This window comes from Sinohyriopsis cumingii, chromosome 3, assembly GCF_028554795.1.
Source record: "Sinohyriopsis cumingii isolate HCF-2022 chromosome 3, ASM2855479v2, whole genome shotgun sequence".
Lineage (NCBI taxonomy): Eukaryota > Metazoa > Mollusca > Bivalvia > Unionida > Unionidae > Sinohyriopsis > Sinohyriopsis cumingii.
This window is the reverse complement of record NC_142963.1, coordinates 10,022,114-10,166,292: the sequence shown is the minus strand read 5'-3', so window position 1 is coordinate 10,166,292 and position 144,179 is coordinate 10,022,114. Positions and strand designations below refer to the sequence as shown.

The following is a 144,179-nucleotide window of genomic DNA, read 5'->3' as shown; positions in this document are numbered from 1 at the left end:
TCAAGTCCAATACGATATCTTGTTCTAGGATCATGTAAATTTATTGTTATAAACCCGTGCTGGGCTGATTGTGCTTGTGAAAAGAAATTTCTGAATTTAATTATATCCATGTCACCGCTACACCAAGTTTGATGAATATTTCGCAACGTATGCGTATCAACTCCATTAAACATAACTAAAATATTACAGTTATCTCTGATTACTTTTGGTATTTGTGTATATCGCTGAGTAACATAAATCACATCAGTGTTTTTATGTCTGCCACGTGAAAACATTCTGGCAGGATTTGATTGTTTGTCTAGCATCACATCATCGTATACAACTAAATTATTAATAAATCCGTCTAAAACATCAACGCTCGGCGCTTCATCAATATCGGTTATAAACTCTATTACATCCTTATCTTCGTCCAGTAATCTTGCGTTTTCATTGAAATCTTTAAGTACATCATAACATCGTTGATCATCAACTGATGGTGCTACTAAATATAACTTATCCCATTTTAGCCATCTCATTATCAGATTAAGTAATAATTGCGTCTTACCCGATCCAGATGGACCTATTATTATCATTCTGATCGAATTTGGCAACGCAGGATGGTGTTTAATTGGCTCTTGCTTTCGTGTCGCTGAGAAATCAATTATATCCATATATAAATAATATGAATCTATATTGTTTACGTTGCAAAGTTAAAACTCCAACTAATGATCTATCTACGGTTACAACAAAAATTGCGAGAATAGCATATGTTAATGTCAAAGTTCCCAGGAACCCCATGGGCTAAATATCCTGGAGAAAAACATCTGCCAGGATATAATTATTGTGGTCCTGGTACTCGACTTGATATCAAGCTTGACAATCAGGATCAACCAAAACCAGGTGAGTATCCCATAAATGATATTGATAAAGCATATCACGTTCATGATGTGGCTTATAAAAATAAAGATCTACAACATAGGCATATTGCAGATGTGAAGTTGATTCATTCGCTAGATTCCATAAAAAATAAAAATATCAGAGAATCATTAGCTAATTGGTTAGTAAAATCTGCAATGAGAGGTAAACTCGTATTAGGGGCTGGTAATTAATTATAAATGGAATCAATTTATTATAGTCCAAGGGGATACTGGATGGGTAAAGCAGCAATTAATAAACTCGCTGATGGAGCAGTGGTTAAACATTCTACTGCTAAAGTGTGGTTATCCAAACAAGCAATATGGCAAATTTACCTAACATCACCGAAACGAATTCAAAACGCGTATTTCGATGTTAGTGTTCCTAATGAAGTTCATCAAGCAGATATTCTGTTTTTACCACATGATACTGTACGTAGACAAACATACAAATATGCGTTAACTGTAGTTGATCTTGCAAGTAGATACAAAGATGCGGAACCGTTAACGACTAAAACAGCATCTGAAGTAGCCGATGCGTTTGAACGAATTTATCAACGAGGACCTCTACGATGGCCAAATCTATTACAAGTTGATCCTGGCAAAGAATTTCTTGGTCCAGTATCATCGTTGATGAAACAACATAACGTCACCATCAGACGAGGACACACTGCAATTCACCGTGATCAGGCAATTGTTGAGCGATTTAATCGAACACTTGCTGAGCGGTTATTTGGATGTCAATATGCGAACGAATTTATTCAAGATAAAAGATCTCGCGAATGGGTTGCAAGATTACCAAGTGTGATAGCCGCATCAAATAATGAGATTACTCGAACGACTTACATGAAACCTACTAACGCAATTACCAAAAAAAATATACCCGTACAACGACGTGAGTTTTCAACACAGCCAGTATTAGGTAATGTGACCGTAAGATATTTATATGAACGGCGTGAACTTGAAGGTGGTAAAAAAGAGCGACTGATCCTATTTGGAGTATTACGACACACAAGATATCTAACATAACAAGATCCACTGGTAGACCAGCAATCTACAGACTGGATTCAACTGCTCCTCAACGTGGATTTGTACGTGAACAACTACAAATAATTCCCGAGGACACTCAATTACCACCGCAATCACTTAACTAGCACCCCTACGTCGATTACATTCAAGACAGGTCAGCATTGTCTTTTCTCGTGTATGACCAAGATGGTTATCGTTCCTATCTACGGTAAATTGTATTGGATCATTTTTCAGATACCGCCATAACATTATACAATTACAACTTGCACAGTGATTATTCTGCTGCTGTTTCAGCATATTAATAAATTCAACGTCAAGATCAAAATCACGTTTATTTTTTTATCACACTGTTTATAACCAGCTAATTTTTTTCTTATTATGTCACCGTCAACAACATCATCATTGATCACTGACTCGTTCATGATAATCCTTCGTAGATGAGATATTCTTCTGACCCTAGATACTACGAGATAAACCAAATTTGACCACTCGATACGATCATCGACGATCCAAACAACTGTATCAGAAATAGTTAATCCCTGAGATGAGTGAATCGTCATCGCGTATCCTAGCGTCCACGGGGATTTATTTGTTTTTAGCGCATCTTCAACAACATTGACATCAACTGTGACAATATCATTCAACACTAAATTATGTTTCTCGATCTGTCCTGGTATATCAACGTCAATATTTTGTCGTCGTGTATCTGCTGGTCGATAGCATAAAGGAACTGGGAACGTTGGAAACTTTTCTCGTTGTAACTGAAACGATTCCTGTTGAAGTGTGTCTCTGACTATCTTTCTACTTGCAACTATCAAATCGTTTGGTCTCCACGGGCGCAAAAAGTCGTTCATGGGTGTTTCTGAAATCACTTCACGCATTACTTCACATTGAGTTTTATTCGACTGTAGTCTGATTAATTTTTTAAAATCTCTTAATTCTGGATCAAGTGCTCTATGATCATCAGTCACTTCTTCAGCGTGGTCAACAAAATCTTTCAGCCAATTATGTGGAGATGGTCCAACAAAAGTTGGTGGTTGACCGTGATCGCCACACATTATCACAGCAGTATTTCTCGTTAATAGCCAATCAAGAAACGTTTTTAAAATTTCTAACGGTACTGTACATATTTCATCCCAAACGATATTCCGAGGAATATATTTCTCACCCATCCTCTAAGAAGTCCAAGCATCACCCTTCCATCGGAAGAAGCTGTGATAAGTACATGACTGTACTCCTCGTTGTTTCATCTCTCGCGCGAGTCTGTGTGTAGGAGTTAAAGCAATCATATTTGAATTCTGAAATAATTCGATTGCTCGGGTCGTCTTACCAGACCCTCCCGGTCCGTTCAGATAAACCGTTTTATTTCTGGTTATTGGATCGTACACCGATGGTGCAGAAGATAGCTTTAATGTTTGATATTTTTTACAATAAATATCTTTAATCGTAACATCAGCGGATTCGGAATAATCGAGTATAGCTTCTTTTTTTATTCTCCACGAACCACACTGTGCACAAGTATCAATATGTAGTTGTTCTAACAATCCTGAATATTTTTTATTGATATAAAACGAATCAGTAGCGACTCTGACAGCGAGTGTGGAAACTTTATTTATCATCGATAACAGATTTATTAAAACATATGCGCGCATCGATGATGTTAAATGAGTATACTGAGGTGACTCACCGTCCATGTAGCTCACGTTTGTACCTAGTTTAGTTCCATTTGACAAGAAAGCTATTTCTCGACTTATAAACGTGTTTTTCATCGTTGTATCAGCGATTATAAAATCTAACTCAGCATTGTCCTTGATCAGTCTTGCACAATGTCGTTTATGATCGTATGATCCTCCTTGACTGAACTTGCCAATTATTTTTCTTCCAAGATCTTTCGTAATTTTATTCTCGTAATCTGTTTTATCCGGATTTTCATCATCAGAATACTGTTTTTGTTGTGGTAGCCAAACTTCAGGCTGTTTCCGATATGATATAATTGCTTCGCTGATCATCAACGATATTAACATCGCACAATCAAGCATATACCGTAACAGTACTATTGGTGCCCACATTTTTTCTGAAAAATGTTTTCCAAACCAAACATAACAAATTGGATGAAGTCCCAAAGCAAACTCAAATGATTCAATACAAGCAAATCCGATCAGGTCAAAATCCGGTAATGGTCCATTTATCGACACTCGTGTCATTTCATGCGTCGGATGACCGAATCGCTCAAAGTACACAGAACAATCTCCGTACGCGAGAAAACTTCCGGGATAACACGCGACCATATCAACCGAAATAACATCTCTGCGATCGTATTTAGTATTCCATAATCCATCGTGTCCGTATTCGACACAACTGGATATTATGTCATTGAGAAAATCAAATCTAGTTGGCTTCCACGAATTGTTCTTTCTAGTAAAATGATCCGCAACTGACGGAACAGTAAAACAATTGCTCAATAGTTCGTCAGTATCATCAGTATATTGCAGTGCAAGATTTTTCATTTTTTCGTGGAGAAGATCTTTTCGATAAATAACGCCATTAGGTCGTACAAACTGATCAAATTTTTCTTCGTCGCAAGAACTCCGAAATAACCATACCGACACAGAATCGTTTTTACTTATTTCGTTAATAAAATCAAACATATCTCCGCGGTAAATTTTAACGGTTCAATTTCGTGGAAACACTGTTACTGCGCTAGTCCATGCGTGTGCGTTATGATCAATAATTTCGATCGAACCACCTTTTGATTTATATTTTGATTCAAACAATATTTCTCCTGTTATCGTCGCTACGGTTATTGGGAACTTTAGTTTTTTCCCTAGTTCAGCCACATCTTTGATTGACGCCCCGGTATCTTTAACCATTTCTCCCCACGTGTTTACTATTTTACGTCTTTTATCCGTTAAGCCGTTTCCACGAGTCGAAACTGTAAAATGTTCTATTACTCGTTCAGGCACATAGTTTATTTTTGAAAATTTCATCGGCGCCAGCTTATCAACGTTGGGTTTTTCATTTATCACATAGATTCCATATAACCGCGGTCACAGGATACGCTCGCTCATAATATGGTTTGTCAATGCCAGTCAATAGACCTGGTTTAGAACCTTTACTTAGTACGACAGTTTTTCCACCCTTGTGTACAGGATCATATTTGTCACGGATGATCCAATCGTTTGTTTCTGTTAACACGACAAATTTTATTCTGAATAGATATTTGCGATCATCAATATAGTTAATGATTGTTGCTGCTCGTTCGTCATTCATCGTAGCGTCGATAACACCGTTACGTATAATCTTGAACGTTAACCATACATGAGATGCATCATCTGTGTGAAATTCTTTCCTGGCGCCGTGCATTTTATTAATCAAGCTTTTATTTTTCGGATCAACCAGATCTCGCATCGGTAGGTCAGGAGATATTCTGTCGAGATTAAATTTATGTGCTGTCCAGGGTTTGATTCGGGACAATCTATCGAACTCGCTCATATTATATTTCGAATAAGTATTTAAATGAAAAATATTATGTATAATGTCTAGATGCAAATGGTTGATGATCGGCTCATTCACTCGCTGTAATAAATCCTGTAAAAACGAATTTTGCGGACAACATTCACAATGTGTTCGTAATGGTAGTTTAGGACCAATACCATGCCTGCGATGTGGTGCTGGAGTGCGAGGAAAAACACGATTATGTGCTCGTTGTGGTGGAAAAAGATACAGAGAACTTAAAAGATATTATGATAATACAAGTAATGACAGTGACAGATCTATAAAATCCTTAGAGGACTATCTATTTTTTCAGACAAATTATGATTTAAACAAATATTATTATTATATAAATGGAGCAAAATATGAACGAGTTTGTGAAGCATCCTATTATCAAGAATTACGAATCAAATCGTAATGGTGTGATCAGACACTGTCGGTTGAAAAAGACCAGTTGGTGTTATTAGTAATACTGGTTATTCCAGTTTGGAGCTGAGAATACAAAATATTATTGTCATCGTTTCGTATTCGAATGTTTCTTTGGGGTGATTAAAGATGGCTTTGTGATTGATCATATTGATGGGATCAAACTTAATAACAATTTATTCAATCTGAGGGTTGTCACACAAAGTCAGAATTGCAGATTTGGAAACACCGGTTGTAATAATAAAACTGCCAAAGCAGTTTTATCTATAAATTTAGAGACGGTTGAAGAGAGAATATTTCAGTCAATGAACGCGGCTGGAAAATATTTTGATATTGAAAGGTTTTCAATATATTCTGTCGCGGAAAATATAACCTGATCCGCTTTTTCTAAAAAATATGATCAAAGAATCATCTTCCAATATCAATGATGGAGATAAATCGTTAAATTACCTCGAATTATATTTATTAACTATTTATTTAATAGTTGGGTCTGTAGTGTACTCGTATACTACTTACCTGAAGAAGGGGATAACTCCACTGAGCATCTCATGTAATTGAGTTACTTCCCTTTGACCGTGTCACGGATCGGCATAAGTGTTTACCATCGTAAGCGGAAATATAAATTTGTAAAATAATATTTTTTCTGTGTGTTTCTGAAGTCAGTTGAGTTCGACAAAACCGTATTTAATTTTGATCTGTCAAGAGCTGGTTAACTGGAAGAATATCAGTTATTTTCCGTTGCCTTACAGGAATAGTATCAATTATCTCCCTTATATCAGTGACTGTATTTTGCACAAATAATATATTTTTTATCGGTTTTTACGATGTCTGCAGTGTGGCAGTTTGGTCCATTTATCGATACTCGTGTTATAGTGATGTATGTCTTCTGCGATAATAACAAGTTGCCGAATCGTTCGGTTTTCCTGGTTCGCTACGATGTCTGCAATGTGGCAGTACAGCCAGAACGTTTTTCCGGCACATATATTATCCCGAAAAATAACTAACTTTCTAAATCTGAGTTATTAAGCAGAAATACGTTTTATCTGTGTGCAGAAATGAAAAATTAGTTATACTTGTTTTATCGAATGATCTAATATTAAGTTTTAGAGAGATAGAGATTTCTACAGTGATGGTTAGCTATATAATAACTTTCTAAACGTATATAATCAGACTAAGAACTGTGGCGTAAACGATAGCACAGCTGACTCTCGTTCTGGGGTCTCCAGTTCGAATCTCCTGACGGACATATGTCGATGGTACCTATAGTTAGGATTTTTTCTATTCAAAATTGGGGGCGCCAGCAGCCCATGTACATCTCACACTACGAAACCGTAGTGAGACTGCGTTTTAGCAGCCCAGGGGTTTTCTCCTGGGGGGTGTACATGGCGCATATACAATCTTCCCAATATTTCTATCATTTCGTTTCGGCTAGAAAAATTCTCCGGAGATATGTATATGGACGCCCCCAAAATAAACAGTAGCGTGGATGTATAAGCTCTACGTCACATGGGTACAAACAATTATGGGATGCAGAGAAGACCATAAGAAAGGTCTCAAATAAAAAAAATCTCATACAAACAATCCCATGAATGATAACCGCTCATCATGCTACTGTTTATTTTTGTTAAAATTTATTTATTCTGAAATGTATTTTATTTAATATATTTATTCATTCTGAAATGTATTTTATTCAAATATATTTATTTTGAAATATATATGTTTATTTATTCTGAAATGTATTTTATCTGATCGATGAGTACCAACCATCCCATCAATTTCTGAATAAATAAATAATAATTTTTGTAATTTTAAGTACCAACCACCCCATCAGAATTAACAAACCGATCGATTTTGTAACAATCATCCCATCAATAATAAAATATTTCTGAATAAAATATTTCAGATTATAATAATTATTTCAGAATTAAAAAAAATTTCTGAAAAATCATTAAGATTTCACATACAGATTCACTATCAATTTCTCTCCCCGTAGGTCAATTAAGTGTCCTATGTGGTCAGTTAGTTTAAAATTTATTCGTGTTAACATATTATTATGACACCGCAGATATACAGGATTGGTTGGCACTTGCACGGTCAAATCTCCAGGGGGTACTTGTGGTGTGAACGTGTATAAAATGTATCCTTGTTGAGCCTGATTTGATTTTCCAAGACCTATTTGATAGCTGCCATCGATGACATCACAACCGAGACTGACTGCGATTGTCGATGTTATATTAACGATTCCTGGTGAAACATGTCTGCCGCCGCCGTATGGATCGTTATCATGTTTGAGAACAAGCGGAGGTGGTGCTATTTTTAGGAAAATATGTATCAGTAATTTTTTTTAGTTTGTCTTTTTTAAATTTTGGTACCACAAATGTAAAATCTTTTTCCTTGTATTCTTTTTCTGTTATTTCGTAAGCGATAAATGGCCTTCTACGGAGGGGGAAAGGAAGAACACGAACACGATCACGATGATCACGAGCACGAATAATCTCTATCCTTATATGATTAAGTACTTCCCTAATGAAAGTGCCATTAACATAATTATAATCTGATTCCAATTGATTTAGATGTTTTATTCATTCAATGATCTGTTGTTTTATTTCATCATTATAATGTTGCGATAACGACAAAATCAAATTTTGTATATTATCGATTGATTGTTTGACCTCAGAATTAATGGGGCCGGAATACATTTCATAAACCTCCAAATATCTCATTTCACCACTAAAATCATAAATTGCATATAAACTGATGTTTCTACTCCTCCACGGATAAAAATCTCGGTATTTAGGAGTTGTTATAAATTTCTTTTCATCTGTGATAAAATCATCCCGACGTGGTTCTGGTGGTCCATGATATTCTGGCGCAATATCAGGCCAACCTAGTACTGATCTTATCGATGATTGATAAATATCAACGGCGTAATCAGGAGAATGTATCTCAATCGTTGCTGATAGCGTCGGCTCATGAACGTTAATTGATATTTTTGCTTCTTTTCGTGTTATTGATTTCATTCTACGCGCAAATTCTTCATTAATCTCTTCAATCTCATAACTGCCAGTTGGTATCCCAACAACGTTCCAGTCAGGTGTTCCATCGGGTTTATTTTTATTAGCAAATACAAGCTAATTATTTGCTGGTGTATCATTAAATAATTTCGATCTGATATTTGGCCAACTGTGATATACTCGTAATTGTGCTAGTGCAATTTCTTTTATTGGAATCGCAGTTGGAAAACTGACGTTAAATTCAGGATTAATCGAACTTACTGAAATCATCGCTGTTTGGAGCGGAGTTGTGTTTGTCACGATCTGCTGGAGTAGCTCTAGTGATGTCGTTATTTAATATGTTTGTGCCTTTAATACCAGCATAGTTGTATACGCTAATCATTTCTGTAAAATCAAAATCAGATATAATTCCATCATTAAGACCGGCTGATAACAACGAAGATAACTTCGAGTATGCTACCGTCGCCGTGTGCAACTTTATCATTTAATCGGATAATTTTTTATTCGTGCAAGTACTTATCTTTTTTGCAATGATATTGAGCACACCTGCAATTGATGTTGTAGCTGAAATACAGATTGTTACGGCTATTGGTGCCATTATTGTTATCGTTGATAATAATGCGCCGGTGGACACAACAACAACAGCGGATACTGAATAAACGATTACGTCGACGATAACTAATCGTCGACGATATTTCTTTATTTTTACTGTATATTGTTCGACTCGATTTTTTAAGTTCGTTTGCCATTCACGTGCTTGATTGTACCTGTACACGCCTGAGATACTCATTATATTTTATACAGTAAACAATTTAGGTGTTTCAGCTTCAAATTCTAGACACTACCAGAAAGATGCTGCGGTTAATTTCTTATCAGCTGCTTCGAGAATAAATACTTCTTCATTTCCGCTATTTAATATGATAGACACAACTCCAGAAAACCTGTCGGTGGAATGACGCCATGGGTACGTTGTAAAAATCTTGAATTTTGCAGCACTAAACACAGACAGCCTGTACACGCCAGTGACCGTTGCGGTATGTTTGATAGTTTTATTTTGCTGTGACCATGTTGCGAATCCAGATGACACCGTGCATACGATATTGGTAATATGCCCGGGAGTTATTCCGGCTGGAATTTTAATCAGACTAATTTTGTTAACGATATCAGGAATTCCACTTACGACATCTTCTAATGTTTTTTAGTTGCATCTAGGTTAGTTTTGATATCAGAGACTTTTATGTCAACGGCGTGCGGAGTGCCGAAGAATTTATCGATGGCTTCATCGGTTTTTTGAAAATTTCTTCGAAATCTTCCAAAAGCGCCTACGTGCACATTATACTCGGTCCGTAACGTGGATAATTTACAATCTACGGTGCTGTGCTCGGCCCGCAACGTGGATATTTTACCGTCAACGGTATTGTAGTCTGGGTCAACTTCAGCTAGGTTCATAATATCAGCGAGTTCATTTTTAGTCGCGTACTTCGACAAATCAATGTCGGATTTTTTTCCTTACTGGTAGAAGAAGATCTTCCGTAAATATCAACCATTATAACTTAAGATCTATTTAAATCGAAGCGATTACTTGTATAATGATGTACGACTTTATGAGGTGCCGCGGAGGACTTTGATATAGCATCGAGTACATTAATTACGTCACTGCCACATATTGGCGGATGCGTCATTGTTTGTGTTGGTAGCGTTGAATACCAAACCGCTGCGTGAAGTGGCGCGACATACTTGATAAACTCACGAGCTGGAGCTAACCCGTATGAATCAAAATAAGCGATTCCACGTGGATCAATTGCGTATGCGGTCCAATGAGTACCAGGTCCGGAACGTTCATCGAGATTAATAATACCGGTTTCAGCGCTGTTTGGTCTGTCCGGCAATTGATCTCGCATAAAAACACCTCTGAAATTTTTTATTTTTAGCTGTTTAACAGCATTAAGTAAATCAAAATTTGATGCTGAAATAATTAACGAAGTGATCCTGGAAGCCTCAGACCTTTTCCCCAACGAGATCCCGGTAATTTTAATCCGGTCCCTCTTTTTTTTAATCCTCGTCCTGTTGCTTTCTTTAGAGCCATTCCAGCAGCGGTTCCAACAGCACCTAATGCGGCTGCTTTTGCTATGGCAGGTGCCGCTGCGGCAATTAATGCTGGAATAGCCGCGAGAAGTGGGAAAATACCGCCTGTTTTAATTGAGTCTTTAACCGCACCCGCAGAGAGATCAAGTTTGACGCCTTTTTTTTGATTGTTTAGCGCTGTTGAAATGCTTAAGTTGACGTTCTGATGATGATAATTTATTTTGTCCACCCGTAATCTGATCTCGCTTTAATGATAATTTCATTCCGCAATTTTTTGCTGAATTTGATTGAAGATTTTTAATCTGACGAGGAGTAGGACTGACACTAACGTGATGATATGGCATTTTATGATAATACTTGTGTTTTTAAATAACGTGATTAAAGATTTTCCACTGGTGCATCAACGACTCTCATTCGTCCACTACCACCTTCAAGGAACATCGCTTTGTCAATGAGTATGACCGCGATTGCTCTGTAGGTGTCACCACCTGGCAGGCCAGTAACATGAGCTCGAAAGTGTATATCAACGACAGATTGCTTGAATAAATCAAGATGCTCCAGTGAAAAGTAATAAATCGGATACAGATTTATAAAATCTAACTGCGATATTTGCAACCCAGTATCCACGTTTTGATCACGTCCCATAAAAGACATCAAACGATGATATGCACGCGCTACGTGATTTTGACAAAAATTTAACAATATATCTTCAGCTGGTTCTTGATGTCCATTTATCCGCAAGGAAACTTTATTAACTCCAAGAATGTCAAATATCATATGTGATTGTAATTGGCTATTCATCCGATTATTATTTTGCAACGCAATAAAAATATGTCGTGGTGCAGAAACACCCTGTTGTGATGTTATATTCCATGTAAATAAACCATTAGCATTACCTTGAGCAGTATCTGTGGTTACTGTTAATCATGATAACAATGATTTACCGCCTTGATCCGCAAAAGAGAGTAATTTTTGTTCTTCAGTAATAGGTGGAATCATTACTGGCATCCACAATGAAAGCTTCGTTATATTTACTTTACCAGCATAGCAACACCAGCGCACCTCGCCAGATTGTATCATTATCATCACCTTTTCTAAATAGCACAACTGTGTGTTTAGCTCCAAAGATGATATTTCTAACATTTCTGCAAAATCCAAAGATGTGAGACAATGGAATCGCACACGAAAAATTTATGTTATCTCCTGACAACACTGCTCGGCGTGTTGCAAATCCTAAGTTGTAAGATGCATTAACACTTCCTATAATATCAAAAACATCAGCTGGTCTAGCTGCATATTCAGGACCATCAGCAACTGGTTGCGGATCAGATACAGTATTTCGTGGTGTCCGTATTTTATTATATTGAACATGATCGGCGTGATTGGTAATATCCTTGGCAAACATCATTGTTGGACCGGCTGATTTTGTGTAATCATCAGAATATCCCGCTAGACCAATTATTGTTGTAGCAATATCAACATCATTCTGAATTGATTCAATATTTTTTCCATCAATCATGTATGTGGCGCTACTAAATAGTGCCATAATCCCGCTGTTGACAAAACCAACTCGCAAATTGGCATCATATGGCGTATTATCCGCCTTTACAAGTTCACCTTCTACTTCAATAAACGCCTCTGCGGGCAAGAAATATCTACTTGTATCCTGAACCTGTAATTCGATTCTCCCCCGTTGATTTGGTTGTCTTGCGTCATAGGAATAAAATTGATAATCACGTACTGATTCATCTTTGAGGACCGGTGCATCCATGTCAAATGCTGGGTCGGACATACGCTTGAACATTTTATTATAATTATCAATTTTCCAAATGGTGATCTGAATTATCGCCGAAGACCACTTCCCGCCATTAAATTTGCGATTATATTTCTTTCTGCTTCTTCAGATAATTCCGCTAGTTTTTGATTCGCGGCTTGATTTATTATTTTACTGACATTTGCGGGCATAACTTTAGTGCTTGCCAGTTTCATTGGTTGCTGCTGTTTTCTTCGTACTAATCGAGATAGTCTGTCCTTGACTGTCGAAAACGCTTTACTAGCAAGATTACCAATGGCGCCAGGAATTTTATCACGATCAGCCTCAATAGCCTTCATCCCTAATTGTTTTGCAATCGGTATTGCTTTTGGAGCCATCCTTCTAAATAGACCCTGAACAACATCACCAAGTCCATCTCCGTAAATTGTTTTGTAATTTGGAAGTCGTGAGTTTACTACCCTGACCATTTTTGGTCCACGTTGAGCAGTGTGTATAATCATTTTCATATGCTGATTAATTAATTGTTTAGTCGCTGTGATAATCATCAGCAATTTCATCAATAAGGGAACGATAAATACTGCGATCCATAATACCGCCTTGAAATAATCTTCGACAAATATCAGATATTTTATTAACAATTTCTGAAGAATTGTTTCCTGCACGTTTTCCTCCAATCAGTATTTCTAGTCGTTCCACGTCAGAAAGAACACTGTTAGGACAGGCAATAAGACCACCTCCCTGAGCAACCAAAGGAAAACCGCTTCCAGTGGCACCTGATTCGTCTGGAGGCTTTGATTATTCTGCTGCCGTTCTTTTTACATCCTGTAAAAAATCTTTATACTCTGGATCATTAGTATTAATACTTGATTTTTTAGATGCAAAATATAATGTAGGAACCCAAAGTTTAGGAGCTATTGATTTAACATATTGAGGTTTCATAAATTTTTCTCTGCTTTTATATTGAAGCGCAGCAATATTAACTAATTTATCACGGTCAGTAAAAGTATTAAGAGCTTCATCGGTAAATACATCTACAGGCTGAATATCTTTTTTTGGTTTTTCTGTCTGTTGCAGTGGTGGAAGAAGTTGATAAGAAGATTCTTGCGGTGGAGAAGATTGTTGTTGTTCTATTTGTTTTAGTGCCTCTCTGTGAAATTTATTTACTATTTCATCAAAACTTCTGTATTTTAGATCATCATCTCTGGCCTGTTTTTTGTTTTTATATACACGATATATCCACTTGATAAATTTATCATCAGATACTTTTTCAAAACCGGGTTTTAAAAAACTAGATTTATTGAATATACCAATTAATGTTTTTCTAGATAATTCTTCACTTTTAGTATTTCTAATATCCTCGACAACCCCTTCCCTAAATTTGTTAATCAATTTTACGTTTTCTTTTACTGGTTTATATGTAAGTTTTTTTCCACGTCGGCGATTTCTTAACCAGTACCTTCAAGTATTTCTTCATCAGGTAGAGGTTGAGCTGCAGCTATCTCAGTTGGAAGATCTCGTAAAATCTTTTTTGTTTTCTTGGTTCTTTCTGCTACTTTTTTATTCTGCGCAGCGGATTGTTTTAATACTTGAAGAATACCCTTCTTCTTTTTCTTCTCCTCGTCGTCGTCATCTTCATTATCCTCATCATCCTTAAAATCTCCCCATACAGCTTTTTTAGTAATTGTTGTAATGGGTTTAAATAACCGTTTTGTGCCTTCTGTAAATTCAACTTGGGCTTCTTGACGTTCTTGCAATTTTTGTCTAACAGAATCACGAATAGGAAAAAATGTTTTGATTGCTTTTAGTCTCTCTCGAGCTAATCTAGCAGTGTGAGATTCCTTAGCTGGTGGAATTATATTAATACGATAATTTTTAATTGATAGCAGCAGAGGGGGCGGGAACCTCCGGTATGTAAACACAACTCTCGGTCAGGTACGTAGTGACCTTATTTTTTTTTATTTCGGAAGAAGCTTATATTTTAAGCAAATTAGGTTTCAGACAAGTGGTCTGTTCGCCCCCTCTGCTGCTGTATCTATGGAATTGTGTACATCAATACATTGAGTTATGAGCATCATTAATATTATTATTGTATTATTTGTAGGTTTATTTTTTTACTTTTAAAGAGGCAATTGTTTTTGTTCTTACTGGCATTTTCACAGCAATCAGAATTCAGAATGAGTATGAGAGATTCATGCAGTTCAAGCTGGATTAAATTTGTCTAGGTAAAACACATGTATGGGCAGATAGCTGAAGGAAATTTCTAAGCAAAATAATCCATAAATAAAATATTTCTTTTTCATGCTTTAAAGGCATTAAACCAGCAACTCAGGATTTTAATGTACACATTATGCAATTTCATGTGATTATCACACCTTTGTTACCTGCCATCTCTTTTAGGCCTCTATTATTTACTGATAATGAATGACTTGTGATCATCATGTCTTTGTCACCGGGTGCCTTTTATTATTATGCCTTTGTTATTAAAGAACCACCATTCTTTTTCCAGGCTTCAGTCCTTAAGGTGATGAAAACGTTAATAGTGATCTAATTTTCTCAGTCAGACCACACAATTCAAATGCTCTTGTAGCTTTAACTTTCTTACCAGGCCATCCTTCCAGATGAGATTTTTACTATCTAAATAATTATTTGTATTTGCTGTAATATTCTTACAGATGAAATTCACTGGTAATTATATGTTTGCCGGTACATTTTTAACTGTATTTAATTAAATTTTTTTAGAGATATCTTGCGGAAACAAACAAAACTCCACTCCTTGATGTGCCAGTTATGAAAACATGGCTTAGGTTGTGCATATGCTCCAGACTGCATAAAGTCCACTGCGTTGCTCGGGACTTCAAAATTTAGATCAGACCTGAACAAAAGTAGGCAATTTCTCAGACTGTGACACATGAGTAGTGAAAGGGGATCCTATAGCGACAATGGGACTTACCATTAAAAACACCCCTGGGAACATATAGCGATTATGGAAATTTAACATGGAGAAAAACCCTGGGAACATATAGCGACAAGGGAAATTGAACATGGGAATATGGGACTGTTGAGCGTCAAGGGGAAATGGAACAGGGTTGGGACCCAATTTTAATAAGGTCCCGACCTGATGGGTCTCTATTTTTTTGTTTATGTAAAAAATAAAAAAAATGGGGTAGGCAATTGAAAGTCGATCTCTTTTCGAGAGATTGGAGTGGCCATGAAAAGGGCCTTTGGTTTTCTTCTTTTAATTTCTTCTATTTCTCCACCAGCTTCTTATTTTCTGTCCTACACTTTTTCTCTTCTTTTCTTTCTTTTCTTCCTTCTTTTTTTTTCTTTCTTCTTCTCCTCCTCTTCTTGCAATGTTTTCATTTTATCACGCTGGTTCGAAGCCATCTTCTTTTTTATTCTTTGCAGAATGGTGTGAATGACGAACGTTGTGGGTTCTTATAGTTAAAGTGCGGACGTGAAGGAAAACATCCCCCAAGACACAAAATTTATATTACCTAGATCATTACTTAAAACGCGCGTACGTGAAGGAAAACATCCCTTACTTTTCTCATTTCATATTATCTACTATCCACATATATTAATCAGCAATAAACAAACCTCTAATCTACTAGCCACACACGCAAAGCATTAAAATGAAACCCTAATCTACTATACACACACGCAAAGCATTAAAATTAAACCCAAATCTACTATTCACACAAACGTACGTGAGCGCTTACAAATAAACACACACACACAAGAAAAAAGAGTCAGTGTTTATATTCACACTACTCTACATACACATATTGGCAAATCGATTACTATTTCTTTTCTAGAGTATTGGGTAGCCCTGAAAAGGGCTGTTTGTTTTTTGAACTCCATGACACCTGGTTAATGATGGCACCTTCCAGGCCTGGCACCACACACACATCTTCTTCCCCAGTCTCCTTTCACTCTTTTTGGGGGGAGAGCAGAGGCGGGATAAGTGGCTTCAGAATCCCAATCTTCTGTCTCTGGGATTCTGAAATTTCCTCTCTCCTTTTCTTCCTCTTCTTTGTTTTTTCTCTCCTCCTCTTCTTTGTTTCTCCTCTCCTCCTCTTTCATTCTTCCCTCTTTTACTATGGCCTCTACAGCCAGTTCATTCACTATACGCCTGGCATATTCTAGGTGTATATGAAGTTCAAGCAGTTTTGCTAGTCTGGTGTTCATTCTCTTGATCAATCAACAAAGGTAGCTAGACTGCCGAGCGATCTTCAATTTATAGTGAAAGCGCGGACGTGAAGGAAAACATCCCCCTAAATAAATTATATTACCTAGATTATGACCAAGCAACGCGCGGACCTAAAAGAAACACTCACTCACTTTTTATACCACCCATCACTATTCTAAAATTTTCATTAATCACTTGAATATACTATTCACATACGCAAAGCAATCAAATTAAACCCCAAATCTACTCTCCACCCACGTCAAACAGCGAAAAATATGATCATTATCTACTATCCACACAAACACATGCAATCACACCAGAAAAGAGTTAGTGTTTATATTCACACTACTCTACATACACGCATTGGCAAATCGATTGTTATTTCTTTTCTAGAGTATTGGGTAGCCCTGAAAAGGGCTGTTTTTTGTGCTTGTGTCAAGTTGAAGCTAGGGCGATCTTTTAGTTTCTAAGAATGCGACGTCCTCTGATGATAGACTTTCTGACGATAGGTCTGTTTCTTCGGAAAGAGAAGAAGAACTCTTTGGTGTCGATACGACAATCGACAAAGACTCTGTCAGGTTCAGGTTCCTGCTGCTGCTGTTGTTGCTGTTGCTGCTCTCTCTGCTGTTTCTGAAGTCTGTACTTCTCTGTCCATTCTTCTTTCTCCCTGTTCACTTCTTCTCTGAAGAGCTCTTCTATCAGGTCTTCAGTGAATTTTAACATTCTCACATTCTCTATCTCTTCTGGCTTCGGTATCAGACTGTGTCTGACCCTATGCAAATTCACGTAGGCTTCGTTTAGCTTGGCTAGTTTGGAGCACATCTTCGTAGGAGGATGAGTCGACAATGGATGGTTAGACTGGAGGCTGCCCCGGCTTTAAAGTCAAAGCGCGGACGTGAAGGAAAACATCCCTCTACGGTTTTCGATCCGCAACGTTCAATGAGTGTCATGAGAGGGATAGTAAGAAGTCAAAGAGCATGAATCAAAATTCTTATAGCCAAACAAACCACAAAGGCATTTTTTCTTCAAAACACAACATTTTTTATTCAAAATCACTTAATGCTAACAAACAACTATAACATTTTTAATAATTCAACAATATAACATCAAATTTTTCAAATTACAAACATTTTTGTCAATTAACACTCTACTTTGAACAGGGTTGACAACGTTGTGAATGAAATTGTGATTTCCACTGTTGGAAGTCATTAGGCCATTGATGGACACTACGTTTCCTAGCTTGAGACAAAAGATAAGCATAATGGTCACAAAACCATTGATCTACTTTCACATCGTTTCTAGAAGAAGAACGAGGATCAAAATGAGTCACTAAATGTTCTAAGGAATAGCCCAGGCTGCGATGATGCAGAAAATACACACAATGTTGTCCACACACCAAGGAATCTGTGCCTTGTAATTTCACATTGTTGAATCGGGTGGTCTGAGCATTTCTTCTCATAAAGTCAATGATATCGTCTTCCAAAGGGGGCAATCCGTACGAATCGAAATATTCTACACATCCTTCTTGAAGTAGACGGCTACCCAGTGGGTTCCTGGGAGATGACTGTCGTCCGTGTTGATCACATAAGCTAGATGGTCTTGAGGTTTGCGATGAGGGAGTTCATCTTTAGCACAGACGACAGGTTTCCAAGAAGCCGTGTACTATCTGTGGTTCAAAAGGTAATAAAGTTCCCAGGTATCCATTGATTTGTGTGTTTTTCTTTTTCTTCACAAGTAATAATAAGTCATCAATTCGATCCTGACTTTTTGCTTGAAAATGTTTGACAAATAACCGTTTCTTCGTTTCGTCTCCCCACTCTGATTCAGGAGAGCTTCGATACGATGGATCTCTTGAGTGGTTAATGGTGGACAAGAATGTTCACGCAAGTCTTTATACCACTGATGCAACAGGACTTCGTCCGAGATGAGACTCCAAGCTTCGTCCAGATACTCGTCCAATTTTTCTTCTTGACTCAGCATCAGGCATTTATCGTGTTGAATTTGACTGGGATGATCGTTTTGACATCCATAGCAATCTTTTTTGATCAGATCCGTCATTTTTTTGACCAAGTGTTTGGCAAAACAGGAGAATACATGGGCATCTTGTTCTGGCCATCTCGACTTCATCATGATAACTTCTTCGTCTTTGTCTTGGGATTCTCATTCCACGGTCTCCTCACATTCCATCTCCAAAGTTTCTCCACTAGGAAAAGAGGGATAACAGTCTTCCATAGCTTCTAATAATCTAGAATGACTTCTCTCAAACTGTTGATTTCTGTCGTATTGTCAAATTATGCATACAGGATGACTTTCACCGTCTCTTCCAGCTCTTTTGCAAACCGAAGTTCCACACGAATCTGGCCAGATTTTATAGGGTGGAAATGTCCCTTGTCGCTGCCTTGGTCTGGAGTGAAATCGAAAACCCACAAAGCATAGCCTCCAGCATAATCGTCGTACGTAATACCGTGACTGGTGTTGGTTCCTAACTGGCCGATGGCTTCGTACAGGGACAAGTACGATCTCAAATAATTCATCTTCTCAAAGTCAGGTTCGAAAGGTCTGGTAAACAAGGTCTTGCCATCGCGACTGACTTCGATTTTCTTCACCTTGAAGTGTTGAAAGCGAAAGGATTTTTATCGAAGGCTCCGTTGAAGGCTTCATTCTCGACCATACCAAGGATTAAACGTTTGGGTAACTGTCCTTGAAACAGATGATCTTCGATCATGGAATGATGGTTACGGGGAATGGTGAACGTTTTCACTTCCACGCGTCGTATCCGATACTTGGCGGTCGTTCTGCTCAACGTCTGACTGATGTCGTTTCCCACTTTAGGTAACACTTCCACGCGTCGTACGTAGAGTTTAGCCTCCTCGATTTTGCTTTTGGGATTGCCACCAGTAGTAGCTTCAGTATCAGCCAACAAATGGAAAGCGGTACTGCTACGATTCAATCTCAAGCGAACATTTACACCATTCAGCAAATATTTCTCTTGCAACCACATGTCCAAATGCAAACGATCCATCAGTTCTAAACTCTTTCCATCTTTGATTTTGTCTCTTCGTTCTACAAATCCCTCATTGGTGTCTGCTTTTGTTTTGGGGTTATCACTAAGACCTGTTTTATCAAAATCGCCCGCTTCGTCAGGTTCCCATAGCACGCAAGCATTGAGATGGGTGTTCTTGGCGTCTATTCCGTACGTCAACAGATTTTCCAGGTAGGCACGGTAAGGATAAGTATCCATGCTGCTGCTGACTAGTTTGTTATTCAGGTACACGTCCACTGAGGTGAACAAGGAATGCATGAAATTGTTGATGGGAGCAACGTTTTCTTCGCCGCTTACAGAATCTCCTCCCTTATCTAGAACTTTGACTTTCAAGTACAAGTAACTGCTATTCAGATCGATGTAATCTTCGGGCTGTCCTTTGATTTCAAACTCGATGGGAGCGGAATCTGCAATGAGGAGACGGGGTGAAATTCCACCCATTGGGATTCTTGCATCATCATCATGGTGGGGGGCATGGCAAACAGATCTAGTTCCGACTTGGAACAGGCGCAAGACTCTCGGTGCATCATATTTTTCTGTTTCTCAATAACCAAAACGTCTAAGTCTCGAACGGTTCTTCTTTTCTTTGTCTTTCTAGCTTTAGACGCGTGAAATCTGGTGAAAGGGTGTTTTCTTCGTCGTCTCTTTCTGCCTTGTCCTTGCTGAATGCTTGACTCGGTAGCGTGCAGGGCATTTATTGGTATTTCTCGTCTGCCTAAAATGTCTTTACCCGTTTGCAACAAGACATTTTTACCTGCCCTCAAGAAGGCTTCTTTCGGGTTTTGTTTGTCGATGATGACATTTTGGAGAAATTCTTTGCCTTGCGTCAGTGCGGCATCTTTCAAGGCATGCAATCCGCGTGTCACCATCGGTTTCAACACCGGAGCCACCGAACGAAAGGTTGATTTCAACATATCTCCTAAACCGTGTCCTCGCTGTCGAGCAACCCCTCGGTACACTGGATACATGACTTACGAGTCGTGAGAGAACCGTTTTCGAAAATGGAGTTTCACCGTGACTTTTCCTTTCGTGAATGGAATATTTTGTCCCAAATCTCCTTTTATAGCAATGTTCACGGTGTCCAAATATGACTTAATGACAGGCAAATAATGAGGATGTACCAATTCCCGGTGAACGTGATACGTGTTTCCACCTTCCTCGTCAGTGTTCGTGGCAGAATTCACTTTCAAAGGAATGACACGCAGTAACGGCACGGAGGTGTGTCCCACCACGTTGTACTCCACCACATCGGAATACACGAAGATCAAATTCAGTCCCTGGTTCAGTTCTACCGGGAAACGAAAATACCTCGCAAAATGCCCGTTGTTGTCAATGTCTGCCATTTTAATTTTTTTGGCCTCCTTATCCGTGACCATATTGAGGTCTCCACCCAAAATGTCATACAATTCAGGGCAAAATTTAGTACGTATACTTCTTTCCTCACTTTCAAATTTGATGAGTAGACGATGAGACAGTTGATGGTACTCAATGTTGACAGGTTTTTTCAGTCCGGTCAGAACTTTGTCAAATACATCATAGAATTTGTCAGCGATTGCCTCCACCAGATGTTGACCACTAAAATAATGGCCAGAGTTAATTTTAAAGTAATAAACGTAAAAAGGAGGAGAAGTGTCACTGCTGCGGGGTATTAGGGTCTTCGGAAGTGATTTATGTTGATGAGTGGTCGTCATGGTTTGCTGCACCGTTTGGTCCAGAATTTCGACGTCAAAATTGTTCTGAGTTTCAGTGATGTTTTTGATTTGTGTTGGGTAAATAATTTCTACCAAAGCCACTTCCCAATGGGCTTCGTGATCTAATGGGATGGCCTGAGGTAATTTGGCCGTGTAACAGCACAACGTGTTGTTGGGAAACACCTCCATGGAACTGTCACTGGGTAAGGTTAAGTAAAATTGGTTTTGGTGACTCATAATTCCAGAGTTCTGTGGCTGTCCGAGGGGTTACTGGACGTCAGAGGCGTGTTTCCGCTCAAAATGGGGTTATTATTGTTGTTGGAGTGGTGACTGACACTAGCACTGGACACAAGGTTCCCGTTGTTCCCGTTCGAGGAGAATTTCAGGGAGGGATTGGGAAGCAGGTAACCGATGCAACTGCTTAATAAAATGGTCCACAGTGGTTTGTCTCCTTGTTGCAAACTCAAATTGTCGATTGCTGCCCCGATGACACAATACATCACGAAGATTGGGCAGAAAAAGACATTTGCGTTTTAGGCACACGTTCTCCACACCACACCCACAAGGGTTGTTTCTGTAAATCTTGCAGAGAAGAACTGGGTGAAGGAGTGGTCGACGTAGCTGCGTCTGTGTGAAAGGGCATGATGGTCACTTCTTTTTATAGTCGATGACTTGCGAAGCGTCGATCCAAGAATCAAAACTGGGTGGATATCCTTTCCAACGTACTTTGACTTCTTTGACACGTCGTTTGCCCACTTTACGGGTTCTGCGTTCGAGAATGCTTTCGATGTCGTACACGTCGTCTTCTTTTTTGGTGACACGTTGTAACACGGGCAAATAAAACGTTCCTTTGAGCACTTCTCCGTTCATGTCTTCCAATTTATAAACAGCAGGATGACGGCCATGCACTCGTCCAGTGACACGAAACAATTCGGTCATCCAGTTAGGTAAGTAACCTTTGTCGAAAATGCGTTTGGTGTTGCCAATGCGCACCCAATCTCCTACGGCCAACACTCCACTTTTCTTGGGGACAGCCCTCGTCGGGGACGTACCAAACAGGCGCTCAAACACCAACACTTCGTACTCGGGAGTCACTTCTTGCGGGGCACGTCCGATGCTTCGATGGTAAGATTGGTTGTACGCTTGCACCAGGTGCGCTAAGATGTCGATGTACTTCAGAGTGTGGTGATGCTTAAAATATTTCCACATGCGTTCTTTCAAAGTGCGTTGAAAACGTTCCACGATGCTGGCTTTGGTTTCGGGATTCTCGGTGGTAAAAAATGAATGTCACGTTTCTTTAATTCTTTTTGGAAAGCTTGGTTCAGAAATTCGGTACCTTTGTCCGTTTGCCATGGAAGAGGGTGACGACTGCTTTGTTTCAACACTCGTTGCAGGGCTCGCACCAACTCGCTGCTCGATTTGGAAGTCAAGGGTACGACCCAGGCAAATTTGGAAAAGACGTCGATGACACAAAACAAATATTTGTAGCCACGATTGTAGCTGGCCAAATGAGAGACATCGGCTAAATCGGCTTGCCATTGATGATCGATGCCTTCCACTCGGGTGCGACTTCTGGAAACCTTGCGCCGAATGGGTTTGTGTAAAGTGCAAGTAGCTTGTTCTTGTAACCATCGTTGCACTTGAGGTAAACGGAGACTTTTCAGTCGCGTTTTTGGCAGCACAATACAATTTATGAACTCCTTCGTAACTTGCAGGATGGGAGGGATCGTAATAAATGCTGGCTAACACCTTCTCCATTTTTTTTGTGTGTTAATAAGTTACCCACTCTTCGGTGATTCTACTTTGAGTTGGACGAAAGGATGGTTTGGAAACGGATTTACGTGTCCGATGGGCTACGGGAGTAGAAGTCGAAGGTAGTGGTGGTGGAGGTGGCAATGGAATGGCTTTGGTCTTCTTTTCTTTTTTCACTTCTGGTTTCCCTTCTTTCTTTTTCACTTCTGTCGAAGGAGGAGTGGACATCATCTTTTTAACCCAAGCTTTCATTTCTTCTCGTTGGGGTGTGCGGGACGGGGTCAACAAGGATGCTGTAATCTTACTTGAAATGGGAACTGCTGACGTTTTTTGAAACACTTCTCGCATCTCTTCTTCCTCCGGTCTTCGTGGGATAGCATCTCTGGTGACCCCTGGGGATGGTAGCAGTGGTGGTGGCAGTGATGATGGTGCTGCACTTTTCATCAAGGCCTTAAAATCTTTCAGAGTGGGTCGAGCTGTTTCGTCTAAAGCTTTCTGGTGAAAGAGTTGAAGTCGTTGCAAGAGTTGACCGTACTTTTGCGATTTTTCTGTTTCGGACAAATCTTGACGATCCATCAAGGTCTGCAATTCGTGTTGTAACTGGGACATCTCGCTCAATTTGGGATTGGGAGGTAAATGTGGGGTGCGTTGTTCTTGCCAACGATGGTATTCAATCCATCGTTTGTAAGGCACTAAAGCTAGTTTTCGTCCTTCCATTGGTTTGTCAGGGGTCGATTATGAGATCTTGGGACTACAGAGGGCCTTTTCATCTTGCTTCCACCAGTCCTCCCAACATGGTTCCCAAGACTCCTTTCAGCAATGGACCTAATAAGATGGGTAAAATGCCTCCACGTTGGACCAACATCTTCTTCTTTTGACGAATGGGAATTTTCTTTTGAACCATTTGGCGAAGAACGTGACGATGTTTACCTAAGCATTGTTTCTGGTGTTTGGACAAAGGGATCGTGCCTTTCAAGACGTTCAAACAACTCTTTGGAGGCTGATTGAATGAATTTTTTTTCGTAGGGGTGGCGAAGCTTTGGACAGGAGAGATAACATGTCCCCATGTTTGACTAAACCAGGAGGCAGTCCTTACCTTTTCTTTCCTTGGGGTTGTTTAGAAGAGCGATGATTTCTGGAGGGTGACATCTCTGAGTCTTCAGCACCAAAAACACTGATACCCCTACTTAGTCACAGGCCTTTTTATACTGGAACGAGTCGCCACTGGCTTTCTTTACGGCGTATCAACTTCAGGACAGGCATGACACGTCGTGCAGGGGTACGTAATCGAGCCAGTTCTTGCTTGGACAAATCCAGTAAACTTTGTAACATCCCCGATCTCTCTTGAACTTTGATTTTGGGAGAAGGTACTTTGTGAGCAGCGGCCACTGCCGCTAAATTGGAGGGACCTGCCACTGGGGAAGTTCTTGGGGTCATCACCGGAGATGTTCTTGGTGTGATCAACGTCTCCAAGTACTCTTCAGTTCTTGGTGACATCAATGGGGAAATGAATGAACCTGAGGCTACCGGAGACGCGGTCACCGCCTTTGTAGGTGGTGGTTTGTGAGTGTAAGGTTGCGTCCTGGCCGCAGTGCCTCTCTTGCAACTAGTTTTCTTCTGTCGGCTTTTCTTTTTCTGAGGACTTTTTCTCTGTTTCTATTTCTGGGGGCTTCTTTTCTTTTTCCGGGGTGGTGTCTGGTAAGAGGAGGGTCCCGCCACTGGAGAAGTTCTTGCAGACACGGGTCCCCTTGGGGAGTTGGTCTTGACACCGTGGCTCTTTTTCTTCTTCTTGGAGCTTCGTTTGACTTTTTTCTTGCGGAGAAGTTTGGGAGCATTGGGATCCCATCTTAAGAGAAAGCGAATGATGACCCCTCCTTGAGTACCGCTCCCTCCAGGTTTTAAAATCATTTGTTGTTTCGTTTGAGTGTCGATGCGAGGATCGGCCAGTTGGGTCAAAGCGACTTTGTTTCGATCAGAAAAGCGTTTGGTTTGATGAGGAATCTGAATGACCCCTTGTAGTAATTGCTGTCACCGTGAACCATAGTAAGACTTCTTTGAGACTAGCTTCTTAGACACGAGCCCGTATTTGTGGATTTTTTTCTCGACTGATGACATACAAGGCACGAATCAATTTGACGGAAAGATGCGACTGAAGAGACGTCATGTTCAAACTGTGTGAGACAGACGAAAAGTGTCTGAGGTTTTTATAGATTTTTTTGTTGAGTGAAATTAAGTCGTGGACGGAGACGTGTACAGTACAGGCCCTCCGTGTTGGCACCAGTGGTGAAACAAGTGGGTACGAAATCGCAAATCATCGGGGGTCGTAGGTTTCAAATCGACGAATAAATAGGCGAGTGGAGTTTGAGTGGCATCTTCGTACGCCTGAGTCAGCCAAGGCGTTCCTAACTGTTTGGCTAAGACTTGCACTTGCGATTTATCTCGAGGGCTTTTAAGCAAGACCACGTAATGTGCATTCAGACTGATGGTGCGATGGGCTTTACTTTGTTGAAACAAATTTTGGGTGATGTAAACGACACTGGCATTACGATGATGCCCTTTGCGCGTAAACCACAGTTTAATTTCTTCTACGTCTTCTCCTAACATGTCGTCGAAAATGACCAAATGGGTTTGACGGGAGTCAGAGACGATGCCGTCGTCTTCTTTAGGAATGCCTTCCACAAACACGATGGAATCGCCTTGACTTTCTCGCAAGAGGCTGTACGCCGATTGCCACTCTTTGTAACACCACACGATGCATTGAGGTGGTCGATCGATCAAATGATGTTTATGTTCGATCAAACATTTGATAAATTCGGTTTTGCCTGAAGCGCTAGGTCCAGCAATGAGCATGTTAAAGGGATGGCGAAGATACAAAGCCTCAAAGATGGCACGATCTAATTGTTCGTCGATGACTTTGACAGTGGAGGAAGAGGGAGCAGAGACAGCAGAGGTAGCCATAGTGTTAGGAATGTCACTTGTGACACGAAAACAAACAAGACGAGAGTTTATATACTTTTTTCAGGACACGTTTATTGAATGTTTCAAATATGAAGAACACGAAAGACAAAAATACATAAAAGCCAAATAGTTATGTACAGGAATAAAAAACACATCAAAACGATCAAAGTGGAATATAAACAAGTCTCTGTACAACATGTTTTGGGTAACCAAGATGTCCTAGGGACAGTGTGTAATGTTCTTACAGTTTCTACATGAGGTATTGTCACACAAGTGTCCTCCCGGAATGACCTTTCAGGAATGTCCATGACAGTCCTGTCCTGAAGCGAGTGGTTGTTCTCGTCGACGGGTTCTTCTGGCACTGTCACTAACACAGGTTGAAAAGTAACTTTTTTCCTTGAACAACTCTTGTGCATACTGGGCCACTTCTTGGGTCCAAGCCTCAAAACACCCCTTTTTCCAGTCACGAACATCTGTCCAATGGGGGTGTAAGTCACAAGCTACACACACATCGTCATACACGTCTTCGGTAGCTAAAAGTTGACGAATCTTTTTTTCCTGTTGAGGTCGAGAAGTATCCAGATGAAAACGCAAGGCTTTGAGCAAAAGGCGTCTTTCGTGACCATTTATGGCCATTGGGGTGGTAAGTACTGTTCGTAAAGAGTCCACAAGGAATCGGCTGGTAAACGAAATCCCAGAAAACAAGTCACTAAGACACACACTATGCGTCGTCCCAAATTGAATGGATACAGTTCTTGTAATAATTGATGGTAATGATCCACGGTTTGAATATAGTCATTGAGTTCCTTCCACGGAATCTTTTCAATCACTTGTGACATAAGCCGTGGCATGGATTCCTGATTTTATAGTCTCTTTATTTCGGAAGCAATACAGGTACTTTCTAACAAGACATCTTCGTTCTCCTGTAGGGAAAATACATCGTGCATACTGTAACCTACACTTCAGAGTTTGTCTAGATGTTTCGTCTTCCGCTAAGCAGATTCTACGTAAAATATGTTGGTAATCCTTTAACTCGTCTTCCTCAATACGTTGCTCTAGGTGAATCTCTAAGTAACAAAAATTACGAACATTTAGTTCATTCACTAACTGAAAGTGATGAACAAGGTCTGACCACTGAAACAATTTCTGACGAATCAGTCCTCTTATACCATTCAGGTACCAGTGGTTAAAGATCTGGTGACGTAACGGATGCAATTGTTCTTTACGTTTGACTTGCATTTTGACCAGCTCTCGGTAAATGCGTTCTCTCAACTCCACAGGAAAAGCACGAATGTTCTCTTGTAAAGTATCCATGAATAGGTCCTACTAAATCCTCTTTCTGACACAAGAAATGTACCGTTTGCACAGACATGGTTTTACTTCAGTGTCGAATTTAAATCGCTTAGTCACTAATTTACACATTACAATTCGTTCAGAAGTTTCCTCTATCACTAAGTTGACATTGTGTAAACAATGTTGGTAATTCGTTAACTCTTCCTCTGGAATTCGATGCAGTACGTTTACAATGTAGTAAACAGAATCATCAATAGCAAACCAATCCTTTTTAAAACTAGGGGGTCGTTGATCAATGTCTGTCCAATGGAACACTTTCAACTGAATCAGTCCTTGTATAGCATTCAGGTACCAGTGGTTCAAACACCGGTGACGTAACGTATGTAATTGTTCTTTACGTTTGACTTGTATTTAGACCAGCTCTCGGTAAATGCGTTCTCTCAACTCCACAGGCAAAGCACGAATGTTCTCTAGCAAAGCATGCATGAATAGGTCAGTCCGTACAATTCACAATCTTCTCCTAGAGCAAAAGTAATCCACATAGTGAGTAATTTCTGACCACTGCCATTCAGGGTAACGTCCAAGAATCTCACTGAACTCTTTTGATGTAAACGGTCTAGAGTGATATAATAGGATGAATGCACACTTGACCCAGAGAAATCTAACACACTGGTTGACTTTTTTCACTTTCCTCTTGTGAATTTCTCGGCACAAAAGTTCTACAGTTACCCATTGAGATTTCACTCTGGCAAACCCCTGAAAAACTTCCTTGTAAATCTTCTCTTGCAGTTCTTTAGGTAATGATTCAATATCGGTTTTTAAATGAAGTTTAAATACTGGTCTCGGTGATGTCCAACATTTGACTCCTAACCAATCTGGTTTCTTCTTCGTCATCGACATGGTAAGTTACTTCATTGTCTCGGTCCCACTAAAGGTAAGTAATGACAATTCGGTGACCATCGAGCATGTTCTACGTAGGCCGAATCTTGCGGTTCCCAGTGGTGAAGTGACACACCGCAACTGAAGCACTTGACTTTATCCCCTTCGCCCAAGTAGAACAATCTGGCTCTGGCTAATTCTTCGGGGGTCGGTCCACTCAGATACTTAGGCCATTTTCCTTTGAACGATTGAAGACGATTTTCAAAGTCGCAGTATTCCGACAAACGCACAGGGAACGAATATTCGTCTTTCACAGGTTCGTTTCGATGATGGTTGGGTGACATGGACAGGAGTTTGCTCAGGGCTGGATTACATCAGTAGGGAGGTAGACGTGAAGGTGGACATTCACCTTTAAAACGAAACCCAGTAAAGTGTCCAAGAGGACGAGCGGCATCGCTTTCGCATCCCTCAGGTTTGACACGCACAGCATCACTTTCCATGATAGGGGCAGTGAGAACATAGTTCCCATGATGCTTTACGGCATCGCTAAGGTCAAAGCGTACAGCATCGTTCCCATCGCAAGGCTCACAATCGCATTCCACTTCAGAAGCCCCAAACTTGAATTGTGCCTGTCTGAACTTGTTTTGTGTTTCTCTGAAAGTATTCATCTTGTTCGCTTGGTCTTGGTAGTCACAATGAACTATCGATCTTGACCATCGCCCCTTTTTATACTAGTCGCAATGCAGTCTCAAGCTTGTACATCGTTCCTTTTTATGTTTAGTTTTGGAAGGTACCGTCTCTAAGGTGCCGTCATAATTGTACCGTAGTGTAAGGGGTGGAAAGGCCATAGAAAGGTAAGGGCAGTGCAGAGACCATCGAGTATGTTCCAGAATAGCTGAATCTTTATAGATACATAGATCGATAAGTAACTTCTGTCCGCACACGAAACACTGTACTTCGTATCCCAATCCAGACTCAGGTCCCAAGTAGACAAATCCTATTCTAGCTAAAACATGCGAAGAATGTAATCCTTCCCTATCCGTAGGCCATGCTTGAAACGTGTCCAATCGACAGGCACAATTACAATAGTCAGGTAAGAAGACCGGAAAATGGTAGGATTTGAACTTGGAGTTCTCACTGGATTCTTGCTGTGGTGAAGTCATCCTTCTGGTGGCTATCCTCTTAGAGCCAATGTTTTATACCGACATGTCCATACGGTAAGGTAAAATGATTGGAAAGTCGCACTCGCTTCTGGTACACGATTTAAAAGATTTTTTCCAAGGGTCGACTGAGGATGTGGTGAGTGGGTAAACGTACAATCTTGTTCGGTTGATAGGTGATCACTTTAAAGTGTTCATCTTCTCTAGACTGCAAGGCTTCTTTCAATACTCCAAAGTTCACCACTCGACTGGTACGATAATTCAGAGTCAATCCTTTCACTTTACACTTCGTGTGTACTTCTCCTTGTTTGTCCCGGTATTCGTAGCCGTAATTTTTGGGACCGCCACTGACGAAACTTAGAATCTTGTCGTCGGGGTGCTCGTCTGTCCAGGCTCCTAAACGGTCTCCTTCGATGTCAGGGTGCTGTTGACTCGGGTGATCGATGTAAATGCAACTGTCCGTGTCAAAGTACAGGACGCGTTCCCCTAACAGTTCTAAAGCTTCGTACAATTTTAAGCGAGCATGAGCTGTCACATAAGCCGCAATGATGATATTTCCAAAAGGGTCGTCTTGTACAAAGTCCAGATCTTCTTCGTAATTCACTAAGATCAAATTTTCCCGAACGACGTCCACGTGTTTCATGAATTTGGTTTTGTAGTGAATCATCTGGAAGTAGCGGGAAGGTTCTGTCAAATATTCCGTCTTGGATAAACACGGGCGTTGTGCCATTTTACCCCACAAGCAATTTAACATCACTTTGGCAAACGATCGCCTGCCTTCGTTTTTCTCGATGTGATCTAAAGTGATGCGTTCTTGTACCCAGTATTTCTCTTTGAATGTCTTTTGGTCTTCGGGAGTGTGACACCAGGAAGGATAGCCGCTGGCTTCTTGCTTCAGTTTCAAAAAGGCATTCACGTAGTCTGCAAAAATGCCTTTCTGCGTGGGGTCACCCTTGTGGTATTGTTGTGTCTTGGGAAAGTGACAAATTTCGTACACTTCTAACGGTTGGTATCCCATGTCCAGAGCTTTGAACAATTCTACGCTGACCCACGTCCCCGTCAAGGCCCGTTCTTCCTGGGTGTTATGACAAGGTTGGTCTTAGTTGCACGTTTCCGCACAAGTACGGCACAAAGGAAACATCAGTTTGCCTTGGCAATGGTGAGGTAAGAAGGGATGGTATAGGTTCGTGGGAGGCAAAACTTTGCACTTGATTAAGCCTTCGTATTGTCGAATGTTTTTCAGGTCGATGTGTTCCGTCAGCAATTGCGGGTGCCCTGCAGGAAAGCGACAATATTTGCACACGTAAGGATATAGCGAACACACGTCCAAGTATTTGATTTCTTCTCCTTTCTCTTCGTCGGCTTGGTACAGCAAACAGGTGGCATGGTCCTTCCTCCGTACAAACTATCCCTCGGGTTCAGGGGGTCCATGAACTGGTAACTTTCCACGAGGCGTTTAAACTCGGGATCGGTTTTCAAACGGTGATTGTATTCGTGTTCCCACATTTCCACCACTTGGTATCCTTGCAGTTCTAACTTTAGGCTTCGCTGACAAGTGTCCTGGTACAAGTCTTCCATGGTTCGTTGTAAAAACTGATTTTTAGTGCCACGGTCAGGGTAACAGACGGGACATCCGTGAAATAATCAACCGTTAAACTCGTACACGATCTTGGGGTTTTCTAAGTCCCAGCTATCTACCGAATGTGTTCCGATGGTCTTTTCGCCTCCTCCGTTGCGAGCATGCTGAATCCACTTGTCTTGCTTGTCGCACAAGTAATGTAACCAGCATAGGGCTTTGACCGAGTATTGACGTTTGACATAGTTGGTCGTTTGAGGACTGATGACAGCCACGGTGTTTTCAGGCATGAATCGTTGGCGGTACACTAAGGAACACGCTTTGGCAATGGTACAAGCTTCTTTCAAAGGATCGACCCCTCCGTTTTCCATGAACAGTTCTTGAAATTTTTCGCAGCAACGCCGTAAAATGTCCACGTCGGTACGACAATACTTTAGCATTTCTTCCTGAAAGTCGAAAGGGTCCGAGGCGTGAGCCGGGTACCAAGCGTAGAAAGCTTCTCGTTGTTCGGTACGCCTGTTGTCGGGGTCGTACTAGTGACCCTCAGGTAAATGGGGTAGAACGGAGTGTTGATTGGCTTCCGTGTTGAAAAAGTGTGGAAAGTACCCTTTAGCCATTTCTGTCATTCCAAACGTTTTAGGCATTCGATTCAAAGGCATGGCCAAGTAACTCATCGAATCTTTAAACTGTACTTGTCCCACTTGCATGAAAATGATTTTGGCTCCGTTCAAAGTGACTTTAGGACGTTCGGTGCCATGTTCTGTATAGTATCTGAGAAGAAACTGTCCATCGTATCCGGATAAATTGTGAGCCATCACCGTGCCATGACGATGACAATCTCCGTAACGTTCGATGTCCTCTTGGCTCCACGTCTTGTCGATGGGGTCTAAGACCCATCGTGCGAAATTGGCTTGCGTGTTCGGTCCCAGAAAGATTTTATCACGTCCTCCAGGAATCTTGCTGCAGTGAGGGCAATGACTCACGATAGGTTTTTGAATGCACTTCTCGCACGCTCGATGAGCCACGCAGAAATTAGGAATGGGAATGCCAGTCTCTTGCATGCATTCGAAATCAAAAAAAGATGAAATTGCCTTTCTTCTTGTGACCATCTTCTTTCTCTGGTTGGGGTTGCATTTTTGCACGTAGCATTGGTGTTCCAAGTCCACGATTTGGTGACAAATGTGACATTTTCTCTTTCCTGAACATACGTGTGCCTTGGTATTGTTGGTACGTATGCCTTGTCCACACGCGGGACACAATCTCAGCAGTTGACAAGCGCATTTCTTCTGTGAACCTTGTGTTTTCAAATGCTGTTGATAACAGGCAGGGCTGACAAACGTGCGCAGACAAGCAGGACAATGCATTGGTTCTTGCCCTTCGCCCAGACAGGGTGGAGAGGCCAAACATCCTGAGCATTTCTATTCACAATGCTTGTGTTGCTCTCGATTGTTATAGCCATAGTCACATTTCTCATAGCAATAACCGTATCCCAGGAATCCAGTGATACTGGTAATGGTATCAAAATGGTCATCGTGATGATAGAGGTGAATGTATTTTCCATCCTTAAAGTCTTGGCCTCGAAACAACAGAGGTCCGCGTACTTCTTGAGGGTGCACTTTCAAGGTGTAACGTGGAGCTAGGACATCTTGCAATGTTTGCATCTCAGGAATGCCACAGGGTTTGTCTTTGGAGAGGCCAGCTTGTTGCAACAGGAGTTCTGCTTCGTTTCGTTGTTTGGCTCGGTCGGATCGTTGAATAGTTTTACAGGTTCTTTTCCGTTCTACCGTGTCGTTCTTGTCGACATAGGTTCGTCCCACCACGATAGCTATGGCTAAACACACCTGGTCTTGAGAATTGTTAATTTGGACGAGGCTACGCTTAATGCTGCGAAGGTCGTTCACCAATAACATCTTTTTGCGTCCAGTCCCTTGAGGAGGAGAGACGTGGGTCATGTCCAGTGTGGTTTTTCCGTCGGTGATGTCAAACTGGTCATTGGATTGTTGTACGTGTTGAATTTTGTCCATGACTTTGGAAGCAGTCAATTCTGCAGGGCTGCTAAACTCGATCCAAACAGGAGATTTCAAACCGTCGTGTTGTATGGAAAGTCTCAAACGATCGTCTTCTTTGGGTTGACATTGTCGCTTGAGTGTGGTAAGTAAAGAATCCCACACCCCGGTGATGAACCCTTCTGCTTTCTCCAACGGTACTTCGGACTTGAAATCTTTAAACTTCACCGTGTGTTTGTAAGCCGTGGTTCTAAATTTTCTAAAGGATCGCTTTTCTGTCTCTTGAATGGAATAGTATTTTTCAGGGTTAACTAAGGGTGGTGAACTTTGTTTAGAGGGTTTGGATTCTGGTTCACTCATGTCCTCTTCAAAATCACTGGCATGAATTTGTGCCAAGACTTCAGCTCTGGTACGAGGCGATAGATCACGTTTCTGCCTCTTACTTTCTTCGTCTTTCTTCTCAAATGAATTGGATCGTTTCATCTTGAGTGAAAAACGTCAAATGACTACAGTTTAAATACCATGGAGTACTTTATAGTCCTAGCAGACCAGCGTATATAAAAGGGTGTGTGTTTTGTCCTTTCACTATTCATTTCACTCTCAAACCGAGCACAAAGATGGAAGAGACTACCCAAATCGAACGTTTCATCAGAGCTTTGCGAGGGTCATCCGAAAATTCTCTTCAGACCAGCCGAGGGACTACTCTCCTTCCTTTCGAGATAAAAGTCAAGATACTTGCTATATCTGTCAGAAAAATGGGCATTGGTCTTCAGAGTGTCCAGACCGTCAAAAAAAAAAAGGGGCTAGAAAAGACAAAAGTCAAGATACTTGTTATTATTGTCAAGAAAAAGGACATTGGTCTTCAGATTGCCCAAAAAAGAAACAAGAGGAGTCAGAAGAAGAGAGGGATTCTTCAAAAGAAGAGAGGGATTCTTCAGAGGAAGAAAGCAGCCAGGTAAAGAAAAAGAAACAGAAGTAAAGAAGAAGGGAAGAAAGTGAGGAGGAAGAGGAGGAAAAGAATGTGACGGTGAAGAAATTTAAAAAACAGAGAGAGAGAGTGAACAATGAGACAGAAGATGTCAGTGAACTTTTTAAAGTGTTCTGCTGAGAATTGCGAATTGTGAATTGGATTGTAAATATTTATAAAAGAATAAATTAGGTATAAAAAGGTAAGTGTCTTTGGGTTTTGATTTTAAAATAAGAACGTAAACTCATATACACGTACTTACAGGGGTAAAATGTTTTTTTTTTAGTTATTGGCAATTGAAAGTCTATCTCTTTTCGAGAGACGTGGGTGGCCCTGAAAAGGGCCTTTTTTTTTGGTGTAGGGGTGAATTTAAGCAATCAACTTAAACTGTCTTAACCCTTTGCCACGGCCAAGGCCTACTTCTGGACTGCGTACTGTTGATGATGATGATGATTTCGTTGAAATCACTAAGGGTGGCACGATAAGCTTAGTCACAGGGTTGGAGTGTTTAGCTCGGGAAGGTCGTATTCTCTTCGGTCGTGATAAAGAAGTCTGATGCATTTGTTTCAGACTTCTTAACTCCGCTAAAATGTCTAACAGTACCGTGACCGTTTGATTTTCACACCCTTGTTTTTTTGCTCTGCTGCTTCTTCTTCTTCTTGTTTTTTTTTCCTTATCTCTTCTTCTTGCTGTTGTTGCTGTAGGAATAAAGCTTGTTCCGCTTCGTTTTGCTGTTGTATAAATTTGTCCAATTCTTCTTTCTGTCTCTGTCTAAAATTTTCCACTTGCGGTAATGAAGAAGGTGACGAAGGTTCCGGAACAAATTCTTGCGAGGTAAGAAAATCCACAAAATCCCAATTTACCTCTTCTGAAAGTAAGTCCATGTTCCCTTGGTTGGTCTCCACTGCTGGTGCACCCCAATTGATCGTTTTCTGAGTTTCCGTCATGTTGAATAACTGTCGCATGAATTGACTGCGCACAGGCGCTAGCGAATCTATATAGACTACGTGACGTCACATACTACTCTCTTCGGAATGGATGCTAGCTGACTGTATTTTGTAACGCGTGTTTGGATTGGTCAATGAACCCAATCCGTTTCAATCCTTCCTCTACCTATAAATAAGCGCAGTTCACTGCATTGACTCACCTGTTCTCGGCGCCTCAGCATGTGGACTGACGTTGAATCTTCCACCCTTGTGTCAACAATGATGTTTAGGACGGACATACCGATGTATGTCCGATCCGAATGGACAGTTGTCCATAGGACTGCCACAAGCCTATGGATACGTAGGATTTACGTGGAGAGGCAAGGATGCCTCAAAAGAGTGTTAGTGTATGGTCCTACCATTAGACGAAGCCTAAGGACAAGAAGAAGTCACAGATGCCCTTTATGTTAAGGGCATATATAAACCCAAAGGCCCTTTTCAGGGCCAATCCAGTCTCTCGAAAAGAGATCGACTTTCAATTGTCTACCCCATTTTTTTTTATTTTTTACAAAAACAAAAAAATAGAGACCCATCAGGTCGGGACCTTATTAAAATAGGGTCCCGACCCTGTTCCATTTCCCCTTGACGCTCAACAGTCCCATATTCCCATGTTCAATTTCCCTTGTCGCTATATGTTCCCAGGGTTTTTCTCCATGTTAAATTTCCATAGTCGCTATATGTTCCCAGGGGTGTTTTTAATGGTAAGTCCCATTGTCGCTATAGGATCCCCTTTCACTACTCACATGAGGAGTATATGATACACATTATCTTCTGGCTAATATGAGTTTACATCTTTTCCTAAGCTCCTATCTCAAGTACACATTGATCTATCAAGCATTTTATAACAGGAATGATATTATCCAGTTCGACTTTCGAACAAATATGTACCAAAAAAAACTACTTTTTTCTTCTTGCATGAGCTAGAAAAGCCTTAAAATATAATCAATTGTCAGGTTTTGTCTTTTATATTTTCAATATATTGCATTAAAAAACGAATCTGTGCGAACAATTATTTCTGAAGCCTTAAACAAAGCCATGATTAATAAAGTCTGCATGTACAGGACATGTGAAGTTAAAAAAGATTCACAACATATCCACACTGAAAACAAAGATACAGGTATAACATGAAAACATGATGCCTTTCCTCTCTTAATCTCTGATGCTGATTTTCACTGCTACATATGTTATAAAATTAAAAATTAAGAGCTACTTACAGTACTATGAACTGAATCCAAGATAATCCTGAAAGTTCTCTTAAAGTCCAAGGGAATGAAAATGTTACACGCACACGGGTATTTACTTGACCGGTTGTTAAACCCGGGCGCGATTCTCGCTAGAAGTCATAAGTTTACCCCGACTTTCCAAAGACTTCCATACAACCTCAGTTGTAAATCAGAAAGCCCGACGTGTCCATTCTATACCTAAATTTTCCTCTAATTAATGCAAGACCACAGATAAACCAAACTGCCAACTATCTATCAACCGTACATCTGCGTGTTTTGGCTTCATTATGTTTCCGTACCACCAACCGTTCACGCCTTAGAACATATATCAGTACTCCCTAACAATGGGAACTATTTTAACTCCGCCACCTTAGGACAGTCAATGTATGCTTTTCAGGCACATTTCGCCGATATAACTGCACCATATTCGCCCACATGGCGACATCAACGGTGTCTGTCAAGTCCTTTTTTATTTATTCCCTTGTGTAATTTACCGGTTTAATACCGTAAGTACTGTACTTGCAGTCACGCTACCAATGTATACCACTAGATTTTAATATGTACTATTTACTCCAGGGACATTCATTCGGTTTTGGTCGGAATTCACTACTAGTGAACCAGGACATCATGGAAACACACTAACACTTCACTCCGTGACGTTTGCTCCTATTAATTAGCTCATTAGTTCGGGCCAGGAATATTTCCAAATTCCAATAATCAAACAAGTAATCACACAAATCTAAGAATTGCTTAAAACGGGGCACTACAACCAAGTGCACATACTCTAAATTTACTACAAAAAGTTCCATATACATTTCACATCCATGAATACACTGCTCAGCACCAGCAGTCCTGACGTTTCAAAATGGCATCCTCCAGAACTTCTGTGAATAGTTTGCAGTTGTTCCGAAATAATATTTTAGCTCAATGAACACCCTCTATTTCCACTGAAGAATCCAAACAAATATGATTTGTCTCAAATAATATCTGAATGCAACATTAAATTTGTCTGCAGACTTAATGTTACAGCAAAAACATAAGAAATAAGAATGAGAACACTGCCCAGTTCAAGAAACTAATATACAAGACAAATGACTACAACATGCATATTATCACTACTCCAACATGACAAATCACAAATATCCAACATCTTAAAAGAACCGTGTGATTAAGCCCATCCAATGGGAATTAACTTAATTCTTTAAGATACCACCTGACAAACCTGTTCAGTGGAAAAAAGTCCGAAAGTGGCAAACATATTTACCATCAAATATATTATTAGTAACTGTCAATGTGTACATAAGCATCTATTTATAGATCATATCAAAGTATAGTTCTTTAATATCTTAAAATAGAACCTTGGCGTGTACAAAATTTCAGCTAAGGACAATCACTAGAATTGACATCCATTAAGTTACAAACATTATAGTCTTATGTCTATTTAATTTGCATTATTTGTCAGTTAGTTTGTATATTTTATTTTGTTATGTGTATTTGATTTTATTTATATTTTGATTTAATTTACTTGTTTGTTTGTTAGTTTAAATTATTTTTTATATTCCATTACATGCTATTGTAATGTAATTTTATTTACTGGATTTGACATTTTCCAAAAATTAATTTTCCAGAAATTCAATTCATTTTTTCATAAACACTAATAGTCAAAACTTTGATCTAATGCTGACATAGTTCCTGGCCTTAATTCATGAGTTAAAGTAAACAACTTTTCTTATATATATTCTTACTCAGAGTAGTTTCATGAACTGAAATTGAGGCATACTTGAAGTATATGACAAATAACAGGTAGCGATTATTTTGAAACTCTGGTTTTACCAAAACGTTTACCCTATTCCAGGCATCTTGTGTTGCACGGTAGCCAGATTTAATATTGATTTATTGAGAAACGATTTTAGCCCTGTTTAACCCTGGAGATATTCTGGTGTTTTTTGCTGTGACCAGTTTGAGTTTAGTTTTTAATTTTTCTTCAAATTATTTGGATTCTAAGAGATTATTTTTCCCTGGAAAAAATTAATTCTTGAACAAGGACAGTTATCAAAATTTACAGAATTCAAACACTCAAATATTATTTTCTGTGCTTCAACAAAGAACTATTGACACATCAGTACAACACTGACCATAGCATACATCATCGCCTTCCATTTTGGATTTCATTGGGATTCGAACTCAATTTCACTAGAACATTTTATTACTAGGACTTCTAATTTTTAACTCAACCGCTCTGGTGGCCTAGTGGTTAGAGCATCCGCCTCAGATGCTGGAGGTCGTGGGATCGATCCCCGGCCGAGTCATACCAAAGACTTACAAAAATGGTACTAACAGCTGCCTCGCTTGGCGCTCAGCATTAAGAGGTTAGTGTTAGGACTGGTCGGCCTGGTGTCAGGATAATGTGACTGGGTGGGACATCATGCTACATGTCTGCGGCATGATGCCCCAGTGCTAGACATCACTATAAAAACTGTCACACTGCAGACATCGTAGTAATATGACTGAAAAATTGTTAAATCTACGTAAAAAATCCAAATCACACACACACACACACACACACACACACACACACACATTTTTTAACTCTTAGATTATTCCTGGATTACGTTTGTATTTGATTTGTAAAGCCATAATTTTTTTATTTTATTTTTACCTTGTTTTCTAGCAAAATACATTATTTGTTAAATTTTACAAAGCTTGCTGTCTTCAGTTTTTTCTTGTTACTGTTTAAAAGAGCCTAAGTACATGAAAAGAAATTGGGTGCTCATCCTTGGAATCTATTAATTTTGGCTAAAATATATGAGAAAACTTGGTTTTTTGAAATTTGAATTCCTCACGTTTTTAAAATTGTTTAAAAATCCCAAGTATATTTTTTTACATTTTTGAAACCTTTAGTAAAATCAGCAAGCTTTTTTACATTGTCATTAAAAGTGGAAATCTTTCTTTCAGATCCTACCCAGGAACAAAGATGAATTGATTCAACTTACCAGAAAATATGATCTTTCTGAGGCAAAAGCTTCCTTAACGAAGTAAGAAAGAAAAAATATTTTGGTCCAGTATTTGGTACAAAAGAATGTTTTGGATAAAAGTACTTTGGTTTTGATCAATAAGTCTGTATCAGACTCTGACATAAAAGTAAAAGAATTAAAATTTATATACAAAATGAAATTAGATTTAAGGAAGCTGGAACATTAGAAAGATAAAGAAGAAAAACAAATGCAGTTGCAATTGGAGAAAGAGAAAGAACAAATGCAATTGGAGAAAGAGAAAGAACAAATGAGATTTTAGAAAGAGAAAGAGCAAATGCATTTACAATCGGAGAAAGAGGAGAGAGAAAGACAAATGCAGTTACAAAAAGAACAAATGAAGTTACAGGAGAGAGAGAAACAAATGTAGTTTCAGAAAGGTAAAGATGAAAACAAATGCAATTAGATAAAGAAGAAAGAGAAAGAGACAGACATATGCAAATGCAAAGGGAGAAGGGAGAGAGGGAATATCAATTTAAAATAAAAGAAATAGAGCTGACAAGTGAAATGCACATTTCCACTTCACATTCAAATTCAAGTTTGATGTCACAAAGAATATCAGGTTAGTACCCCCTTTTAGAGAAAAAGAAGTAGACAAATATTTCCCTCATTTTGAAAAAATAGCAGAAAATTTGAAATGGCAAAGGGAGCATTGGACTTTATTATTACAGTGTGTACTTACAGGTAAAGCTAGTGATATTTACCATTCACTGTCACTTTAGCAAAGTAGTGACTATGGTCTGGTTAAGGAATGCATCTTAAATGATTATGAGTTAGTTCCTGAGGCTTATTAGCAAAAATTCAGAAGCTATAAAAAGAAGCTGGACAAACTCATGTCAAATTTGCAAGAGAAAAAGAGCAGTTATTTGATAGATGGTGCTTAGCCAAGAATGTTGATCAAGATTATGAAAGTCTTAGACAAATTGTATTACTTAAAGAGTTCATGAACTGTGTCCATAGTCTTGATGAGCATAGGGTTGAAACCTTGGAAAATGCCACTTGTGCCGCTGATGAGTATTCTTTAGCTCAAAAAGTTCCTTTTGTAGGCAAATCTTCCACTCAGCAGTCTTCTGGGGAAAAGTATTTCAGTCTAATACAAACCCTTCTAAATCTCAGTTTGGCACAACTTCTAAAAATCAAGCTTCTGGTGTACCTATTTTAAGAAGAAAGGACATATTATTTCTGATTGCTAAAAAATTAAAAAATAAGCATCCGAATCAAGACAGAACTATTCCAAATGCTATTATTTTTAAGAGGTCAAGATCATGGTCATGTATTGAAAGCAATACATTTGTTGGGTCTAATAAACCCCAGTCTGATTTTATTAAGGAGAATTAAGAACCATTCATGACAAAGGGTTCTATATCACTCTTGGGTGATTTGGACAATCCCATCCCTATTCAAATTTTAAGGGACACAGAAGCTTCTCAGAGTCTTTTATTTTCAGGTACTTTTCCTTTTTCTGAGAAGTCTTATTCTAATGAAAGTGTTCTTATTCAGGGAGTAGAGTGCGGCTTTGTTAATATTCCGCTCATTGTGTAAATTTGTCATCAGTCTTAGTCTCAGGACTTGTGACAGTCGGAACAGTGTTTGCTTTACCCATTGATGGCATTTATTTATTACTAGGCAATGACTTAGCTGGAGATAAGGTTGTGGTTAATCCACTTGTAACTGACAAGCCTTGTTTGGATCTGGAAAGTCGATCCGACTGAAAAAGAATTCCCTAATTTATACTCAGTTTGTGCAGTTACTAGAGCTATGGCAAAGAAAGCTCTTGAGAATGATGTTGGTAAGGAAAGTATTCCTTTAGGTGACACAGTTATTGGTCAGGCTTTTGATGAGGTCACTTTCTTTCCTTGTCTGGATCAATCAATGGGTATCGATCACAGTGATCCTCTTTTAACTAATCATTCTATTTATTTTAATCAGGGTGACAAATGACAATCACTTGTTGTGGAACAGGAAAAAATCCTGAGATTTCCTGTTTGTTTCAAAGGGCCATTAGTGAAAATGAAGCCACTGAAGAACCTGTCTGTTATTTCATTAAAAATGGAATTCTTTTGAGAAAATCAAGACCTCCCAAGGTACATCCTGCTGGTGATGAGTGGTCAGTGAACTATCAAATCATAGTTCCAAATCTTACAGACACAAAATATTTAGTCTGGCCTATGAAACTTCTTTGTCTGATCATTTTGGGATTAATAAGACTTATCACAAGATCTTGACTCACTTCTATTGGCCAAAAGTCAAAAGTGGTGTTTGTAAATACTGTAGATCTTGTCATACTTGTCAAATGGTAGGAAAACACAATTAGAAGATACCTAAGGCTCATCTGCAACCTATTCCTGCATTTGACAAATCATTTAGTAGAATTATGGTAGATTGTGTTGGTCCCTTACCTAAGACCAAGTCAGGTAACCAATATTTGTTGACCATTATGTGTGCATCAACAAGGTTTCCAGAGGCAATTCCTTTGAGGAATATTAAATCTGAAATAATAGTAAAAGCTTTGATAAAGTTTGTTTTACTCAATTTGGCCTTTCCAAATCTGTCCAATTGGGTCAAGGGCCAAAGTTTAGGTCTGGAACTTTCCAGCTGATTATGCTTGAATTTAGCATCCAGCAATTCAAGTCAAAAGTGAAATTATGGTTTGACAAAACTTCAGTGTAGAGAATGTTTGAGTCTGGTAATAGAATTCTGTCTCTCTCTTGCTCATTCTTCAAAATATTCTTCAGATTAGATATTACAGTACTCTTACAAAGTTAAGAAGAAAACGAATGAGTTAAATTATAATGATAGTTACAAACTCCTGGGATGTAGATAAATTAAAGTAGTACCAGTATATTAAGAGAGATAGCCAGGTTAAACATGCAATTAATGTAGTTGTACCTGTCCCACTCTTTGAAGATTTAAGTGAAAGAATACCATCAGATACTAATGATATTGGAATTACTAATCTTCGGAATTCAGACATTATGAATGATCTGGGCCAGAAACTTTCATATTTGCAAGAGCAAGAAAGAAATTATAACTCACATTTTATTTTGTAAACATTAAGAATCTTCTAGAAGGTTATTTTCCATTAGGTATTAATCTTTTATTTTTTTTTCATGCTTTAAGATCTAGCAGAATCAATTGTATTGTGCTGTTGTCTATTATTTCATTTGGGCTGGAATTTATTTCTTCAAATAATTTATTACGAGCGATTTATCTCTGGAAATACAAGAGTGCTCATAAAAACTAAGATTCAAGATTTTTGGACAGAGACATTCTCTGTGATTTATGGTGAATTCAAACCTTGGACTTTGTGTTGCAAGAAAAGTCCCTTGGCATATTAATATATCATGTGCCATTGCAGACACAACAACTTTCAGCCTTGGATTTAATTTGGATTTCCACTAAAGTTACCTCAGAACTTTTATTTTTAGGACGTGTGCCTGTAATTCTAGGCTTATTCTGGATTTAAATTCGCAATAAGGCAAATCATTTTCTTGTTTTCCCTCTGCATTCTAGTGAAATAAATTATTTGTTGAATTTTACAAAGCTTGTTGCTTTTCACTTTATTCTGTTACTTATTTTAAGAGCATAGACTCATAACAATAGATATGCATAATGGTAAGTTATAAATACATTGTTTAATTTGGTTTGAGTTAAGACCCAGCCTTTATTTATGACCTTAGAGGATTCTAGAAACTAGCTTATTTACCATTTGGGGTAATGTTCCATTAAGATGATATAGCTTGACAGAAAACGTTCATTGTAGTGTAGGTCAAGTATGAATTAATATAATTTTTGGACATTCTATAAAACCACATTGTATGCCCATCTAAGCTACTGCTTTTACACCTTTGCAGTAGCAAATACAAGGTACAAAGAGGCAAATGAAAACATGAACACAGATATGGGATGAAGATGAGATGCAGAAAAGTTTGAGACTTAGAAATCTTGATTAATAACTGATCCAGAATTCAAAAATGATACACCATGGTTCATCTGAGTAATCTGGGACTGATTTGATTGCCATGCCAATCTAAATGATGATGATACAATAATCCCAGTGAAGAATAACAATGCTTCCTGTGCTACCCAATAGTACAAGCTCTCATATCAAGTTCAAAATCAAAGGACAGGCCAAAGACTTAATCAGTCAGAATAACAGCTACCTGTACAACAAGTGAAAGTGATCAGAAATGACAATAGGATTCAATAATCTATTGTCTATATGTTCACTCACCATTTAGGATTTGGGAAATTTTTTTATATAAAGGTTGTGATCAACAGAATTACCCATCCCTAATCTTAAAATATGTATAGAGAAATCAGTCTCTTTGTTTTGTGTTCAGAGGATTTATTAATGCAGATTATTAATTTGATTTACAAAGAGTTCATTGATCTTTCTTGGACTGAAGCATTATTATGGAATTATTGTGAATTCATTCAAGGATATTTTTGGTTATATCATTGTGATACCTCAAGACTCTTTGCACATAAACACTATTCCAGGCTATTGACACACCAGCTCATTCAAAATTGGAATTCATTCTAAGAACCACTGTAATTCATTTGGAATACTCTATACTTTTTGATTTGTGCTAGAACATTTAGAACTCCTTGGGATTTAATTCAGAATACTGTAGTTTCTTTTAAATTTTTCTTTTGTATTCTTGGTAAATAAATCGTTTGTTGACTTGTACAAAACTTGTTTTTGGCTCTTTTCTGTTACTTAATTTAAGACCAAAGAGTTGTAATAAGCTGTAAATCAAGATAGAATAACATAACCCTACCTTCTGCAATAGTCATCTTTTCAGATTTCATGTCAGTTTCAGTCTGTTCCATCAGATCCAGTTCCATTTTTTGCCTACTATTGTCACGTGACTTTAGTGAAGCATTCTTGCATTTGTCATGTGACTGTCACATGAACTTTGCGACAAAAATCTATATATAACAGGTAATAATATGCCAAATTATCCACAGTAGTTGATTTCTCATTTAGTTCATTTAATGTGTTAATAACACTGTTATTTGGCAAAAAATGGATAATTTTTTCTAGCCATTTTGGGTATTAGCAATAAATAGGCTACATTCATTTCTAATTGCAGACCTACCAGCCCTTATGATTTAGTCTCAAATCTTGTGGAAAGACCCTAATAATACAGACTTACAGAATAAAGGCACAGATTATGAAACTATGATTGTTGCTGTAAAATCCGGATACTGGCTCATCTGCGTTTTATTGGGTCCGGGTTTTATATTAGTAACCAGCATACTAAACAGGGAACCAGACTACCAGTGGAGTTGGTCAGGGAACCAGACTAGCTCTATAGATGCTTTAAACTGCACATATCTTTTCGTGCAAAACATCTAAGCGATCAAGTTGTTGTTCAGTATAATTTTTCAAATGGACACCAACAAGCAGTACATTGCTGTCGGGCATTTTTGCGCACGTAAGGTTTCCTTCGCCAATATTGAAGTAAAACGGACACCAAATTCAACCGATTAACGAAAATAAAATACTGCAATGCTTGCCATTTGAAGGAGGCAATTGACACCACAATATTTTATTCAGAATAATATTAATTTTGGACACACGGGATATCACCCTAGTCCTACAATGGAAGACATAGCACATGCTGTTTTTGTTTTAGTGCTTGACGCCCACAAGATAAATATCAGCGTCAAGGTTTTACATGTAGGACTAGATACCACCCGTGTTTTTATGACTTGCGATATGTCGGCTTATTCTGCACATAACTTTGAAAAGATGGAATGTTTATTCATCGGGCTATGGAAATCATATACTTACTTTGGATTCTTGCTGTAAGCATTTCAGTCGAGTAATTAGGTATGGTTTATAGCTTGTTTTACAAAATTCAACGTAACAACGCCAATAAATGGCATAAGATATTAAGCAAACTAAACCGATCTTGTAAAAAAAAAGTAAAGTTCAACAGTTATTATAAAACAAGCTATTATGTTGAAGAGAAACAACAATGATTAGCATGTAATGTGTTTACAGCATCTCGTTTTTGGGCAAAAAATTACTAAAGAATTTAACAACAGACTATACGCCAGGGAATTTCTTGAGAATCCCGTTCTAGCAGCAAGTTGACGTTTTAGATAGCAGACGATCTTTTATGTGTGGGACAACTTATTGGAAACTTGGATTCAAATGCAGCATTGTTTTAAGGTATACATTTCCATCTTTTAAATAATGTATTTATTTGCATGATTCTAGAAGATACATAGTAAATAGGATTTTTTGGGTTACAAGTTTAAGAAAGTCATGGAGTGGGTCGTCGTGTTGACATTTAGAAATCACATTTTCAGATGCACTTAGGGTAGAAATTTGGGATACTTTTGTACACTTTATGAATATCACTTTCCTTAATTAAAGGATGATCGTTCTTTCATGATACAAATTGGACTTCAACCTAAAACAACACCTGATCCAATGTTTACAGGAATGTCATATCGTTGTGCAGCATTACCCAATGCGCAGAATTGCCCGACTTGGTGGTACATGTTCAGCTTCGAGACAGAAGGGACAAGCAAGAATGGAACCGTTCTTATTAATTTTTTTGTTCTTTGTTAGCAATTTATGTGCAAAATAAATGTATCCACTATCAGAAATCACATGCCATGATATTGTGTACACATTCATAGTTTGTATAGATTATCATTATGCTGAGTAAGAAACATTAACATCTTGTTCGTTGATGTGAAGATGTATACAATGAATCGTGCTTGGTTCTCCTCTAGGGCTTCAGCATGTTATGAAACTTAAAATTGGTTCCCAAAAAATGACAAATAAAGAGAGAGAGAAAGAAATAATAAATGCTTCAAGGCGCCAACAATTCACACGTGACATGGTGAAGCCTGAAAGGTTGAAAATAAACGAGTGTTTTAAATACACGTTAACAATATAGCAATATTTTGCCAAAGTTCTAATAGCACAGAAAAAAAGAGTATTCATATTCTTGCAAAAAAATGCACAAAATGCAACATTTATAGTTCTTTCTATTAGATGTGTTGATTTGAGTATGTCTCGGGGTGGGAGATATGATTGCTGTTGCTATGTGAAATTAAAATAACAGAAGCCAAGGATTATGTAAAGTAGAAAGAATGCAGGCAGCCATTGAGCACCGTATGGCTTGGAGCTGCAGTTTGTTGTTGTTGTTATAGGGTTTAACACCATTTTTCAGCACAAGATAGGCTATACATGGCGGCCGGTATTAATGGTAAAGGAAGAACCCAGGAAAACCCCAGAAAGAACCACTGACCCACGAGAAGCAACCGGCAAGCTTTCTCACATATCCACATTGGCTGAGCCCTAGACTCGAACACACACAGACAGGTGAGATGGCAGTGATCCGTGATGGAGAGCGCTTTAGACCACTCTGCCACTTGGGGCCCCAGGGCTGCAGTTTGTGAAACTGTACAGGAGGTAATTAAAGGTCTACTATTGCACTCACACGACTTTCGTTTATATTATAAATTTAACCTTCATCAGGGATGGTCCTGGCTTTTAAAAAGCTGTCGTCAAAAAAATCGCCAACCTCAATATTTTGTTGCCAATTTTCAGAAAGTGTCGCCAGAACAAGTAGTGTACATTTTTTCAAGTGTTAATTTAGTGTATTACTGTAACGGGCAATGAAAATTACAAAAGATGGGTTAGTTAATACTCTAATTACAACAAGCATTAAAAAAATGTTACAAAGTGTTATATATCCGTCGCGATTTTAGGGCTGCCCACATGTTGAATGTAGTTTCAAAGTCTAAATTTTCACATCTGTACATGCTGATTCTCATTAAATTCTCGAGAGATGAGATGCAGAGTTTATTTCTGATGTTAGTTTTTATGAGGTTCATCTTACTGAATCCACGTTCACAGTCTACAGTGCTGACAGGTGACACCAGTAGTCTCTCAACAGCCCTTCCCCCCCCCCCCATGGCTAGCTTCACAAAACTTGTAGTGAATTGCTTCCTAAATCCCAAGAATGATCACTGAATGCTGTATAAATTTTCTTGACAAGCAAAATAGGATCTCCATTCCCACGAATGAAACTTACACGAGTCAACACCTGGCAATATTGGACCGTATATATAAGCATAAATTCACACCCAATTTAGGGATTCTTTCACTAATGTATTTTGAGAAATAAATAATTATTATTAATTATGCAAAACCGGTTTGTTTCTTTTTTTGATGTTTCTTGTTGCGGAGTTTAAGTCTCTGCAGCGGTAACACGGATTGATGGCAAAAGGAAAAGATCAATGAGTAAAATGCTGTACTGGCGACATATAATTGTGATTGAGATTTTTTCCATTTGCTTTGTATTTATACACAGTAGTCGGTACTTCAAAGGTTATCAGTTTTCTATGAAGGTTCAGTAAAACTATTGTATTGGTATATGTAAAAAAAAAAAAACAGAAGGATTAGTCATTCAATTAATTGTATCTGTTCTATTCGCGTCTTCAGAAGTCGGTCAGTTGTAGGTATAGTTCGGTAGCATGATTGACTGTATCACTGCATACGGTACTCAGCCCAGATGTCAGCATAAGCAGATTATGATGTAACAATGCACTGTAAAGATGGGGTTGTCAATACGAACAAAGGATCATTTGTGTAACAGATTGATTCCAATGCATTGCTTAGTCAAGTTTGTGGCTTCCTTTCGTTCTCCCTTTTAATTTATCCAGTCCAAATCCATGATTGTATGTACAAATTAAATAACCAAAAAGTATGTCGCCAAAATAATCGCCAGATGTGATATTTTTGTCGCCAATAAGGAAAAAAATCGTAATTTGCGACATTGGCGAAGCCCAGGACGATCCCTGCTTCATGAAGCAATTTGTATAGGTATTATGTCGTATACCTCATCATTAATGAAAATAATGACTACAGAACATTGATTTTTTATCATTGGAGACAAAACGATCCTGGCTGATTTTATGCTCAGTAAATTCCGTAAGGCAAAGCGGAAGTGACGCAGTGTAGGGAACACAGATTTCCAATTTTTATTGTAGTTACATTCAACAAGTGAAGCGTGTGTGAAAAAAATGGTGAAAAGGTATATTGTTGGAGGTTGTAGCAATACAACATGAGAATCAGTGAGTTTGCACGAATTTCCTACTAATCCTGTTTCAAGGAAAGAGTGGATTAAGCAAATACAAATGACAAGAAAAGACTGGACTGAGCCGAATATTGACAGGCAAGAAAGTCAAGTTGTTTGTAGTGACCACTTCGGAGAAGACGATTTTGATCCCGCCTCTAAAATTAAACAGTCATTTGGGATTAAGACTATTAGACAACTACCAAATGCAGTTCCAAGTGTGTTTTCTCACCAGATAACCCAGAGTACATGCACACCAGATCAACAAAAATCAAGGGTTACGACAGGTCTAACAACACGTAGCCCGAGAGGATCTTTTTAAAAGCAAGACTGAGCAAGGGTAAACAGTTTATTGATTTTAGCATGCTGTATTATTTGTTGTCAACCTTGCACTCTTGCCACAAATACACCCAGCTTATGAGCGATTAATGCGAGAGGTTGGTTTATTGGGAGGGTGTTTGCAAATCGCAGTAGGTCCACCCTTACCTCAAAAATATGAAACCTGCTTTATCATGATATGTGTGTGTGTGTATGCAGTGGTGCAAAGCCTAAATCAAAGGGATATATATATATATATATATATATATATATATATATATATATATATATATATATATATATATATATATATCTTGCCTCCCCCTCCGCATTGTTTGGACCTCACCCTATAAAAAAATTATTGTGGATGCCATAGCTTGTTTCCTGTCTGTTGCTGTTTTCAATAAAAATAATGATATATCACAAGTGTTCTTCTCATGCTTAGATGGTGTGAATAGTTGGTGTATTGATTATGTTTTATTGCAAAGACTAATTAGTTCTGAGGCTCTGGGTGTAAATTACCTTCCTTGTTTTGATATACACAATTGTGTCGGTGGTTCCTGGTCTAGGTCGGATTCACACTCAAAACCCATTGATTGCAAATGTGAATAGTAATGTTTGTTCCATGTTGAAAGTATATTATTATTATTATGATTATTAACATTGTGTACATAATGATATAAGGTAATATAAGAAGAATTTAGCCTTTAATATTATTTATGATGTAAACTTAAAATGCTGCTCGATGTATTTGTATCTTTTTGTTAGATGTTGGATGAGATTTTTCAGAGCCAGCATCCAGAAGATAATGTACAAGAGAGAACCCAAAAGACACCAATCACACAGTCAGCAGTAGATGGTGTTAATATCCTGGTGTGCATATTGATGTCACCAAGAACTTTCCATGCATTTCCAGTGTTCAGATGAGTTGGTATAGCTTCATATGATTTCATATGGCCTCATATATGATAGCATACTAGTAAATCAATACAGATTTGTCATTATTTATTGTGGAAAAGCTCAGCAATGTGTTGGTTATATGTCATACATTATGATCAGCCATAGTTTCTATGCATAATGAAAGAGGTTTTATGCATTTGTCATTTATTGTTCAGACATACATAAAACTTAAAAGTATGATCACCCTATCTATTGCAGAGGTATTCACTAGAATTTGCCAAACACATATTTCATGTATTGCTTTTGTTTCAGGGACTAGACACACCATCATGCAGTATTGCTGTTGAATGTCAGACCGACAGGATACTGAAGAGATCCAAGAGAATTCTAGCATTAGTGGGAGGAAAACAAATTTATTTTGGTACTAATAATACAGATAGATATAACTAGTTCCATGAATGAAAGCACACTCCACTGCTAGATATTTCAACTCATCAAGTTTAGTAACATCTTTCGTTTATGCTGTGCATGTGTACTGTTGTAATTCTATGATATAAAGTGACTCAGTGTTATAATCTCACCATTACAAATTAACAAGCAAATGACACAGGTAACATTTTATTAACTAAGTTCAGTATGTTCATGTAAGCAATTGTCTCAGTGTACCAAGCACTTGTCCACTTTTTGTTACTGAACAATAATACACTGTTATTGATAAGCATATTCATGGAAATTACTCATCTGTGTGAAAACCATGATAATCAGTATACACATGTATGATATTTCACAGGATGTCAGGTAAATGTCCAGCACGTACAGAGAAGGAGCAAAGGCATTTAGTGTTCTTTAGACATCCACACAGATAGTGAAATGGAGAACAAAATAGACAGTTTTGATGAACCGGACACAGACCCTGATAATGGTGTTCATGATATTGATGATTAGTGTTCCATAAGGGAGTCCAATGATCCAGATGAGAGTGACCCAATGGATTCCAGCTCAGATACCTCTGGAAAAGGGTAATGATTTAAGCATGTATGATCATCTTACCAGCTGCCTGTATGCAGTGTATCTATTATGACTGAAAATAGAATATGCAACATATTTTAAACTAATAAAGTTATATTAACAATATCCTTCATTCAGTTATGCTTTCTTAGTTGTTATATGGAGGACTGTTCATCATCATATATAATGTGCTGCTTAGACACCCAATATGGCCACCACATTGGTTGCCTTGGAAACCTTGTTATCACTTATCTTGAATGAATGGTCATACCAGAATGTGGTTTTCAGTGAAAAAGATTTTCTTTTGGTATCTTGTTGGTCATGAATGAAGATGTTGCAAATCTAATTTCCAATATGGATGCCATAAGGGCCAGCTTGAAAATCTTGTTATGGTAACTTTTCTTAGATAACTAGTCATATCAGTATTGTTTATCAGGAAACTTCTTCAACTGTATAGTTGGTCCCAATTGAGATGGTACCAGCCTGATATCTAATATACCTACCGTGGCAGCCATCTTAAAAATCTTCTCCAAAACGGAAAGTCAATTCATTGAGTTGCCACCAGATGATGTAGAATTGATCCGGTTATCGATTATAATTGATCATCAGTTGGTTGAGAAAATCAGTAAGACGATTTGGAAACTCCATAATCAATTGTGTGTAAAGAGAGACTACTGCTTTTTAGTTGATGCAAAACACCAGGGTTTGTAAGACTCCAGTGTAAATGATAAATAGGGCTTCCAATTCACTGAAGTTGATCAGAATTAATTATTCCCTTCACAACTTACAATAAAAAACCACACCATATTCCAAAGGTGTAAACTTTCATAATTAGGAACATATAGTCATGATTACATGATTATGCTGTTAACTTGCTGAGTTAATAAATTTAAACACATTTGATGATTTGTTTCAGTTTAAATTTAAAATCCTTTGCAGTTTTTGTAAATAATGACAAAAAAGAAAACCATGTCCTTCTGTACTTTAAATTATAGATATGTCACTTATGAATGAAAGGATTTTGGGGGATTGCAACAATATTTCAGTTACATACAACTGATCAGCCATAAAAGGATGCTTTCATTTAACATAGTTGTGGAACAAAAATCAGCACAATAGAAAAAAATGCAATATTTTTATCAGGTTAAAGTATACGTGTCATTTAAAGAGATTACTCCTGTGCATTTATTAATATCTGGAAGCAAAGATATAACCGTATAACAAACAGAAATTAAAATTTACTCTTAGTAATCAATTTTAATTGATTATCAGTGGTTAAGTGGAACTGATTATGGAATATTAAATTCTGACAGATTCCCATCACTGGTCTTATGATATCTTGTTGGTCCTAAATGAAAATGGTATCAATCTAACATCCAGCACTGCAGCCATCTTGAATATTTTGGTCTAGGGTCAAGACCCTTCTCACCTCTCTTCACCGAAAGAAACATACACATTCCAAAGTTTATTATTGTTATAGTTGGTGTCCTTTTTAGACGTCGAAAATGTAGTACTGTAACACTAGGTGCTGCAGATACAATTTTAGTACTTAATTTTGGTCCATCAGTAAATCAGCGCTTAAACACATTCAGTAGATGCTTAATCTTAGTTTAGTTTTAGGAAAGACAACATTTAATTGACAATGGTCCACCATATATTGGTTGCTAATTACCAGTAATTTTATAGTAAATTATTTTCAGACCCAATGGGGTGGTAAAGATATAAATTCTGGGATCTAAAAATGTGAGATTGGGTTATGGTAAGTTTCAGTAAGAAAGTAGGCTTAGATATAAATCTACATGAAATAAAACAACCCTGTGTCATGTGGTTATTTTGTATTTTATGGCTACATATTGATGTTACCAAGTATTGGTAAGTGACTGAAATGTATGTTGGTATGTTCTGGAGAGATTTGAATTCAGTAGAATTGCACATTTAATGAACATATGACATTGGATCCACATATGTCCATCATGATTATCAGTTTGAGGTCTGACTTATCAGACCAGAAGAATATTTGCCATGCTTTTAATGATTTTGGCAAGTTGCTTGCTGCCCTTTGTTTTCAGCAGTTGAGATGTTTTGTCATCTAAGTTTATTTCAAGGGAGTGCAGAATACACTAACATGTTATTTGTTATTCTTCAGATGTGGTTAACACAATGGGTTCCAGCCTGGAATGAAATGTCTCCTGAACCGAATAGTTGATTGATCTACCATCCATCCCCAACATCAAGGATACTGGACTCATCAGATAGTTCACTCAGCTTAAGTAGGATTTTCTTGCATATCTTCTATGATCACTTCCATAACTATATCAGCCATTAAGTTGTGTGATGACCACTCCGGTGGCCCAGTGATTAGTTTGTCCATCTGGGATGTGGGAGGTTGTGGGTTTGAACCCCAGCCTAGTCATAGCAAAGACTTATAAAAATGGTACTAACAGCTGCCTTGCTAGGTGCTCAGCATTAAGAGGTTAGTGTTAGGACTGGTCGGCCTGGTGTCAGGATAATGTGCCTGGGTGGGATATCATGCTGCTTGTCTGCGGCATGATGCCCAAGTGCTAGACATCACTATAAACTGCCACACTACAGACATTGTAGTGATATGTCTGCAAAATTGTTAAAGCTATTTTAGAAATCCAAATCACACACAAATACGAACAAGTTCTGTGATTTTCTATAATCCTGATATATTGGAACATGAACATTTGCTCTTGTAAACACATTTGCCCTTGTAAACGCCTTGTAAACACATTTGCCCTTGTAAACACATTTGCCAGTCCTGAGCTGGAAACTCCAGATTTAAATGGCCCATATAGCACTGGTTGCTTTATCTTTTCAGCTTTAGTCCCTTTCGCAGGTGGATCAATAGTTCAGATTCATTTTCTTGTTTCACTTGAGACAGGATTCACATTAGTCTCTTATTACTATCCCGCTCTGTAAGTCTGAATTTCCATCATAATCTTGATTCTTTGTGTCCTTTTCTTGCAGCACTGAAGAATTCATACAGTATTCAGAGATGCAGGAGCTTGTACATGGTCAACCCTGGTACCTGCAAGACAGCAGTCTTTGACATCAATTTCCATGAATTTTCAGCCAGGTCAAGAGATGGATGAATTGCAAGCATGTTGATGGTAGAGTTCAGCTAGTTCAATTTTGTTCTTGTTTTTCCACATATTCTTCAAAAATCATTTTGTTTTTTAATCCTTTAATAGGTGAATTATACAGTCACAAAGTTGGCATCATAGACTAGGATTATGTGATGCAGCTCTTGTTGTAAGGTTCATATCCTGGCTTGAATATGTTTTTTATCTCACTTTTGTATGTTTTTATTCTACCTGTTGTTGTTGTAGGTTTTAACACCATTTTCAGCACAGGATAGACTACACTTGACAGCCAGTGTAAATGGTGGAGGAAGAACTCAGGAAAACCCTGGAAAGAACCACCGACCCACTAGAAACTTACATATTGTTACATCTTTACAATCAAAATAATGTACTCACTGAACATTATTTGAAACTACATATGGTTATCATGTATGCAGATGCCACAGGCAGCACAATGATTAGTCAGTTCAAAAGCACTAGGGGTGTGTCTTCAGGATGTCTGCACAGGAGCTCATCAGGGATAATAAAATAATTTAATCCTACCGCATGCAAATTTCATTCAGTACCATTGGATGAGCCAGGTCATGTGGAAACTCATGAACTCCCCCTTCACCTCGTCAACTATTTAAGATAGAGGAGGGTGAGTGTTTGAGACGGGCGATAATCACTCAAAGAACGAAGACAAACAGCAGAAACTATACAAATAATATTATATTTTTTGAAATATAACACTAATAATGTACACACTCCTACATTCCCCCTAACACTACCTCTCATGATGATAATAAAAGTTGAATGAAATAAGATTAATAGAAACTGATTCAAGTCTGATTATTCAGCTTTCTATATTAGGAACTCATCAAAGTCAATTTTCCCACTTGTATTCTGATGCCAATATTACTTATTACTTCACAGTTTGGCTCCATGAATTTACAAAGTTTTCATCAATTAGTCATCATAATATATATATATATATATATATATATATATATATATATATATATATATACGTATTCTTCACAAAATAACATCTAAACATGGCCATAATTGCATAATTGAACACTATTCATTGTTCCAGAATTTGACTCTACATCTTTGCTATCCTGCTCATATTTTGAATCTCCCCATCTGATTGGCTAAGATTATCACAACTCTTCAGTCTGTATTGTTAGTATGATTTTGATTAGACTATAACCATGCTTACATCATCATTTTCTTGGAAATGTTCACTAGTGAGAAGGACATGAAGACATTAATCAGATTATGTTTTATCTGAATGCGTTAGCAATTTACAATTCTGTAAGCCATAGCTCTGATCAAGTTTTCATAAAATTGATATAGGCTTACATTCTGAAGATTTTGAATGAGTTCAGTAATGGTTGAAATCATAGCAGATTGTGTGATGTAGCCTCTGATTAGCTAAGATTACTTTGGACTATATTTCCAATCTGATTTTTATAAAACTTGGAATATAGTCATCCTATGTGAACAAGATCTCGCATACACCTATTACCACTCTTTGAAGTTTTACTATGAATCTGTTTTTGAGTAACTTAGTAAATGGCATTGAGCCATAGATGTAATGCAGTGATTTTGCATTTGACTGGCTGAGATGCCAACACTTTATTGACTATTTCTCATCAGATTTTTATCCACTGAAGCAAATAGAGAAATCCGTGATACTGACAACTTAGAATTGCCGGTTTGGGGTTACACAGAGTTCTTCCCCTTGCACAGTAATGATAATAAGATTGAAAAATTAGATTTTGATTACTAGGTGCATTATTGTTCATGTAACTTAAGCTAATTAGCAAAAAAGCTGTGTTCATGATTGAAATGTTTAATTGGAATTTATAACAGAAGATAACATTAAATTGAAATATTGCTTGGGAGTAAAGCTGGACTTGAGTTTTAGGGAGGAGTGATTTCTTTTGCACAGAACAGGAAGAAGTGAGTTCTGAATAGGGGAAGTGGGAACAAGCAAGAAGTGCAATATATATATATATATATATATATATATATATATATATATATATATATATATATGGTGGTTCTCTTGTTTGAAATATGTTTCTCAGTATGTAGATTTGCATTTAGCACTGGTTTTAAGCAATATTTTAGTTTCAAGCAGAAAATCTGCTTCATTGTATGTTTTGTACATGTATAAAAATTATCATCTTCACATGCAGTGTATTTGGCCATATGGCTTTAAAAGAACACAAGCTATACATTGTAATGGATTTTAACTGATAGGAGTAACTCAATTACAGTGTTTCAGTTGCAAGTATTTAAAAATGCTTAATCAACTACTCTTAAACAAGATGTTTTTAACCTTATAAAAGTTTAGTATAAAATGTCAGTTAAAAATTTCTAAATTTGTATGAAACACCACCTGTAACATGTACATGAAAGCAAGTGCACGTCTTCATACTATATTGTTTGTCCCAATTTCTTTGTTGCTCATAAAAGATCACCATAACTATTGATAGATAACACACTGAAGCATTAAAGCTGATATATGAATAAACTAAGCCTTATTTCCAACCAAATCTAAACAGCACAGTGCATCTCTTTATAGAAAGAGGGTTTTCTTAATATAACCACTCACATTCTATTTTCATTCCAACAGTCCATTGAAAGCATTGCAAATTTATATTTTTATTATTTGTCTAAATACTTGTATTAACCTTAGGCATTCGTTTAATAGTATTTGCTTCGCTGTTATTTTTTGTATTTTCACAAAAATGAGTGAAAACAACCTTGACCGTATAATGCTTCTCGAATTGCACAGTATAGCATTGTCCCATACGTTTATGACCTATATAATTGTATTTTTATACTAAATCTTCAGTAACATAATATTTATAGTTTACTTTCTCTTAGTTAATTTTTTTTAAAAATATATTTGCCCAATGGTTTATGAAAACACAGTCTCATAAAGTGGTACTTCCCAGACACAGCTATGTCCACCATTATTTTCCCATGACAATTTCACTTACAGTTCCAAACTGATTTTATGAAGAAAGTGATGCACACACAGCAGTAAAAAAGAAATTCAGATCACTAATTCTCTTCTTAAAACACAAATTGTTATTTACATACTATTGTTTAAGTTTCTAAACACAATTACTTATGTCTTGTCATCTAATGATAACTTGCAAAAATCAGGCATTGATAGTTGCTAACTTACTCTTAAAAGCGTAATGTTAATCAGCTATGAAAACACATGCTTGTGAATGTGCAAGAGTTATTTGCTGATGCAGTTGAAATCAACACCAGCTGTTTGATGGGTTGATGCATACCTATTTTTCACCTTGAGCTACAACAGAATACCACAAATATTAGGCCACTGCGAGGGAGCATCTCATAACTACAATTGCTCAATGTACATATTTAAAAAAATCACATGGTGAAGTCATTTTTGCTTTCCAAACAGAAGAAGGTCAAATTTACATTTTTTGGCAACTTTGCCTGGTATAGTGCCCTCTGCTATTATAGAAAAGTAATTAATAAACTTGACTGTGTTTCAGATTCTTTAATATTGTGTGGAGTTTAATATATTCTATAAAAATAGTTTTACAGTTGCTGGTAGTGCAACATTAAAATGACTTATGAATTTGTCTTTTATATGATTATAGCATTTTAAGGCATTTCCATTATTCAGTGTCAGTTCAATGCTCACAAATATTTAAGTGTATAATTTGTATTTATAGTTCATAATCAAAATATTTGCTTTCCTGAAACAGTTTCAGATTTAATTATTACAAGCAAAAATGTATGTCATTAAAAACTTCCAGAGAAAATAGGTACTTGATACAGGCAGATCAGATGGTTGGAATAAAACTACAGCCTCATCCTTTTGGTCTGGAATCTCACACCTTGACCACTGAGCCACCGTACCTTTCTTGGGAGCGGATCTATGGTTTCCTTGCTGTGATAAGAATGATCACATCTCAGACAGCATAAAATCACAATATACTTCAAATAGGGAATACACATTGTGCAATTGAACAGTGCTTATTCTGTTTGGAGTAGTTCCTTTTGTGAACAAATGTGTTTGTTTTGGATATTATTGGATTTTAAATGGAAAGTTTGTTAATTTGTTCTTTATCTTCCTGGAATTGCTAAAAGCATACTGCTCATGGTATGACATCACTCAGTCGCTAATCTTAATACGTAACTAATACTTTGAGCTGCAGACGAGGTATTCTATTAAAAAAATGACATTACTTAGAGAGTTTATTAATTTAATTGTTCCGCACCAGTGGCCTAAGTGGCTAGAATATTTGCCTAAGATGCCAGAGGTCACTGGTTCGAAACCCCAACCGAGTCATACCAAAGACTTAAAACATGGTACTAGCAGCTGCCTCACTAGGCTCTCAGCGTTAAGAGGGTTGGCCTGGTGTCAGGATAATGTGATTGGGTGGGACATAATGCCACATGTCTGTGGCATGATGGCCCAGCGCTAAACATCACTATAAACTGCCACACTTCAGACATTGTAGCAAGATGATTCAAAGCTGCGTTCAAAAAATTTTCAATCATGTTCGCTATACCTCTGTTCCATGCATAACACGGTCGGCAGTTGTGGACCCTGATTGGTACACTCACTTCGAATGATAGTACCATTTTATGCAGCCAGGATTTAATGCCATTAGTGATGCGATTTAATAACTCATATTTTGGGGAGCTGGGGGGATAGAGAAATGGTGGCATTTCTTTCCAGAATAAATTTTTTGTTGATCCTAAATAGCAAAAATAAGAACAAATCAGGATGGCCTGGTTGATGATTACTACTTCTGATCCAAACACTCCATTTTGCAAAGAGACCAGGAAAACCCTCTCCATGTATCTTGAGTTACAAAAGCTAGCTGGTAACGTGAAAAAAAATGCATCTTCAAAGGCATAATTGATTGAAGTCTTGATGTCATCTTGTGCCCGGAATTATCAATTGCCCAGAATTTTAACCTTCATGGAACAATATCTTAATGCAAAACCATGATAAAACTAGCCAGCCTGATAGCAAATCAAGTAGTGGATTGCAGTATTTGTGTAAAAATAGATAAATCTAGTAGGTATTTTAAAGGTAGAACTTAAAAAAAAACTGGTTTGATTTTCTAATGAAAATAACATCATGTTCAGAAAACACTGATGCCCCTGTCAGTATAATTCAATTGAAGGGCAAAGTTCCAAATAAAACAAAAGCTAAAACTCCAAATGTAAATTCTAATTCCACATAATACAAAAATAGCCATAGATCCTAGTTTAACATTGAATCTACCTCAGTATTAGATGATATTATTTGTAATACGGTACAGTTGCTAAGATACTACACCAAGATGGCTGTCACATCTGGAAAAAAACTTTAAAAAAACACACAATTGAATATCATTTATAATAATTGCAAAACAACATCTGCAGGATCAGTTGTAGGCTACACCCTTGAACTAATGATTCTTATTCTTCATCTTGGCACAGGAAATTTCCCTCCATGGTGCCCATAGGTCACATAAAAGGATTAAACAAATTAAGATACAATTGTTGCAGTTGATTTTAGACTGTACTTAGAACATCACAGGCTGATTTAATGTACATTCAAAGCTGACTGAATGGAGTTCGCTCACTGCAAAAAGGAAGCAGAAGATGATAAATTTCACTGACTAACATAAATGACTTGATGAATTTGAGTAGCTTCAACACCAATCAAGAACACATAGGCAGTTAGTGATAGAAAATCTAAACAAGATGAAATATTAGGAAGAACACTGCATTTATTTCTTTATTTCCAAGTTGGTGTACTTTGAGGAGAAAATATAGTCTCAAATGTTCAAAATAAATTCTTGAGTGGAATGGTTACTAGAGCTTGAAAAATTCAAATTCTTATATGGATGTTGTGCAGATGGAGAAGCAGAGAATGATCGCGGGTGAATAAATATTGACTTTTCCAGCATTATATACTTTGAGTCATTTGTTGCCGAGTCAGACTGTAACATGGTTTGCTACAATTTTTATCAATAAAATAATCATGACTTGAACAGCGTAGTTATTTTTGTGGACAAGGAAACTGTAGATAACTATATTTTAATATGACTCTACAATGACTGATTCAAAGCACAGAGTGCTGGAAAGTTTAATATTTAGTATTTACTATAGAAACTTGATAAATCCATGATGTGATTGCTTCTGATAATGTGATTGAATTTCTTGAATAAACAAGAAACTGGTAAGGCAGTTCTTACCTGCTTTTAATCTAAGTGACACTACTTTTTGACCTGACAAGGGCTGCTGGTCCCCACTTTTTCTGTTTCTGGAATGAACACTACATCTGTTACTGAGTACAGTTACTCAGGAAAACAAGAAAATTTAATGGATTTAATGTAAAGTTTAATGAGTCATAGTGATTCTGTCTGAATCCAAATAGCATTATCTCTTGGTAACCAAACTGACTTAAGCCTAATTTAAGGAAAACTAAAATTACTGATACCTCTACATGAAACTTCTAAGTACAACTTTATATGCCACTTTAAGATGTAGTGTTTCTGTCGAGATCCAGCACCATTTAGTTTTGGAGTTGTCTCCCTTGCAATGTGCATTGCAACTTGCAAGCCAAATTCAGATAGGTTAAATTTAAAATTTGATTAACTTCCAAATGTATAAATCAAGCCATACTTTATAAATCTTGTAATTGTTTGAGTTATTCCAAAATTTATCTTGTTTAATTTTGTATTGATTTATTTAATATTTTGGATAAAAATGCCAACATTTTCATTTGTTAAGACTTATGTTCACAAATTTAGTAACAGAAAAAAAATCAAAACCAATAATCTTGTCAAACTTAGCAAACAATTAATTATCAAAGTTATAAATGACAACTTGAGAGGAACTTGTAGTATTATGAAGTGAATCCAAACTAATCCTTAGAAAGGTCTATGAAAGTCTTAACGAATGAAAAGTTCCTTATGAAACTCAAAACCAGGAATGTACTGGTCCTCCAAGAACCATGACATTGTCAAGATGGTCTTGTATAGAATTCCTTCTAATAATTTATAACAGTTCCAGAATAATATTATAGTCCAAATAATGAGCACTTTCTGTTTCCACTGAATAGTCCAAACAAATGATTTTCCTATATCTAAGTACAACAGAAAATGTATCTGCATATTACAAACAGGAACACAAGAAATAAGAATGGATTCAAAATTGGAGTGAAATTGGTTGCTCATCCTCTCATTATGTACACACCATCTGTTGTGACTATATTTTGTAAAAGACCCCATGCAACAGATCACACTACTGATTTTGTGTCAGTCTTGCCTGTTCATGTGACCTAGCACAACCAATGGGAAGGTAATGAATTATTCTAGAAATGTTAGGCATCTATTAAAGATCATATGCAGTAGTATGCTTTTAACAGGTTCAGGTCACATAGACAAAATTAACTAAAGATATTCTGTACAGTTTAGAGCCATGAATAAAAATTAGATAAAATCATGTACCATGGGTTTAAAAAATATATATACATAAAATTTTCTTGTACTGCTGATCAAAAAGAAGAAAACTAGGTAGCTTTTTTTCAAAATACAAGGATGAAATATTTATAGTACAAGTCACACAGGTCATGTTTGCACATTTACTCATTTTAAATTAAATATAAATCGTTCTTTTAAAATCTAACACTACTTTTCTTTAACCAAAGTCTGTTCAGTCCTGATTTCAACATGCACCCTTTCGGCCAGTAATCTGATATGCTAACCACTGAGTTCCTACATATGCTTAAAAATTATGCAAGCATCTGCAAATAACAGGAATGAAGCAAGGATGTGAACTTTGCAACAATGGCAATGTCATAGAAGCTAAATCAAAATGACCAACATAGTGACCTTGCATTAAATTCGTCAATTAATAGATTATGTAGACAGAGATAAAGTAAATGGAACTTTTACAGTACTGCTGACAAGTTGTGGAACTATCCATCAAAGTTCTAGGACCTAATCTGTCATCTCTAGGCCCAACAGAGATGTTCATGGAAGCTGATATCAAAGATTGCAATCCTGCTAAAGGCACCAGAGCAGAACAATACAAGATCTTACATCAAAAGATGCCATGTAAATTCTTCAATACTGCAATAATGGAACATGACACAAATAATTAATACTGATGGAATCTGGTTCTCAGTCCTAATTCTAAGTTATAATTCAGACTTGTGTGGAAGTCAAAAATGTGATTCCTTTGATTATTTAAGTGAAGAAATTTATTTGAAACTTTAGATTCATCTGAGAAATGGAGAAAAGCTGCAAGCATGTCTGTCTGTCTGAAGCAGATTCATCAATATCTAAGTCCTACTGCTGGTGGAGATTTTTTTTAGTTATATATTAATGTATTTACATGGATATTTGACAAAACCAATAAATATATAGTTGCAATATGGAGAGAGAGTAGGTTGTGATTGGCCACTGACAGTTGTTATGATGGACACCAATTACAGCTAAAAGTGAATTTAATTATTCAAAATTAACCATAATTGGTTATTGTTTTTGTTGTAGTTGTTGTTGGGTTTAATGCCATTTTTCAGCACTTGATAGCCTTTACCTGGCAGCCAGTATAAATGGTTGAAGAGTAACCTGGAAAAACTCCATGAAAGACTTCAGACTGATGGGAGGCTACTGGCTCTTATCATCAGAGTTCTGCCCTTCTTCTGCTTCATCAGCTACATGGATCAGAGCCCCAGCGTCAGTTGATATTTTGACTGACTAGGAAGAATCTATCTTTAAATCACTTCTTCAGTCTGTCAGAGTTACTGACATTTTAGACAGTCTACAATGTCAGTTACAAGACCCAAGCATCAACCGGCTATTTTTCTTGCAGAAGCACCTTTCATTGAATTTTCACTGGCAGTTCTACAGGTTCTATACCCCATATTTCAAATAGACACCCCAGAAATCGACCCAGATATCACAGCCTTGAGGATGATGAACCATACTTCCTACATATGTATTGAACGTCTTTAAATGACACTCAGCAGTTAGTACCTAATATCATGTATGTGGGCTGTGTGTTGGACTTAGTATCTGTGGCAATCTTTCAACAGTCAGAACACAGCTTATATCCTCCCACTCTGAATCTCACAGGACATACATAGGAGTCAGTCTCCAGAGTGGCCTGAATATTAAACAGATCTGCTCAACACACACTAACCAATGCCTTAAAGCAGCTGCAAATTTACTTTTGGCGGAATGAGATGCAGTGTCCTCTACCCCCATCTTCCTTACAGATTAACATAACTTCAGGCTATTCTGGCAGCCGATGTCTTCTAGTCTCTTTTTTAATGGTCAGGTTGATGAAATCCGCAAACAAGTCATCAAGAAGAAAATTAACAAATAGAGAGATGGGATGCCCCTAGGATACAGAACTCTGGAAAGCAGAACTATTTAAGTTATAACCCTGGAAAACCACAGTTCTCACAAAAGTGGATAAGAGACAGAGAGTGATTGTTTTTGCCAACATTGTCTTCACAATAGCCTCCATTTCTCAAAAATGGTATATTCATTCTGCCCATACCACTGATCCTGGTAGGAGGAAAGCTTTGCTTCCAAATGGGTCTGGATTTGCCATGATGGTCAGTGGACTCGACAAGTGGTTTACCATGCCTCAGCATAAGTTTTAGCATACCTCCTCCAATGTCCAGGGTCCCTTGAGCTACAAACGTCCCGACAGACCCATTCAAAGCCACCACCTTACAGCAAGAAATAAATCACCTCCTCCTGAAAAGGGTGGTAGAAATTGATCAAAATATAAATTCTCTGGGGTTTTATTTAAGACCTTTTTGGTCCCAAAGGCAAATGGCACTTTGCCCTAACATTGACCTAAGCACACTCGATCAGTTCATTTGTGCCTCTTGGTTCACAATGGAAACACAATGGGTTTTGAATGCCGTCCAGGAGGGAGATGTTGCAGTCAGACTGGACTTAAAAAAACGCATATCTTTCCATCCCATGGCTTACAGGAACTTCTGCCATTCGCCTACACAGGTATAATTTACCAGATCAGGGCGCTTCCATTTGGACTCGACATTAGTCCTTGGGTCTTCACTCATTTGTTAAACTGAGTAATGGCTCATGTGCAGACCATCTCTGCAGTGGCAACATCAACTTACCTGGATGACATTCTTCAAAAATATCAGGTTAATTATATCTTAGAGCACAACATGAAAACCCTTGTTACTATGCTTCTCATTCTGGGCTTTCTTGTCAAAAAAGATAAATCTGATCGAGTACGATCTTAATAATTTATTCATCTAGATATGAAGTTCAATACACAGGTAAACAGAACATGTCTCTCTCAGGAGCGTCATTGAAAATGCATGCCATGGTATATTCATGACTCATGAGAAACACACACACACTATCCGCTCGAAAATTCCTTTGCCTACTAGGCTTGCTCAATGTGGCAGCGTGCCTTTTTTATGCACCAATTACAATTGACTCTGTTGTCAAAATGGAGGCCAAAAGTTTGCCAGCTGGGCCAATCTCTCATTATCTGCACAAATATGAAGTACCATCTCCGTAAATGGAGCAATTTCACTTGGCTCACATTGTGTTAACCTCTGCTGTACAACTGCCACACATCAGTCTGTACAGATATAGGTACCGAGGGGTGGGGAGCACACTTACTACCATCTTTCCAGGAAGCCAGTGGATTGTGGTATCCCCATGAACGGCATCTACATATCAAGATTCTTAAGATGAAAGCCATTTTAAAAGCCTTTCATTTTTGTCAGGAATATTTAAATGGAAAAGGAGTTCTTATTCTGTCTGACAACTCCACATTGGTGACTTATCTCAAACAGCAAGATGGAACCAAATCCCCAGACCTTTGTATCCTTGTGTGGGATTTTCTGAAGTGGTGTCTTCAATGACAAATCCATGTCCAAGTTGTCATATTCTGGGCTGACAAAGCATACTTGTACATTCATTGTCCCAGAACAATCAATACAGAACAGTCTCTTCATCCCTCATTTCACTGAGATATGTGTCTGTTGGGACTGATCATTGGTGGACATATATTTGGCAAGATAGAAAACCAAACTCCCAACCTTTGTCTCACCAGTCCTGGATCTGAAAGCCTGGGCAGTCGATGCTTTATCCATAGATTGAAATGGCCTGGATTTTAAGCTTACCCTCCAACACCTTAGATTCCAAAGATCATATATATATATATATATATATATATATATATATATATATATATATATATATATATATATATATATATATATATATATATATATATATATATATATATATATCAAGAGAACCAAAGTGTCATCTCATCCTGATTGCACAACTTAAATGGGAAATGTCATGGATCAATGACCTCATCTATCATGCAATGGAAATTCCCAGGTAAATTAAGATATTCCTTTATCTGCTCAAACAACCATGATGGCAGATGCTTCATCCCATTTTAGAGCTAATGAACCAGCACAATGGATCATATTAAACAAGCCCTCAAAGATAAACAGTTTTTGTAACCAGCCATGGAAAGAATCACTTGAGCAAGATGACACTTTACTCTGAATTTCAAGGAAATGCAAATTTTCACACTGTGGAGTACACAAGAACACATTATACCTCTGCAGGTATCAATACGTCAGATAGCTAAATTCCTCATCTTTCTCTTCAAAAAGAAAAGGTCAGCACCAAGTCCAATCAAGGGATACCATTCCATCTTGGAAGAGAGGATATCGAACAAAACAAAGATTTGTCTGACCTTCTCTCCAACTTTGATTATAAAAAATTGCTAGGTCTTTGCCAAAAGTGGACCTATCATGGGTACTCACCTGGCCGAACAAGACATCATTTGAACTCCTTTCATTGGGATCATTGATTCCCCTTTCATGTAAAACTTACTTTCTCACTGCATTGGCAATGGCAGGCAGAATCAGTGAGATATGTACCCTATTAGTGGACCCAAACTACATGCAGTACGGACAAGATCGTCAATTTCATTCAAGACGGTACCAGCTTTCAAGAACAGACTCCCATCCATGGCTAACCAGACATTTTGATGAAATCACTGTCTACTTTGGACACTTCAGCTCAAGGCCACCAATCAGGATTCCATGCTAGCTCTGAAGTGGTATCTATAAAGGACAGAGCGATTGGGTTGAGGGAGATCATGCCACTTCTTACCTCTGAGAAAGAACTTGACAACATATTAGCACAGATACTTTCATACTGGATGAAATGGGTTATTCACTCTTCTCTAACTGACATTATCCATGCTCTGGAATGTAGTTTGTAGTCCACATTCTTTAGCTTTTATGTAAAAATTTATTTCATCTCAGTCTGGTGGGACCTATAGCTATGGTACAAGTCACCTTACCAGGTCATTGGACAGCTTCTTAAGGATGCAGCTTCATGACTTTCACTGGATTGGTGGGAGCGAAACATTTTCCCTTCATTTAAGCCATTCCCCAACATATGGAGTCTATTTTCCAGTTGGTTATCTAACTGTCTCACATACCTTACAGGGCTGTTGATGGTCTCTCCAGGGTAAGAATATGTTTCTCCCTCCACCTCTTATATTCTCCTTAGATATTATGATTTGGGTAACATTTGTGAAGAAGAAACCAATTTGTCTAGTAAAATATGTTTCTTTGATAATACTTATCCAGTCATAATACACATACATCCTCCCAGCCTCACCAGTTACATCCATATAGAGAGTGTGCATTCTGCGCCAGTAGTTACAGTGATATTTATGGGATTTGGTATCGATTCAAGTGCCAAGCGGAGAGCAGTCTGAGTACCACATCGGTGGGCAGATAACTTTTAGCTTTTTTAGCTAAAGTTTTTATATGTTGTGGCTGTCTTTGCGAGGTAGTAGTTCTCCTAAGGTATTATGATTAGGAAAGAATTATTTAAGAAACATATTTTACTAGAAAAAAAATTGGTCATTGTATTCCCCCCGTCAGGATCAGGTACTCATAATATCCCAGTCAGCACTGGGTACTAGTTAACACATTTTTTTTCTAAACCCATCCACTCTATATATACACACACAAATTTACCGGTCTATGTATGTGTGTCTGCATGTATGTTGCTTAAAAAATTAAACAGAAAGTTCTTTGAAACTTTTAACAATTTGCTAGTATGAATAAATTTGTATGACACAGTCATAGTAACAGAATCATTTCTTATTAAAACTTTATGGTAGTTCCATCAATATATTCATACAAATCATAACCTACTTCTATTCATGACCTACTACTGTTATAATCTATACATGTGTGTGTGTATGTGTGTGTGTGTGTGTGTGTGTTGTAAAAGATGTGGAATGTAAAGTGACAGTGAAAGAGAGTATGTAAGTTTTAAATGATAACATTTTATGTAAGATAATTTTTATATTTTTAAATTAGGTTGTGATGTCATATCCTTTTGTTGGATGAAAAGACAATACATTATATAACAAATTAGCTACATTTGGACTCCTGTTTCTTTTACAGGTCCCAAATGTTGTAAATTTCTCATCACACCTTATCTTTAAATACAGATTAAATAACAGGATAAAAATAAGGAGTGAATAAAGTTGATAAAACTGGTACATGGCATAATCCATGCCTTTTTTAATATTTAGCAATTTTTTGTACCTTCCTCATTTCCTTTTTCACAGTTGTTACCCATCACATGCCTGATGCTATAAAAAGTTTACAATATTTTAAACAAAATTGTTTTACACAATCTCTCTTTTTTCCACCAAGACTGTAGAATTGTTCTTCCTATTTTTTACTATGCCATTATTAGTTCTATGATATATTGTGCCAAAAGGTGTAACTCTCTTTCAATTGAACCTGTTTCCCAATTCTATAAAAATGATAGGAAAAATACATGCTTTTTGGAACTGTTCCCCATTTATATTACAATTATAGAAATAGGGGCTGATGTATCATGGTCTCCAACAACATGCCTGTCATAGTTTATCTCCAACATCTTGTAGGCACACATGCCTGTTTTGGAAAGATACACTCACATCAAATGGACATAGTTTTTGTTATGAAAAGAGTAAGCTGTGCAAATAGCAACAGGGAAGTATTACATCAAATTACATTCTAATGAACCATTCTAGTTAATAATTGTTACCTTGCACTCATAAAAATACACCAGAAATGTTAAAATGGAACACTTGAATTGACTTTGTATAACTGATCTTAGTTATATGGTTATTTGTCCCCACATTTACAAATATCCATCCTTGTTTAGAATGTTTGGCGATACAAATTCATGTTGGTTATATGCACTTGAAATATCCACAAATGTTACTTCCATCATGAATTGCTTACTTTTTGAAATATAATTTAATTCACTTCTTTTCCAATAACTATCCTGTATATTATGTACCAGTTGACGCACCAATGTTCAAACCTCACGATCGCCACTTTACCTTAAACTGTATGATAGCTAGTGTACCATATTAGTTATTTAGCCTGTGATTGGTTGAACATACTCTGATAAACATTTTTCTGGGAACCTCATTTAGTCTGGGTGGGAATAATTACTTTAGTAGATGTTCATGGTTTCACATTTCTATGTTACGTTTAATTTTTTTTCCAGTGTGTGCATACTTAATGTCATTTGGACATGTCCATATCTTGCAACATTACACTTAATTTTACCTACATTTTACTGATCTATCAGATTAGAAATATGTTATCTCATTTCAGGTCTGGTCTGCTAGTTTGAAAATTGTGAAAAAGACAGAAGAGTTGGATTTGATTGGATGCTGTCCATCCATCAGGTTGTGATACCAAGACTTCATTAAGACATGTTCAATGTTCCTGGCATTAGTCATCATGATTATTTCATACTACCAAATTGATATATGCTACCTCAAAGACATGGCCAGAGAGACATCAACATAACTGTTCACTCAGGTAGAACCTCACTGGAGCTGTGTTTTCCTATTACTGGGCTACCTTTATGGTGATGGACTTTGAAAAACTTTTCCTATTTATTATCAGAAATGGTACTGATCCCATCACTATGGTATGCTAACAACTGGCTGAGTAATGGACACAGTAAATCTGGAACAGAGCACATGTCATTGTTTCTTTAGCATGTACGCCTAAATACATTTAAACAGGCATATTACAATTTGCCTCAAAAATCACTATGAGCTATAATGCTTTACTGCTGTACGTACATAGGCCCAAGCTACCGCATATCTTAAATGTCATTCAGAGGTCAATTTTGATGTCTAAAATTTGGCAGTTGCTTGTATTAAATTTATAAGAAAATTTTATTTACTTTTTGTTGAAAATTACTTTTTATTAAAAATTACATTACAATTAAAATTTTTGAATTTTTGTTTCAAACATTTTTCTTAGTTCATCTTTGAAGGTACTTTAGATTAACATATGGTTTATGAGGACTTAGACTGTATTAACAAACAGATGTAAAGACTATATAGGGAAGTAATTGTGACATGTAGGTAAACCATCCATTCTGAATGTTACCAGTCTGATATCAGAAGTATGTGAAAACTTCAAATCATTTTACATTTTATGTTGTGTGTTGTATTTTTACATGAATGTTTCTGGGCTTGTGCTACCAGGTGAAGTTAGCGATTAAGTTGCCTAAAAATGTAAACGTCACCTTTTTCTGTTAGGAAAGCAGAAATGACTTCACCTTGTGATTATTTTTTTGGACATACAGTGAGTTAGAGTAGTTTCAGACTTTTGAAATGTCACCTCACTGTAGCCAGGAAGTTCAGACAGTGTAGTGTTATAGCCCAAGGCGAAATGTATATGGTGTGGATACCAAATGTGTAGACAAACAAACTCTTGCAAATTCACAGGCATGTGTTTTAATAGCTAACTGACCATTAACCCTTTCATGAGCAAAATATCACTGCCTAATTTTTTCAAGTTAGGCCTACCATGTGATGATGAAAACATAATGAATTCAGTTTCTATACATCAGTATATAAATAGCAATTTGTGTTTTAAGAATATAATTGGTGAAGAATACTTTCTAATTTAAATTTCAGACACGAAGATTTTAACTGCTGTGTTTGCATTGTTTTCCTTACAAAATCAGCTTGAAACTGTATGTGAACGTATAATGGCGGACATCGCTGTGTATAGGAAATGCTACTTCATTAATCTGTCTGTTTTCATAAATAATTCCACAAATAGATTAAGGCAGATGTACAATTAATAGAATGCAAATTCTAAATACTATGTGATAGAAGATTTAGCTTAATAATGTAGGTCACCAACATATTGGACAGTGCTATGTTGTGGAATTCAAAAGTGCTGCAAATTTGTAAGGTCAGGGTTGTTTTATGACATCCATTTTTGTGATAACGCATAAAAAGCATTGAAGCAAATACTATTTAACTAATGAAGACGTTACCTCAAGTAAGTGGGCAAATAATGAAACCATACATTTGTATCAATGGATTGTTGTAATGAAGCTAGAAATTGAGGGGTTATATTTAAAAAAAAAGACTTTTTCTAAAAATAAATGCACTCATGTTATGCATGGAACCATATGTGTTCTTGGTTGTGTCAATTGGGTTGGAATGAATGGTCTACTTCTCAACATTAATGCTTTTGTGCGTTGTCTGTGAATAGTTAGAGTAATGTTTAATTGGTAACAATCCAGTTAGGATGAACAGTATGGTATGAAGTTCGTGCTCCTTTGCTAAATGTACACATTACAGGGGGTTGTTTCAAATAATTTAAAAAATCTGTTTGACTGCCATTTTTTACAGAACTTACAGAAAGAAAAAGAAATTAAATGGTAGTTTATTAAGCATATTTCTGATTTACAAGGCTTTAAACTCATTAATCCTATTAGTTTAAATTAAATACAGTGTGCTTTTTTAAAGTCATATAGCTAAAATACATTGCATGTATCTCCATCCAAACATGCACTTTTAAGTATGAATACAGTAGGCATGACTATAACAATTTTTATTAACATTCAAAATATGCTTATTATAAACATTTTACATAATACTTATTCTTCAACTTAAAAATAACGTTTTGGTTAAATCCGATGTTGAATGGATACTGAGGAATAGAGGACGTAGTTCAAATAAAATTATATGTATAAATTAATACAAATAATATTATCATGCAGGTTAGAGAATATTTAACTCATACTCTACGGAGATTCAAACCCAGCTTCACAGGTAAACGGCACCCATCGCCTTGCCAGCACACGAGCCCACATTCCCTCCTGACTAAGCACACTTCACCAAAAAATGGTGCTACTTAATCGGTGTTATATGCATTCGTCTGCAGCAGACACACTCGCATGACAAACTGGTAATTAATTCTCATCTATCTACACAGTCATTCTGGATTCCTATGAAAGAAATCAAGGTATATAGAATTAATTATAGAGAATTATAAATATACACCAGACAGAACGGAAAGTGATATCCCTGGATTATATAGAAGAATGCTTGATAATAGTAGGCAGAATTAATATTTTAATACAAATAATACTATTATACAGGTTAGAGAATTTTTAATTCAAACTCTATGGAGATTTGAACCAGGTCCACTGGTAAATGGCACCCATCGCCTTGCCTGCACATACGAGCCCACATTCCCTCACGACTAAGCACACATCACCAAAATGCTATTTAATTGGTGTCATATGCACTCGTGTGTATAGACACTCGAATGATGACCTAGTAATTAATTCTCACCTATCTACACAGTCATTCCAGATTCCTATGAAATAAATCAAGGTATATAGAACTAATTATAGAGAATTATAAATATACACCAGACAGAACGGAAAGTGCTATCCGTGGATGTCTGTTGTATATTTATAATTCTTCTATATAATCCAGGGATAGTGCTATCCTTAACATGTAATTATGTTTATGCCAGTGTGTTGATACGATTCATTTTACCATGGATTTAATTTTATATGTAATCACTGGAATGATAAGTAGTATTGTATTGATATATAGAATGATTGTATAAATGACCCTTGACATTCATTGAAATGAGCGGGATATACATGACTGTGTGACATTTCCTCTGTCTTGTGGTTTGCATCATTGCCAGTTTATCAGGTCAGTAAATATAACTGAATTCCATTTACACACTCCTTATCACCTCTGTTTGTTGTCTGCATGACTCGCCAGTTTATCAGGTTACCCAACATTAGCACTCTATTCCCCTTTAATAACACTCATGGAGTATGTCCTTGTTCCAATTACTGACCCAGCTGTTGCTTGTTTAGAACTTTATAGTGTAAACTTTGAACAACTCACACTTGTTGACTTGTTAACATAACTTAGGTAGCTTGTAGTGTACTTGTCAAAATCAAGTATTTGCCATTCTCCTATTTCTTATTTTTAAACTTAACTTTATTCTTAAATACCAAGGTAACTAGTATTTATATATGGAATAGTGATATATGGGTCTGTCTTCAAACTCTGTTACTTCTAAGATGATATCATAGAATAATTAAGTTTTGAGAAAGCCTGAGATTCAGGATAAATGATGATCTCCTAGTTGGCCTTTTGGCACTTGTGCATTTTTCATCCATGTTCTAACAGCTGACCTGTATTCATCTGAAGGAGAATGTTCTTTGATATACCCATGCCCTTTACAAGGATGTTTTTGTATTCATTATGATAAATGTGTCAGCCAAAAACTAGAATAAAATTTTTCTGCACTTGTGTGCTATCAATACATTTTGAAGTGTTATAAACTTTGGCTTGCGAATGTAGCAAAATGGACTTAAATCAACAAGACTGGAGCATTTCTGGAGAACATGGGTCTAATAAATTAATTTGAATTGCCAGTACATTTTATGTATTTTCATCTGTTTTACCCTTTTATCAAGGGGCCCTGAGTGGCCGAGTGGTCTAAAGCGCTCACCGTCCCGGATCACTGCCATCTCACCTCTGTCTGCGTGGGTTCCATTCCAAGGCTTGGCTAGCGTGGGTAAATGGGAAAGCCTGCCAGTAGCTTCTCGTGGGTCGGTGGTTCTTCCCTGGGTTTTCCAGGGTTCTTCCTCCACCAGTTATAGTGGCCACCATGTTTAGCCTGTCTTGTACTGAAAAATGGCATTAAACCCTAGAACAACAACAACAACCCTTTTATCATCCATGTCCCTCACCCTGAATCTGTTTTTCCAACTTTTCATTGTTCTTCAAGCATAAATTCAAGACATATTTTATCATGCTTCTCATGTCTGAGACATGAAACAAGAATGAGGAAGATATCTGCAGTAAACCAGGTACAACATGCTTCGTCGTGTAACTCATCATTCCCCAGGGATTAAAGGGTTTTGTCAGCATTTACATATCTTCTACATTAATTGCTAACACTTTAATTTTGTATTTCACATTTGAATTGATTGTATATTTCAATCCATTCTATTTATAATATATTTCACTTTTAAAAAACTCCAAAAATCAATAAAGACAGGAATTTTGGAAATGAGGTTTTATTGGTAGTCAGTACCATCTCACCAATCTCTGTAAGCCACTGCCAATATGATGCTTAAGTTCGGTTGCTAACTAAAACTTCCTAGTTGTGTCATTTAATCTGTAAATAGAATACTCCAAAAATGTATGAGAGGCTCAAAATAGGGCCGATCATCATGGCACACACCTGCACATGATTGTTTTGGAAGACAGAAAGATTAGGAAAGCAAGAAGTGAATGAAGATCTATTAATTACCTTCAGTCACTTGTATTTCTGCATTAAACAAGTGTTACGGTTTGATACAGATGAAGAAAAGATGATTATAATTTAAAATCGATACATATGTTCAGTTGGAAGTATGAAACCCACAAGCGCCTTTTATGAGCTCAAATCATTGAAGCAGTTTATGTCCCAATGATAATGCTTTATTGACAGCATAAAGGTTAGATAAGGGTGTGCAATTCATTCCAAGGATGTCTGTTTAATTTTAAACCACCCAGTTATTGCTGGTTTGAGCCAGATAGTACAAACTTAGAACAGATGGGACATGTAAGCTGTACAATGCAAGTTAGGCAGATTTGGGAGTAATTGTCAAGCTCAAGAATTTGGCATTCTCAGGTTTCTTATATTAGTCTAAATTCAAACTTTATCACTTTAAAAGGATACTTGAATAATTCTATTTTTCGAATTCCAGGTCAGTGTACATTACAAATAAACCATCTTGAGTTGAATCTTTGGTCACGAGCTACCCATGTATTATTTCTTCCTTGTTGTAATGAAAGACATGTTCAGTTGGATGAGATAATATTGGATTTTACCTCTGTCCTTTACAAGGAAGTTTTGACCCAAATGTAAAAAACGTGTCAGTCCAAGATTAGGACCAGAATAATTTATGATGAAATTGTAAAACCCCAAATCAGTTATTTATGATATTTATCTCTAAATTCTGTCATGTTGTGATTTGTAACCTAGCATGAAATACTATAAGGTGGAAAAGAATTACATGTATTCTATAACATGAGGTTTGATTTGATAGTAGGATAGATTGGTTGATTAATCATATGTCTGGCCTTAACATTTCTATATCGTACCCACATATGTTGACTGCAACTTCTAGCACAGTATGGCCTGTAAAGGAAATGTTTAATTATTGCTAACAAACTAAATATCTTTAACTAAGTTCAAGTCACTGTTAAGTTAATGCTTACAAACTAAACATCTATAACCATGTTCAAGGCGATGTTAAATTAGCACTAAAAAACTAAATACCTTTAACTAAGTTCAAGTTGTTTCTATTTTATGTATCTGAAAAATACATTGGTATTAAAATTTTCCTTCACTCGTGTGTTGTCAATAGAATGCATGGTCATATATCTGGTTTTGTAGAAGCATTTCCGTCCCATACTTAAATGTGACATCAACATCTAACTTATGTTATGGCCTACAAGGAAAGTAAAATTATTACTGAACAACTAAATATCTTTTATCTGACTTCAAGCCCTTACTAATTTTAATAAAAGTCATATATGAAAATGGCATTCAAATATGTCTGTCATATTTAAGTTGCCTTGACTCTAAATAGCATGGGTCACAAGAACTTGAAAGATACCTGCAGTAAACTCTGTACACCATGCATCATCATGCAACTTGTCATTCTGCAGGGATTAAGGGGTGTTGTCAATATTAATATATCTTACACATTAATAAATAACACTTTAATTATGTATTTCAGATTTCAGTTGATTCTATATTTCAATCCAAACTATTTGTAATATAAGTCACCTTCTGAATTCAAAATCAATTACAGTAAGTAATTTTGGGAATGAGGTTTTATTGGTAGTCAACCCCCTTCTCACCGATCTTTGTAGAACACTGCCAATATGACACTCATGTTCGGTTTCTAACTAAAACGTCCTAGTTGTGTCATTAATCTGTAGATAGAATACTTAGAAAATTTATGAGAGGCACAAGACAGGGTAGGTCATCATGGTATGCACCTGCACATGACTGCATCAGAAGTTAAAACAGTTGGAAAGAAAGACGTATAGAAAGATCAAATATATATCTTCCATTACTTGTATTTCTATATTTTACAAATGATATAAGCTGATACACATTAATAAAAGATGATTATTATACTCTCTGTGTTCAGCCTGTGCCTGTTATGAGCTCAAATCATTGAAGTACTTTTTCTCCTTGTGCTAATGCTTTGTTGACAGCACAAAGGTTAGATGAGAGGGTGCGGTTCATTCTTAGGATGTCTGTGTTTTGATTGAAACCATACAGTTAATCCTGGATTGAACCTTTTGGCACATGTATTTTTTTTCTTCCTTGTCATATTATAAGACTTATCAGATTTTACCTCTGCCTTTACAAGGAAGTTTTGATTAGAATATCAAAACCTGCCAGCCCAAATTTAGGACCAGAATAGTTAACGATGAAATTGTAAACACGAATCACTTACTTAAAACATCTTACTTAATTTAAAGTTCACCTTATTGTAATTTTGTAAAACATATAAAATGCTACAAGGAATTACAATTATGTTATGTGGTTTGGGTGACGTAGATAGATTGGTTAATCATATATCTGGCCTGATATAAGTATTTCCATCCTATACACAGTATACACATATATTGATTCCAGTCTTTTGCATGTGTTACAGTCTTTACCATGAAAATAAAACAGAAGTAATACGCAACTAAATCTTTTTAATAATTTCAATGTAGTAAATTGAATTTTAAAATAAATATATAATGAATAAATAAGTAAATGAAAATAGAGCAGGTCAAAAGAACACATGGCTGTAATAAATTCATTTGAAATGCAGCTCATTTCCTGCATCTGTATCTCTTGTTCCTTATCTTTCATTTCCCACCTCTCTCCTTGTTTCTGTCTTTCAAATGTATGTCTTATTCTTCAGAATTTAAATTACATACATATTTTATCATGTCTGTCACATTTAAATGTATCCTGGTCTGACCCTCAGTAGACTGGATCATACAAATGAGGGAATCTGCAGTAAGCTAGGAACATCAACCATAGCCATGTAACTTGATGGGTGAACTTGGCTGTAACATGCATAGTAATGTAGCCTAATGGCTAAACTTGGTACAGCATGTAACTTGATGGGTAAACTGGGAACATCATGTATAGCCATGTAAGGGGCTGTCCATTTAGTATGTACACATGGAGGGGGGTAACCCAAATGCATACACTTGCGTATGGGAGTGTCTACTGATAATGTATGTAAGCATAGAAAATGGGTGGGTGAAACATCAATAATTTGTCAAATAAGTAACCTGTTAGACTGGGTTCAGTTGGCGTTTAAATTTTAGAGGACACAAGACAAACTGTTTAAAGTTATGCAGCTTATTTCTTTGATGCAGCCAGACATTCATCATCGGTGGACCATCTGTTTTATTAAACACATTAATATTATTAATCCTTTATGGTTTCTCTGTGGAGTAAATATAGGCCGTTCTATAGAATTCGGGGGAGGGGGGGCGCATCAAGTGTACATATGCAAGTGGGGTGTGTGTATAAAAGTATGCACATGTACAGTGATGGGGGAAGGGGTCAATCTTTGCCAGATTTGTGCGTAAGTACTAAATGGATGGCCCCTAACTTGATGGATAAACTTGTTAGTTCATGCATAGTTATGTAGCTTGATGGGTAAATGTGGTACAGCATAACTAAGTCATGTAACTTGATGGGTAAACTTGGTGCATCATGCAGAGTCATGTAGCTTGATGGGTAGACTAGATGCATCATGTAGCTTGATTAGTAAATTTGGTACATCATGCATAGTCATGGAGCTTGATTGGTAGACTAGGTATAACATGCAAAGTCATGTAGCTTGAGGGGTAAACTTGGTACATCTTGCATAGTCATGTAGCCTAATGGCTAAACTTGGTACAGCATACATAGACAAGTAACTTGTTGGGTAAGCTGGGTACAGCATGCATATCTATGTAACTTGATGATAAACTTGAAACATCATGCATATCCATGTAGCCCTAATGGGTAGACTAGGTGAATCATGGATAGTCATGCAGCCTAATGGCTAAACTTGGTAGTTCATGCATAGTCATATAGCCTAATGTGTAAGCTTGGTACATCATACATAGTCATTTAACTTGATGGGTAAACTTGGTGCATCATGCATAGTCATGCAGCTTAATGGGTAAACTTGGTACATCATGCATATTCATGTAGCCTGATTGGTAGACATGGTATAACATGCATAGTCATGTAGCTTGATTGATAGACTAGATATATTATGCATAGTCATGTAGCTTGATGGGTAAACTAGGTATAACATGCATAGTTACGTAGCTTGATAGGTAGATAAGATACATATTGCATAGTCATGTAGTTTGATGGGTAAACTTGGTACATCATGTATAGTCATGGAGCTTGATTGGTAGACTTGGTATAACGTGCATAGTCATGTAGCTTGATTGATAAACCTGGTACATGATACATAGTAGTGTTGCTTGATGGGTAGAGTCCATAGACTATTTGCATGATGCATGTAGCTTAATGATCCAAGACACAGTATTGTCAGTATTTCAGTATTAATCTGCCCTAAATTTTTAGGAAGTGTCCCTTTCCTTCTCCATTTCAAAGTAGTTTACTTGGTCAAATCAGTTTATTTCAATTGTTTGTAATATATGTTTTGTTTAAAAAAATGCAAAATCAATTATACTCCATACTTGTTCAAAATAATAAAAAAATTTGTAGTCAACCTTCAAGTCAATGATGTCTGTCCATGACTGCCAGTGTGATATTTAAGTTTGGTTACTAACTAAATGTTCCTAGTAATATCATTTAATCTGTCAATAGAAAGATGGTGACTAAAAATAGGGTAGGGCATCATGGTACGAGCCTATATATGACAATTTTGGAAAATAATATGGAAAAACAGTAATTGTAATTCTGCAGTGTGGAAATGTTATAAACTTGTGAACAGTGTAGATATTTCAAACTCACAGTTATGGAGGATAAAATGTTTTTTTCAAGCCCACTGGCTTTTTGAAAAATGAGACCTTATTGCAACAAAAGATGCATTATGGGTTGAATGGTATCATTTGGCAAACATGACACTTTAGAAATTAGAGTTTCATCAAATTCATAATCTAAAATACTAAGTAATACAACTGGTGTTATTGTAATCAAGCAGAAAATATGTTTGGAAAATATTTTCATATTCATATGGTCTTTTCAATGGGAAACATAATTAATAGCAAGTATATTACATTTGAAAGAAAGTATAAATTATTCCTGGGATACTTCTGTAGTTTTAAAAAGTAGCTACTACCAGAGTAATTTTAGACACTCATGTTCAATAAACAGTTAATGGACATATTAATGATGGGAAATATGTTGTACTTTTGTAAGAAATTATAAAATCCCCAGTAATAAAGTAAAACTAGCTGCTGTAGCTACTGATCTGTCTACTGTAATATATAAAGATCTACACCACTAGTCAATTTCTACAGATATATTTTAGACATTTTTCTCTAATAATTTTGTGATATACTGAGAATCTTACATTAGTGATCATTTCAAGTTAAAGTTATTAAACAAAAACATATCTGTCTTTTGTGTTTGAGCTTTGGCAAGCAAAAGATTGAAATTATTCAACGAGTTCCCTAAATTTCATATGAAATGAGCACATAGGTAAGATTCTAGTTTTACATAATGAAAAATACAGATTTTTCTTTAACAAACCTCAGAAGAATTTAGTGAAATACTGTGAAGTACATTCAGATGTCTTATTCATTACTCCTCTTTGGTTCATATGACATTTTGACATCATCTGTGATTTTGTGGGGTGTTAGTATTTCTGTCTGGCTGCATCAAAGAAATAAGCTGCATAACTTTAAACAGTTTGTCTTGTGTCCTCTAAAATTTAAACGCCAACTGAACCCAGTCTAACAGGTTACTTATTTGACAAATTATTGATGTTTCACCCACCCATTTTCTATGCTTACATATATTATCAGTAGACACTCCCATACGCAAGTGTATGCATTTGGGTTACCCCCCTCCATGTGTACATACTAAATGGACAGCCCCTTACATGGCTATACATGATGTTCCCAGTTTACCCATCAAGTTACATGCTGTACCAAGTTTAGCCATTAGGCTACATTACTATGCATGTTACAGCCAAGTTCACCCATCAAGTTACATGGCTATGGTTGATGTTCCTAGCTTACTGCAGATTCCCTCATTTGTATGATCCAGTCTACTGAGGGTCAGACCAGGATACATTTAAATGTGACAGACATGATAAAATATGTATGTAATTTAAATTCTGAAGAATAAGACATACATTTGAAAGACAGAAACAAGGAGAGAGGTGGGAAATGAAAGATAAGGAACAAGAGATACAGATGCAGGAAATGAGCTGCATTTCAAATGAATTTATTACAGCCATGTGTTCTTTTGACCTGCTCTATTTTCATTTACTTATTTATTCATTATATATTTATTTTAAAATTCAATTTACTACATTGAAATTATTAAAAAGATTTAGTTGCGTATTACTTCTGTTTTATTTTCATGGTAAAGACTGTAACACATGCAAAAGACTGGAATCAATATATGTGTATACTGTGTATAGGATGGAAATACTTATATCAGGCCAGATATATGATTAACCAATCTATCTACGTCACCCAAACCACATAACATAATTGTAATTCCTTGTAGCATTTTATATGTTTTACAAAATTACAATAAGGTGAACTTTAAATTAAGTAAGATGTTTTAAGTAAGTGATTCGTGTTTACAATTTCATCGTTAACTATTCTGGTCCTAAATTTGGGCTGGCAGGTTTTGATATTCTAATCAAAACTTCCTTGTAAAGGCAGAGGTAAAATCTGATAAGTCTTATAATATGACAAGGAAGAAAAAAAATACATGTGCCAAAAGGTTCAATCCAGGATTAACTGTATGGTTTCAATCAAAACACAGACATCCTAAGAATGAACCGCACCCTCTCATCTAACCTTTGTGCTGTCAACAAAGCATTAGCACAAGGAGAAAAAAGTACTTCAATGATTTGAGCTCATAACAGGCACAGGCTGAACACAGAGAGTATAATAATCATCTTTTATTAATGTGTATCAGCTTATATCATTTGTAAAATATAGAAATACAAGTAATGGAAGATATATATTTGATCTTTCTATACGTCTTTCTTTCCAACTGTTTTAACTTCTGATGCAGTCATGTGCAGGTGCATACCATGATGACCTACCCTGTCTTGTGCCTCTCATAAATTTTCTAAGTATTCTATCTACAGATTAATGACACAACTAGGACGTTTTAGTTAGAAACCGAACATGAGTGTCATATTGGCAGTGTTCTACAAAGATCGGTGAGAAGGGGGTTGACTACCAATAAAACCTCATTCCCAAAATTACTTACTGTAATTGATTTTGAATTCAGAAGGTGACTTATATTACAAATAGTTTGGATTGAAATATAGAATCAACTGAAATCTGAAATACATAATTAAAGTGTTATTTATTAATGTGTAAGATATATTAATATTGACAACACCCCTTAATCCCTGCGGAATGACAAGTTGCATGATGATGCATGGCGTACAGAGTTTACTGCAGGTATCTTTCAAGTTCTTGTGACCCATGCTATTTAGAGTCAAGGCAACTTAAATATGACAGACATATTTGAATGCCATTTTCATATATGACTTTTATTAAAATTAGTAAGGGCTTGAAGTCAGATAAAAGATATTTAGTTGTTCAGTAATAATTTTACTTTCCTTGTAGGCCATAACATAAGTTAGATGTTGATGTCACATTTAAGTATGGGACGGAAATGCTTCTACAAAACCAGATATATGACCATGCATTCTATTGACAACACACGAGTGAAGGAAAATTTTAATACCAATGTATTTTTCAGATACATAAAATAGAAACAACTTGAACTTAGTTAAAGGTATTTAGTTTTTTAGTGCTAATTTAACATCGCCTTGAACATGGTTATAGATGTTTAGTTTGTAAGCATTAACTTAACAGTGACTTGAACTTAGTTAAAGATATTTAGTTTGTTAGCAATAATTAAACATTTCCTTTACAGGCCATACTGTGCTAGAAGTTGCAGTCAACATATGTGGGTACGATATAGAAATGTTAAGGCCAGACATATGATTAATCAACCAATCTATCTTACTATCAAATCAAACCTCATGTTATAGAATACATGTAATTCTTTTCCACCTTATAGTATTTCATGCTAGGTTACAAATCACAACATGACAGAATTTAGAGATAAATATCATAAATAACTGATTTGGGGTTTTACAATTTCATCATAAATTATTCTGGTCCTAATCTTGGACTGACACGTTTTTTACATTTGGGTCAAAACTTCCTTGTAAAGGACAGAGGTAAAATCCAATATTATCTCATCCAACTGAACATGTCTTTCATTACAACAAGGAAGAAATGATACATGGGTAGCTCGTGACCAAAGATTCAACTCAAGATGGTTTATTTGTAATGTACACTGACCTGGAATTCGAAAAATAGAATTATTCAAGTATCCTTTTAAAGTGATAAAGTTTGAATTTAGACTAATATAAGAAACCTGAGAATGCCAAATTCTTGAGCTTGACAATTACTCCCAAATCTGCCTAACTTGCATTGTACAGCTTACATGTCCCATCTGTTCTAAGTTTGTACTATCTGGCTCAAACCAGCAATAACTGGGTGGTTTAAAATTAAACAGACATCCTTGGAATGAATTGCACACCCTTATCTAACCTTTATGCTGTCAATAAAGCATTATCATTGGGACATAAACTGCTTCAATGATTTGAGCTCATAAAAGGCGCTTGTGGGTTTCATACTTCCAACTGAACATATGTATCGATTTTAAATTATAATCATCTTTTCTTCATCTGTATCAAACCGTAACACTTGTTTAATGCAGAAATACAAGTGACTGAAGGTAATTAATAGATCTTCATTCACTTCTTGCTTTCCTAATCTTTCTGTCTTCCAAAACAATCATGTGCAGGTGTGTGCCATGATGATCGGCCCTATTTTGAGCCTCTCATACATTTTTGGAGTATTCTATTTACAGATTAAATGACACAACTAGGAAGTTTTAGTTAGCAACCGAACTTAAGCATCATATTGGCAGTGGCTTACAGAGATTGGTGAGATGGTACTGACTACCAATAAAACCTCATTTCCAAAATTCCTGTCTTTATTGATTTTTGGAGTTTTTTAAAAGTGAAATATATTATAAATAGAATGGATTGAAATATACAATCAATTCAAATGTGAAATACAAAATTAAAGTGTTAGTAATTAATGTAGAAGATATGTAAATGCTGACAAAACCCTTTAATCCCTGGGGAATGATGAGTTACACGACGAAGCATGTTGTACCTGGTTTACTGCAGATATCTTCCTCATTCTTGTTTCATGTCTCAGACATGAGAAGCATGATAAAATATGTCTTGAATTTATGCTTGAAGAACAATGAAAAGTTGGAAAAACAGATTCAGGGTGAGGGACATGGATGATAAAAGGGTTGTTGTTGTTGTTCTAGGGTTTAATGCCATTTTTCAGTACAAGACAGGCTAAACATGGTGGCCACTATAACTGGTGGAGGAAGAACCCTGGAAAACCCAGGGAAGAACCACCGACCCACGAGAAGCTACTGGCAGGCTTTCCCATTTACCCACGCTAGCCAAGCCTTGGAATGGAACCCACGCAGACAGAGGTGAGATGGCAGTGATCCGGGACGGTGAGCGCTTTAGACCACTCGGCCACTCAGGGCCCCTTGATAAAAGGGTAAAACAGATGAAAATACATAAAATGTACTGGCAATTCAAATTAATTTATTAGACCCATGTTCTCCAGAAATGCTCCAGTCTTGTTGATTTAAGTCCATTTTGCTACATTCGCAAGCCAAAGTTTATAACACTTCAAAATGTATTGATAGCACACAAGTGCAGAAAAATTTTATTCTAGTTTTTGGCTGACACATTTATCATAATGAATACAAAAACATCCTTGTAAAGGGCATGGGTATATCAAAGAACATTCTCCTTCAGATGAATACAGGTCAGCTGTTAGAACATGGATGAAAAATGCACAAGTGCCAAAAGGCCAACTAGGAGATCATCATTTATCCTGAATCTCAGGCTTTCTCAAAACTTAATTATTCTATGATATCATCTTAGAAGTAACAGAGTTTGAAGACAGACCCATATATCACTATTCCATATATAAATACTAGTTACCTTGGTATTTAAGAATAAAGTTAAGTTTAAAAATAAGAAATAGGAGAATGGCAAATACTTGATTTTGACAAGTACACTACAAGCTACCTAAGTTATGTTAACAAGTCAACAAGTGTGAGTTGTTCAAAGTTTACACTATAAAGTTCTAAACAAGCAACAGCTGGGTCAGTAATTGGAACAAGGACATACTCCATGAGTGTTATTAAAGGGGAATAGAGTGCTAATGTTGGGTAACCTGATAAACTGGCGAGTCATGCAGACAACAAACAGAGGTGATAAGGAGTGTGTAAATGGAATTCAGTTATATTTACTGACCTGATAAACTGGCAATGATGCAAACCACAAGACAGAGGAAATGTCACACAGTCATGTATATCCCGCTCATTTCAATGAATGTCAAGGGTCATTTATACAATCATTCTATATATCAATACAATACTACTTATCATTCCAGTGATTACATATAAAATTAAATCCATGGTAAAATGAATCGTATCAACACACTGGCATAAACATAATTACATGTTAAGGATAGCACTATCCCTGGATTATATAGAAGAATTATAAATATACAACAGACATCCACGGATAGCACTTTCCGTTCTGTCTGGTGTATATTTATAATTCTCTATAATTAGTTCTATATACCTTGATTTATTTCATAGGAATCTGGAATGACTGTGTAGATAGGTGAGAATTAATTACTAGGTCATCATTCGAGTGTCTATACACACGAGTGCATATGACACCAATTAAATAGCATTTTGGTGATGTGTGCTTAGTCGTGAGGGAATGTGGGCTCGTATGTGCAGGCAAGGCGATGGGTGCCATTTACCAGTGGACCTGGTTCAAATCTCCATAGAGTTTGAATTAAAAATTCTCTAACCTGTATAATAGTATTATTTGTATTAAAATATTAATTCTGCCTACTATTATCAAGCATTCTTCTATATAATCCAGGGATATCACTTTCCGTTCTGTCTGGTGTATATTTATAATTCTCTATAATTAATTCTATATACCTTGATTTCTTTCATAGGAATCCAGAATGACTGTGTAGATAGATGAGAATTAATTACCAGTTTGTCATGCGAGTGTGTCTGCTGCAGACGAATGCATATAACACCGATTAAGTAGCACCATTTTTTGGTGAAGTGTGCTTAGTCAGGAGGGAATGTGGGCTCGTGTGCTGGCAAGGCGATGGGTGCCGTTTACCTGTGAAGCTGGGTTTGAATCTCCGTAGAGTATGAGTTAAATATTCTCTAACCTGCATGATAATATTATTTGTATTAATTTATACATATAATTTTATTTGAACTACGTCCTCTATTCCTCAGTATCCATTCAACATCGGATTTAACCAAAACGTTATTTTTAAGTTGAAGAATAAGTATTATGTAAAATGTTTATAATAAGCATATTTTGAATGTTAATAAAAATTGTTATAGTCATGCCTACTGTATTCATACTTAAAAGTGCATGTTTGGATGGAGATACATGCAATGTATTTTAGCTATATGACTTTAAAAAAGCACACTGTATTTAATTTAAACTAATAGGATTAATGAGTTTAAAGCCTTGTAAATCAGAAATATGCTTAATAAACTACCATTTAATTTCTTTTTCTTTCTGTAAGTTCTGTAAAAAATGGCAGTCAAACAGATTTTTTAAATTATTTGAAACAACCCCCTGTAATGTGTACATTTAGCAAAGGAGCACGAACTTCATACCATACTGTTCATCCTAACTGGATTGTTACCAATTAAACATTACTCTAACTATTCACAGACAACGCACAAAAGCATTAATGTTGAGAAGTAGACCATTCATTCCAACCCAATTGACACAACCAAGAACACATATGGTTCCATGCATAACATGAGTGCATTTATTTTTAGAAAAAGTCTTTTTTTTTAAATATAACCCCTCAATTTCTAGCTTCATTACAACAATCCATTGATACAAATGTATGGTTTCATTATTTGCCCACTTACTTGAGGTAACGTCTTCATTAGTTAAATAGTATTTGCTTCAATGCTTTTTATGCGTTATCACAAAAATGGATGTCATAAAACAACCCTGACCTTACAAATTTGCAGCACTTTTGAATTCCACAACATAGCACTGTCCAATATGTTGGTGACCTACATTATTAAGCTAAATCTTCTATCACATAGTATTTAGAATTTGCATTCTATTAATTGTACATCTGCCTTAATCTATTTGTGGAATTATTTATGAAAACAGACAGATTAATGAAGTAGCATTTCCTATACACAGCGATGTCCGCCATTATACGTTCACATACAGTTTCAAGCTGATTTTGTAAGGAAAACAATGCAAACACAGCAGTTAAAATCTTCGTGTCTGAAATTTAAATTAGAAAGTATTCTTCACCAATTATATTCTTAAAACACAAATTGCTATTTATATACTGATGTATAGAAACTGAATTCATTATGTTTTCATCATCACATGGTAGGCCTAACTTGAAAAAATTAGGCAGTGATATTTTGCTCATGAAAGGGTTAATGGTCAGTTAGCTATTAAAACACATGCCTGTGAATTTGCAAGAGTTTGTTTGTCTACACATTTGGTATCCACACCATATACATTTCGCCTTGGGCTATAACACTACACTGTCTGAACTTCCTGGCTACAGTGAGGTGACATTTCAAAAGTCTGAAACTACTCTAACTCACTGTATGTCCAAAAAAATAATCACAAGGTGAAGTCATTTCTGCTTTCCTAACAGAAAAAGGTGACGTTTACATTTTTAGGCAACTTAATCGCTAACTTCACCTGGTAGCACAAGCCCAGAAACATTCATGTAAAAATACAACACACAACATAAAATGTAAAATGATTTGAAGTTTTCACATACTTCTGATATCAGACTGGTAACATTCAGAATGGATGGTTTACCTACATGTCACAATTACTTCCCTATATAGTCTTTACATCTGTTTGTTAATACAGTCTAAGTCCTCATAAACCATATGTTAATCTAAAGTACCTTCAAAGATGAACTAAGAAAAATGTTTGAAACAAAAATTCAAAAATTTTAATTGTAATGTAATTTTTAATAAAAAGTAATTTTCAACAAAAAGTAAATAAAATTTTCTTATAAATTTAATACAAGCAACTGCCAAATTTTAGACATCAAAATTGACCTCTGAATGACATTTAAGATATGCGGTAGCTTGGGCCTATGTACGTACAGCAGTAAAGCATGATAGCTCATAGTGATTTTTGAGGCAAATTGTAATATGCCTGTTTAAATGTATTTAGGCGTACATGCTAAAGAAACAATGACATGTGCTCTGTTCCAGATTTACTGTGTCCATTACTCAGCCAGTTGTTAGTATACCATAGTGATGGGATCAGTACCATTTCTGATAATAAATAGGAAAAGTTTTTCAAAGTCCATCACCATAAAGGTAGCCCAGTAATAGGAAAACACAGCTCCAGTGAGGTTCTACCTGAGTGAACAGTTATGTTGATGTCTCTCTGGCCATGTCTTTGAGGTAGCATATATCAATTTGGTAGTATGAAATAATCATGATGACTAATGCCAGGAACATTGAACATGTCTTAATGAAGTCTTGGTATCACAACCTGATGGATGGACAGCATCCAATCAAATCCAACTCTTCTGTCTTTTTCACAATTTTCAAACTAGCAGACCAGACCTGAAATGAGATAACATATTTCTAATCTGATAGATCAGTAAAATGTAGGTAAAATTAAGTGTAATGTTGCAAGATATGGACATGTCCAAATGACATTAAGTATGCACACACTGGAAAAAAAATTAAACGTAACATAGAAATGTGAAACCATGAACATCTGCTAAAGTAATTATTCCCACCCAGACTAAATGAGGTTCCCAGAAAAATGTTTATCAGAGTATGTTCAACCAATCACAGGCTAAATAACTAATATGGTACACTAGCTATCATACAGTTTAAGGTAAAGTGGCGATCGTGAGGTTTGAACATTGGTGCGTCAACTGGTATATAATATACAGGATAGTTATTGGAAAAGAAGTGAATTAAATTATATTTCAAAAAGTAAGTAATTCATGATGGAAGTAACATTTGTGGATATTTCAAGTGCATATAACCAACATGAATTTGTATCGCCAAACATTCTAAACAAGGATGGATATTTGTACATGTGGGGACAAATAACCATATAACTAAGATCAGTTATACAAAGTCAATTCAATTGTTCCATTTTAACATTTCTGGTGTATTTTTATGAGTGCAAGGTAACAATTATTAACTAGAATGGTTCATTAGAATGTAATTTGATGTAATACTTCCCTGTTGCTATTTGCACAGCTTACTCTTTTCATAACAAAAACTATGTCCATTTGATGTGAGTATATCTTTCCAAAACAGGCATGTGTGCCTACAAGATGTTGGAGATAAACTATGACAGGCATGTTGTTGGAGACCATGATACATCAGCCCCTATTTCTATAATTGTAATATAAATGGGGAACAGTTCCAAAAAGCATGTATTTTTCCTATCATTTTTATAGAATTGGGAAACAGGTTCAATTGAAAGAGAGTTACACCTTTTGGCACAATATATCATAGAACTAATAATGGCATAGTAAAAAATAGGAAGAACAATTCTACAGTCTTGGTGGAAAAAAGAGAGATTGTGTAAAACAATTTTGTTTAAAATATTGTAAACTTTTTATAGCATCAGGCATGTGATGGGTGACAACTGTGAAAAAGGAAATGAGGAAGGTACAAAAAATTGCTAAATATTAAAAAAGGCATGGATTATGCCATGTACCAGTTTTATCAACTTTATTCACTCCTTATTTTTATCCTGTTATTTAATCTGTATTTAAAGATAAGGTGTGATGAGAAATTTACAACATTTGGGACCTGTAAAAGAAACAGGAGTCCAAATGTAGCTAATTTGTTATATAATTTATTGTCTTTTCATCCAACAAAAGGATATGACATCACAACCTAATTTAAAAATATAAAAATTATCTTACATAAAATGTTATCATTTAAAACTTACATACTCTCTTTCACTGTCACTTTACATTCCACATCTTTTACAACACACACACACATACACACACACATGTATAGATTCTAACAGTAGTAGGTCATGAATAGAAGTAGGTTATGATTTGTATGAATATATTGATGGAACTACCATAAAGTTTTAATAAGAAATGATTCTGTTACTATGACTGTGTCATACAAATTTATTCATACTAGCAAATTGTTAAAAGTTTCAAAGAACTTTCTGTTTAATTTTTTAAGCAACATACATGCAGACACACATACATAGACCGGTAAATTTGTGTGTGTATATATAGAGTGGATGGGTTTAGAAAAAAAATGTGTTAACTAGTACCCAGTGCTGACTGGGATATTATGAGTACCTGATCCTGACGGGGGGAATACAATGACCAATTTTTTTCTAGTAAAATATGTTTCTTAAATAATTCTTTCCTAATCATAATACCTTAGGAGAACTACTACCTCGCAAAGACAGCCACAACATATAAAAACTTTAGCTAAAAAAGCTAAAAGTTATCTGCCCACCGATGTGGTACTCAGACTGCTCTCCGCTTGGCACAGGAATCGATACCAAATCCCATAAATATCACTGTAACTACTGGTGCAGAATGCACACTCTCTATATGGATGTAACTGGTGAGGCTGGGAGGATGTATGTGTATTATGACTGGATAAGTATTATCAAAGAAACATATTTTACTAGACAAATTGGTTTCTTCTTCAAAAATGTTACCCAAATCATAATATCTAAGGAGAATATAAGAGGTGGAGGGAGATACATATTCTTACCCTGGAGAGACCATCAACAGCCCTGTAAGGTATGTGAGACAGTTAGGTAACCAACTGGAAAATAGACTCCATATGTTGGGGAATGGCTTAAATGAAGGGAAAATGTTTCGCTCCCACCAATCCAGTGAAAGTCATGAAGCTGCATCCTTAAGAAGCTGTCCAATGACCTGGTAAGGTGACTTGTACCATAGCTATAGGTCCCACCAGACTGAGATGAAATAATTTTTTACATAAAAGCTAAAGAATGTGGACTACAAACTACATTCCAGAGCATGGATAATGTCAGTTAGAGAAGAGTGAATAACCCATTTCATCCAGTATGAAAGTATCTGTGCTAATATGTTGTCAAGTTCTTTCTCAGAGGTAAGAAGTGGCATGATCTCCCTCAACCCAATCGCTCTGTCCTTTATAGATACCACTTCAGAGCTAGCATGGAATCCTGATTGGTGGCCTTGAGCTGAAGTGTCCAAAGTAGACAGTGATTTCATCAAAATGTCTGGTTAGCCATGGATGGGAGTCTGTTCTTGAAAGCTGGTACCGTCTTGAATGAAATTGACGATCTTGTCCGTACTGCATGTAGTTTGGGTCCACTAATAGGGCACATATCTCACTGATTCTGCCTGCCATTGCCAATGCAGTGAGAAAGCAAGTTTTACATGAAAGGGGAATCAATGATCCCAATGAAAGGAGTTCAAATGATGTCTTGTTCGGCCAGGTGAGTACCCATGATAGGTCCACTTTTGGCAAAGACCTGGCAATTTTTTATAATCAAAGTTGGAGAGAAGGTCAGACAAATCTTTGTTTTGTTCGATATCCTCTCTTCCAAGATGGAATGGTATCCCTTGATTGGACTTGGTGCTGACCTTTTCTCTTTGAAGAGAAAGATGAGGAAGTTAGCTATCTGACGTAATGATACCTGCAGAGGTATAATATGTTCTTGTGTACTCCACAGTGTGAAAATTTGCATTTCCTTGAAATTCAGAGTAAAGTGTCATCTTGCTCAAGTGATTCTTTCCATGGCTGGTTACAAAAACTGTTTATCTTTGAGGGCTTGTTTAATATGATCCATTGTGGTGGTTCATTAGCTCTAAAATGGGATGAAGCATCTACCATCATGGTTGTTTGAGCAGATGAAGGAATATCTTAATTTACCTGGGAATTTCCATTGCATGATAGATGAGGTCATTGATCCATGACATTTCCCATTTAAGTTGTGCAATCAGGATGAGATGACACTTTGGTTCTCTTGATATATATATATATATATATATATATATATATATATATATATATATATATATATATATATATATATATATATATATATATATATATATATATATATGATCTTTGGAATCTAAGGTGTTGGAGGGTAAGCTTAAAATCCAGGCCATTTCAATCTATGGATAAAGTATCGACTGCCCAGGCTTTCAGATCCAGGACTGGTGAGACAAAGGTTGGGAGTTTGGTTTTCTATCTTGCCAAACATATGTCCACCAATGATCAGTCCCAACAGACACATATCTCAGTGAAATGAGGGATGAAGAGACTGTTCTGTATTGATTGTTCTGGGACAATGAATGTACAAGTATGCTTTGTCAGCCCAGAATATGACAACTTGGACATGGATTTGTCATTGAAGACACCACTTCAGAAAATCCCACACAAGGATACAAAGGTCTGGGGATTTGGTTCCATCTTGCTGTTTGAGATAAGTCACCAATGTGGAGTTGTCAGACAGAATAAGAACTCCTTTTCCATTTAAATATTCCTGACAAAAATGAAAGGCTTTTAAAATGGCTTTCATCTTAAGAATCTTGATATGTAGATGCCGTTCATGGGGATACCACAATCCACTGGCTTCCTGGAAAGATGGTAGTAAGTGTGCTCCCCACCCCTCGGTACCTATATCTGTACAGACTGATGTGTGGCAGTTGTACAGCAGAGGTTAACACAATGTGAGCCAAGTGAAATTGCTCCATTTACGGAGATGGTACTTCATATTTGTGCAGATAATGAGAGATTGGCCCAGCTGGCAAACTTTTGGCCTCCATTTTGACAACAGAGTCAATTGTAATTGGTGCATAAAAAAGGCACGCTGCCACATTGAGCAAGCCTAGTAGGCAAAGGAATTTTCGAGCGGATAGTGTGTGTGTGTTTCTCATGAGTCATGAATATACCATGGCATGCATTTTCAATGACGCTCCTGAGGGAGACATGTTCTGTTTACCTGTGTATTGAACTTCATATCTAGATGAATAAATTATTAAGATCGTACTCGATCAGATTTATCTTTTTTGACAAGAAAGCCCAGAATGAGAAGCATAGTAACAAGGGTTTTCATGTTGTGCTCTAAGATATAATTAACCTGATATTTTTGAAGAATGTCATCCAGGTAAGTTGATGTTGCCACTGCAGAGATGGTCTGCACATGAGCCATTACTCAGTTTAACAAATGAGTGAAGACCCAAGGACTAATGTCGAGTCCAAATGGAAGCGCCCTGATCTGGTAAATTATACCTGTGTAGGCGAATGGCAGAAGTTCCTGTAAGCCATGGGATGGAAAGATATGCGTTTTTTTAAGTCCAGTCTGACTGCAACATCTCCCTCCTGGACGGCATTCAAAACCCATTGTGTTTCCATTGTGAACCAAGAGGCACAAATGAACTGATCGAGTGTGCTTAGGTCAATGTTAGGGCAAAGTGCCATTTGCCTTTGGGACCAAAAAGGTCTTAAATAAAACCCCAGAGAATTTATATTTTGATCAATTTCTACCACCCTTTTCAGGAGGAGGTGATTTATTTCTTGCTGTAAGGTGGTGGCTTTGAATGGGTCTGTCGGGACGTTTGTAGCTCAAGGGACCCTGGACATTGGAGGAGGTATGCTAAAAATTATGCTGAGGCATGGTAAACCACTTGTCGAGTCCACTGACCATCATGGCAAATCCAGTCCCATTTGGAAGCAAAGCTTTCCTCCTACCAGGATCAGTGGTATGGGCAGAATGAATATACCATTTTTGAGAAATAGAGGCTATTGTGAAGACAATGTTGGCAAAAACAATCACTCTCTGTCTCTTATCCACTTTTGTGAGAACTGTGGTTTTCCAGGGTTATAACTTAAATAGTTCTGCTTTCCAGAGTTCTGTATCCTAGGGGCATCCCATCTCTCTATTTGTTAATTTTCTTCTTGATGACTTGTTTGCGGATTTCATCAACCTGACCATTAAAAAAGAGACTAGAAGACATCGGCTGCCAGAATAGCCTGAAGTTATGTTAATCTGTAAGGAAGATGGGGGTAGAGGACACTGCATCTCATTCCGCCAAAAGTAAATGTGCAGCTGCTTTAAGGCATTGGTTAGTGTGTGTTGAGCAGATCTGTTTAATATTCAGGCCACTCTGGAGACTGACTCCTATGTATGTCCTGTGAGATTCAGAGTGGGAGGATATAAGCTGTGTTCTGACTGTTGAAAGATTGCCACAGATACTAAGTCCAACACACAGCCCACAGACATGATATTAGGTACTAACTGCTGAGTGTCATTTAAAGACGTTCAATACATATGTAGGGAGTATGGTTCATCATCCTCAAGGCTGTGATATTTGGGTCGATTTATGGGGTGTCTATTTGAAATATGGGGTATAGAACCTGTAGAACTGCCAGTGAAAATTCAATGAAAGGTGCTTCTGCAAGAAAAATAGCCGGTTGATGCTTGGGTCTTGTAACTGACATTGTAGACTGTCTAAAATGTCAGTAACTCTGACAGACTGAAGAAGTGATTTAAAGATAGATTCTTCCTAGTCAGTCAAAATATCAACTGACGCTGGGGCTCTGATCCATGTAGCTGATGAAGCAGAAGAAGGGCAGAACTCTGATGATAAAAGTCAGTAGCCTCCCATCAGTCTGAAGTCTTTCATGGAGTTTTTCCAGGTTACTCTTCAACCATTTATACTGGCTGCCAGGTATAGGCTATCAAGTGCTGAAAAATGGCATTAAACCCAACAACAACTACAACAAAAACAATAACCAATTATGGTTAATTTTGAATAATTAAATTCACTTTTAGCTGTAATTGGTGTCCATCATAACAACTGTCAGTGGCCAATCACAACCTACTCTCTCTCCATATTGCAACTATATATTTATTGGTTTTGTCAAATATCCATGTAAATACATTAATATATAACTAAAAAAAATCTCCACCAGCAGTAGGACTTAGATATTGATGAATCTGCTTCAGACAGACAGACATGCTTGCAGCTTTTCTCCATTTCTCAGATGAATCTAAAGTTTCAAATAAATTTCTTCACTTAAATAATCAAAGGAATCACATTTTTGACTTCCACACGAGTCTGAATTATAACTTAGAATTAGGACTGAGAACCAAATTCCATCAGTATTAATTATTTGTGTCATGTTCCATTATTGCAGTATTGAAGAATTTACATGGCATCTTTTGATGTAAGATCTTGTATTGTTCTGCTCTGGTGCCTTTGGCAGGATTGCAATCTTTGATATCAGCTTCCATGAACATCTCTATTGGGCCTAGAGATGACAGATTAGGTCCTAGAACTTTGATGGATAGTTCCACAACTTGTCAGCAGTACTGTAAAAGTTCCATTTACTTTATCTCTGTCTACATAATCTATTAATTGACGAATTTAATGCAAGGTCACTATGTTGGTCATTTTGATTTAGCTTCTATGACATTGCCATTGTTGCAAAGTTCACATCCTTGCTTCATTCCTGTTATTTGCAGATGCTTGCATAATTTTTAAGCATATGTAGGAACTCAGTGGTTAGCATATCAGATTACTGGCCGAAAGGGTGCATGTTGAAATCAGGACTGAACAGACTTTGGTTAAAGAAAAGTAGTGTTAGATTTTAAAAGAACGATTTATATTTAATTTAAAATGAGTAAATGTGCAAACATGACCTGTGTGACTTGTACTATAAATATTTCATCCTTGTATTTTGAAAAAAAGCTACCTAGTTTTCTTCTTTTTGATCAGCAGTACAAGAAAATTTTATGTATATATATTTTTTAAACCCATGGTACATGATTTTATCTAATTTTTATTCATGGCTCTAAACTGTACAGAATATCTTTAGTTAATTTTGTCTATGTGACCTGAACCTGTTAAAAGCATACTACTGCATATGATCTTTAATAGATGCCTAACATTTCTAGAATAATTCATTACCTTCCCATTGGTTGTGCTAGGTCACATGAACAGGCAAGACTGACACAAAATCAGTAGTGTGATCTGTTGCATGGGGTCTTTTACAAAATATAGTCACAACAGATGGTGTGTACATAATGAGAGGATGAGCAACCAATTTCACTCCAATTTTGAATCCATTCTTATTTCTTGTGTTCCTGTTTGTAATATGCAGATACATTTTCTGTTGTACTTAGATATAGGAAAATCATTTGTTTGGACTATTCAGTGGAAACAGAAAGTGCTCATTATTTGGACTATAATATTATTCTGGAACTGTTATAAATTATTAGAAGGAATTCTGTACAAGACCATCTTGACAATGTCATGGTTCTTGGAGGACCAGTACATTCCTGGTTTTGAGTTTCATAAGGAACTTTTCATTCGTTAAGACTTTCATAGACCTTTCTAAGGATTAGTTTGGATTCACTTCATAATACTACAAGTTCCTCTCAAGTTGTCATTTATAACTTTGATAATTAATTGTTTGCTAAGTTTGACAAGATTATTGGTTTTGATTTTTTTTCTGTTACTAAATTTGTGAACATAAGTCTTAACAAATGAAAATGTTGGCATTTTTATCCAAAATATTAAATAAATCAATACAAAATTAAACAAGATAAATTTTGGAATAACTCAAACAATTACAAGATTTATAAAGTATGGCTTGATTTATACATTTGGAAGTTAATCAAATTTTAAATTTAACCTATCTGAATTTGGCTTGCAAGTTGCAATGCACATTGCAAGGGAGACAACTCCAAAACTAAATGGTGCTGGATCTCGACAGAAACACTACATCTTAAAGTGGCATATAAAGTTGTACTTAGAAGTTTCATGTAGAGGTATCAGTAATTTTAGTTTTCCTTAAATTAGGCTTAAGTCAGTTTGGTTACCAAGAGATAATGCTATTTGGATTCAGACAGAATCACTATGACTCATTAAACTTTACATTAAATCCATTAAATTTTCTTGTTTTCCTGAGTAACTGTACTCAGTAACAGATGTAGTGTTCATTCCAGAAACAGAAAAAGTGGGGACCAGCAGCCCTTGTCAGGTCAAAAAGTAGTGTCACTTAGATTAAAAGCAGGTAAGAACTGCCTTACCAGTTTCTTGTTTATTCAAGAAATTCAATCACATTATCAGAAGCAATCACATCATGGATTTATCAAGTTTCTATAGTAAATACTAAATATTAAACTTTCCAGCACTCTGTGCTTTGAATCAGTCATTGTAGAGTCATATTAAAATATAGTTATCTACAGTTTCCTTGTCCACAAAAATAACTACGCTGTTCAAGTCATGATTATTTTATTGATAAAAATTGTAGCAAACCATGTTACAGTCTGACTCGGCAACAAATGACTCAAAGTATATAATGCTGGAAAAGTCAATATTTATTCACCCGCGATCATTCTCTGCTTCTCCATCTGCACAACATCCATATAAGAATTTGAATTTTTCAATCTCTAGTAACCATTCCACTCAAGAATTTATTTTGAACATTTGAGACTATATTTTCTCCTCAAAGTACACCAACTTGGAAATAAAGAAATAAATGCAGTGTTCTTCCTAATATTTCATCTTGTTTAGATTTTCTATCACTAACTGCCTATGTGTTCTTGATTGGTGTTGAAGCTACTCAAATTCATCAAGTCATTTATGTTAGTCAGTGAAATTTATCATCTTCTGCTTCCTTTTTGCAGTGAGCGAACTCCATTCAGTCAGCTTTGAATGTACATTAAATCAGCCTGTGATGTTCTAAGTACAGTCTAAAATCAACTGTAACAATTTTATCTTAATTTGTTTAATCCTTTTATGTGACCTATGGGCACCATGGAGGGAAATTTCCTGTGCCAAGATGAAGAATAAGAATCATTAGTTCAAGGGTGTAGCCTACAACTGATCCTGCAGATGTTGTTTTGCAATTATTATAAATGATATTCAATTGTGTGTTTTTTTAAAGTTTTTTTCCAGATGTGACAGCCATCTTGGTGTAGTATCTTAGCAACTGTACCGTATTACAAATAATATCATCTAATACTGAGGTAGATTCAATGTTAAACTAGGATCTATGGCTATTTTTGTATTATGTGGAATTAGAATTTACATTTGGAGTTTTAGCTTTTGTTTTATTTGGAACTTTGCCCTTCAATTGAATTATACTGACAGGGGCATCAGTGTTTTCTGAACATGATGTTATTTTCATTAGAAAATCAAACCAGTTTTTTTTAAGTTCTACCTTTAAAATACCTACTAGATTTATCTATTTTTACACAAATACTGCAATCCACTATTTGATTTGCTATCAGGCTGGCTAGTTTTATCATGGTTTTGCATTAAGATATTGTTCCATGAAGGTTAAAATTCTGGGCAATTGATAATTCCGGGCACAAGATGACATCAAGACTTCAATCAATTATGCCTTTGAAGATGCATTTTTTTTTCACGTTACCAGCTAGCTTTTGTAACTCAAGATACATGGAGAGGATTTTCCTGGTCTCTTTGCAAAATGGAGTGTTTGGATCAGAAGTAGTAATCATCAACCAGGCCATCCTGATTTGTTCTTATTTTTGCTATTTAGGATCAACAAAAAATTTATTCTGGAAAGAAATGCCACCATTTCTCTATCCCCCCAGCTCCCCAAAATATGAGTTATTAAATCGCATCACTAATGGCATTAAATCCTGGCTGCATAAAATGGTACTATCATTCGAAGTGAGTGTACCAATCAGGGTCCACAACTGCCGACCGTGTTATGCATGGAACAGAGGTATAGCGAACATGATTGAAAATTTTTTGAACGCAGCTTTGAATCATCTTGCTACAATGTCTGAAGTGTGGCAGTTTATAGTGATGTTTAGCGCTGGGCCATCATGCCACAGACATGTGGCATTATGTCCCACCCAATCACATTATCCTGACACCAGGCCAACCCTCTTAACGCTGAGAGCCTAGTGAGGCAGCTGCTAGTACCATGTTTTAAGTCTTTGGTATGACTCGGTTGGGGTTTCGAACCAGTGACCTCTGGCATCTTAGGCAAATATTCTAGCCACTTAGGCCACTGGTGCGGAACAATTAAATTAATAAACTCTCTAAGTAATGTCATTTTTTTAATAGAATACCTCGTCTGCAGCTCAAAGTATTAGTTACGTATTAAGATTAGCGACTGAGTGATGTCATACCATGAGCAGTATGCTTTTAGCAATTCCAGGAAGATAAAGAACAAATTAACAAACTTTCCATTTAAAATCCAATAATATCCAAAACAAACACATTTGTTCACAAAAGGAACTACTCCAAACAGAATAAGCACTGTTCAATTGCACAATGTGTATTCCCTATTTGAAGTATATTGTGATTTTATGCTGTCTGAGATGTGATCATTCTTATCACAGCAAGGAAACCATAGATCCGCTCCCAAGAAAGGTACGGTGGCTCAGTGGTCAAGGTGTGAGATTCCAGACCAAAAGGATGAGGCTGTAGTTTTATTCCAACCATCTGATCTGCCTGTATCAAGTACCTATTTTCTCTGGAAGTTTTTAATGACATACATTTTTGCTTGTAATAATTAAATCTGAAACTGTTTCAGGAAAGCAAATATTTTGATTATGAACTATAAATACAAATTATACACTTAAATATTTGTGAGCATTGAACTGACACTGAATAATGGAAATGCCTTAAAATGCTATAATCATATAAAAGACAAATTCATAAGTCATTTTAATGTTGCACTACCAGCAACTGTAAAACTATTTTTATAGAATATATTAAACTCCACACAATATTAAAGAATCTGAAACACAGTCAAGTTTATTAATTACTTTTCTATAATAGCAGAGGGCACTATACCAGGCAAAGTTGCCAAAAAATGTAAATTTGACCTTCTTCTGTTTGGAAAGCAAAAATGACTTCACCATGTGATTTTTTTAAATATGTACATTGAGCAATTGTAGTTATGAGATGCTCCCTCGCAGTGGCCTAATATTTGTGGTATTCTGTTGTAGCTCAAGGTGAAAAATAGTTATGCATCAACCCATCAAACAGCTGGTGTTGATTTCAACTGCATCAGCAAATAACTCTTGCACATTCACAAGCATGTGTTTTCATAGCTGATTAACATTACGCTTTTAAGAGTAAGTTAGCAACTATCAATGCCTGATTTTTGCAAGTTATCATTAGATGACAAGACATAAGTAATTGTGTTTAGAAACTTAAACAATAGTATGTAAATAACAATTTGTGTTTTAAGAAGAGAATTAGTGATCTGAATTTCTTTTTTACTGCTGTGTGTGCATCACTTTCTTCATAAAATCAGTTTGGAACTGTAAGTGAAATTGTCATGGGAAAATAATGGTGGACATAGCTGTGTCTGGGAAGTACCACTTTATGAGACTGTGTTTTCATAAACCATTGGGCAAATATATTTTTTAAAAAAATTAACTAAGAGAAAGTAAACTATAAATATTATGTTACTGAAGATTTAGTATAAAAATACAATTATATAGGTCATAAACGTATGGGACAATGCTATACTGTGCAATTCGAGAAGCATTATACGGTCAAGGTTGTTTTCACTCATTTTTGTGAAAATACAAAAAATAACAGCGAAGCAAATACTATTTAACGAATGCCTAAGGTTAATACAAGTATTTAGACAAATAATAAAAATATAAATTTGCAATGCTTTCAATGGACTGTTGGAATGAAGATAGAATGTGAGTGGTTATATTAAGAAAACCCTCTTTCTATAAAGAGATGCACTGTGCTGTTTAGATTTGGTTGGAAATAAGGCTTAGTTTATTCATATATCAGCTTTAATGCTTCAGTGTGTTATCTATCAATAGTTATGGTGATCTTTTATGAGCAACAAAGAAATTGGGACAAACAATATAGTATGAAGACGTGCACTTGCTTTCATGTACATGTTACAGGTGGTGTTTCATACAAATTTAGAAATTTTTAACTGACATTTTATACTAAACTTTTATAAGGTTAAAAACATCTTGTTTAAGAGTAGTTGATTAAGCATTTTTAAATACTTGCAACTGAAACACTGTAATTGAGTTACTCCTATCAGTTAAAATCCATTACAATGTATAGCTTGTGTTCTTTTAAAGCCATATGGCCAAATACACTGCATGTGAAGATGATAATTTTTATACATGTACAAAACATACAATGAAGCAGATTTTCTGCTTGAAACTAAAATATTGCTTAAAACCAGTGCTAAATGCAAATCTACATACTGAGAAACATATTTCAAACAAGAGAACCACCATATATATATATATATATATATATATATATATATATATATATATATATATATATATATATATATTTATATATATATATATATATATATATATATATATATATATATATATATATATATATATATATATATATATATATATATATATATATATATATTGCACTTCTTGCTTGTTCCCACTTCCCCTATTCAGAACTCACTTCTCCCTGTTCTGTGCAAAAGAAGTCACTCCTCCCTAAAACTCAAGTCCAGCTTTACTCCCAAGCAATATTTCAATTTAATGTTATCTTCTGTTATAAATTCCAATTAAACATTTCAATCATGAACACAGCTTTTTTGCTAATTAGCTTAAGTTACATGAACAATAATGCACCTAGTAATCAAAATCTAATTTTTCAATCTTATTATCATTACTGTGCAAGGGGAAGAACTCTGTGTAACCACAAACCGGCAATTCTAAGTTGTCAGTATCACGGATTTCTCTATTTGCTTCAGTGGATAAAAATCTGATGAGAAATAGTCAATAAAGTGTTGGCATCTCAGCCAGTCAAATGCAAAATCACTGCATTACATCTATGGCTCAATGCCATTTACTAAGTTACTCAAAAACAGATTCATAGTAAAACTTCAAAGAGTGGTAATAGGTGTATGCGAGATCTTGTTCACATAGGATGACTATATTCCAAGTTTTATAAAAATCAGATTGGAAATATAGTCCAAAGTAATCTTAGCCAATCAGAGGCTACATCACACAATCTGCTATGATTTCAACCATTACTGAACTCATTCAAAATCTTCAGAATGTAAGCCTATATCAATTTTATGAAAACTTGATCAGAGCTATGGCTTACAGAATTGTAAATTGCTAACGCATTCAGATAAAACATAATCTGATTAATGTCTTCATGTCCTTCTCACTAGTGAACATTTCCAAGAAAATGATGATGTAAGCATGGTTATAGTCTAATCAAAATCATACTAACAATACAGACTGAAGAGTTGTGATAATCTTAGCCAATCAGATGGGGAGATTCAAAATATGAGCAGGATAGCAAAGATGTAGAGTCAAATTCTGGAACAATGAATAGTGTTCAATTATGCAATTATGGCCATGTTTAGATGTTATTTTGTGAAGAATACGTATATATATATATATATATATATATATATATATATATATATATATATATATATATATATATATATATATATATATATATTATGATGACTAATTGATGAAAACTTTGTAAATTCATGGAGCCAAACTGTGAAGTAATAAGTAATATTGGCATCAGAATACAAGTGGGAAAATTGACTTTGATGAGTTCCTAATATAGAAAGCTGAATAATCAGACTTGAATCAGTTTCTATTAATCTTATTTCATTCAACTTTTATTATCATCATGAGAGGTAGTGTTAGGGGTAATGTAGGAGTGTGTACATTATTAGTGTTATATTTCAAAAAATATAATATTATTTGTATAGTTTCTGCTGTTTGTCTTCGTTCTTTGAGTGATTATCGCCCGTCTCAAACACTCACCCTCCTCTATCTTAAATAGTTGACGAGGTGAAGGGGGAGTTCACGAGTTTCCACATGACCTGGCTCATCCAATGGTACTGAATGAAATTTGCATGCGGTAGGATTAAATTATTTTATTATCCCTGATGAGCTCCTGTGCAGACATCCTGAAGACACACCCCTAGTGCTTTTGAACTGACTAATCATTGTGCTGCCTGTGGCATCTGCATACATGATAACCATATGTAGTTTCAAATAATGTTCAGTGAGTACATTATTTTGATTGTAAAGATGTAACAATATGTAAGCTTCTAGTGGGTCGGTGGTTCTTTCCAGGGTTTTCCTGAGTTCTTCCTCCACCATTTACACTGGCTGTCAAGTGTAGTCTATCCTGTGCTGAAAATGGTGTTAAAACCTACAACAACAACAGGTGGAATAAAAACATACAAAAGTGAGATAAAAAACATATTCAAGCCAGGATATGAACCTTACAACAAGAGCTGCATCACATAATCCTAGTCTATGATGCCAACTTTGTGACTGTATCAAATTCACCTATTAAAGGATTAAAAAACAAAATGATTTTTGAAGAATATGTGGAAAAACAAGAACAAAATTGAACTAGCTGAACTCTACCATCAACATGCTTGCAATTCATCCATCTCTTGACCTGGCTGAAAATTCATGGAAATTGATGTCAAAGACTGCTGTCTTGCAGGTACCAGGGTTGACCATGTACAAGCTCCTGCATCTCTGAATACTGTATGAATTCTTCAGTGCTGCAAGAAAAGGACACAAAGAATCAAGATTATGATGGAAATTCAGACTTACAGAGCGGGATAGTAATAAGAGACTAATGTGAATCCTGTCTCAAGTGAAACAAGAAAATGAATCTGAACTATTGATCCACCTGCGAAAGGGACTAAAGCTGAAAAGATAAAGCAACCAGTGCTATATGGGCCATTTAAATCTGGAGTTTCCAGCTCAGGACTGGCAAATGTGTTTACAAGGGCAAATGTGTTTACAAGGCGTTTACAAGGGCAAATGTGTTTACAAGAGCAAATGTTCATGTTCCAATATATCAGGATTATAGAAAATCACAGAACTTGTTCGTATTTGTGTGTGATTTGGATTTCTAAAATAGCTTTAACAATTTTGCAGACATATCACTACAATGTCTGTAGTGTGGCAGTTTATAGTGATGTCTAGCACTTGGGCATCATGCCGCAGACAAGCAGCATGATATCCCACCCAGGCACATTATCCTGACACCAGGCCGACCAGTCCTAACACTAACCTCTTAATGCTGAGCACCTAGCAAGGCAGCTGTTAGTACCATTTTTATAAGTCTTTGCTATGACTAGGCTGGGGTTCAAACCCACAACCTCCCACATCCCAGATGGACAAACTAATCACTGGGCCACCGGAGTGGTCATAACACAACTTAATGGCTGATATAGTTATGGAAGTGATCATAGAAGATATGCAAGAAAATCCTACTTAAGCTGAGTGAACTATCTGATGAGTCCAGTATCCTTGATGTTGGGGATGGATGGTAGATCAATCAACTATTCGGTTCAGGAGACATTTCATTCCAGGCTGGAACCCATTGTGTTAACCACATCTGAAGAATAACAAATAACATGTTAGTGTATTCTGCACTCCCTTGAAATAAACTTAGATGACAAAACATCTCAACTGCTGAAAACAAAGGGCAGCAAGCAACTTGCCAAAATCATTAAAAGCATGGCAAATATTCTTCTGGTCTGATAAGTCAGACCTCAAACTGATAATCATGATGGACATATGTGGATCCAATGTCATATGTTCATTAAATGTGCAATTCTACTGAATTCAAATCTCTCCAGAACATACCAACATACATTTCAGTCACTTACCAATACTTGGTAACATCAATATGTAGCCATAAAATACAAAATAACCACATGACACAGGGTTGTTTTATTTCATGTAGATTTATATCTAAGCCTACTTTCTTACTGAAACTTACCATAACCCAATCTCACATTTTTAGATCCCAGAATTTATATCTTTACCACCCCATTGGGTCTGAAAATAATTTACTATAAAATTACTGGTAATTAGCAACCAATATATGGTGGACCATTGTCAATTAAATGTTGTCTTTCCTAAAACTAAACTAAGATTAAGCATCTACTGAATGTGTTTAAGCGCTGATTTACTGATGGACCAAAATTAAGTACTAACATTTTATCTGCAGCACCTAGTGTTACAGTACTATATTTTCGACGTCTAAAAAGGACACCAACTATAACAATAATAAACTTTGGAATGTGTATGTTTCTTTCGGTGAAGAGAGGTGAGAAGGGTCTTGACCCTAGACCAAAATATTCAAGATGGCTGCAGTGCTGGATGTTAGATTGACACCATTTTCATTTAGGACCAACAATATATCATAAGACCAGTGATGGGAATCTGTCAGAATTTAATATTCCATAATCAGTTCCACTTAACCACTGATAATCAATTAAAATTGATTACTAAGAGTAAATTTTAATTTCTGTTTGTTATACATTATATCTTTGCTTCCAGATATTAATACATGCACAGGAGTAATCTCTTTAAATGACACGTATACTTTAACCTGATAAAAATATTGCATTTTTTTCTATTGTGCTGTGTTATTTTTGTTCCACAACTTTGTTAAATGAAAGCATCCTTTTATGGCTGATCAGTTGTATGTAACTGAAATATTGTTGCAATCCCCCAAAATCCTTTCATTCATAAGTGACATATCTATAATTTAAAGTACAGAAGGACATGGTTTTCTTTTTTGTCATTATTTACAAAAACTGCAAAGGATTTTAAATTTAAACTGAAACAAATCATCAAATGTGTTTAAATTTATTAACTCAGCAAGTTAACAGCATAATCATGTAATCATGACTATATGTTCCTAATTATGAAAGTTTACACCTTTGGAATATGGTATGGTTTTTTATTGTAAGTTGTGAAGGGAATAATTAATTCTGATCAACTTCAGTGAATTGGAAGCCCTATTTATCATTTACACTGGAGTCTTACAAACCCTGGTGTTTTGCATCAACTAAAAAGCAGTAGTCTCTCTTTACACACAATTGATTATGGAGTTTCCAAATCGTCTTACTGATTTTCTCAACCAACTGATGATCAATTATAATCGATAACCGGATCAATTCTACATCATCTGGTGGCAACTCAATGAATTGACTTTCCGTTTTGGAGAAGATTTTTAAGATGGCTGCCACGGTAGGTATATTAGATATCAGGCTGGTACCATCTCAATTGGGACCAACTATACAGTTGAAGAAGTTTCCTGATAAACAATACTGATATGACTAGTTATCTAAGAAAAGTTACCATAACAAGATTTTCAAGCTGGCCCTTATGGCATCCATGTTGGAAATTAGATTTGCAACATCTTCATTCATGACCAACAAGATACCAAAAGAAAATCTTTTTCACTGAAAACCACATTCTGGTATGACCATTCATTCAAGATAAGTGATAACAAGGTTTCCAAGGCAACCAATGTGGTGGCCATATTGGGTGTCTAAGCAGCACATTATATATGATGATGAACAGTCCTCCATATAACAACTAAGAAAGCATAACTGAACGAAGGATATTGTTAATATAACTTTATTAGTTTAAAATATGTTGCATATTCTATTTTCAGTCATAATAGATACACTGCATACAGGCAGCTGGTAAGATGATCATACATGCTTAAGTCATTACCCTTTTCCAGAGGTATCTGAGCTGGAATCCATTGGGTCACTCTCATCTGGATCATTGGACTCCCTTATTATGGAACACTAATCATCAATATCATGAACACCATTATCAGGGTCTGTGTCCGGTTCATCAAAACTGTCTATTTTGTTCTCCATTTCACTATCTGTGTGGATGTCTAAAGAAAACTAAATGCCTTTGCTCCTTCTCTGTACGTGCTGGACATTTACCTGACATCCTGTGAAATATCATACATGTGTATACTGATTATCATGGTTTTCACACAGATGAGTAATTTCCATGAATATGCTTATCAATAACAGTGTATTATTGTTCAGTAACAAAAAGTGGACAAGTGCTTGGTACACTGAGACAATTGCTTACATGAACATACTGAACTTAGTTAATAAAATGTTACCTGTGTCATTTGCTTGTTAATTTGTAATGGTGAGATTATAACACTGAATCACTTTATATCATAGAATTACAACAGTACACATGCACAGCATAAACGAAAGATGTTACTAAACTTGATGAGTTGAAATATCTAGCAGTGGAGTGTGCTTTCATTCATGGAACTAGTTATATCTATCTGTATTATTAGTACCAAAATAAATTTGTTTTCCTCCCACTAATGCTAGAATTCTCTTGGATCTCTTCAGTATCCTGTCGGTCTGACATTCAACAGCAATACTGCATGATGGTGTGTCTAGTCCCTGAAACAAAAGCAATACATGAAATATGTGTTTGGCAAATTCTAGTGAATACCTCTGCAATAGATAGGGTGATCATACTTTTAAGTTTTATGTATGTCTGAACAATAAATGACAAATGCATAAAACCTCTTTCATTATGCATAGAAACTATGGCTGATCATAATGTATGACATATAACCAACACATTGCTGAGCTTTTCCACAATAAATAATGACAAATCTGTATTGATTTACTAGTATGCTATCATATATGAGGCCATATGAAATCATATGAAGCTATACCAACTCATCTGAACACTGGAAATGCATGGAAAGTTCTTGGTGACATCAATATGCACACCAGGATATTAACACCATCTACTGCTGACTGTGTGATTGGTGTCTTTTGGGTTCTCTCTTGTACATTATCTTCTGGATGCTGGCTCTGAAAAATCTCATCCAACATCTAACAAAAAGATACAAATACATCGAGCAGCATTTTAAGTTTACATCATAAATAATATTAAAGGCTAAATTCTTCTTATATTACCTTATATCATTATGTACACAATGTTAATAATCATAATAATAATAATATACTTTCAACATGGAACAAACATTACTATTCACATTTGCAATCAATGGGTTTTGAGTGTGAATCCGACCTAGACCAGGAACCACCGACACAATTGTGTATATCAAAACAAGGAAGGTAATTTACACCCAGAGCCTCAGAACTAATTAGTCTTTGCAATAAAACATAATCAATACACCAACTATTCACACCATCTAAGCATGAGAAGAACACTTGTGATATATCATTATTTTTATTGAAAACAGCAACAGACAGGAAACAAGCTATGGCATCCACAATAATTTTTTTATAGGGTGAGGTCCAAACAATGCGGAGGGGGAGGCAAGATATATATATATATATATATATATATATATATATATATATATATATATATATATATATATATATATATATATATATATATATATATATATATATATATATATCCCTTTGATTTAGGCTTTGCACCACTGCATACACACACACACATATCATGATAAAGCAGGTTTCATATTTTTGAGGTAAGGGTGGACCTACTGCGATTTGCAAACACCCTCCCAATAAACCAACCTCTCGCATTAATCGCTCATAAGCTGGGTGTATTTGTGGCAAGAGTGCAAGGTTGACAACAAATAATACAGCATGCTAAAATCAATAAACTGTTTACCCTTGCTCAGTCTTGCTTTTAAAAAGATCCTCTCGGGCTACGTGTTGTTAGACCTGTCGTAACCCTTGATTTTTGTTGATCTGGTGTGCATGTACTCTGGGTTATCTGGTGAGAAAACACACTTGGAACTGCATTTGGTAGTTGTCTAATAGTCTTAATCCCAAATGACTGTTTAATTTTAGAGGCGGGATCAAAATCGTCTTCTCCGAAGTGGTCACTACAAACAACTTGACTTTCTTGCCTGTCAATATTCGGCTCAGTCCAGTCTTTTCTTGTCATTTGTATTTGCTTAATCCACTCTTTCCTTGAAACAGGATTAGTAGGAAATTCATGCAAACTCACTGATTCTCATGTTGTATTGTTACAACCTCCAACAATATACCTTTTCACCATTTTTTTCACACACGCTTCACTTGTTGAATGTAACTACAATAAAAATTGGAAATCTGTGTTCCCTACACTGCGTCACTTCCGCTTTGCCTTACGGAATTTACTGAGCATAAAATCAGCCAGGATCGTTTTGTCTCCAATGATAAAAAATCAATGTTCTGTAGTCATTATTTTCATTAATGATGAGGTATACGACATAATACCTATACAAATTGCTTCATGAAGCAGGGATCGTCCTGGGCTTCGCCAATGTCGCAAATTGCGATTTTTTTCCTTATTGGCGACAAAAATATCACATCTGGCGATTATTTTGGCGACATACTTTTTGGTTATTTAATTTGTACATACAATCATGGATTTGGACTGGATAAATTAAAAGGGAGAACGAAAGGAAGCCACAAACTTGACTAAGCAATGCATTGGAATCAATCTGTTACACAAATGATCCTTTGTTCGTATTGACAACCCCATCTTTACAGTGCATTGTTACATCATAATCTGCTTATGCTGACATCTGGGCTGAGTACCGTATGCAGTGATACAGTCAATCATGCTACCGAACTATACCTACAACTGACCGACTTCTGAAGACGCGAATAGAACAGATACAATTAATTGAATGACTAATCCTTCTGTTTTTTTTTTTTTTTTACATATACCAATACAATAGTTTTACTGAACCTTCATAGAAAACTGATAACCTTTGAAGTACCGACTACTGTGTATAAATACAAAGCAAATGGAAAAAATCTCAATCACAATTATATGTCGCCAGTACAGCATTTTACTCATTGATCTTTTCCTTTTGCCATCAATCCGTGTTACCGCTGCAGAGACTTAAACTCCGCAACAAGAAACATCAAAAAAAGAAACAAACCGGTTTTGCATAATTAATAATAATTATTTATTTCTCAAAATACATTAGTGAAAGAATCCCTAAATTGGGTGTGAATTTATGCTTATATATACGGTCCAATATTGCCAGGTGTTGACTCGTGTAAGTTTCATTCGTGGGAATGGAGATCCTATTTTGCTTGTCAAGAAAATTTATACAGCATTCAGTGATCATTCTTGGGATTTAGGAAGCAATTCACTACAAGTTTTGTGAAGCTAGCCATGGGGGGGAGGGCTGTTGAGAGACTACTGGTGTCACCTGTCAGCACTGTAGACTGTGAACGTGGATTCAGTAAGATGAACCTCATAAAAACTAACATCAGAAATAAACTCTGCATCTCATCTCTCGAGAATTTAATGAGAATCAGCATGTACAGATGTGAAAATTTAGACTTTGAAACTACATTCAACATGTGGGCAGCCCTAAAATCGCGACGGATATGTAACACTTTGTAACATTTTTTTAATACTTGTTGTAATTAGAGTATTAACTAACCCATCTTTTGTAATTTTCATTGCCCGTTACAGTAATACACTAAATTAACACTTGAAAAAATGTACACTACTTGTTCTGGCGACACTTTCTGAAAATTGGCAACAAAATATTGAGGTTGGCGATTTTTTTGGCGACAGCTTTTTAAAAGCCAGGACCATCCCTGATGAAGGTTAAATTTATAATATAAACGAAAGTTGTGTGAGTGCAATAGTAGACCTTTAATTACCTCCTGTACAGTTTCACAAACTGCAGCCCTGGGGCCCCAAGTGGCAGAGTGGTCTAAAGCGCTCTCCATCACGGATCACTGCCATCTCACCTGTCTGTGTGTGTTCGAGTCTAGGGCTCAGCCAATGTGGATATGTGAGAAAGCTTGCCGGTTGCTTCTCGTGGGTCAGTGGTTCTTTCTGGGGTTTTCCTGGGTTCTTCCTTTACCATTAATACCGGCCGCCATGTATAGCCTATCTTGTGCTGAAAAATGGTGTTAAACCCTATAACAACAACAACAAACTGCAGCTCCAAGCCATACGGTGCTCAATGGCTGCCTGCATTCTTTCTACTTTACATAATCCTTGGCTTCTGTTATTTTAATTTCACATAACAACAGCAATCATATCTCCCACCCCAAGACATACTCAAATCAACACATCTAATAGAAAGAACTATAAATGTTGCATTTTGTGCATTTTTTTTGCAAGAATATGAATACTCTTTTTTTCTGTGCTATTAGAACTTTGGCAAAATATTGCTATATTGTTAACGTGTATTTAAAACACTCGTTTATTTTCAACCTTTCAGGCTTCACCATGTCACGTGTGAATTGTTGGCGCCTTGAAGCATTTATTATTTCTTTCTCTCTCTCTTTATTTGTCATTTTTTGGGAACCAATTTTAAGTTTCATAACATGCTGAAGCCCTAGAGGAGAACCAAGCACGATTCATTGTATACATCTTCACATCAACGAACAAGATGTTAATGTTTCTTACTCAGCATAATGATAATCTATACAAACTATGAATGTGTACACAATATCATGGCATGTGATTTCTGATAGTGGATACATTTATTTTGCACATAAATTGCTAACAAAGAACAAAAAAATTAATAAGAACGGTTCCATTCTTGCTTGTCCCTTCTGTCTCGAAGCTGAACATGTACCACCAAGTCGGGCAATTCTGCGCATTGGGTAATGCTGCACAACGATATGACATTCCTGTAAACATTGGATCAGGTGTTGTTTTAGGTTGAAGTCCAATTTGTATCATGAAAGAACGATCATCCTTTAATTAAGGAAAGTGATATTCATAAAGTGTACAAAAGTATCCCAAATTTCTACCCTAAGTGCATCTGAAAATGTGATTTCTAAAAGTCAACACGACGACCCACTCCATGACTTTCTTAAACTTGTAACCCAAAAAATCCTATTTACTATGTATCTTCTAGAATCATGCAAATAAATACATTATTTAAAAGATGGAAATGTATACCTTAAAACAATGCTGCATTTGAATCCAAGTTTCCAATAAGTTGTCCCACACATAAAAGATCGTCTGCTATCTAAAACGTCAACTTGCTGCTAGAACGGGATTCTCAAGAAATTCCCTCGCGTATAGTCTGTTGTTAAATTCTTTAGTAATTTTTTGCCCAAAAACGAGATGCTGTAAACACATTACATGCTAATCATTGTTGTTTCTCTTCAACATAATAGCTTTTTTTATAATAACTGTTGAACTTTACTTTTTTTTTACAAGATCGGTTTAGTTTGCTTAATATCTTATGCCATTTATTGGCGTTGTTACGTTGAATTTTGTAAAACAAGCTATAAACCATACCTAATTACTCGACTGAAATGCTTACAGCAAGAATCCAAAGTAAGTATATGATTTCCATAGCCCGATGAATAAACATTCCATCTTTTCAAAGTTATGTGCAGAATAAGCCGACATATCGCAAGTCATAACAACACGGGTGGTATCTAGTCCTACATGTAAAACCTTGACGCTGATATTTATCTTGTGGGCGTCAAGCACTAAAACAAAAACAACATGTGCTATGTCTTCCATTGTAGGACTAGGGTGATATCCCGTGTGTCCAAAATTAATATTATTCTGAATAAAATATTGTGGTGTCAATTGCCTCCTTCAAATGGCAAGCATTGCAGTATTTTATTTTCGTTAATCGGTTGAATTTGGTGTCCGTTTTACTTCAATATTGGCGAAGGAAACCTTACGTGCGCAAAAATGCCCGACAGCAATGTACTGCTTGTTGGTGTCCATTTGAAAAATTCTACTGAACAACAACTTGATCACTTAGATGTTTTGCACGAAAAGATATGTGCAGTTTAAAGCATCTATAGAGCTAGTCTGGTTCCCTGACCAACTCCACTGATAGTCTGGTTCCCTGCTTAGTATGCTGGTTACTAATATAAAACCCGGATCCAATAAAACGCAGATGAGCCAGTATCCGGATTTTACAGCAACAATCATATTTTCATAATCTGTGCCTTTATTCTGTAAGTCTGTATTATTAGGGTCTTTCCACAAGATTTGAGACTAAATCATAAGGGCTGGTAGGTCTGCAATTAGAAATGAATGTAGCCTATTTATTGCTAATACCCAAAATGGCTAGAAAAAATTATCCATTTTTTGCCAAATAACAGTGTTTTTAACACATTAAATGAACTAAATGAGAAATCAACTACTGTGGATAATTTGGCATATTATTACCTGTTATATATAGATTTTTGTCGCAAAGTTCATGTGACAGTCACATGACAAATGCAAGAATGCTTCACTAAAGTCACGTGACAATAGTAGGCAAAAAATGGAACTGGATCTGATGGAACAGACTGAAACTGACATGAAATCTGAAAAGATGACTATTGCAGAAGGTAGGGTTATGTTATTCTATCTTGATTTACAGCTTATTACAACTCTTTGGTCTTAAATTAAGTAACAGAAAAGAGCCAAAAACAAGTTTTGTACAAGTCAACAAACGATTTATTTACCAAGAATACAAAAGAAAAATTTAAAAGAAACTACAGTATTCTGAATTAAATCCCAAGGAGTTCTAAATGTTCTAGCACAAATCAAAAAGTATAGAGTATTCCAAATGAATTACAGTGGTTCTTAGAATGAATTCCAATTTTGAATGAGCTGGTGTGTCAATAGCCTGGAATAGTGTTTATGTGCAAAGAGTCTTGAGGTATCACAATGATATAACCAAAAATATCCTTGAATGAATTCACAATAATTCCATAATAATGCTTCAGTCCAAGAAAGATCAATGAACACTTTGTAACTCAAATTAATAATCTGCATTAATAAATCCTCTGAACACAAAACAAAGAGACTGATTTCTCTATACGGATTTTAAGATTAGGGATGGGTAATTCTGTTGATCACAACCTTTATATAAAAAAATTTCCCAAATCCTAAATGGTGAGTGAACATATAGACAATAGATTATTGAATCCTATTGTCATTTCTGATCACTTTCACTTGTTGTACAGGTAGCTGTTATTCTGACTGATTAAGTCTTTGGCCTGTCCCTTGATTTTGAACTTGATATGAGAGCTTGTACTATTGGGTAGCACAGGAAGCATTGTTATTCTTCACTGGGATTATTGTATCATCATCATTTAGATTGGCATGGCAATCAAATCAGTCCCAGATTACTCAGATGAACCATGGTGTATCATTTTTGAATTCTGGATCAGTTATTAATCAAGATTTCTAAGTCTCAAACTTTTCTGCATCTCATCTTCATCCCATATCTGTGTTCATGTTTTCATTTGCCTCTTTGTACCTTGTATTTGCTACTGCAAAGGTGTAAAAGCAGTAGCTTAGATGGGCATACAATGTGGTTTTATAGAATGTCCAAAAATTATATTAATTCATACTTGACCTACACTACAATGAACGTTTTCTGTCAAGCTATATCATCTTAATGGAACATTACCCCAAATGGTAAATGAGCTAGTTTCTAGAATCCTCTATGGTCATAAATAAAGGCTGGGTCTTAACTCAAACCAAATTAAACAATGTATTTATAACTTACTGTTATGCATATCTATTGTTATGAGTCTATGCTCTTAAAATAAGTAACAGAATGAAGTGAAAAGCAACAAGCTTTGTAAAATTCAAAAAATAATTTATTTCACTAGAATGCAGAGGGAAAACAAGAAAATGATTTGCCTTATTGCGAATTTAAATCCAGAATAAGCCTAGAATTACAGGCACACGTCCTAAAAATAAAAGTTCTGAGGTAACTTTAGTGGAAATCCAAATTAAATCCAAGGCTGAAAGTTGTTGTGTCTGCAATGGCACATGATATATTAATATGCCAAGGGACTTTTCTTGCAACACAAAGTCCAAGGTTTGAATTCACCATAAATCACAGAGAATGTCTCTGTCCAAAAATCTTGAATCTTAGTTTTTATGAGCACTCTTGTATTTCCAGAGATAAATCGCTCGTAATAAATTATTTGAAGAAATAAATTCCAGCCCAAATGAAATAATAGACAACAGCACAATACAATTGATTCTGCTAGATCTTAAAGCATGAAAAAAAATAAAAGATTAATACCTAATGGAAAATAACCTTCTAGAAGATTCTTAATGTTTACAAAATAAAATGTGAGTTATAATTTCTTTCTTGCTCTTGCAAATATGAAAGTTTCTGGCCCAGATCATTCATAATGTCTGAATTCCGAAGATTAGTAATTCCAATATCATTAGTATCTGATGGTATTCTTTCACTTAAATCTTCAAAGAGTGGGACAGGTACAACTACATTAATTGCATGTTTAACCTGGCTATCTCTCTTAATATACTGGTACTACTTTAATTTATCTACATCCCAGGAGTTTGTAACTATCATTATAATTTAATTCATTCGTTTTCTTCTTAACTTTGTAAGAGTACTGTAATATCTAATCTGAAGAATATTTTGAAGAATGAGCAAGAGAGAGACAGAATTCTTTTACCAGACTCAAACATTCTCTACACTGAAGTTTTGTCAAACCATAATTTCACTTTTGACTTGAATTGCTGGATGCTAAATTCAAGCATAATCAGCTGGAAAGTTCCAGACCTAAACTTTGGCCCTTGACCCAATTGGACAGATTTGGAAAGGCCAAATTGAGTAAAACAAACTTTATCAAAGCTTTTACTATTATTTCAGATTTAATATTCCTCAAAGGAATTGCCTCTGGAAACCTTGTTGATGCACACATAATGGTCAACAAATATTGGTTACCTGACTTGGTCTTAGGTAAGGGACCAACACAATCTACCATAATTCTACTAAATGATTTGTCAAATGCAGGAATAGGTTGCAGATGAGCCTTAGGTATCTTCTAATTGTGTTTTCCTACCATTTGACAAGTATGACAAGATCTACAGTATTTACAAACACCACTTTTGACTTTTGGCCAATAGAAGTGAGTCAAGATCTTGTGATAAGTCTTATTAATCCCAAAATGATCAGACAAAGAAGTTTCATAGGCCAGACTAAATATTTTGTGTCTGTAAGATTTGGAACTATGATTTGATAGTTCACTGACCACTCATCACCAGCAGGATGTACCTTGGGAGGTCTTGATTTTCTCAAAAGAATTCCATTTTTAATGAAATAACAGACAGGTTCTTCAGTGGCTTCATTTTCACTAATGGCCCTTTGAAACAAACAGGAAATCTCAGGATTTTTTCCTGTTCCACAACAAGTGATTGTCATTTGTCACCCTGATTAAAATAAATAGAATGATTAGTTAAAAGAGGATCACTGTGATCGATACCCATTGATTGATCCAGACAAGGAGTGAAAGTGACCTCATCAAAAGCCTGACCAATAACTGTGTCACCTAAAGGAATACTTTCCTTACCAACATCATTCTCAAGAGCTTTCTTTGCCATATCTCTAGTAACTGCACAAACTGAGTATAAATTAGGGAATTCTTTTTCAGTCGGATCGACTTTCCAAATCCAAACAAGGCTTGTCAGTTACAAGTGGATTAACCACAACCTTATCTCCAGCTAAGTCATTGCCTAGTAATAAATAAATGCCATCAATGGGTAAAGCAAACACTGTTCCGACTGTCACAAGTCCTGAGACTAAGACTGATGACAAATTTACACAATGAGCGGAATATTAACAAAGCCGCACTCTACTCCCTGAATAAGAACACTTTCATTAGAAGAAGACTTCTCAGAAAAAGGAAAAGTACCTGAAAATAAAAGACTCTGAGAAGCTTCTGTGTCCCTTAAAATTTGAATAGGGATGGGATTGTCCAAATCACCCAAGAGTGATATAGAACCCTTTGTCATGAATGGTTCTTAATTCTCCTTAATAAAATCAGACTGGGGTTTATTAGACCCAACAAATGTATTGCTTTCAATACATGACCATGACCTTGACCTCTTAAAAATAATAGCATTTGGAATAGTTCTGTCTTGATTCGGATGGTTATTTTTTTATTTTTTAGCAATCAGAAATAATATGTCCTTTCTTCTTAAAATAGGTACACCAGAAGCTTGATTTTTAGAAGTTGTGCCAAACTGAGATTTAGAAGGGTTTGTATTAGACTGAAATACTTTTCCCCAGAATACTGCTGAGTGGAAGATTTGCCTACAAAAGGAACTTTTTGAGCTAAAGAATACTCATCAGCGGCACAAGTGGCATTTTCCAAGGTTTCAACCCTATGCTCATCAAGACTATGGACACAGTTCATGAATTCTTTAAGTAATACAATTTGTCTAAGACTTTCATAATCTTGATCAACATTCTTGGCTAAGCACCATCTATCAAATAACTGCTCTTTTTCTCTTGCAAATTTGACATGAGTTTGTCCAGCTTCTTTTTATAGCTTCTGAATTTTTGCTAATAAACCTCAGGAACTAACTCATAATCATTTAAGATGCATTCCTTAACCAGACCATAGTCACTACTTTGCTAAAGTGACAGTGAATGGTAAATACCACTAGCTTTACCTGTAAGTACACACTGTAATAATAAAGTCCAATGCTCCCTTTGCCATTTCAAATTTTCTGCTATTTTTTCAAAATGAGGGAAATATTTGTCTACTTCTTTTCCTCTAAAAGGGGGTACTAACCTGATATTCTTTGTGACATCAAACTTGAATTTGAATGTGAAGTGGAAATGTGCATTTCACTTGTCAGCTCTATTTCTTTTATTTTAAATTGATATTCCCTCTCTCCCTTTTCCCTTTGCATTTGCATATGTCTGTCTCTTTCTCTTTCTTCCTTATGTAATTGCATTTGTTTTCATCTTTACCTTTCTGAAACTACATTTGTTTCTCTCTCTCCTGTAACTTCATTTGTTCTTTTTGTAACTGCATTTGTCTTTCTCTCTCCTCTTTCTCCGATTGTAAATGCATTTGCTCTTTCTCTTTCTCCAATCTCATTTGTTCTTTCTCTTTCTCCAATTGCATTTGTTCTTTCTCTTTCTCCAATTGCAACTGCATTTGTTTTTCTTCTTTATCTTTCTAATGTTCCAGCTTCCTTAACTCTAATTCCATTTTGTATATACATTTTAATTCCTTTACTTTTATATCAGAGTCTGATACAGACTTATTGATCAAAACCAAAGTACTTTTATCCAAAACATTCTTTTGTACCAAATACTGGACCAAAATATTTTTTCTTTCTTACTTCGTTAAGGAAGCTTTTGCCTCAGAAAGATCATATTTTCTGGCAAGTTGAATCAATTCATCTTTGTTCCTGGGTAGGATCTGAAAGAAAGATTTCCACTTTTGATGACAATGTAAAAAAGCTTGCTGATTTTACTAAAGGTTTCAAAAATGTAAAAAAACATACTTGGGATTTTTAAACAATTTTAAAAACGTGAGGAATTCAAATTTCAAAAAACCAAGTTTTCTCATATATTTTAGCCAAAATTGATAGATTCCAAGGATGAGCACCCCATTTCTTTTCATGTACTTAGGCTCTTTTAAACAGTAACAAGAAAAAACTGAAGACAGCAAGCTTTGTAAAATTTAACAAATAATGTATTTTGCTAGAAAACAAGGTAAAAATAAAATAAAAAAATTATGGCTTTACAAATCAAATACAAACGTAATCCAGGAATAATCTAAGAGTTAAAAAATGTGTGTGTGTGTGATTTGGATTTTTTACGTAGATTTAACAATTTGTCAGTTATGTTGCTACGATGTCTGCAGTGTGACAGTTTTTATAGTGATGTCTAGCACTGGGGCATCATGCCGCAGACATGTAGCATGATGTCCCACCCAGTCACATTATCCTGACACCAGGCCGACCAGTCCTAACACTAACCTCTTAATGCTGAGCGCCAAGCGAGGCAGCTGTTAGTACCATTTTGTAAGTCTTTGGTATGACTCGGCCGTGGATCGATCCCACGACCTCCCGCATCTGAGGCGGATGCTCTAACCACTAGGCCACCAGAGCGGTTGAGTTAAAAAATAGAAGTCCTAGTAATAAAATGTTCTAGTGAAATTGAGTTCGAATCCCAATGAAATCCAAAATGGAAGGCGATGATGTATGATATGGTCAGTGTTGTACTGATGTGTCAATAGTTCTTTGTTGAAGCACAGAAAATAATATTTGAGTGTTTGAATTCTGTAAATTTTGATAACTGTCCTTGTTCAAGAATTAATTTTTTCCAGGGAAAAATAATCTCTTAGAATCCAAATAATTTGAAGAAAAATTAAAAACTAAAGTCAAACTGGTCACAACAAAAAACACCAGAATATGTCCAGGGTTAAACAAGGCTAAAATCGTTTCTCAATAAATCAATATTAAATCTGGCTACCGTGCAACACAAGATGCCTGGAATAGGGTAAACGTTTTGGTAAAACCAGAGCTTCAAAATAATCGCTACCTGTTATTTGTCACATACTTCAAGTATGCCTCAATTTCAGTTCATGAAACTACTCTGAGTAAGAATATATATGAGAAAAGTTGTTTACTTTAACTCATGAATCAAGGTCAGGAACTAGGTCAGCATTAGATCAAAGTTTTGACTATTAGTGTTTATGAAAAAATGAACTGAATTTCTGGAAAATGAATTTTTGGAAAATGTCAAATCCAGTAAATAAAATTACATTACAATAGCATGTAATGGAATATAAAAAATAATTTAAACTAACAAACAAACAAGTAAATTAAATCAAAATATAAATAAAATCAAATACACATAACAAAATAAAATATACAAAATAACTGACAAATAATGCAAATTAAATAGACATAAGACTATAATGTTTGTAACTTAATGGATGTCAATTCTAGTGATTGTCCTTAGCTGAAATTTTGTACACGCCAAGGTTCTATTTTAAGATATTAAAGAACTATACTTTGATATGATCTATAAATAGATGCTTATGTACACATTGACAGTTACTAATAATATATTTGATAGTAAATATGTTTGCCACTTTCGGACTTTTTTCCACTGAACAGGTCTGTCAGGTGGTATCTTAGAGAATTAAGTTAATTCCCATTGGATGGGCTTAATCACACGGTTCTTTTAAGATGTTGGATATTTGTGATTTGTCATGTTGGAGTAGTGATAATATGCATGTTGTAGTCATTTCTCTTGTATATTAGTTTCTTGAACTGGGCAGTGTTCTCATTCTTATTTCTTATGTTTTTGCTGTAACATTAAGTCTGCAGACAAATTTAATGTTGCATTCAGATATTATTTGAGACAAATCATATTTGTTTGGATTCTTCAGTGGAAATAGAGGGTGTTCATTGAGCTAAAATATTATTTCGGAACAACTGCAAACTATTCACAGAAGTTCTGGAGGATGCCATTTTGAAACGTCAGGACTGTTGGTGCTGAGCAGTGTATTCATGGATGTGAAATGTATATGGAACTTTTTGTAGTAAATTTAGAGTATGTGCACTTGGTTGTAGTGCCCCGTTTTAAGCAATTCTTAGATTTGTGTGAATACTTGTTTGATTATTGGAATTTGGAAATATTCCTGGCCCGAACTAATGAGCTAATTAATAGGAGCAAACGTCACGGAGTGAAGTGTTAGTGTGTTTCCATGATGTCCTGGTTCACTAGTAGTGAATTCCGACCAAAACCGAATGAATGTCCCTGGAGTAAATAGTACATATTAAAATCTAGTGGTATACATTGGTAGCGTGACTGCAAGTACAGTACTTACGGTATTAAACCGGTAAATTACACAAGGGAATAAATAAAAAAGGACTTGACAGACACCGTTGATGTCGCCATGTGGGCGAATATGGTGCAGTTATATCGGCGAAATGTGCCTGAAAAGCATACATTGACTGTCCTAAGGTGGCGGAGTTAAAATAGTTCCCATTGTTAGGGAGTACTCATATATGTTCTAAGGCGTGAACGGTTGGTGGTACGGAAACATAATGAAGCCAAAACACGCAGATGTACGGTTGATATATAGTTGGCAGTTTGGTTTATCTGTGGTCTTGCATTAATTAGAGGAAAATTTAGGTATAAAATGGACACGTCGGGCTTTCTGATTTACAACTGAGGTTGTATGGAAGTCTTTGGAAAGTCGGGGTAAACTTATGACTTCTAGCGAGAATCGCGCCCGGGTTTAACAACCGGTCAAGTAAATACCCGTGTGCGTGTAACATTTTCATCCCCTTGGACTTTAAGAGAACTTTCAGGATTATCTTGGATTCAGTTCATAGTACTGTAAGTAGCTCTTAATTTTTAATTTTATAACATATGTAGCAGTGAAAATCAGCATCAGAGATTAAGAGAGGAAAAGCATCATGTTTTCATGTTATACCTGTATCTTTGTTTTCAGTGTGGATATGTTGTGAATCTTTTTTAACTTCACATGTCCTGTACATGCAGACTTTATTAATCATGGCTTTGTTGAAGGCTTCAGAAATAATTGTTCGCACAGATTCGTTTTTTAATGCAATATATTGAAAATATAAAAGACAAAACCTGACAATTGATTATATTTTAAGGCTTTTCTTGCTCATGCAAGAAGAAAAAAGTAGTTTTTTTTTGGTACATATTTGATCGAAAGTCGAACTGGATAATATCATTCCTGTTATAAAATGCTTGATAGATCAATGTGTACTTGAGATAGGATCTTAGGAAAAGATGTAAACTCATATTAGCCAGAAGATAATGTGTATCATATACTCCTCATGTGAGTAGTGAAAGGGGATCCTATAGCGACAATGGGACTTACCATTAAAAACACCCCTGGGAACATATAGCGACTATGGAAATTTAACATGGAGAAAAACCCTGGGAACATATAGCGACAAGGGAAATTGAACATGGGAATATGGGACTGTTGAGCGTCAAGGGGAAATGGAACAGGGTCGGGACCCTATTTTAATAAGGTCCCGACCTGATGGGTCTCTATATGTTTGTTTTTGTAAAAAATAAAAAAAAATGGGGTAGGCAATTGAAAGTCGATCTCTTTTCGAGAGATTGGATTGGCCCTGAAAAGGGCCTTTGGGTTTATATATGCCCTTAACATAAAGGGCATCTGTGACTTCTTCTTGTCCTTAGGCTTCGTCTAATGGTAGGACCATACACTAACACTCTTTTGAGGCATCCTTGCCTCTCCACGTAAATCCTACGTATCCATAGGCTTGTGGCAGTCCTATGGACAACTGTCCATTCGGATCGGACATACATCGGTATGTCCGTCCTAAACATCATTGTTGACACAAGGGTGGAAGATTCAACGTCAGTCCACATGCTGAGGCGCCGAGAACAGGTGAGTCAATGCAGTGAACTGCGCTTATTTATAGGTAGAGGAAGGATTGAAACGGATTGAGTTTATTGACCAATCCAAACACGCGTTACAAAATTCAGTCAGCTAGCATCCATTCCGAAGAGAGTAGTATGTGACGTCACGTAGTCTATATAGATTCGCTAGCGCCTGTGCGCAGTCAATTCATGCGACAGTTATTCAACATGACGGAAACTCAGAAAACGATCAATTGGGGTGCACCAGCAGTGGAGACCAACCAAGGGAACCCGGACTTACTTTCAGAAGAGGTAAATTGGGATTTTGTGGATTTTCTTACCTCGCAAGAATTTGTTCCGGAACCTTCGTCACCTTCTTCATTACCGCAAGTGGAAAATTTTAGACAGAGACAGAAAGAAGAATTGGACAAATTTATACAACAGCAAAACGAAGCGGAACAAGCTTTTCTCCTACAGCAACAACAGCAAGAAGAAGAGGTAAGAAAAAGACAAGAAGAAGAAGAAGCAGCAGCAGCAAGAAAACAAGGGTGTGAAAATCAAACGGTCACGGTACTGTTAGACATTTTAGCGGAGTTAAGAAGTCTGAAACAAATGCATCAGACTTCTTTATCACGACCGAAGAGAATACGACCTTCCCGAGCTAAACACTCCAACCCTGTGACTAAGCTTATCGTGCCACCCTTAGTGATTTCAACGAAATCATCATCATCATCAACAGTACGCAGTCCAGAAGTAGGCCTTGGCCGTGGCAAAGGCTTAAGACAGTTTAAGTTGATTGCTTAATTTCACCCCTACACCAAAAAAAAGGCCCTTTTCAGGGCCACCCACGTCTCTCGAAAAGAGATAGACTTTCAATTGCCAATAACTAAAAAAAAAACATTTTACCCCTGTAGTACGTTTGTATGAGTTTACGTTCTTATTTTAAAATCAAAACCAAAAGACACTTACCTTTTTATACCTAATTTATTCTTTTATAAATATTTACAATCCAATTCACAATTCGCAATTCTCAGCAGAACACTTTAAAAAGTTTACTGACTTCTTCTGTCTCATTGTTCACTCTCTCTCTCTGTTTTTTAAATTTCTTCACCGTCACATTCTTTTCCTCCTCTTCCTCCTCACTTTCTTCCCTTCTTCTTTACTTCTGTTTCTTTTTCTTTACCTGGCTGCTTTCTTCCTCTGAAGAATCCCTCTCTTCTTTTGAAGAATCCCTCTCTTCTTCTGACTCCTCTTGTTTCTTTTTTGGGCAATCTGAAGACCAATGTCCTTTTCCTTGACAATAATAACAAGTATCTTGACTTTTGTCTTTTCTAGCCCCTTTTTTTCTTTTTTGACGGTCTGGACACTCTGAAGACCAATGCCCATTTTTCTGACAGATATAGGAAGTATCTTGACTTTTATCTCGAAAGGAAGGAGAGTAGTCCCTCGGCTGGTCTGAAGAGAATTTTCGGATGACCCTCGCAAAGCTCTGATGAAACGTTCGATTTGGGTAGTCTCTTCCATCTTTGTGCTCGGTTTGAGAGTGAAATGAATAGTGAAAGGACAAAACACACACCCTTTTATATACGCTGGTCTGCTAGGACTATAAAGTACTCCATGGTATTTAAACTGTAGTCATTTGACGTTTTTCACTCAAGATGAAACGATCCAATTCATTTGAGAAGAAAGACGAAGAAAGTAAGAGGCAGAAACGTGATCTATCGCCTCGTACCAGAGCTGAAGTCTTGGCACAAATTCATGCCAGTGATTTTGAAGAGGACATAAGTGAACCAGAATCCAAACCCTCTAAACAAAGTTCACCACCCTTAGTTAACCCTGAAAAATACTATTCCATTCAAGAGACAGAAAAGCGCTCCTCTAGAAAATTTAGAACCACGGCTTACAAACACACGGTGAAGTTTAAAGATTTCAAGTCCGAAGTACCGTTGGAGAAAGCAGAAGGGTTCATCACCGGGGTGTGGGATTCTTTACTTACCACACTCAAGCGACAATGTCAACCCAAAGAAGACGATCGTTTGAGACTTTCCATACAACGCGACGGTTTGAAATCTCCTGTTTGGATCGAGTTTAGCAGCCCTGCAGAATTGACTGCTTCCAAAGTCATGGACAAAATTCAACACGTACAACAATCCAATGACCAGTTTGACATCACCGATGGAAAAACCACACTGGACATGACCCACGTCTCTCCTCCTCAAGGGACTGGACGCAAAAAGATGTTATTGGTGAACGACCTTCGCAGCATTAAGCGTAGCCTCGTCCAAATTAACAATTCTCAAGACCAGGTGTGTTTAGCCATAGCTATCGTGGTGGGACGAACCTATGTCGACAAGAACGACACGGTAGAACGGAAAAGAACCTGGAAAACTATTCAACGATCCGACCGAGCCAAACAACGAAACGAAGCAGAACTCCTGTTGCAACAAGCTGGCCTCTCCAAAGACAAACCATGTGGCATTCCTGAGATGTAAACATTGCAAGATGTCCTAGCTCCACGTTACACCTTGAAAGTGCACCCTCAAGAAGTACGCGGACCTCTGTTGTTTCGAGGCCAAGACTTTAAGGATGGAAAATACATTCACCTCTATCATCACGATGACCATTTTGATACCATTACCAGTATCACTGGATTCCTGGGATACGGTTATTGCTATGAGAAATGTGACTATGGCTATAACAATCGAGAGCAACACAAGCATTGTGAATCGAAATGCTCAGGATGTTTGGCCTCTCCACCCTGTCTGGGCGAAGGGCAAGAACCAATACATTGTCCTGCTTGTCTGCGCACGTTTGTCAGCCCTGCCTGTTATCAACAACATTTGAAAACACAAGGTTCACAGAAGAAATGCGCTTGTCAACTGCTGAGATTGTGTCCCGCGTGTGGACAAGGCATACGTACCAACAATACCAAGGCACACGTATGTTCAGGAAAGAGAAAATGTCACATTTGTCACCAAATCGTGGACTTGGAACACCAATGCTACGTGCAAAAATGCAACCCCAACCAGAGAAAGAAGATGGTCACAAGAAGAAAGGCAATTTCATCTTTTTTTTATTTCGAATGCATGCAAGAGACCGGCATTCCCATTCCTAATTTCTGCGTGGCTCATCGAGCGTGCGAGAAGTGCATTCAAAAACCTATCGTGAGTCATTGCCCTCACTGCGGCAAGATTCCTGGAGGACGTGATAAAATCTTTCTGGGACCGAACACGCAAGCCAATTTCGCACGATGGGTCTTAGACCCCATCGACAAGACGTGGAGCCAAGAGGACATCGAACGTTACGGAGATCGTCATCGTCATGGCACGGTGATGGCTCACAATTTATCCGGATACGATGGACAGTTTCTTCTCAGATACTATACAGAACATGGCACCGAACGTCCTAAAGTCACTTTGAACGGAGCCAAAATCATTTTCATGCAAGTGGGACAAGTACAGTTTAAAGATTCGATGAGTTACTTGGCCATGCCTTTGAATCGAATGCCTAAAACGTTTGGAATGACAGAAATGGCTAAAGGGTACTTTCCACACTTTTTCAACACGGAAGCCAATCAACACTCCGTTCTACCCCATTTACCTGAGGCTCACTATTACGACCCCGACAACATGCGTACCGAACAACGAGAAGCTTTCTACGCTTGGTACCCGGCTGACGCCTCGGACCCTTTCGACTTTCAGGAAGAAATGCTAAAGTATTGTCGTACCGACGTGGACATTTTACGGCGTTGCGGCGAAAAATTTCAAGAACTGTTCATGGAAAACGGAGGTGTCGATCCTTTGAAAGAAGCTTGTACCATTGCCAAAGCGTGTTCCTTAGTGTACCGCCAACGATTCATGCCTGAAAACACCGTGGCTGTCATCAGTCCTCAAACGACCAACTATGTCAAACGTCAATACTCGGTCAAAGCCCTATGCTGGTTACATTACTTGTGCGACAAGGAAGACAAGTGGATTCAGCATGCTCGCAACGGAGGAGGCGAAAAGACCATCGGAACGCATTCGGTAGATAGCTGGGACTTAGAAAACCCCAAGATCGTGTACGAGTTTAACGGTTGATTATTTCACGGATGTCCCGTCTGTTACCCTGACCGTGGCACTAAAAATCAGTTTTCACAACGAACCATGGAAGACTTGTACCAGGACACTTGTCAGCGAAGCCTAAAGTTAGAACTGCAAGGATGCCAAGTGGTGGAAATGTGGGAACACGAATACAATCACCGTTTGAAAACCGATCCCGAGTTTAAACGCCTCGTGGAAAGTTACCAGTTCATGGACCCCCTGAACCCGAGGGATAGTTTGTACGGAGGAAGGACCATGCCACCTGTTTGCTATACCAAGCCGACGAAGAGAAATGAGAAGAAATCAAATACTTGGACGTGTGTTCGCTATATCCTTACGTGTGCAAATATTGTCGCTTTCCTGCAGGGCACCCGGAACACATCGACCTGAAAAACATTCGACAATACGAAGGCTTAATCAAGTGCAAAGTTTTGCCTCCCACGAACCTATACCATCCCTTCTTACCTCACCATTGCCAAGGCAAACTGATGTTTCCTTTGTGCCGTACTTGTGCGGAAACGTGCAACTAAGACCAACCTTGTCATAACACCCAGGAAGAACGGGCCTTGACGGGGACGTGGGTCAGCGTAGAATTGTTCAAAGCTCTGGACATGGGATGCCAACCGTTAGAAGTGTACGAACTTTGTCACTTTCCCAAGACACAACAATACCACAAGGGTGACCCCACGCAGAAAGGCATTTTCGCAGACTACGTGAATGCCTTTTTGAAACTGAAGCAAGAAGCCAGCGGCTATCCTTCCTGGTGTCACACTCCCGAAGACCAAAAGACATTCAAAGAGAAATACTGGGTACAAGAACGCATCACTTTAGATCACATCGAGAAAAACGAAGGCAGGCGATCGTTTGCCAAAGTGATGTTAAATTGCTTGTGGGGTAAAATGGCACAACGCCCGTGTTTATCCAAGACGGAATATTTGACAGAACCTTCCCGCTACTTCCAGATGATTCACTACAAAACCAAATTCATGAAACACGTGGACGTCGTTCGGGAAAATTTGATCTTAGTGAATTACGAAGAAGATCTGGACTTTGTACAAGACGACCCTTTTGGAAATATCATCATTGCGGCTTACGTGACAGCTCATGCTCGCTTAAAATTGTACGAAGCTTTAGAACTGTTAGGGGAACGCGTCCTGTACTTTGACACGGACAGTTGCATTTACATCGATCACCCGAGTCAACAGCACCCTGACATCGAAGGAGACCGTTTAGGAGCCTGGACAGACGAGCACCCCGACGACAAGATTCTAAGTTTCGTCAGTGGCGGTCCCAAAAATTACGGCTACGAATACCGGGACAAACAAGGAGAAGTACACACGAAGTGTAAAGTGAAAGGATTGACTCTGAATTATCGTACCAGTCGAGTGGTGAACTTTGGAGTATTGAAAGAAGCCTTGCAGTCTAGAGAAAATGAACACTTTAAAGTGATCACCTATCAACCGAACAAGATTGTACGTTTACCCACTCACCACATCCTCAGTCGACCCTTGGAAAAAATCTTTCAAATCGTGTACCAGAAGCGAGTGCGACTTTCCAATCATTTTACCTTACCGTATGGACATATCGGTATAAAACATTGGCTCTAAGAGGATAGCCACCAGAAGGATGACTTCACCACAGCAAGAATCCAGTGAGAACTCCAAGTTCAAATCCTACCATTTTCCGGTCTTCTTACCTGACTATTGTAATTGTGCCTGTCGATTGGACACGTTTCAAGCATGGCCTACGGATAGGGAAGGATTACATTCTTCGCATGTTTTAGCTAGAATAGGATTTGTCTACTTGGGACCTGAGTCTGGATTGGGATACGAAGTACAGTGTTTCGTGTGCGGACAGAAGTTACGAATCGATCTATGTATCTATAAAGATTCAGCTATTCTGGAACATACTCGATGGTCTCTGCACTGCCCTTACCTTTCTATGGCCTTTCCACCCCTTACACTACGGTACAATTATGACGGCACCTTAGAGACGGTACCTTCCAAAACTAAACATAAAAAGGAACGATGTACAAGCTTGAGACTGCATTGCGACTAGTATAAAAAGGGGCGATGGTCAAGATCGATAGTTCATTGTGACTACCAAGACCAAGCGAACAAGATGAATACTTTCAGAGAAACACAAAACAAGTTCAGACAGGCACAATTCAAGTTTGGGGCTTCTGAAGTGGAATGCGATTGTGAGCCTTGCGATGGGAACGATGCTGTACGCTTTGACCTTAGCGATGCCGTAAAGCATCATGGGAACTATGTTCTCACTGCCCCTATCATGGAAAGTGATGCTGTGCGTGTCAAACCTGAGGGATGCGAAAGCGATGCCGCTCGTCCTCTTGGACACTTTACTGGGTTTCGTTTTAAAGGTGAATGTCCACCTTCACGTCTACCTCCCTACTGATGTAATCCAGCCCTGAGCAAACTCCTGTCCATGTCACCCAACCATCATCGAAACGAACCTGTGAAAGACGAATATTCGTTCCCTGTGCGTTTGTCGGAATACTGCGACTTTGAAAATCGTCTTCAATCGTTCAAAGGAAAATGGCCTAAGTATCTGAGTGGACCGACCCCCGAAGAATTAGCCAGAGCCAGATTGTTCTACTTGGGCGAAGGGGATAAAGTCAAGTGCTTTAGTTGCGGTGTGTCACTTCACCACTGGGAACCGCAAGATTCGGCCTACGTAGAACATGCTCGATGGTCACCGAATTGTCATTACTTACCTTTAGTGGGACCGAGACAATGAAGTAACTTACCATGTCGTTGACGAAGAAGAAACCAGATTGGTTAGGAGTCAAATGTTGGACATCACCGAGACCAGTATTTAAACTTCATTTAAAAACCGATATTGAATCATTACCTAAAGAACTGCAAGAGAAGATTTACAAGGAAGTTTTTCAGGGGTTTGCCAGAGTGAAATCTCAATGGGTAACTGTAGAACTTTTGTGCCGAGAAATTCACAAGAGGAAAGTGAAAAAAGTCAACCAGTGTGTTAGATTTCTCTGGGTCAAGTGTGCATTCATCCTATTATATCACTCTAGACCGTTTACATCAAAAGAGTTCAGTGAGATTCTTGGACGTTACCCTGAATGGCAGTGGTCAGAAATTACTCACTATGTGGATTACTTTTGCTCTAGGAGAAGATTGTGAATTGTACGGACTGACCTATTCATGCATGCTTTGCTAGAGAACATTCGTGCTTTGCCTGTGGAGTTGAGAGAACGCATTTACCGAGAGCTGGTCTAAATACAAGTCAAACGTAAAGAACAATTACATACGTTACGTCACCGGTGTTTGAACCACTGGTACATGAATGCTATACAAGGACTGATTCAGTTGAAAGTGTTCCATTGGACAGACATTGATCAACGACCCCCTAGTTTTAAAAAGGATTGGTTTGCTATTGATGATTCTATTTACTACAGTGTAAACTTACTGCATCGAATTCCAGAGGAAGAGTTAACGAATTACCAACATTGTTTACACAATGTCAACTTAGTGATAGAGGAAACTTCTGAACGAATTGTAATGTGTAAATTAGTGACTAAGCGATTTAAATTCGACAGTGAAGTAAAACCATGTCTGTGCAAACGGTACATTTCTTGTGTCAGAAAGAGGATTTAGTAGGACCTATTCATGGATACTTTACAAGAGAACATTCGTGCTTTTCCTGTGGAGTTGAGAGAACGCATTTACCGAGAGCTGGTCAAAATACTAGTCAAACGTAAAGAACAATTGCATCCGTTACGTCACCAGATCTTTAACCACTGGTACCTGAATGGTATAAGAGGACTGATTCGTCAGAAATTGTTTCAGTGGTCAGACCTTGTTCATCACTTTCAGTTAGTGAATGAACTAAATGTTCGTAATTTTGGTTACTTAGAGATTCACCTAGAGCAACGTATTGAGGAAGACGAGTTAAAGGATTACCAACATATTTTACGTAGAATCTGCTTAGCGGAAGACGAAACATCTAGACAAACTCTGAAGTGTAGGTTACAGTATGCACGATTTATTTTCCCTACAGGAGAACGAAGATGTCTTGTTAGAAAGTCCCTGTATTGCTTCCGAAATAAAGAGACTATAAAATCAGGAATCCATGCCACGGCTTATGTCACAAGTGATTGAAAAGTTTCCGTGGAAGGAACTCAATGACTATATTCAAACCGTGGATCATTACCATCAATTATTACAAGAACTGTATCCATTCAATTTGGGACGACGCATAGTGTGTGTCTTAGTGACTTGTTTTCTGGGATTTCGTTTACCAGCCGATTCCTTGTGGACTCTTTACGAACAGTACTTACCACCCCAATGGCCATAAATGGTCACGAAAGACGCCTTTTGCTCAAAGCCTTGCGTTTTCTTCTGGATACTTCTCGACCTCAACAGGAAAAAAAGATTCGTCAACTTTTAGCTACCGAAGACGTGTATGACGATGTGTGTGTAGCTTGTGACTTACACCCCCATTGGATAGATGTTCGTGACTGGAAAAAGGGGTGTTTTGAGGCTTGGACCCAAGAAGTGGCCCAGTATGCACAAGAGTTGTTCAAGGAAAAAAGTTACTTTTCAACCTGTGTTAGTGACAGTGCCAGAAGAACCCGTCAACGAGAACAACCACTCGCTTCAGGACAGGACTGTCATGGACATTCCTGAAAGGTCATTCCGGGAGGACACTTGTGTGACAATACCTCATGTAGAAACTGTAAGAACATTACACACTGTCCCTAGGACATCTTGGTTACCCAAAACATGTTGTACAGAGACTTGTTTATATTCCACTTTGATCGTTTTGATGTGTTTTTTATTCCTGTACATAACTATTTGGCTTTTATGTATTTTTGTCTTTCGTGTTCTTCATATTTGAAACATTCAATAAACGTGTCCTGAAAAAAGTATATAAACTCTCGTCTTGTTTGTTTTCGTGTCACAAGTGACATTCCTAACACTATGGCTACCTCTGCTGTCTCTGCTCCCTCTTCCTCCACTGTCAAAGTCATCGACGAACACTTAGATCGTGCCATCTTTGAGGCTTTGTATCTTCGCCATCCCTTTAACATGCTCATTGCTGGACCTAGCGGTTCAGGCAAAACCGAATTTATCAAACGTTTGATCGAACATAAACATCATTTGATCGATCGACCACCTCAATGCATCGTGTGGTGTTACAAAGAGTGGCAATCGGCGTACAGCCTCTTGCGAGAAAGTCAAGGCGATTCCATCGTGTTTGTGGAAGGTATTCCTAAAGAAGACGACGGCATCGTCTCTGACTCCCGTCAAACCCATTTGGTCATTTTCGACGACATGTTAGGAGAAGACGAAGAAGAAATTAAACTGTGGTTTACGCGCAAAGGGCATCATCGTAATGCCAGTGTCGTTTACATCACCCAAAATTTGTTTCAACAAAGTAAAGCCCATCGCACCATCAGTCTGAATGCACATTACGTGGTCTTGCTTAAAAGCCCTCGAGATAAATCGCAAGTGCAAGTCTTAGCCAAACAGTTAGGAACGCCTTGGCTGACTCATTTGTACGAAGATGCCACTCAAACTCCACACGCCTATTTATTCGTCGATTTGAAACCTACGACCCCCGATGATTTGCGATTTCGTACCCACTTGTTTCACCACTGGTGCCAACACGGAGGGCCTGTACTGTACACGTCTCCGTCCACGACTTAATTTCACTCAACAAAAAAGTCTATAAAAACCTCAGACACTTTTCGTCTGTCTCACACAGTTTGAACATGACGTCTCTTCAGTCGCATCTTTCCGTCAAATTGATTCGTGCCTTGTATGGCATCAGTCGAGAAAAAAATCCACAAATACGGGCTCGTGTCTTAGAAGCTAGTCTCAAAGAAGTCTTACTATGGTTCACGGTGACAGCAATTACTACAAGGGATCATTCAGATTCCTCATCAAACCAAACGCTTTTCTGATCGAAACAAAGTCGCTTTGACCCAACTGGCCGATCCTCGCATCGACACTCAAACGAAACAACAAATGATTTTAAAACCTGGAGGGAGCGGTACTCAAGGAGGGGTCATCATTCGCTTTCTCTTAAGATGGGATCCCAATGCTCCCAAACTTCTCCGCAAGAAAAAAGTCAAACGAAGCTCCAAGAAGAAGAAAAAGAGCCACGGTGTCAAGACCAACTCCCCAAGGGGACCCGTGTCTGTAAGATCTTCTCCAGTGGCGGGACCCTCCTCTTACCAGACACCACCCCGGAAAAAGAAAAGAAGCCCCCAGAAATAGAAACAGAGAAAAAGTCCCCAGAAAAAGAAAAGCCGACAGAAGAAAACTAGTCGCAAGAGAGGCACTGCGGCCAGGACGCAACCTTACACTCACAAACCACGACCTACAAAGGCGGTGACCGCGTCTCCGGTAGCCTCAGGTTCATTCACTTCCCCATTGATGTCACCAAGAACTGAAGAGTACTTGGAGACGTTGATCACACCAAGAACATCTCCGGTGATGACCCCAAGAACTTCCCCAGTGGCAGGTCCCTCCAATTTAGCGGCAGAGGCCGCTGCTCACAAAGTACCTTCTCCCAAAATCAAAGTTCAAGAGAGATCGGGGATGTTACAAAGTTTACTGGATTTGTCCAAGCAAGAACTGGCTCGATTACGTACCCCTGCACGACGTGTCATGCCTGTCCTGAAGTTGATACGCCGTAAAGAAAGCCAGTGGCGACTCGTTCCAGTATAAAAAGGCCTGTAACTAAGTAGGGGTATCAGTGTTTTTGGTGCTGAAGACTCAGAGATGTCACCCTCCAGAAAACATCCCTCTTCTAAACAACCCCAAGGAAAGAAAAGGTAAGGACTGCCTCCTGGTTTAGTCAAACATGGGGGCATGTTATCTCTCCTGTCCAAAGCTTCGCCACCCCTACGAAAAAAAATTCATTCAATCAGCCTCCAAAGAGTTGTTTGAACGTCTTGAAAGGCACGATCCCTTTGTCCAAACACCAGAAACAATGCTTAGGTAAACATCGTCACGTTCTTCGCCAAATGGTTCAAAAGAAAATTCCCATTCGTCAAAAGAAGAAGATGTTGGTCCAACGTGGAGGCATTTTACCCATCTTATTAGGTCCATTGCTGAAAGGAGTCTTGGGAACCATGTTGGGAGGACTGGTGGGAGCAAGATAAAAAGGCCCTCTGAAGTCCCAAGATCTCAGAATCGACCCCTGACAAACCCATGGAAGGACGAAAACTAGCTTTAGTGCCTTACAAACGATGGATTGAATACCATCGTTGGCAAGAACAACGCACCCCACATTTACCTCCCAATCCCAAATTGGGCGAGATGTCCCAGTTACAACACGAATTGCAGACCTTGATGGATCGTCAAGATTTGTCCGAAACAGAAAAATCGCAAAAGTACGGTCAACTCTTGCAACGACTTCAACTCTTTCACCAGAAAGCTTTAGACGAAACAGCTCGACCCACTCTGAAAGATTTTAAGGCCTTGATGAAAAGTGCAGCACCATCATCACTGCCACCACCACTACTACCATCCCCAGGGGTCACCAGAGATGCTATCCCACGAAGACCGGAGGAAGAAGAGATGCGAGAAGTGTTTCAAAAAACGTCAGCAGTTCCCATTTCAAGTAAGGTTACAGCATCCTTGTTGACCCCGTCCCCCACACCCCAACGAGAAGAAATGAAAGCTTGGGTTAAAAAGATGATGTCCACTCCTCCTTCGACAGAAGTGAAAAAGAAAGAAGGGAAACCAGAAGTGAAAAAAGAAAAGAAGACCAAAGCCATTCCATTGCCACCTCCACCACCACTACCTTCGACTTCTACTCCCGTAGCCCATCGGACACGTAAATCCGTTTCCAAACAATCCTTTCGTCACACTCAAAGTAGAATCACCGAAGAGTGGGTAACTTATTAACACACAAAAAAAATGGAGAAGGTGTTAGCCAGCATTTATTACGATCCCTCCCATCCTGCAGGTTACGCAGGAGTTCATAAATTGTATTGTGCTGCCAAAAACGCGACTGAAAAGTCTCCGTTTACCTCAAGTGCAACGATGGTTACAAGAACAAGCTACTTGCACTTTACACAAACCCATTCGACGCAAGGTTTCCAGAAGTCGCACCCGAGTGGAAGGCATCGATCATCAATGGCAAGCCGATTTAGCCGATGTCTCTCATTTGGCCAGCTACAATCGTGGCTACAAATATTTGTTTTGTGTCATCGACGTCTTTTCCAAATTTGCCTGGGTCGTACCCTTGACTTCCAAATCGAGCAGCGAGTTGGTGCGAGCCCTGCAACGAGTGTTGAAACAAAGCAGTCGTCACCCTCTTCCATGGCAAACGGACAAAGGTACCGAATTTCTGAACCAAGCTTTCCAAAAAGAATTAAAGAAACGTGACATTCATTTTTTACCACCGAGAATCCCGAAACCAAAGCCAGCATCGTGGAACGTTTTCAACGCACTTTAAAAGAACGCATGTGGAAATATTTTAAGCATCACCACACTCTGAAGTACATCGACATCTTACCGCACCTGGTGCAAGCGTACAACCAATCTTATCATCGAAGCATCGGACGTGCCCCGCAAGAAGTGACTCCCGAAAACGAAGTGTTGGTGTTTGAGCGCCTGTTTGGTACGTCCCCGACGAGGGCTGTCCCCAAGAAAAGTGGAGTGTTGGCCGTAGGAGATTGGGTGCGCATTGGCAACACCAAACACATTTTCGACAAAGGTTACTTACCTAACTGGATGACCGAATTGTTTCGTGTCACTGGACGAGTGCATGGCCGTCATCCTGCCGTTTATAAATTGGAAGACATGAACGGAGAAGTGCTCAAAGGAACGTTTTATTTGCCCGAGTTACAATGTGTCACCAAATAAGAAGACGACGTGTACGACATCGAAAGCATTCTCGAACGCAGAACCCGTAAAGTGGGCAAACGACGTGTCAAAGAAGTCAAAGTACGTTGGAAAGGATATCCACCCAGTTTTGATTCTTGGATCGACGCTTCGCAAGTCATCGACTATAAAAAGAAGTGACCATCATGCCCTTTCACACAGACGCAGCTACGTCGACCACTCCTTCACCCAGTTCTTCTCTGCAAGATTTACAGAAACAACCCTTGTGGGTGTGGTGTGGAGAACGTGTGCCTAAAACGCAAATGTCTTTTTCTGCCAAATCTTCGTGATGTATTGTGTCATCGGGGCAGCCATCGACAATTTGAGTTTGCAACAAGGAGACAAACAACTGTGGACCATTTTATTGAGCAGATGCATCGGTTACCTGCTTACCAATCCCTCCCTGAAATTCTCCTCGAACGGGAACAACGGGAACCTTGTGTCCAGTGCTAGTGTCAGTCACCACTCCAACAACAACAATAACCCCATTTTGAGCGGAAACACGCCTCTGACGTCCATTAACCCCTCGGACAGCCACAGAACTCTGGAATTATGAGTTACCAAAACCAATTTTACTTAACCTTACCCAGTGACAGTTCCATGGAGGTGTTTCCCAACAACACGTTGTGCTGTTACACGGCCAAATTACCTCAGGCCATTCCATTAGATCACGAAGCCCATTGGGAAGTGGCTTTGGTAGAAATTATTTACCCAACACAAATCAAAAACATCACTGAAACTCAGAACAATTTTGACGTCGAAATTCTGGACCAAACGGTGCAGCAAACCATGACGACCACTCATCAACATAAATCACTTCCGAAGACCCTAATACCCCGCAGCAGTGACACTTCTCCTCCTTTTTACGTTGATCACTTTAAAATTAACTCTGGCCATTATTTTAGTGGTCAACATCTGGTGGAGGCAATCGCTGACAAATTCTATGATGTATTTGACAAAGTTCTAACCGGACTGAAAAAACGTGTCACCATTGAGTACCATCAACTGTCTCATCGTCTACTCATCAAATTTGAAAATGAGGAAAGAAGTATACGTACTAAATTTTGCCCTGAATTGTATGACATTTTGGGTGGAGACCTCAATATGGTCACGGATAAGGAGGCCAAAAAAATTAAAATGGCAGACATTGACAACAACGAGCATTTTGCGAGGTATTTTCGTTTCCCGGTAGAACTGAACCAGGGATTGAATTTGATCTCCGTGTATTCCGATGTGGTGGAGTACAACGTGGTGGGACACACCTCCGTGCCGTTACTGCGTGTCATTCCTTTGAAAGTGAATTCTTCCACGAACACTGACGAGGAAGGTGGAAACACTTATCACGTTCACCGGGAATTGGTACATCCTCATTATTTGCCTGTCAGTAAGTCGTATTTGGACACCGTCAACATTGCTATAAAAGGAGATTTGGGACAAAATATTCCATTCACGAAAGGAAAAGTCACGGTGAAACTCCATTTTCGAAAACGGTTCTCTAGCGACTCGTAAGTCATGTATCCAGTGTACCGAGGGGTTGCTCGACAGCGAGGACACGGTTTAGGAGATATGTTGAAATCAACCTTTCGTTCGGTGGCTCCGGTGTTGAAACCGATGGTGACACGCGGATTGCATGCCTTGAAAGATGCCGCACTGACGCAAGGCAAAGAATTTCTCCAAAATGTCATCATCGACAAACAAAACCCGAAAGAAGCCTTCTTGAGGGCAGGTAAAAATGTCTTGTTGCAAACGGGTAAAGACATTTTAGGCAGACGAGAAATACCAATAAATGCCCTGCACCTACCGAGTCAAGCATTCAGCAAGGACAAGGCAGAAAGAGACGACGAAGAAAACACCCTTTCACCAGATTTCACGCGTCTAAAGCTAGAAAGACAAAGAAAAGAAGAACCGTTCGGGACTTAGACGTTTTGGTTATTGAGAAACAGAAAAATATGATGCACCGAGAGTCTTGCGCCTGTTCCAAGTCGGAACTAGATCTGTTTGCCATGCCCCCCACCATGATGATGATGCAAGAATCCCAATGGGTGGAATTTCACCCCGTCTCCTCATTGACAGATTCCGCTCCCATCGAGTTTGAAATCAAAGGACAGCCCGAAGATTACATCGATCTGAATAGCAGTTACTTGTACTTGAAAGTCAAAGTTCTAGATAAGGGAGGAGATTCTGTAAGCGGCGAAGAAAACGTTGCTCCCATCAACAATTTCATGCATTCCTTGTTCAGCTCAGTGGACGTGTACCTGAATAACAAACTAGTCAGCAGCAGCATGGATACTTATCCTTACCGTGCCTACCTGGAAAATCTGTTGACGTACGGAATAGACGCCAAGAACACCCATCTCAATGCTTGCGTGCTATGGGAACCTGACGAAGCGGGCGATTTTGATAAAACAGGTCTTAGTGATAACCCCAAAACAAAAGCAGACACCAATGAGGGATTTGTAGAACGAAGAGACAAAATCAAAGATGGAAAGAGTTTAGAACTGATGGATCGTTTGCATTTGGACATGTGGTTGCAAGAGAAATATTTGCTGAATGGTGTAAATGTTCGCTTGAGATTGAATCGTAGCAGTACCACTTTCCATTTGTTGGCTGATACTGAAGCTATTACTGGTGGCAATCCCAAAAGCAAAATCGAGGAGGCCAAACTCTACGTACGACGCGTGGAAGTGTTACCTAAAGTGGGAAACGACATCAGTCAGACGTTGAGCAGAACGACCGCCAAGTATCGGATACGACGCGTGGAAGTGAAAACGTTCACCATTCCCCGTAACCATCATTCCATGATCGAAGATCATCTGTTTCAAGGACAGTTACCCAAACGTTTAATCCTTGGTATTGTCGAGAATGAAGCCTTCAACGGAGCCTTCGATAAAAATCCTTTCGCTTTCAACACTTCAAGGTGAAGAAAATCGAAGTCAGTCGCGATGGCAAGACCTTGTGTACCAGACCTTTCGAACCTGACTTTGAGAAGATGAATTACTTGAGATCGTACTTGTCCCTGTACGAAGCCATCGGCCAGTTAGGAACCAACACCAGTCACGGTATTACGTACGACGATTACGCTGGAGGCTATGCTTTGTGGGTTTTCGATTTCACTCCAGACCAAGGACATTTCCACCCTATAAAATCTGGCCAGATTCGTGTGGAACTTCGGTTTGCAAAAGAGCTGGAAGAGACGGTGAAAGTCATCCTGTATGCATAATTTGACAATACCACAGAAATCAACAGTTTGAGAGAAGTCATTCTAGATTATTAGAAGCTATGGAAGACTGTTATCCCTCTTTTCCTAGTGGAGAAACTTTGGAGATGGAATGTGAGGAGACCGTGGAAGGAGAATCCCAAGACAAAGACGAAGAAGTTATCATGATGAAGTCGAGATGGCCAGAACAAGATGCTCATTTATTCTCCTGTTTTGCCAAACACTTGGTCAAAAAAATGACGGAATTGATCAAAAAAGATTGCTATGGATGTCAAAACGATCATCCCAGTCAAATTCAACACTATAAATGACTGATGCTGAGTCAAGAAGAAAAATTGGAAGAGTATCTGGACGAAGCTTGGAGTCTCATCTCGGACGAAGTCCTGTTGCATCAGTGGTATAAAGACTTGCGTGAATATTCTTGTCCACCATCAACCACTCAAGAGATCCATCGTATCGAAGCTCTTCTGAATCAGAGTGGGGAGACGAAACGAAGAAACAGTTATTTGTCAGACATTTTCAAGCAAAAAGTCAGGATCGAATTGATGACTTAGTATTACCTGTGAAGAAGAAAAAAACAAACCATGGATACCTGGGAACTTTATTACCTTTTGAACCACAGTTCATATATGGCTTCTTGGAATCCTGTCGTCTGTGCTAAAGATGAACTCCCTCATCGCAAACCTCAAGACCATCTAGTTTATGTGATCAACACGGACGACAGTCATCTCCCAGGAACTCACTGGGTAGCCGTTTACTTTCCTCAAGAAGGATGTGTGGAATATTTCGATTCGTACGGATTGCCCCCTTTGGAAGACGATATCATTGACTTTATGAGAAGAAATGCTCAGACCACCCGATTCAATAATGTGAAATTACAAGGCACAGATTCCTTGGTGTGTGGACAATATTGTGTGTATTTTCTGCATCATCGCAGCCTGGGCTATTCCTTAGAACATTTAGTGACTCATTTTGAACCTCGTTCTTCTTCTAGAAACGATGTGAAAGTAGATCAATGGTTTTGTGACCATTATGCTTATCTTTTGTCTCAAGCTAGGTAACGTAGTGTCCATCAATGGCCTAATGACTTCCAAAAGTGGAAATCACAATTTCATTCACAACGTTGTCAACCCTGTTTAAAGTAAAGTTTTAATTGAAAAAAAAATGTTTGTGATTTCAAACAAATGTTTGATGTTATATTGTTGGATTATTGTTAAAAATGTTATAGTTGTTTGTTAGTGTTAAGTGATTTTGAATAAAAAATGTTGTGTTTTGAAAAAATGCCTTTGTCTTTTGTTTGGCTATAAGAATTTTGATTCATGCTCTTTGACTTCTTACTATCCCTCTCATGACACTCATTGAACGTTGCGGATCGAAAACCGTAGAGGGATGTTTTCCTTCACGTCCGCGCTTTGACTTTAAAGCCGGGGCAGCCTCCAGTCTAACCATCCATTGTCGACTCATCCTCCTACGAAGATGTGCTCCAAACTAGCCAAGCTAAACGAAGCCTACGTGAATTTGCATAGGGTCAGACACAGTCTGATACCGAAGCCAGAAGAGATAGAGAATGTCAGAATGTTAAAATTCACTGAAGACCTGATAGAAGAGCTCTTCAGAGAAGAAGTGAACAGGGAGAAAGAAGAATGGACAGAGAAGTACAGACTTCAGAAACAGCAGAGAGAGCAGCAACAGCAACAACAGCAGCAGCAGGAACCTGAATCTGACAGAGGCTTTGTCGATTGTCGTATCGACACCAAAGAGTTCTTCTTCTCTTTCCGAAGAAACAGACCTATCGTCAGAAAGTCTATCATCAGAGGACGTCGCATTCTTAGAAACTAAAAGATCGCCCTAGCTTCAACTTGACACAAGCACAAAAAAAGCCCTTTTCAGGGCTACCCAATACTCTAGAAAAGAAATAACAATCGATTTGCCAATGCGTGTATGCAGAGTAGTGTGAATATAAACACTAACTCTTTTCTGGTGTGATTGTATGTGTTTGTGTGGATAGTAGATAATGATCATATTTTTCGCTGTTTGACGTGGGTGGAGAGTAGATTTGGGGTTTAATTTGATTGCTTTGCGTATGTGAATAGTATATTGAAGTGATTAATGAAAATTTTAGAATAGTGATGGGTGGTATAAAAAGTGAGTGAGTGTTTCTTTTAGGTCCGCGCGTTGCTTGGTCATAATCTAGGTAATATAATTTTTTTAGGGGGATGTTTTCCTTCACGTCCGCGCTTTCACTATAAATTGAAGATCGCTCGGCAGTCTAGCTACCTTTGTTGATTGATCAAGAGAATGAACACCAGACTAGCAAAACTGCTTGAACTTCATATACACCTGGAATATACCAGGCGTATAGTGAATGAACTGGCTGTAGAGGCCATAGTAAAAGAGGGAAGAATGAAAGAGGAGGAGAGAAGAAACAAAGAAGAGGAGGAGAGAAAAAACAAAGAAGAGGAAGAAAAGGAGAGAGGAAATTTCAGAATCCCAGAGACAGAAGATTGGGATTCTGAAGCCACTTATCCCGCCTCTGCTCTCCCCCCAAAAAGAGTGAAAGGAGACTGGGGAAGAAGATGTGTGTGTGGTGCCAGGCCTGGAAGGTGCCATCATTAACCAGGTGTCATGGAGTTCAAAAAACAAACAGCCCTTTTCAGGGCTACCCAATACTCTAGAAAAGAAATAGTAATCGATTTGCCAATGTGTGTATGTAGAGTAGTGTGAATATAAACACTGACTCTTTTTTCTTGTGTGTGTGTGTTTATTTGTAAGCGCTCACGTACGTTTGTGTGAATAGTAGATTTGGGTTTAATTTTAATGCTTTGCGTGTGTGTATAGTAGATTAGGGTTTCATTTTAATGCTTTGCGTGTGTGGCTAGTAGATTAGAGGTTTGTTTATTGCTGATTAATATATGTGGATAGTAGATAATATGAAATGAGAAAAGTAAGGGATGTTTTCCTTCACGTACGCGCGTTTTAAGTAATGATCTAGGTAATATAAATTTTGTGTCTTGGGGGATGTTTTCCTTCACGTCCGCACTTTAACTATAAGAACCCACAACGTTCGTCATTCACACCATTCTGCAAAGAATAAAAAAGAAGATGGCTTCGAACCAGCGTGATAAAATGAAAACATTGCAAGAAGAGGAGGAGAAGAAGAAAGAAAAAAAAAGAAGGAAGAAAAGAAAGAAAAGAAGAGAAAAAGTGTAGGACAGAAAATAAGAAGCTGGTGGAGAAATAGAAGAAATTAAAAGAAGAAAACCAAAGGCCCTTTTCATGGCCACTCCAATCTCTCGAAAAGAGATCGACTTTCAATTGCCTACCCCATTTTTTTATTTTTTACAAAAACAAAAAATAGAGACCCATCAGGTTGGGACCTTATTAAAATTGGGTCCCAACCCTGTTCCATTTCCCCTTGACGCTCAACAGTCCCATATTCCCATGTTCAATTTCCCTTGTCGCTATATGTTCCCAGGGTTTTTCTCCATGTTACATGTCCATAATCGCTATATGTTCCCAGGGGTGTTTTTAATGGTAAGTCCCATTGTCGCTATAGGATCCCCTTTCACTACTCATGTGTCACAGTCTGAGAAATTGCCTACTTTTGTTCAGGTCTGATCTAAATTTTGAAGTCCCGAGCAACGCAGTGGACTTTATGCAGTCTGGAGCATATGCACAACCTAAGCCATGTTTTCATAACTGGCACATCAAGGAGTGGAGTTTTGTTTGTTTCCGCAAGATATCTCTAAAAAAATTTAATTAAATACAGTTAAAAATGTACCGGCAAACATATAATTACCAGTGAATTTCATCTGTAAGAATATTACAGCAAATACAAATAATTATTTAGATAGTAAAAATCTCATCTGGAAGGATGGCCTGGTAAGAAAGTTAAAGCTACAAGAGCATTTGAATTGTGTGGTCTGACTGAGAAAATTAGATCACTATTAACGTTTTCATCACCTTAAGGACTGAAGCCTGGAAAAAGAATAGTGGTTCTTTAATAACAAAGGCATAATAATAAAAGGCACCCGGTGACAAAGACATGATGATCACAAGTCATTCATTATCAGTAAATAATAGAGACCTAAAAGAGATGGCAGGTAACAAAGGTGTGATAATCACATGAAATTGCATAATGGGTACATTAAAATCCTGAGTTGCTGGTTTAATGCCTTTAAAGCATGAAAAAGAAATATTTTATTTATGGATTATTTTGCTTAGAAATTTCCTTCAGCTATCTGCCCATACATGTGTTTTACCTAGACAAATTTAATCCAGCTTGAACTGCATGAATCTCTCATAATCATTCTGAATTCTGATTGCTGTGAAAATGCCAGTAAGAACAAAAACAATTGCCTCTTTAAAAGTAAAAAATAAACCTACAAATAATACAATAATAATATTAATGATGCTCATAACTCAATGTATTGATGTACACAATTCCATAGATACAGCAGCAGAGGGGGCGAACATACCACTTGTCTGAAACCTAATTTGCTTAGAATATAAGCTTCTTCCGAAATAAAAAAAAATAAGGTCACTACGTACCTGACCGAGAGTTGTGTTTACATATCGGAGGTTCCCGCCCCCTCTGCTGCTATCAATTAAAAATTATCGTATTAATATAATTCCACCAGCTAAGGAATCTCACACTGCTAGATTAGCTCGAGAGAGACTAAAAGCAATCAAAACATTTTTTCCTATTCGTGATTCTGTTAGACAAAAATTGCAAGAACGTCAAGAAGCCCAAGTTGAATTTGCAGAAGGCACAAAACGGTTATTTAAACCCATTACAACAATTACTAAAAAAGCTGTATGGGGAGATTTTAAGGATGATGAGGATAATGAAGATGACGACGACGAGGAGAAGAAAAAGAAGAAGGGTATTCTTCAAGTATTAAAACAAACCGCTGCGCAGAATAAAAAAGTAGCAGAAAGAACCAAGAAAACAAAAAAGATTTTACGAGATCTTCCAACTGAGATAGCTGCAGCTCAACCTCTACCTGATGAAGAAATACTTGAAGGTACTGGTGAAGAAATCGCCGACGTGAAAAAAACTTACATATAAACCAGTAAAAGAAAACGTAAAATTGATTAACAAATTTAGGGAAGGGGTTGTCGAGGATATTAGAAATACTAAAAGTGAAGAACTATCTAGAAAAACATTAATTGGTATATTCAATAAATCTAGTTTTTTAAAACCCGGTTTTGAAAAAGTATCTGATGATAAATTTATCAAGTGGATATATCGTGTATATAAAAACAAAAAACAGGCCAGAGATGATGATCTAAAATACAGAAGCTTTGATGAAATAGTAAATAAATTTCACAGAGAGGCACTAAAACAAATGGAACAACAACAATCTTCTCCACCGCAAGAATCTTCTTATCAACTTCTTCCACCACTGCAACAGACAGAAAAACCAAAAAAAGATATTCAGCCTGTAGATGTATTTACCGATGAAGCTCTTAATACTTTTACTGACCGAGATAAATTAGTTAATATTGCTGCGCTTCAATATAAAAGCAGAGAAAAATTTATGAAACCTCAATATGTTAAATCAATAGCTCCTAAACTGTGGGTTCCTACATTATATTTTGCATCTAAAAAATCAAGTATTAATACTAATGATCCAGGGTATAAAGATTTTTTACAGGATGTAAAAAGAACGGCAGCAGAATAATCAAAGCCTCCAGACGAATCAGGTGCCACTGGAAGCGGTTTTCTTTTGGTTGCTCAGGGAGGTGGTCTTATTGCCTGTCCTAACAGTGTTCTTTCTGACGTGGAACGACTAGAAATACTGATTGGAGGAAAACGTGCAGGAAACAATTCTTCAGAAATTGTTAATAAAATATCTGATATTTATCGAAGATTATTTCAAGGCGGTATTATGGATCGCAGTATTTATCGTTCCCTTATTGATGAAATTGCTGATGATTATCACAGCGACTAAACAATTAATTAATCAGCATATGAAAATGATTATACACACTGCTCAACGTGGACCAATCATGGTCAGGGTAGTAAACTCACGACTTCCAAATTACAAAACAATTTACGGAGATGGACTTGGTGATGTTGTTCAGGGTCTATTTAGAAGGATGGCTCCAAAAGCAATACCGATTGCAAAACAATTAGGGATGTAGGTTATTGAGGCTGATCGTGATAAAATTCCTGGCGCCATTGGTAATCTTGCTAGTAAAGCGTTTTCGACATTCAAGGACAGACTATCTCGATTAGTACGAAGAAAACAGCAGCAACCAATGAAACTGGCAAGCACTAAAGTTATGCCCGCAAATGTCAGTAAAATAATAAATCAAGCCGCGAATCAAAAACTAGCGGAATTATCTGAAGAAGCAGAAAGAAATATAACCGCAAATTTAATGGCGGGAAGTGGTCTTCGGCGATAATTCAGATCACCATTTGGAAAATTGATAATTATAATAAAATGTTCAAGCGTATGTCCGACCCAGCATTTGACATGGATGCACCGGTCCTCAAAGATGAATCAGTACGTGATTATCAATTTTATTCCTATGACGCAAGACAACCAAATCAACGGGGGAGAATCGAATTACAGGTTCAGGATACAAGTAGATATTTCTTGCCCGCAGAGGCGTTTATTGAAGTAGAAGGTGAACTTGTAAAGGCGGATAATACGCCATATGATGCCAATTTGCGAGTTGGTTTTGTCAACAGCGGGATTATGGCACTATTTAGTAGCGCCACATACATGACTGATGGAAAAAATATTGAATCAATTCAGAATGATGTTGATATTGCTACAACAATAATTGGTCTAGCGGGATATTCTGATGATTACACAAAATCAGCCGGTCCAACAATGATGTTTGCCAAGGATATTACCAATCACGCCGATCATGTTCAATATAATAAAATACGGACACCACGAAATACTGTATCTGATCCGCAACCAGTTGCTGATGGTCCTGAATATGCAGCTAGACCAGCTGATGTTTTTGATATTATAGGAAGTGTTAATGCATCTTACAACTTAGGATTTGCAACACGCCGAGCAGTGTTGTCAGGAGATAATATAAATTTTTCGTGTGCGATTCCATTGTCTCACATCTTTGGATTTTGCAGAAATGTTAGAAATATCATCTTTGGAGCTAAACACACAGTTATGCTATTTAGAAAAGGTGATGATAATGATACAATCTGGCGAGGTGCGCTGGTGTTGCTGATGCTGGTAAAGTAAATATAACGAAGCTTTCATTGTGGATGCCAGTAATGATTC

General features: G+C 37.2%; 2 long non-coding RNA genes across 2 annotated transcripts; one reads left to right on the top strand and one right to left on the bottom strand.

Moving 5' to 3' along the window:
* Positions 1-49,250: 49,250 nt before the first annotated feature.
* LOC149802447 (uncharacterized) lies at positions 49,251-69,280 on the top strand. Its single transcript, XR_016419910.1, has 6 exons — positions 49,251-49,826; positions 50,112-50,220; positions 50,590-50,818; positions 52,954-53,077; positions 53,799-53,941; positions 68,637-69,280. It is a non-coding gene; the product is annotated as an uncharacterized LOC149802447 (long non-coding RNA).
* A 17,447-nt stretch (positions 69,281-86,727) lies between these two features.
* LOC149802446 (uncharacterized) lies at positions 86,728-106,891 on the bottom strand. The gene is made up of 6 exons (XR_016419909.1): positions 106,305-106,891; positions 105,911-106,019; positions 105,310-105,541; positions 103,048-103,171; positions 102,184-102,326; positions 86,728-87,371 (listed from the first exon to the last, which is right to left on the bottom strand). It is a non-coding gene; the product is annotated as an uncharacterized LOC149802446 (long non-coding RNA).
* Positions 106,892-144,179: the final 37,288 nt, after the last annotated feature.